Source organism: Ursus arctos, unplaced genomic scaffold, assembly GCF_023065955.2.
Source record: "Ursus arctos isolate Adak ecotype North America unplaced genomic scaffold, UrsArc2.0 scaffold_36, whole genome shotgun sequence".
Lineage (NCBI taxonomy): Eukaryota > Metazoa > Chordata > Mammalia > Carnivora > Ursidae > Ursus > Ursus arctos.
Window position 1 is genome coordinate 6,680,206 of NW_026623050.1, and position 131,583 is coordinate 6,811,788.

At 48.9% G+C, this 131,583-nt stretch overlaps 4 protein-coding genes and 3 long non-coding RNA genes across 19 annotated transcripts in view; 5 read left to right on the top strand and 2 right to left on the bottom strand.

Annotated features, from left to right (window-relative positions):
- Nucleotides 1-24,145, top strand: part of BAHD1 (bromo adjacent homology domain containing 1) — a 24,649-nt gene extending 504 nt beyond the window's left edge. The window contains exons 1-7 of one of the 9 annotated variants that reach the window (XM_026480014.4): nt 479-646; nt 15,077-16,519; nt 18,537-18,919; nt 19,877-20,036; nt 20,440-20,516; nt 21,301-21,401; nt 21,882-24,145. In XM_026480014.4, the coding sequence (XP_026335799.1) occupies nt 15,091-16,519; nt 18,537-18,919; nt 19,877-20,036; nt 20,440-20,516; nt 21,301-21,401; nt 21,882-22,071 (2,340 nt within the window). In that variant the 5' untranslated portion in view covers nt 479-646; nt 15,077-15,090 and the 3' untranslated portion in view covers nt 22,072-24,145. Of the gene's footprint in view, nt 1-478; nt 647-13,827; nt 13,991-15,076; nt 16,520-18,536; nt 18,920-19,876; nt 20,037-20,439; nt 20,517-21,300; nt 21,402-21,881 lie in introns of those variants that run through there. The other 8 variants (XM_026480018.4, XM_026480016.4, XM_048218601.2 and 5 more) reach the window with 8 other exon arrangements.
- A 2,517-nt stretch (nt 24,146-26,662) lies between these two features.
- On the top strand, nt 26,663-28,749 carry CHST14 (carbohydrate sulfotransferase 14). The gene has a single exon (XM_026480013.4). It carries the CDS (start codon nt 26,814-26,816, stop codon nt 27,942-27,944), a length of 1,131 nt encoding a protein of 376 aa, XP_026335798.2. The 5' UTR covers nt 26,663-26,813; the 3' UTR covers nt 27,945-28,749.
- A 34,849-nt stretch (nt 28,750-63,598) lies between these two features.
- LOC113242030 (uncharacterized) lies at nt 63,599-98,050 on the top strand. The gene is made up of 9 exons (XR_006412069.3): nt 63,599-63,952; nt 65,269-65,344; nt 80,011-80,116; nt 88,223-88,351; nt 88,447-88,516; nt 88,954-89,138; nt 93,164-93,247; nt 96,017-96,178; nt 97,431-98,050. It is a non-coding gene; the product is annotated as an uncharacterized LOC113242030 (long non-coding RNA).
- LOC130542512 (uncharacterized) lies at nt 66,052-80,417 on the bottom strand. Its single transcript, XR_008957126.1, has 2 exons — nt 80,155-80,417; nt 66,052-66,930 (listed from the first exon to the last, which is right to left on the bottom strand). It is a non-coding gene; the product is annotated as an uncharacterized LOC130542512 (long non-coding RNA).
- CCDC32 (coiled-coil domain containing 32) lies at nt 96,135-111,735 on the bottom strand. 5 transcript variants are annotated; one of them, XM_044392496.3, is made up of 4 exons: nt 111,640-111,735; nt 109,393-109,643; nt 105,527-105,683; nt 96,135-97,265 (listed from the first exon to the last, which is right to left on the bottom strand). In XM_044392496.3, exons 2-4 carry the CDS (start codon nt 109,634-109,636, stop codon nt 97,085-97,087), a joined length of 582 nt encoding a protein of 193 aa, XP_044248431.1. In that variant the 5' UTR covers nt 109,637-109,643; nt 111,640-111,735; the 3' UTR covers nt 96,135-97,084. The 5 variants fall into 5 exon arrangements, with proteins under 5 accessions (XP_044248431.1, XP_044248429.1, XP_026335797.1 ...); XM_044392494.3 differs by having other exon boundaries at nt 109,393-109,648; nt 111,640-111,724; XM_026480012.4 differs by lacking the exon at nt 96,135-97,265 and adding an exon at nt 102,151-102,824 and having other exon boundaries at nt 111,640-111,730.
- Nucleotides 103,967-106,939, top strand: LOC130542511 (uncharacterized). The gene is made up of 3 exons (XR_008957125.1): nt 103,967-104,105; nt 105,467-105,718; nt 106,616-106,939. It is a non-coding gene; the product is annotated as an uncharacterized LOC130542511 (long non-coding RNA).
- Nucleotides 111,736-115,953: 4,218 nt separating the features above from the next.
- On the top strand, nt 115,954-119,970 carry RPUSD2 (RNA pseudouridine synthase domain containing 2). Its single transcript, XM_026480010.4, has 3 exons — nt 115,954-116,585; nt 118,038-118,334; nt 119,028-119,970. Exons 1-3 carry the CDS (start codon nt 115,980-115,982, stop codon nt 119,760-119,762), a joined length of 1,638 nt encoding a protein of 545 aa, XP_026335795.3. The 5' UTR covers nt 115,954-115,979; the 3' UTR covers nt 119,763-119,970.
- Nucleotides 119,971-131,583: the final 11,613 nt, after the last annotated feature.

Consider the following 131,583-nt stretch of genomic DNA (forward strand, 5'->3'; position numbering starts at 1 on the left):
CCGACTCAGGCTCTGCAGCCGAAGAGAAAATCCAAGAAGCCGGCAAAGAAAACCACCCCCCGCCACCACCCTTGGCACCGTACCCCTCCCCCCAGGCCCCACCACTCCCCGCACCGCCTCCCCCGGCCGCCTCGTGCTGCCCCCTGCGTTGGGACGACCGACCCACGGTTCTGATTGGTCGGAGACCGGGAGGGGGAGCCGAGGGCCGGATTGGCTGGCGGGGCCAGCGCAGGGCGGGGCGGCTGATTGGCGGAGCTGGCCGAGGGGCGCGCTGCTGATTGGCTGGGGACGAGGAAGCAGGAAGGAGGGCGGCGGAGGCTCCGCTCTCGGGGAGTTTGTGGGGGAACCGCGAGCGGCGTAGCGGATCCCGGAGCCCGGCCCCCGCCGCCCGCCCGTCCGGCTGCCTGCCCCGCCCGTCCGGCCCCCGCCGTCCGCCCGCCCCGGCCAGGCGCTCCCGCCCCCCCCGACGGCCCCGCCCGGCCGCGGCCCCCGCTCCGCCCGCCCGGCCCCGGCCCCCAGGAGGAGGCGCTGACGCAGCAGCGTGGAGCCCGGGAATTGAGCGCCCCCGGGGGGTTCCAGCCGCCGGATTCCAGCCCGGCCGGGGCCTGCGGGCGCCCAGAGCCGCGCCGTCCGCGCCGCTGTCCGGGTGAGCTAGGGGCCGGGGTCGAGGAGGGGGGGAAAGGGACGAGCAGGCGAGAGGGAGCGAGCAAGGGAGGCAGACGAGTGAAGGGGAGAGGACCGGCCGCCCGTCAGCGCGCCCCACCGAGCGCGCCGCGCCGCCGCCCCCGCCAGCCCGGGAAGGGACGGACGGACGGACGACGCGAAGCAGGTGCGGCCGCCCGCTTGCTCGCGCCGCCTCCCTCCCCCCCGGGTCCGGCGCCACGGTCCCGCCATCGGGGAGCGCAGCGCGCCTCGAGGTGACAGCCCCCGGGGGCCGCCCGCCTCTCAGGCTGGGGGCGGGGTGGGTGGCGGCCGCAGGGTGGCAGCTCGGCCGGGCGGCGGCAGCGCGGGCGTCCCGGGCCGCGGAGGGCGGGAGGACGCCGGTCGTTTCCTCGCCGCGGTGGAGCGGGTTCGCCTCCGAGTGCGCGGGCGGCAAGGCCCCCGCTCCCCCCCGCCGCGCCCCCTCCCCCATCGCAGTCCCCGAGGCAAGGGGCCGCGGCTGGGGGCGGCGCCGCGGGATCGCCCGCTCAGGGTGGGGGGCGCCCTCCCGCGCTGTGAGCTGACCGGTTATCGCTGGATGGGGGGCTGGGGCTGGGGGCCACACCGGGGCCGGGGGTAATGTAGACCCGACCCTATCGGGCTGGAAGGAAGGGAGGCGCCGAAGACGGAAGGGAACCGGTTCGAGAAGCGAGTGTGGGCCGCGGGAGGCCCGGCGGAGACCGTGCGGAGCGGCGGCCGAGTCCGAGGTGGGGCGGGGGGATCGAAGTTGTCAGACCGCCTCCAAGTGACAGCGGGACCCCGTGCTCGCGGCCCGGCCTGGTCTGGCCCTGCCCGCCTCTCCGCCTCTTCTCCGGGGCCGGGGGCCAGGTCAGGTCGGGCCCGAGGGGCCCGCTCCGCGGTGAAGCGCCGGACAAAGGCGGCGCCTGAGCGGGCGCAGGTGGTGGCGTCGGGGAGGGGAGCAGGTCCGAGCCACCCACCCCGAGGGGCGGGCGGCAGGGCCGGACTCTGCCCCAGGGATTGCGGGGGCCAGGGTGCCCGCCGGGAGAAGCTGCGGCAGTGGCTCCCCGCTCCAGCCGGCGATCACCTCCGGGTTCTGGGAAGAGGGGTCGACCCGGCTGGAGCAGAGGGGCAGAGGTGGGGTTATGCACACGGTGGGCCTGGCCGGTCTCGACTGGGTTAGGCAACAGTCTGGTGAGCCACTCTAGAGCCTGTAGGAATGAGGGGTTTCAGGAAGCAGAGTCTGCCCATGAGCAGAGGTTTAGTCCCACCTGGGACATCTAGTCGCCCATTGTCGACAATCTGAGGAGGGTAGAAGACCAGTTGGATTGGAGACTAGGAGATGTCCCCCAGAATGTGCTCCAACAACCCATCCACAACTGTTTTCAGCACTTTTCTTTAGCCAACAAGATACCCACAAAGGGTAATGAGAAGCTGGAGTTTATAAATCCAGGCAGGAATTTAATGATTAAATGAAGAGGTTTCCAGTCTTTTTCCTTTGTGCCACCCGAGAGATTTTCCCACCACCCTTTCCACTCCTGGTCTTCTGAAAAAAGGAGAGAAGGGCCCTAGAGGGAGCATATGTCCTAGAGGGACACCACTGTCCTTGGCTAGCTAGAGGACACTTGGGAACCAGTGGCTTAAGCTCTTGAGTGCTTCTGTCCTCACCAGTGATCATTTCTAAGCTGGATGCTGTTTTCTATTTGCAAAAACCCACTCAGAACTCTCAGGGCTTCTCATGGGACCCTGTACCTCTTTGAAGAGTTGGGATCACAAAGACAGGGAGACTGAAGCTGTTCTGAATGTCCACTTTTGCTGAGATTCCGGGTTCAAGTCCCATCTCAGGTAGCTGTTGGTTAGGACCTGCTCCCAGCTGAGGTTGGCTGTAATCGCATCCTGGGGAAGCTGCATGTCAGCCTTGCTTAGTATGGGCATGGAAATAATTCACGGCCACCCTCCGACCCCCTCCTCAGAAGGGTCTAGACCCCAGCGTGGGTGGAGATGAGGCTTTTGAGAAAGGGAGGTATTATCTCATGCAAGACACTAACATTTGTTCTGAGAGGATTTAATTGTATGTCTAAGGTTCGGAGAATGAAGAATTTCGAGGCCTTCTTGCCTCCTCTAGGCTGCACAGTGATTTCTTTTGGTGGCAGTCAGAAGGGGGTGACCTGGTCTGGCCACTGGAATATAAAGGGGAATTGCCAGAACAGTGTTCCTCTTTGACAGGCTCTTACCTGGCGTGAGACTCGAGTCAGTCCAGTCAGGTGTTCAGGAGGGTTTGCTCTGGAGAGTTCACCCCGGTGACGTGTTTCTCTGGTTTTTGTATCTCCTTCCTTTCCTTCTTTTCTGTCACTTTGCTGTCCTCATGACAGGCCTGTGTTGTCCTGGCTGCCTTCTCCCTCCTGCTTCCTCTGGCCCTTCTGATCCAGTCTGTACACAGCTGCTAGATCATTCTTCCTAGAGCACTCCTTCTCCCGTGGCATTCCCCTGTCCACACACTTTCAGTGGTTCTTCTTTTCCTGCAGTCTGACCCTAGACAGGTGCCCTACGGCTCTCCCCTAGCCGTGCGGGCACAGTTCTCTCCCTGCTTCTTTGCTTCTGCTTTCTCCAGTTGTCCCCAGAGAGGAGCCTCTTGCCTTCCTCTTCTCCCACCTGAACCCTGCTCATCTGTGTTTTGCTGTCAGTCAGACCGCTCCAGGCCAACATTGCTTACCCCTGAGATTGCGACCCTGGATTGTATCGCATGGTGTCTTCTTGAGTGGTTTTGTAGGTTGGAAGTTTCTTAAAGACAGGGACAGTATGAGTGTTAAAGCTCTGTGTGTAAGAGAGGGAGAATATTTTGGGATTTCTGTTATACTGCTCTGCATTGTTGTTTTTGTTGAATGAGTAAATGCAGTTGGCTGCTTAGTTGATTGGGAACAGGGGAAACCTTCCCTTCTTCCCAAGAAATGCTCAGTATGGAGTCCTTGGTGGTTTCCTTTTCTGTCAAAGGCACATAGATAGGGCATGTTCGGTTGGGGTGCTTTAGCGTGGGGAATAAATGAAACTTAGCTGTTGTTTCTGATACTCTGGCTGGTGGAGAGTCTGTGCTGTGGATTGCTCACGTGACACCATATAGACATGAATTGGAAAAGGGCTGTAATCCTGTTTTCCTCCTACCCCACCAAGCCATTCTCTCCACCCGGCTTTGCTGCTCTTATGCAATTTTCCTTGTTGTCCATGCTAAATGAATCCATATGTTTTATCTCTTCTCAATCCTGGGTGTAAATGAGGGAGAAAACACGGTTTTGAGAACAGAAAAGAAAAAGATTCCTGGGTCTGGCCTGTGGACCGGACTTTGGGGACTGGCATTGGAAGAGTGTTTATCACTGACATCCCAGGCACGATCAGCCCCACTCTGGACCCATCCCCTCGGAAGGGAAAGCTATGATCCCAGCTCTCTTGGAACTTCCGCTTTTGTTTACCCTCAAACCTTGGACCACGGGGGAAATGGGAAAGAGGACTGGTAACTGGTTTGAGTCTAGACAGTGAAAAAATAAATTCTGCATCCATCCCCTTTCCCCCAAACCTCCCTTTTGTGCCCCAGTTTGATGATTAATGGGCCAGCATTTCCCTTCCAAGCGGGAAGGCCACCCCTCACAGTTGCCATGGCAATGCAGACCGCTCCCGTCAATTAAAAAAAATCCCTACTACTTCTCTCCTTGCTTCTACTGTGGCAGGAGACAGGCTACCTCAGAACGGATCTCCCGGGCTCTCTCCTCAGCTGCTCAGGCTGTTTGGCTGTGCGTCCTAGAACACGGTCCTTCCTCTCTTTCTGGGGTCTGCCCGAGTCTCATTACCCTGAGCCAGTGGTGCCCCTCTTGGATCCAGCAGCCCCTGGAACACGTCTGTGAGGAAGCAGAGAATGACTGTTTTTTATTCATCCGCAATGTGAGTTAAAGACCAGAATGAGCCCTCAGCTTTCTTTTGGGGTTAAAAAAATTCCCATCACACCTTCTCTCTGGTAGGTAGAGGGACGGTTGGGGACGCTTTTGACATCCATAAAGGGAGTTTCGGTAAACCTGGAAGTTCAGCCTCCCAACATACATACTTCACATTGAAGTTGTATGGGATTTTCAGTTTATGGATTTTCGTCTCTCCCACCTCTCTATCCCAGCCTTCGGGAGGACTTGTGTGTTTTCATTTCATCGGTCCTTATTCCTCTCGGCCTTGCTTCGGCAGCATCTGGCCTCAGCGCCCTGTTGCAAGGTGAGTCATGAAAGAAAAAAAATCTTAAGGGAAAAAGTCTCGAGTTGAGAAGCAGGCTGTGTTGAACTAAGGCTGGCAGCCGAAGCTGCTGGGTTTATGGAGCATTATATGAACAGCCCCGACATTAAAGGGCCTCCTTTTTATGAATGGGTTGCGAAGAATGTAAATAAAGCAGCATCTCTCAATGGGGAAGCATTTTACATAAGCAGTACTACCCTGGCCCAAGTATTTATGGGAATTTGCTAGCACAGTCTGGCAAGACTCACTTCCTTTGTGAACTTGCCATTGTGCGGGGGACTTCGGAGGGACAAGGAGAGTGCTTCGTTGGATACCGAGGGCAACCGCAGCACTCCCGTTTTGTGGGTCCATGGCCTTGACCCGATGGGCCAGCTCGTGGCTAGGGTGCCTGTTAACTTTGAAAAGGCAGAAAATGCAGAGAGTATTCAAGAGCTCGTGAAGATCAGAAACCCAGGCTTCTGATGCCCCGGGCCCTGAGATTTCTGCGGCTCCTCACCCTCTGGGCTGCTTGGACCTCCCCAGGTCAGGGGGCCCAGGAGATCTCGGTGGATGAAATCCTGCCTGGTTTTATGGGAGGCACTTCACTGGAATGAAATGGGCCGGTTTGAATTTCGGCTCCTTTATGTTTCCCCGCCCACCTCCTGGTACTATCACTAATGAGCAGTGGACCGGCTACCAGGGAGGAGGAAGAGCCGCAGAGGCCTGCTCCGGGGCAGAGGGCCGGCCAGACAAGCCCCCTCGGCTCCACGGAGCCCCAGTGTCCCGCTCGGCTTTGCCGAGCCGAGCAGCGGCCGCAGGCTCCGGGCTTCCCGCGGCGGAATCGGTGCCCTGCCCCAGGCGATGTGCTGTCGCCGCTCAGGACCAGAGGACTGTGGGTTTGCTGAGCAGGCCTCGGGGCAGAGTCATGTGCAGGACTCCGTATTGTGTCCTGGGAAGGATTTTCCTCCAGTTTCCATGTTTCCCCGTGGGAAGCACCTGCAGAGGATGGCTGGTTATTCACCTGACTCAGCGTCCTACAGAAAACACAGCACATTGTCCTTGAGAGCCTCCGCAGGCCTGAGCCACCAGGAATAAATGAATGGGTTTGTCTCTGAGCCTTTCTGAGATTTGAAATGGGAATTTTTTTCCGAGGCACCGTGACCAAGTTACCTGAACGGAAAAAATGATAAGTGACTCCTCTTAGTAACAGGATCAATGCGAGGCAGGAAGTTGGTGTCTACATCTTTTTTCTCACGTCTGTTTCTTTTCAGTGGCTTTTGTGGGGGGGGCAAGGTGTTCTGACCCCCTGCCCTTGGTTAAGGAGGTGGGACCTTAAGGTATGCTTCTGCCTTTTGTGACCCCAGGATCTCACCTGGAGTGGTGGTGGCTGTTCTTCCTTCCTTTCCATCTCTGGTCCCTGTTGACTGCTCCCCCCCCCCCAAATGCAGTTTCCTGCCTGCAGAGGAGTGGGGTGGCCCACCCTTGGGCCCTTCTCCATCTTGAGCCTCCCTGTCTAAAATGGGGTGGGGGGGCACATTCAGTTTCATCACATTCTCCTCTGGCCAGGTGGTCTAGAGGTGAATTATTAGGGTTCAGAGGATCTTTGTAGAAATCATGGGAAAGGTGTTAGGGTGCTGTTTGATGCCAGGGCACCCTGACAGGTATGCCAGAAGGGAGGCTGGAGTCACATTCCTACTAGAGTCAGAGTTGGCAGGCCCTCCTCAAGAAGCGAGGGGTGTCTCCTGCCGTGGGCCTGGAGGGGTTCACACACATTCCACAGAATGTAGAAAAGAATTATAAAGTGGATTAAATGACTATGAGACATGATCTTCAGAGAAAATTGAAAGGACTTAGATTTAGTCAGCCCAAAGAGAGGTAGCCGTGGGGCAGTTAATACATCTTTGAATATTAAGACGGCTGTTCGGTCGGAGTGTGGTGACCAGATTTCAGTCTTTACTGCAGTTCGGGCTGGAGGGAGATTGCATCTGGCTCAGGAGAGGTGGTGGGATGTGGGGGGGACGTCTGTAGCCTTCTCTTTTGGATGTATTGTAAAATCAAGACAACATCTCTTCAAAGCCCTTCACCCCTTTCTAGTATATGAAGTGGGTTTCTTTCTAAAGCGCGTGTGAGAGTTGACTGGGGACTTTGAGCCGACTTTGCTGTAGACACAGTTCCTAGAAGTATGTGTATGTTCTCCGGCCGGCCCGCCGTGGCCGTTTCGTTGGAGTTTCATTGGAGTACATCTTCGGTTCCTTTGTGGTGAAAAGTCCGGGAAGATGACTACGATGTTGATACCAACAGTTAACACAGAAAAGTGAAATTGACTGTGCAGGTTGGTCTCGAATGTTGCTCCCTGAGCCCGCCAGCCGTCCTGTGTTGCAGTGAGGGTGGGGGTGGGGGCTTTGGGACTGACGCCACCTGCCTGGCTCTGTCGTCCCTAGCACGGAGGTGTGGGGGCTCGGGGCTCGGTCTCTCACCCCACGGTACCTGTGTTCTCCTTGTTTGGGTGAGACGGTAACAACCCCCTCATGAGGCAGTTGTGAGGATAAATGAGAGTGAATGTTACACGTTTAGGGTGGTGCTGGGCACGTAGTGAGTGCTTGACAAACATTAGCCATCCCCGTTCAGCTAGAAGCTTCGGCGGTGAATCAAGAATTCCCTACCCTGCACACTTAGGAGATTCGGGGACTGATAATGTTGGTTCCCTGCTGCTGAGCTCACCGCAGTGTCTGTGATATTCTTTGCCTTGATACAAGTCTGCCTCTGGTACCGCCCTTGCTTGCTTAATGCCTCGGAGTAAGAAGTGGAACGAGGGGAATATGTTCCAGAGATGCAGCTGGGCAAGTTGGAGAGAGAGGGAAGAGGTGGTAGTGGAAGAGGGTGGTGCTGTGTAAATAGTGATTTCCCTGCAGTAGCCCTGTTGAACTGAAGAGCCGCAGACTCCTGGGATTGGGGGAGAGGTGGGGGGGGTTCAGGGTTCCCAAGTGATGCCGTCAGTCTCGAATAAAAATGTTAAATGGGGTGGAGCAGGTGGGCAGCCAGATCTCCGTTCACTCAGCAAGCTCTTATTAAGCCCTGCGGGTGGGATGTCGTGCTAAGGCGGGCAGAGCCCCCCGTGTCCCGGAGCCCGCGTCCTAATGAGGGTGGCGCCAATCACTTAGTTAATTAGTGACCTGTGAGGTATTTGTGTTGGGTCCCCGTAACTCTAGTAGGGTTGGCCTTGTGGTTCTGACGGTGCTGGTGGAGTGCAGGGAAGGCCTGGTCTTGGGTCTTGTTCCTCACGCTGGCTCGTTGAGGATGTGAGCTCTCTGCTGGGGAGCCTGAGGGCAGAGCTCCCAGCTTGGCCTGGCCAGCCAGTTTCTTCCGCTCAGGACAAGAGATAGCACCTCCAGGCTTGGCAGACCAGCTCAGAAATCTCAGTTGTCCGTTCCTGGAGTGTCCTGGTGGTCGGACCAGCACATATCCTTTGCCCTCCTCGGCAGGTGCCTGGAGCAGGCTGGTGAGCTGTTGTGTTGTTTGAAGAGTTGTGTATCAGTAGCATGACATTTGCTGTTGGTTTTGCGGAGGGCCTGTTGCTGAGCTTTGGGGTGCCCTGTCTCTGTTCCTGTTTGATTTCTGCCCCACTGTTACCTGCCCGGAGCAAACGGGTCCTGCTCCAGGAGTAGCTCTGCTCCTGGCCCAGCCTGGGCATCGTGGAGTCTGGGTGGGAAGGTCTGAGGGAGCCTTGGCCTGGAAGTCTCTTGTCCCCCAGGCTGGAGTCATCCTACTGGGAGCTCCTACAGGTGAGTCTGGGAACGGTTGCACTTATGTCCTGCCTCAAGACTTCAACTTTGGTCTGTTGCTGCTTCCTACATCCAGACATTGGGGAAGCAAAGTTCTCGGGCTGGTGTCCCCTCACTACACGCGGCAGGAGGCAGGCCGTGAGTCAGTGTCGAAGTGAAGACCTGGCTCCAATTTGCGTGCTCTGAAGGTGCCGTGGAGCCAGAGCTGGGGAGCTCCAAGCAGCCGTACAGTCCTTGTCGCACTGTCTTGTCCTCTTTCTTCCTACCAGTCCAAGCCCCAATATCTTCGTCTCTTTTGCATTTTTCTCCAGCATTTCGCCTAAAACTTGACGTATAGGGGAAAAGAGCAAGCTTGTATTGAGCCCCTGTTGTATCCCAGGTCTTCTGCTAGGCACGCATTCTCATTTAACTTGATCCTCATAACAACTTCGCTGTGTCGACAAGGATACCAAGGCTCAGAGAAGTTCAGGCTGTTAACCAACCCCACTTAGGATTAGTGGCAGCACGAAGTGGCTTCCAGCCCCTGCAGGTCTTACATCTGCCATGTTGAGCCGCGGTGAGAGGTGAACCAGTGTTGGCTGAATGAGTGAGGTCGCAGGAGATGCCGTGTGCCTGGGAACGAGCGGCAGGTGCTCTGGCTTAGCTGGACTGGCACCTGCGGAGGCGGGTCTGCCTCGTGTGCACAGGGGCCGTGCACCGGGAGGCCGCTGGGGAAGGCACAGCCCCTCAAGTCGGTACGTGTGCCTTTAAGGAAACCCTCTAAAGACTAGTTCTGCATTGCGATTATCTTCTAATTTGTCAGGTTAGAGTTTCTTAAAGCACAGCACCGCGGTGTGACTAAAATGCAATGCTCTCTGCCCAGTACCCTCATTCAGTGGTCCATGTGTGTATGTTGACTTCTAGATCCTAGGGGTACATTGTCTCTCTTGCTGTCATTGAGCCCCTACCTAGAGGAAGGGCCTTGCCCCACAACCAGGGCACTGGCAACTTCCAGTGAGGAGGTTTCTTCAGCTCTACTGTTAACTATATTCCTGTACTTAATTGCAATTCTCATGTAAAATTGGAGAGTCCCTTTATAGTTTGACTCAAACCCCCCCTGCTCCCCACTGAGATGTCTGTCCCTTTATAGCTCCAAGAGACAGGCTATCTGGCTTTACATCTGAAGCCAAAAGTAAGTGGGGCTTCTGGAAACTTGGGTGCAGCTCTGGGCCTGGGGGGGGGGGGCCTCCTGCTGGGACGGTCGGAGCAGACAGGAGCAGCCAAGATGGGGACGGGTGCCGGGCTGGGTTGGATTAGCAGACCCAGTGTGGGGGTGTGTGTGTGAGCCTTTGCTGCCAGGCTGCTCCCACCTCTCTGGGCTCCTGGGAGCCTCTAGTGTGAAGTGTGAGGAGCAGGTGGTCCGACAGGCCATAGATAGGCTTGGGGCCTCCAGGGGCGGACCCAGCTCCTCATATGGCCAGCAGACCCGAAGGCGATCTGTAAAACAAGCTGTTCCCAGACGGCTCAGGCCGGTTCCCTTTGGTGGGGTGGGTGCTTCCTGCCCAAGTGTTGTAGGGTCCCAGCCTGACTGCAGAGTGAACTGGGTGCCCACAGCCGGTGAGGCTGAGCAGGCACCGGGGAGGCGGGGCCAGTGGCCGAGGCCACTGCTTTCTCTTTGGGGGCAGCACCCCGGGGGGCTTGGGCCCTTTGGCGCGTGTGCTGAAGCAGCAGTCCCACGGCAGGAGCTGGCGAACGCACGCCTCCTGAGCCCATCCCCTGGGCCTTTCACCATCCAGTTGAGTATTCCCCAGAGACACGGAGCTGTTGTTCAGGGTTTGTTGGGGTACCGTTTCTGCCCCTGTCCTCATTGTGTTGTAAACAGAGCCCCCCACGAGTCCCTGCACGGTGTCTCCATCTTTCCCTGGGGTTGATACTTGGGTGCCTTTGCTGGACTAGAAGCAGAGCAGACTTCAGGTGCAGGCGGGGTTTTCAGATTTCTCACAGCCCCCGCAGCCCCGGGCCCCTGATGTGGTGAACCCCCCAAGCCAAGGGCAGACTGCCCTCCTCTCTCCGAGGGGCCAGAAGGCAGGGTGGGGGCGTATGCTGGCCTGCCCTCACAGGTTCCTTCGGATGTGTCCGTTTGAGGTGAGGCAGCTGGCGCTCAGGGAAGTTAAGTTGTTTACGGGGAGCAGAGTCGGCATGCAGGGGTGGGTCTGCTTCCCTCGAAGGTTTGCTGCTTTCCAGTTGACCAGCGATGGGGGGGGGGATTCAAGAGATAACGGCCGTGACTGATCCTGGCTTTGTCGTAAGAGTTTCCGCGGCTTCACCTGTTCCTCCGTGAGTAGCACCGAGTACATGTAAATGAACAGGAGCCTGCCTTTGTGCTCTTGCTGCATTTCTTCTCGGATAGGAGATTTAATAAGCTCAGTGCTCGTGGAAACCTCTTATTCCTTTGGGGGCAGTTATGCCAAGAGAGCGTGTGAAGGAAGGCAGTGCTTAACTCAGTACCGGTTGTGTGACTTGGGTTATCATTGAGGGCGGTGGCTTGGGTCCAGGCCCTTCCTGACCCTCACCCAGGTGACCACCTGGTCTGCCTTTGCCTAAGACACCCCTGAATACTTTCCTCCTATGAAAAATAACCCAAAAAGCCTGAAAAGCAGAATTTAATGTGCAACAGGTAAGAGAGGTTTCAGGAAGGGTAGTGGAGCAGAGCCCTGGGTCCTGAACCCCTAAGAATGGAGGCGGGTGTACAGTCCAGAGCTGAGTAAATAAGGGTGGGGGGAGAGTTGTGGCCAACCACTTCCTGCCCCAGGGCAGCCCCTGCTTGCAGGAGTGATCTGGACTTGACCCATTGGTGTTCCCTTCAGTGGTGCCCACAGCCCACAGTCCCCAGGCCTCTGACCCTCCCTTGCACACAGCCCCCGGGTGTGCTCTGCCTGCGCTCGAGTGGGGGGTGTGGTGCAGGATCCCGCAGCAGCTTGAGGGCAAGAAGCGAGGCCTCCCTCCCTTTCTGCTCCTGTGGCAGGACTCCTAGCCCTGGACAGACGTGGGATGCGGGATATTGACCCTTCAGCTGGGCCTGCTGGGCCTGCTCTCTCCCTCAATTTCGTGACCCACAGTGCCTGGGCCTGTGATGGCCTGTTTGCTGTCTTTAGAGTAAGTGCGCTTGTGATTTTGGATTCCCCCTGTGGTTTGCTGGGTCTTCAGCATGGAGGACACTGGCCGGCCGCTGTCCTTCATGGCAGCTGGCTCTTTGCTCATCAGAGCTGGGGACAGTCAGACTGGTTTTCTTCAGTGGGAGCTAGCTTGACACAGTCGAGGTGAGCAGTAACATGCCCTGGGGAGTCTCTCCTAGGAACCTTCTCGGGAGAGAACCCGGACTACCTATGCCTGGGAGGACCGGGCTTCCCGGAGAGAAGGGTGGTGCTGAGAGAGCCCATGCATCCTTGGCTCTTGGCAGTGGTGGGAAGTTCCTGGTTGGGCTAGTGTGTGGGGACAGGACAGCAGGACGATTGACAGAGCTGGAAGGGGAACCACGCCTCCCGCTTTCCCAGGGTTTTCTTCCCCCGTTGAGCTGGGCCACCGCTGCAGGTTAGAGGGGCTGCAGGTTAGAGGGGCCCGGCAGTCTGGGAGCCCCCTCCACCCCGCCCCACCCCAGGGAAAAGCTGCGGCTGAAGTTCTCACAAGGGAAGCTTCAAAGCATGACTCACGCTCGCTCTCCTCAGATTGGAGCGCAGCGAGGCAGGCAGCAGAGACCCCAGCCTCTCCTCAGGATGGTGAGTGACACTGCCGCCTTAGGCACCACATGAAAGCTAGGCGTTCTTTTGCTGGTGACAAGGGATTCGGTGGATTCAGGGGGAGCTGGCAGGAGGCTCTTAGGCTTGATTTGGAAATGTGATGTGCACCCTGTGATTTAGAGGCTTCCTGGGATCTGGGGACAGTGGGTGTCCCTGAGGGACTGGAGAGCTGAATGGGGGTGAAAGAGTAAGACCCTATAGGGAACACATCCCCAAGTTCTGGGGACAGGCTCCCCTCCCAATCTCTCCCTCCTGGGCCCTTTCTCATGTTGAGAGGGGGAGTCTGAGGGGGTGGGGCCAGTATCCCAGAGTCCACCCTTGCCGCTGGTCCAGCAGTAAACCGGGGTGGGGGGTGTGAAGCAACGACAGGCCAGTCACCTCTCCACTAAGAGCTCTTTCACTTGCCAGGCTTGCAAGCACCTCCCTGAGCTCGCTCTCTTTCCCATCTGGCCCCTCCTTGCTCCGTACTTGGTGTCCATGTCCTTAAAGGCCACAAGCCCAGGTGACCTCAGCCTTGGCCTCCAGCCATTCCCAGGCCTGACTCCTCTGGTAACTTGGGGCCTGTTGAGGGGCTTGGGCTCTTGCTCAGCTATGCGGTCTGTTGGTGATCTCCGGGGCCCTTTGGGGGTGGGGAGGGGCTGGGCCTAGGCTTTTCTAGGAAATACAGATGTGCTTCTTGTGGGGGCTCCTCCTCCAGCACAGGGGTGCCCCGCGTTTGAGGAAAGGGCCTGGATGCTTTTCAGAGGGAAAGGAGGCATTGCTGATAAGCCTGCTGAGCAAACAGGGATGGGGGGGGCCACCCTGAATGGAAGGGGGGGCAGTGTTAGGGATCCTAGCAGACACCTGGGATTTTTTAGGAGCTCTCCTCTGTCTGTGCTTCAGGGAGGAAGGGGTTTGCCTCCTGTGCCTCTGTCTTGCCCCAGCCTGGGCTCTGGGCAGCAGCAGGGCCCCGCACGTGGCCAGAGCAGTGCCTGGCACGGTGCCTCCCTTTTCCAGTTTTCCAAGTCCTTTCTGAGCCTGACACCCACGATGCTCTCAGCCTGGTTTTCCGAGCACTCTTTCTCAACTAGTACAGTGTGTGGTGGGAGAGAAGGTACCCAGTGACCCCAACCACTGGCCCAAGGGCATAGGAGCTAGCTGGGAAGGGCTCAGGAATCCCTGGGAGCCTTCAGGCTTGAGGCTTTCAGGGTTAAATCCTGGCCCAGCGGGACTGCTCCCAGCCTCTGGGGGGGGGGTAGTATGAATAACAATAGCAGTGGGGAAATCTAGCTGGAAAGCCTGGGCCTGCCGGGTGGGGAGGGGGCTGCAGGGTGCCTGGGAGGGCAGAGCCTTGTCTGGCACCTTATTTGGCAGCACCTTGCTTTGGGTTGGGGAGTAGGTAGGGAGTGAACAGCTCAGTCGTCTCTGACCACTGACACTGACGCCTCCACCCCCCACCCCTGCCAGTTCTTCATTGCCTTGGCCATGCCAGCTTCCAGGATTCAGCCCAGCTCTGGCCTCTCATTCAGGACGGGGCCCAGGCTGCCCCAGGTATGTTGGGGGCAGGGGGACTATTTGCTGAGCAAAGTTAGGGGATGCTGCCTGGTCATGGGCATTTTCTGCCCAGGATTTTGGGCTTCCTGCCATGCCCCCCTCCCCAAGTCCTCTTCTCTGCCTGGCATCTTGCCTACCAGGAGGGAGACCTGAGAAATAGGGCAGGACTAGCAAGGCAGCCCGGGTTTGGTTTGTCCGTTTGTCTCCAGTTAGTTCTTCTCTTTGATACTTTATTTCCCTAACTCTTAGAGGCTGGTGGGGGGTCTCGGGTGTGTTCCGTGGGGTTCCTACCCAGGAATGCTGGCCCACGCCCTACAGACATGCCTTCTCTAGGCACAGGCACTGTTTGGGCTGCCCTTCCCCAGGATCTGAACCAAGATGGGCCCGGCTCCTGGGGCTGGCTGAGACCTCCCCTGACCTTGGACTCCTCAAAGCCAGGCCTTTCCCTTCAGGGGGCTTTCCCAGCAAGACCCAGGTTATGGCTGTCCTGCTGTACGTGCCAGGCAGGGTGTCCCCACAGGCTGGACTTTGCTTTCCTCCACAGCCAAGCAGGCGGGTTCCTCACCTTAGCTCCTGGCTGTCCCTGTCCTTATCTGCCTGTGGCCAATCTCAGAAACCCCAAGATGGGGGAAGGGTTGGTAATGTTATTGAAGGAACAGATGGGCTCCCACCACCGCAGGCCCGTCCTGGCTTGGTGTCTTCAGAGCCTCTCCCTGACCTGCAGTAAGCATCTAGCCGGAGAAGGACAGGTAGAGAGAACTGACAACTCTGCCCCCAGCACCTTCTGTCTTCTGACCCCGGGGTCTGCATCCTTCCATAGGCTCTTGAAGGGCTTAGTTCAAAGAAGGACCCTAGGCTAAAAGAAGAGTGGGGCGGCCAGTCCTTGCACAGCTGTTGGTAGCTTGACCCCACAGGACCTTTGCACTCTGGAAGAGGGGTCTTGGGAAAATCCAGGCTGTAGCGGGGGTGAGGGTCGGCCAGAGTTACTGAAGGGGGGGTAGACACCGGACGGGCTGCAGCAGAGGAGAAAATGGCTGGGCAGGTCAGGGTGGGCTTCTCTCATGGCCTGCCTCTGCCCTGCAGATTGGAAGTACTCCATGACACACACACGGAGGAAGTCCCTTCCCATGCTGAGTTCGGGCCCCGCTGGCCGCCGGGAGCCCCTGCAGATGGAAGGCAGCAATACGGAGCAGGGGGCAGAGAGTGTGGAAGCTGGCATGCCCGAGAGCCCAGGACACCTCACAGGGCGCCGCAAGAACTACCCACTACGTAAGCGCCCGTTGGTCCCCGAGAAGCCCAAGGCCTGCAAAGTGCTGCTGACCCGCCTGGAGAACGTGGCCGGTCCACGGAGTGCAGATGAGGCTGATGAGCTGCCCCCTGACCTGCCCAAGCCCCCGAGCCCAGCCCCATCCGGTGAGGACACGGGCCTCGCCCAGCCCCGTAAGAGGCGCCTGGCCTCCCTCAACGCGGAGGCCCTCAATAACCTGCTGCTGGAGCGAGAGGATGCCAGCAGCCTGGTGAGCACTCGTCGCAGCCGAGGGGGTGACCCTCACCGCACCCGGGACCGTGACCGGGCCGCGGGGGGCTGGGCCTCCTCCAAGAAGCGGCCCCGGCTCGGGGACCTTGGAGGAGGAAGTCGGGACCTGTCCCCAGAGCCAGCACCTGATGAGGGTGCCCGTCGAGATGGTGACGCAGCGCCCAAGAGACTGGCCAGCCTGAATGCAGCTGCCTTCCTAAAGCTGAGCCAGGAGCGGGAGCTACCCTTGAGGCCACCTCGTGCCCACCCAGAGGCAGACGGGCGCTCCACGGAGCCACCAGCGCTGAGGGCTCCGAGGCCAAAGTGGGCTAATAAGGTCAACGGCAAGAACTATCCCAAGGCCCGGCAGGGCCCTGGCTCTGGGGAGGCTCTAGGCCCACTCGGCTGGCAGAGGCACCCCGAGGAGCCGTGGCCGTCTGCCACCCCTCGTGGGCCAGCCAGCCAGCCACCTTACCAGCCCCTGAGCAAGGCTCTGGAGAGCCCCTTGGGGCTCCGCCCCCACCTGCCCCTGCTGATGGGTGGGCAGGCAGCCTTGAAGCCGGAGCCTGGGCGCCCAGGCGAGGAGTCCCCCGCCCCCAAGCAGGAACTGCACCAGCCCTCTTTCCCTGCGCCCCAGCCGTCCCCCCTGCCGATGCCTGGCAACCCTGCCCACTACAGTGGCCCGTGCGGTCGGCCCGAGCTCACCGCGCTTGGCAGCTTCTACGTGTGCTGCGGCCAAGATGGGCTGCGGTGTGGAGGCTACTCCCCCTGCCCCATGCTTCCCGAGGGCAAGCTGTCCCCAGTGGCTGCACCTAACGAGGGGCTCCTCTTGGCGCCGAGCTCGGTGCCCGCGGGCACCCCTTTCCAGCACCCTCCCTGGGGCTCTCGCTACTGCTCTGGCGAGGACACTGGAGTGGACGGCTACAGCATCTGTGAAATGTTGCCCCCATCTCTTACCCACATCGGCACTACCTGTGGCGGCTGCCCCTACAAAATTCCTTTTGCAGCAGGTAAGCCTTCCTCAGTGTGGGATGGCCCAGGGAGTCAGACGTGGAGTCCCAGGAGGGTGGGCCATGGATTGGGGTGGGGCTCCTGGAGGGTCTAGCTGCTATGTGGGAGGTAGGGGTCTTTGGGAAGGGAGGACTCCCCTAGTTTCATACCCCAAACCGTGGAGTGTTCCCGGAAAAGGGGCCCGTGTCTAGCTCTTAGCTCTGCTCTGTCCCCGCTGTCTATGGAGATTTCTTAGCATGGCAGTTACGTAGCATTGTGGCAGTGGAGGGGGCAGGGAGAGCCACCCCTCCCTCCCCATCGGGATACCCATTCGTCTGCTCTTGAGTAGCAAGTTAGATGTTGAAAATAGGGCTTTTGCCAGGTGGCTCCTGTGTCCCTCTGCCTCCCTCAAGGAGAGCTAGAACTCTGCCTTGCAGGAGCCCATTCCACCTGCGTGCTGGCCTAGTTCAGCGTTCGTGGGAAGGATGGTGGGTACCAGGCCCCGTGCCAGCTGCAAGAGGACTCCTTCGCCCTGGCCATACGGGCCTTGAAGGAGAGGTGGTACCCAGACGTAGCGTCACTTTGCTAGGGGCTAACAGAGCGGGCTGAGTCCCCTACACAGGCGGGACGCTAACAGGGCCCATGGCTTTGGTGTCTGCCTTCCTAGCAAGGCCCAGCCACCTGAAAGGCTTGCACTGCAGCCGGTGAGACACCCCCATGGTGCTCTCTCTTCCCCCAAACTGGCAAGAGTGTCCTCACATGCCTCTCCTGCCTCCGTCCCTGGCTCCAGGGTGGGAATGAGGTGACCAGAGCCATCCTGTCTGGCAAGTCTGCCCTGATGCTGATGAAGTGAGAGGCCAGGCCTTACCAGGGCTCTCCCCGCCACCACCCCACACCCCTTCTTGTAGGGGTCTATAAAACAACTTTATAGACCAGCTGACTCTGGCCAGACTGGTTGTTTCAGGTTTTGGCGTGAGTTAGAGCTCTAAGAAATGAGATCAGGCTGGTGCTTGGGCTTTTCCTTCTTTTTTGTACCACTCTCCCAAATCTAGACACCTGATCTGTGGCACCCAAGACCCTGCCCCCTTGCCCTCGAACCCCAGTAAGCACCATGTGCCAGGTATTGTGCGGAGCGCCTCACAGACGGGAGGCCACCTGGCATGTAATTGAGTACAGATTCTAGAGCCAGACTGCCTGGAGTGAAATGTTCTCCCCAACTTCCTTAGACACGTGACCGTGGGACAAGCCAGTAACTGCTTTATGTCTCAGTTTCCTTAATTATAGAATGGTGGTAATGGTACTTACCTCATAGGGTTGGTGTGAGGATGAAATGAGCTAAAATATTCATACGAGAAACACCCAGGACCCCCTCTATGATATTGGCCGTCCCTCCTTATATTGCAGGGCACTAAGAGGTAGCGTGACTTGCCTGCGGTGACACAGTGAGTGGCAGGTCTGGGATTCGTATCCTGGGCTGACTCCAGCTCCCCTGCTCCTAAGCACTGTGGGAGCCCTCGAGAAGGTTAAGTTAGAGCTAGACACACTGTTCCCACTACCCGCCCCCCCGTTCTTTCGGGCTAGCAGGGGGACATGGAGATGGCTGTGGACCAGTCTCCAGGGGCAAGAAACACCCTTGGCCAGTCATTCTGATGGTCCACCTTAAAGGCCCCTGCCTCCACTTGGCACCTCAGCGACCTCTGGCTTCACACTCAGCATTGAGACAGGGGCAGGCTCTGGGACGCCTGGGTGGCTCATTGGTTAAGCAACTGCCTTCGGCTCAGGTCATGATCCTGGAACCCCGGATCCAGTCCCACATAGGGCTCCCTGCTCAGCGGGGAGTCTGCTTCTTCCTCCGACCCTCCCCCCCGCACCCCCACCTCATGCACTCTCTTTCTCCCTCTCGTTCTCTCTCTCTCAAATAAATAAATAAAATTTTAAAAAACAAATAAAAGATAGGAGCAGACTCTGAAAGCAGGGGCACCAGCGGGGTTACTGCTCGTCCTCACCTGCCCTAACCCCCTCTCTCCTTTTGCCCAGAAGGCTGCAGGTCCCTAGGCCAGCTGGAATTTCCTCTCCCGGAAGCTGGCCACCCTGCCTCACCTGCCCACCCCCTCCTGGGATGCCCTGTGCCCAGCGTGCCACCTGCAGCAGAGCCCGTCCCCCATCTTCAGACACCCACCTCGGAGCCCCAGACAGTAGCCCGTGCGTGCCCTCAGAGCGCCAAGCCTCCCAGCGGCTCCAAGTCGGGTCTGCGCACGGGCTCCAGCTGCAGGCACACGGCGAGAAGCAAGGCTTCCTGCAGGCCCAGCCACCCCAAGCAGCCACGTGTCCAGCGCCCACGCCCACGCCGCCGTCGCCGCCGCCGCACTAACGGCTGGGTGCCCGTTGGGGCTGCATGTGAGAAGGCTGTCTATGTCTTGGTGAGTGCCAGCTGTTAGCTCACGGGGAGAAGGGAGGGTGGCAGTCAGGACATAGGACCTGCTATGAGGGGATCCCAGGACCCTTGGCTCTAGCCTCTCCGAGAGGTGACAAGGGGCTCTAGCTCACTTACACTTGGGAACTGATCGTGCGGACCAGCCTGCTCCCCCAGCCCCTGCTGATGCTGTGTCACAGGCCTTGGGGAGGGGAAGGGGTGCACAGTGAGTCACGGCGGGTGGCCGCCATCTCTGTCGCTGACTCTCAGGGAAGCCATCTGAAGTGTCTTCGCCTCTCATCCTTGATCATGCTGTCTCTTCTATCCTGGATTATAAAATGGAGGACTTTTCCGGAGGCTTTCTGGACAAGTGCGTGTATAGGGAAAATTGGGATAGGCAGAGAAAATGAGGGATCCAGGAACACCTGGGTTGATGAGAAGAGTATCGCCTAAACTTTATCGATCTAAGGTGCTTTTATCCTCACCGCTGTCCTGTGAGGTGTGTATCCCATGTTCCTGTCTTCATTTCACAGATGAGGAAACTGAGGGATAGCGGTGGATTAAGTGATTTGTCCAGGGCCGCGCCACTCCACAGTGGTGGTTTAAGGGTCAGAACCAAACTGCCCCCAATAGGAAGTTTGAGGACCGTCTCGATGCTGGGGCGTGGAGCAAGAGAACTGGCTGTTGGGGAGTGGTGGTCCCAGCGCAGCCCCAGAAGCTTTAGGCCACTTTCCCACCCCTTTTCCTATTTTTCATCCTTTCTCCATCCATGGGGAGCTCCCACCCCATCCTGCCCCTGAAAGCCGGGCTCGGGGAGAAGGAGACCACTACGCAAAGTGCTTTTGCAGTTTCCCATCCTCAGGGGTGTGACCGCCCTGAGGAAAGCACGCAGGGAATGTCTTCCACTCACTCCGTCCTTGCTCCCTCCTCACGAGCCCGTTCGCGTCATTGGTTTGCCGCTTAGGATGAACCAGAACCAGCCATCCGGAAGAGCTACCAGGCGGTGGAACGGCACGGGGAGACGATCCGAGTCCGCGACACTGTCCTCCTCAAGTCAGGCCCGCGAAAGACGTCCACACCTTATGTGGCCAAGATCTCTGCCCTCTGGGAGAACCCTGAATCAGGTACCCCCTGCCTGGCGTCTGACCTGGCACTAGTCTCCTCGTGTTCTTGGCACGGAGTCTGCCTTCCGCTCAGCCGGCATCTGTCTGCTGCTGAGGGCCGCAGATGGCCTTGTGCTTTGGGTCGGGTCAGCCCTTTAACCTTTCCGGCCTCCGGGACCTGGGCACCTGTCCCCCGCCTCACCTGTCAGTGCCTTTTCCCCCTTCTTCCTCCATCCCTGACAGCGTTCCAGGCCCCTGAATTGCCAGGCTTGGCCTGAGGCAGGGGATGTGGGTGGCCGGAGGCTGTAGGATTGGCTGGGGCATGGAAGTGGGATGATCGTCCCGGGCAGGTAGCCGCCCTTGCTGCCTGTCTCCGCTGCTCTGGGGTTGTCTCCAGCCGTGACTGCTTCTCCCGTCCCCCTAGGAGAACTGATGATGAGCCTCTTGTGGTATTACAGACCAGAGCACTTGCAGGGAGGCCGCAGTCCCAGCATGCACGAGGTGAGGTGCCTGTCAAGTGTGTCAGGGAGGGCAGGGGTGGGAGGGGGAAATTGTGGCACCAAGAACATGGTATGGGGAGGCAGCCATGGGCAGTGAAGTCGTTGTCACCTTGGACGCCACACAGGCCTGGGTTTTAGCCCGTTTTCCCAGCACTGCCCCAATTCACATTTCAAAGGGAATAGTAACCTTTCTCTTGAAAGGGGGAGCAGGAAGGGAGACCCCCAAAGGTATGTGGGAATGGGAGCAAGTGGCTGTGCCCTTGTGGCCCCAGGAAAGGGGAGCTGCACCCCTAGCCCCCTTTGCTGCTGTCTGTGGAGCTAGAGCGAGGAGAGAAAAGGCTTGGGACACCCTGGGCACTCTGCCAAGCAGTGTGCTGGGAGAGGTAGTGCCGTCGGGTGTGGTCGCTCAGCCCCTCTCCTGGGCTCCCTTGTACTTTGTTGCCCTTGCTGGGCTTTTCGTTTCATGGGGGGATGGGCAGCACTTCTCCTCTCCTCCTCTGAGCTGGGGGTGGGGGTCAGGAGGCTGATGACATGGCCGGGGGGGGGGGGGGGCTGCTGGAGCAGGCCTCTGGCTATTCCTGAGTAGGATGGGACCGGGGAGGAGTGAGTGCCCTAGCGTGGGCGCTAGGTGAGGAGCAGATAGGCCGAAATTCTGGGGAGGCTCCCTGGCTTTCTAGGCACTGGCTGAAGTTGTCTCAGGTCAGGAGTCAGAGTTAATGTTGGCGTTGCTTCTGGAGTTACGTGCCGCCAACCCTGGTACCAACGTCCCCCTCTCTCTCCTTGAGCCTTTGCAGAATGAAGTCTTTGCATCGAGACATCAGGACCAGAACAGTGTGGCCTGCATTGAGGAGAAATGCTACGTGCTGACCTTTGCTGAGTACTGCAGGTGGGTGGTGCCCGGCCCCTCTGGCCAGCTTCTCCCCGCAGACTCCCCAGGGCTGTTTCGGGGCTGCCTGAGATTCCCAAGAGGATCTCCTTCACAGGGCCTGCCCTCCCAGAACGTTCTTCCTCACAGCCGCCTTCTACGGTCTGATGTTTGTAGAAGAGAGAAAAAATTGTTCCTCCTCTGAGGCAGAGTGGTTGGGGCAGCGTTCGGCGGTGGTTACAGTACTGCTCTCAGAGAACCATTGAGGAGAATTGGCAGGTGTTGGGAGGGAGGTCCCAGCAGATGTCTCCCCCCAGTGACCGAGACGATGGACTGGTGGTCGGCAGAGAGGCCGGAGCCCCCAGGACAGGGATGGAAGCAGCACCAGCCCTTCTGCGGGTCGGAGGGGAGGCCCCCGCTCTCTGGGCAGGGTGGGGAAGGAGTTGATCTTCCTGCAAGGGTGGCTGTGGTAAAGACGGCAAATGGTGTGTGTCACTGCAGATTCTGCGCCATGGCCAAGCGCCGGGGCGAGGGCCTCCCCAGCCGAAAGACAGCACTGGTGCCCCCGTCTGCAGACTACTCTACCCCGCCACACCGCACAGTGCCCGAGGACACGGACCCTGAGCTGGTGTTTCTTTGCCGCCATGTCTATGACTTCCGCCATGGCCGCATCCTCAAGAACCCTCAGTAGCCTCCTGAGGCCCACACTGGGGCTGCCCGCGGGCAAGGGGGGCTCGGGGCAGGGGGCACTGCTTGAAGCACAGCACTTGGTTAAGGGGCCACGGGGGCTTGAGATTGCTGGCCTGTGGTTCTTTGGGGGGGGGGGAGGGCAGGGACCCCTATGGGTACTGGGCCCCTTGGGAGGGAAGGGAGGCCAGGGTATAAGGAAAGCATCACAGCCCTCAGCTTGGCCCAGGGTACCCCTCTCTGTGGTTGCCTGGGTGGAGACTTGAAGCAGCAGTCTTCCCCGAGGCTGGGCCAAGCCTGAGGGGCATGGGGCCCTGGGGGGGGAGGGGAGAGTCCTTCAGGAATAAGGCCCAACAGGCTTTTCTTTAGCCTCCCCTGGGCCCTTCAAGGGGGGAGTGGGAGCCAGCTTTACCTCACCCACTGTGACCCGCTGCTTCCCCATCAGCCTGGGACCAGGCTCTCCCAGATTCTAGCACAGCTCCGAGCTCCTTCCTTTGAGGCATAGAGAGCCAGAGTCTGGCTTCCAGAGCATAGACCTTCTCTTTCTAGACTCGGGGCCTTTCCCTGGCTTCCTCCTTTGCCTTTGCAGTAGCCCCTGGTGCTGGGACAAGTTACCCAGTGCACACAGTCATGGGTGTGGCCCACTTGTGGGCGTCAGCTTCCTGTCTGCCTCCTGGTGAGGGCCACCCAGCAGGTCTGGCTTCCCAGAAGCTAACTGGTCAACATGGGGTTTGTCATGTCTGGGAGGGCAGAAGGGAGCTGGGAGGGGGTGGGGGGCAGGGGGCAAGGCAAATTGCTACCTGATTTATTGAAGACTTTTCCTCTTGCCTTACACTTGGAGGTTCTAGGAAACCTCTTGCAGAACTTCATCCATGACTCTTCAAGCCACACCCACCTGAAATCAAACCAAAGGAGTGCTGTGGCCCCCTTGCCCTGCTGCCCCTTACCCTAGTCTTCTGTAGATTGCACTAATTTACGTCCCTGCGAGAATCAACACTGTATCAGTCCACAGACCTGCTGAGCTGCAGCCACTCACTCGAGGAGCTAAGGACCTGCATTTTCAGTTTGTTCCTGTTGCCCAGGGGCTCTGTTCTCACCTCATGCTGCTCCCCAGAGTAGGTTAGGAGGCCGGGCCCCCTGTTGTCCTTGCCAGGCCTCGGCCCTGGCCCCCCTGGGGCTCTCTGTGAGGGGGCCGGAGCAGCCTGGTTCTATCCCATTTGTACCAAAGAGGAGCGCGGTGGGGAGGGGGAGAGGAGAGTGCGGTGTGGTCTGGGCGCTGCTGTTAGCACTTCCCGGGGGCATACCTCTGGGGGCGGGAGCCAAGGAGGGCAGCACTCCTCCTCCCCTAGGAAGGGGCAGGCACAGACCCAGCTCGAGCTAAGGAGGTGACACCGGGTGAGGACGGTCAGGCTGGGTCTGAAGAGGTTGGTGGAAGCGAATCCTTAGGATCCTCCTGGCAACCCCAGGCCCTGTACTATCCCTGAGAAGATAGGCTGCTCCCGATTGGTCATTAGGCTTGGGGGAGGCCTGGAGGGTTCAGAGGTGAATTTACACGTGGAAAGCCCAATCCCAAACCGGAGGGGAAGGGACTAGGGTGCCCTTGTATTGAATAAGCTGTTCGGAGGAAGGCGAGGGGCAGTAAAAGAGGTTGGCAGGGAGTGGCTGTGGGGGCTCTGGAGAGCTGGCCTGGGAGCCTGCTCATTCCCAGGGTGCTGGGCCCTTGCTGCTAAGGAGCCCAGCGTCACTCCGCAGGAGAAGAGATCAAGGCCCCTCCTTCCCCGGAGGCGGGGTCCGCTGCCCAGAAGTAAATGCTTTTGAAATCTCTTAGATGTGGAAATATTTTTTCGAACCTGAAAATGCAGCCGGTAGAATTTCAATGGAAGCATAATTCATGTAAAATATATTTTAGTTGATATTTTGTAAAATGCACTTTTTGTGTGTGTCGACCCTGGTTTCTCAGATCTGTATTTCAGTGTTTACAAGGGAGGGAGGACCTTTCCTCGCCTCCCTTTTGACAGAGATTAGAAGTACTTCTTTAAGAAAAAAATAAATTTGAAAAATTGTATTGATTTAGAAAAGGATCGTCTCCTATGTGTCCTGTCATCTTTGTTGGGGGGGGGTGTGCGTGCAGAGGGGCTCACTACTCTTTATTTTGGGGGTCCCTCTTAGCCCTTGCAGTGCAGGGGCTGACTACAGCCAATAAACAAAAAGGGCAGGAAAGAAGGGAGAAAGCCGATGGAGGAAAGGAGACAGAGGGAATGAGAACTTGGGGTTGACTTCTTGGCATCATGGTGGCCAGAGCTTCCTGCCTGGACAATGAAATCCTTGGGTTGCCAGCCTGCCCCTGGCCAGTGACCTGGGAACTAGTCCCCAGGTAGGTGCAGTGTGAAGATAGCACCTCATCACCTTGGGTCATGTCCTTAGGGAACCGACCAGCAGAAACTGCCCTAGGGCCTCAGCGTCTAGTCTGGCACTCCTTGCTGAGGGCATGAAGGTCACATCCCAGGCCAAGAGTTTGTGACTGCCTGGACCTTGGTTCCACCCAGCCTCAGTGTTGACCATACTCAGTGTGGCGCAAGCTTTGTGGTCATGGGGGTTCCTAGAGGGCAGAGCATAGCTGCCCCCCCCCCTTCATTCTGGTAAGGACATGGGGGCTGGTGCACTTCGGTAGAGGGTATTAGCGGCAGAGACACTGCCACAGACTTAGCACAGCACTGCCATCAGCGTGCTGCCCAAGGAGTCACGTGAGGTGGACAGTGTCCTCTCATTTTACAGACAGGAACGGTGTGGAGACAAGTGCCTTGCCCGGGGACTCCCCCAAACTGAGTGGCTATTCCCGTACTCAGACTACTTTGCTGTGACTAACACAGAAGATTCTTCGGAGGAAGGAGCACACATTGGCCAAATTATCAAAACATTTCAAAGGTTTCGTTTTTTTCCCCCTCTTCTAGTATAAAAAGCATTTATGGCTTTAAAAAAACCCGATTCCAGTGGGAAGTAAGCACCATACCAGAAATCTACATTCAGTGCTACTGGAAGCGAGGAGCCGTTCAGTGAAGTCTGAACCTGAAGCAAACTTACAAATCAGCGGATGGTGCATCCTGAGATGCACCCCAGCCATCAGGCAGGAGATGTTGGGGGCCCACTGAGACGCTGGCAAGCCCCCAGGCATCATCCTGTGTGCTCTCACATTGCCAGGGATAGGGGGCCATCCACGAGCCCTCTAGCTTCATCCAACTCCCCTCCCCCAACCCCTCATGCTTCTGAATTCATCTGATCAGTGGTACCTCATTCTCCCACTAAACTCAAAGCCTCTGGCATCTTCTACTCCTCTTCCATTCAGCCCTTTAGTACTGTAACCTGGGATCAGCGCTTCCTCCCAACCATTCCACATTTGTGGTCCATTCATCTCTGAAGGATCACGATCAGGGACGTAGGGTGTGAAATCAGACTGACCCATATAGAGTCTCAGCTTCCCTAAGCCTCCCGATTTCCTCAGCTGTGCGGTGGGAAGGCCTGTAGTACCCACCTCCCAGGGCGACTCGGACACCGAACGAGAACACCAAACACCGCGCAGGCTCCTGCCTTGGTCAATGTGGACGCTGAGCACAGCTCCACTGGCCCCCCACACGTACCTAGCAGGACGCAGTCTGCACCCTTAGCTAGGTGCCCAGTTCAGGCGGGGAAAGGCTGGCCACTGCTATCCTAGGCCTTCCCGTATCTGCCTGTAGCCCCCATGGCCAGCCTGGTGCCGCTGAGCACAAGTCTGGCTCCAGGCAGGGAGGCTGCTGCCCTGTGCCCCCCAGCTCCTCACACTTCAAGATGTGTGCTGATCACACTAGTGATCACCAGGCACCGACTTGTCACTGACCCCTCACAAGAGTCCCAGTTATCCCACCTCTTGGGCCTGGGGGAGGAGAGACAGGAGGGGAGAAGACTGCATTTCCAGACACTTCATCGTTACCCAGTGGGTGAACATGGTAATCCACCAGGTACTGTTCAACCTAACGGTCACCATGGAGATGAGCCACCGGTCAGTGCTTGACAGTCTTGCTCCTCATTACTGGAGTGGCTAGGGCAGAGTGGGTGGGGGGAGCACACTGGGGACTCTACTTCCAGCGAGAAGGAAGGATTTCCCGAAAGTTTGGACTCAGCGCTGCCGGTTTCCTCTGCCTCCAGACACGCTGTTGAAGGAAGGTCTCAGCCCGGCCAGAGCGTGCTTCAGGGCGTTGGGTGCCGGTCCTCTCCGTCCAGCTCCCCGAGGGCACGCGCTGCGCCAGAGGGAGCCGTGGCCTGGGTCTCTGCTGCCTTTCGGGCCTCGGCAGCTTTTGTCTCCGAAGCCCGGAGCTCCAGGGCGGCCCTGGCTCCGGCGCCCTCTCCCGGGTGGGGGTCTGCGCGCGCCCTCCTAGCCCTCTCGGTGCAGGGGCGCCCGCCTCTCTCCCCGCCCCCGGCCTGGGCCCGCCCCCGCGCCTGTGTCACGGCGGGGCCGGGGGCGGGGAGCCGCCGGGCGGGACATCCGGCCACGGTCCCTCGCCGCGCCCGCCCGCCGCCCGCCGCCCGCTCCGGCGCCGCAGCCCCGGAGCCGGCCACCCCCGCGCGCGCCGGGGCCTCCCGCGGGCGCACCCTCCCCGAGCCCTCCCCGCAGCCGCGGGCCCAAGCCCCGGGCTCCCGCCCCCGGCCCGGGCCCGCCTCCCGGGCCGCCCTCCGACCGGCCGGGCCGGCGCAGGCCCCCACCCCGGGAGCACCATGTTCCCCCGCCCGCTGACCCCCCTGGCGGCCCCAAATGGCGCCGAGCCCCTGGGCCGGGCGCTGAGGCGGGCCCCGCTGGGCAGGGCCCGGGCCGGGCTGGGGGGGCCGCCCCTGCTGCTGCCGTCCATGCTGATGTTCGCGGTGATCGTGGCCTCCAGCGGGCTGCTGCTCATGATCGAGCGGGGCATCCTGGCCGAGATGAAGCCCCTTCCCCTGCACCCTCCCAACCGCGAGGGCGCGGCCTGGCGCCGGGCCCTCCCCAGGCCTGGGGGGCTGTCCCTGGAGGCCGGGGACCCGGACTTGCAGGTGAGGCAGGACGTCCGGAACCGGACCCTGCGGGCCGTGTGCGGACAACCGGGCATGCCCCGGGACCCTTGGGACTTGCCCGTGGGGCAGCGGCGCACCCTACTGCGCCACATCCTCGTGAGTGACCGCTACCGCTTTCTCTACTGCTACGTCCCCAAGGTGGCCTGCTCGAACTGGAAGCGGGTGCTGAAGGTGCTGGCGGGCGTCCTGGACAACGTGGATGTCCGCCTGAAGATGGACCACCGCAATGACCTGGTGTTCCTGGCCGACCTGCGGCCCGAGGAGATTCGCTACCGCTTACAGCACTACTTCAAGTTCCTGTTCGTGCGGGACCCCTTGGAGCGCCTTCTGTCTGCCTACCGCAACAAGTTTGGCGAAATCCGCGAGTACCAGCAGCGCTACGGGGCTGAGATTGTGAGGCGGTACAGGGCTGGCGCGGGGCCCAGCCCTGCAGGGGACGATGTCACCTTCCCCGAATTCCTGAGATACCTGGTGGACGAGGACCCCGAGCGGATGAACGAGCACTGGATGCCCGTGTACCACCTGTGCCAGCCTTGTGCGGTGCACTATGACTTTGTAGGCTCCTATGAGAGGCTGGAGGCTGATGCGAACCAGGTGTTGGAGTGGGTGCGGGCACCACCCCATGTCCGATTCCCAGCACGCCAGGCCTGGTACCGGCCGGCCAGCCCGGAGAGCCTGCACTACCACCTGTGCAGCACCCCGAGGGCCCTCCTGCAGGATGTGCTGCCCAAGTATATCCTAGACTTCTCCCTCTTCGCCTACCCGCTGCCTAACGTCACCAGGGAGGCCTGTCACCAGTGACCGTGGGTATGGGCCAGCAGCTGCTGGGGACTGGTATTGACAATGCCAGCTGCCTGCCATTTAGAGAAACCCTGGCTCTGGGGACTTGGGGCTTCTCCAGATGCCTGGATGCCGGGACTGCCCTTGGAAGTTCCTTGTCCAGGGCGGGTGCCCGCAGTGGCTCAGAATACAGGGTTGGTTGGACAGGAGGCCCGGTGCTCCCCTTTGGGGGGATTTTTTGGGGGGTATGTGATCCTTCTTGCCCTGGCTGGGGCTAGACACCAGTTTGCCAGCAAAGCAACACATCTGTTCTAAGACTGGCTCCAGGCCCCTGGCTGCAGGGACTGTGCCGTCCGCCTGGTCTGCCTTAACCTGCGGCCAAACCTGGAGGTGACACCAGTCAGGAGAATGACCAGAGCCAGGGGCCCTGGGCTCTCATCACCCATTCATCCACTCGATGCGCCTCAGGGCTGCGGTCAGCATTCGTGCCTTACAAAAGACTTTTGTGCCTTTCTCAGACTCAGAATTTCCTGCACTTTCCAGATTCTTTCCGTTTTTCCAAGGAAAGGAAAACTGAGTCAGGGCCCTTGCCAGGTAGCTCCAGGACCTGGCCCTGCATACATCCAAAGACCCCTATGCCCAGCCTTTTTGAGGGGCTCTGGGCACCTCCTCCCTTCCCCCAGGGTTGTGACTGTGGCTGGTGTTATCTGGCTGCCTCTTTTCTGACTCATTTATTTAAAATACGTACATTTTGATAGAACGCTTGTGAAGGCTTTGTTTTCCAAATTGCTGAATTTTTAATAAAGTTGTTTTGTATACAAAGCCAGCATCTTGTAATTCTCCTTCTGAGCGTGTGTGTGCAGATCTCTCCATGACGCCTGTCCCCCCGGGTCAGGAGAGGGAGCTTGCAGGTAGAGAAAGGAAGACCAAGTCTCAGTTGCTTGGGCCAGTCCAGTGGGCCATTTCCATACCAGGGAGCCTTTGGGGGCTTCCCATAGGCCATACCAGATCACAGACTCAGCTTCTGGGATGCCACCAAAGGACAAGCCCCATTAGGAATGCCCAATGTCTATAGCACACCTGCATGGATTATTCCCTGAAAAAGAGGGTAGGTATGAGATATTGGCCCCTCCTCCTCGTAGGCAGGAATACTTTTTGATTGAGGAGGCAGGCCCCACATGTAAGAGGGGATTGAGGTGTGAGCTGGGGAAGGTTACTCCTGGCATTGAGAACTACAAAGAAGGCAAGGAGGTTGAGGGAGGGGCAGGGTCCTGCTGATTCGGTCCAGAGGAAGTTGTGGGCATTGTGGGAGGAATACCATCTGAGCAGTAGAGGACAGGCCTCCGTGTGCCCTGTTCCCCAATGCTGTCCAGAGGTCCCAGGACCACCAGGGGAAGGAGAAAAGGCAGCTGGGCCCGCCCTGCCCATGGGAGAGATGTAAGGCCAGAGCTGGCCCTTCCTTGTTAGTCCTTCGTCATATACCGTCATATACCGCCAGTGGGAACGGCTGTACTTAGGGACCGGAGGCAGTGGTGAAAAGCATCAGAGGGGGTGGGGGAGGGAGGTGGGAAGGGCCCCTTTGCAGATATCACCTATACCTAGCCTTGCTATTGGCCTGACTTTAGAGGAGAAGTCAGGGGAGGGCGAGTCTATGGGCACTCATGGTTCTCTGCCACGACTCACCAGGAGGCCTTTACTTGATTCCCTGCCTAGGTCAGAGGCCCCTCTTCAAGCTCCCCTTGGCTCTGGGACTTCACCTCTGATAGCACTTACTTGCTCCGTTGTAACTGCCCCATTATTTATCAGTTTCCCCCATTGAGAACGCGATTGTGTGCATTTGAGACGTGTCTGTCTCGTTCCTTTGACGTTCCCAGAACCTAGCCCAGGGGGCTGGCCTGCAGTAGACCTGTAGATGGCTGGGCAGAACCAACGTATACATCTGGCTGCAGGACAGAGGACACTGCGCTTGGAGTCGTCCAGACCCATCACTCCCCCAGCTGCCTGACCACGTCTCTGAGCCTCCCCGTGCTCCATGGATCCCTGGAATAATAGCAGAGTCCTAGAGGATGAATGAAGGCAAACTGAGTAAAAGGACCTCTCCTAGCACCTGGCTGAATGGATGTTCTTTGAAATGCTAGTTGAACACCTGATCCCACAGAGGTCTGTGGGGACAGGCGAGAAGCCAGGACACTGTGTCCATCCAGTGCTGGAGCCTGGAGCTGCTTCTGGGCAGAGCTCCTTCGACCCGTGGGTTCATTTCCCCTGCCAACTGGTCAGTCCTGGTGGGTCCTTCTCTGAGCTTCCAGCCCCCCTCGGGGGAGCCCCCTTCTCCGCCCTCCCCCCAGCTGCTTCCCCCCTATACTTGGAACAGCCACTCCAGACTACAGCAGCCAGTCAGTCCCCCTCACTAGGGTCTGCAGTGGGGACCCCAGAGAATGCCCCCGCCCCTGCCATACACGCCTCATTTAAATCAGACCGATAACACAGGTGTCATCCTGTTATACAGACACAGAAACCGGCAGAGAGAGAGTAAGTATCTTGCCCAAAGTCCATCCCAGGGCTGTGTGCCTCCCAAATTCCAGGAGAGAGAGCTCAGGGGTGGTGGGGGCGGGGAGAAAAGGGAAGACGAAGATTAAGGAAGACAAGGGTGGATCGGGTTGTATTTGGGGGCATGGGCACACATTCTCCCTCCTCCATTCTTTCATTCCCTCGTTTTCGGAGAATCCGATTCAGTCTAGCTGACATTTACCAGTCCCTGCACCGGCGGAGTGTGGGGTCAAATGAAGTCCTTGATGTGGTTAGCTTACTGGTTACTCTCCTCCCAGGCAGAAAACGGTGCCAGGCCACAGAGCACTCCGACAGCCAGAACTGGACACCTGTGGCGTGGGCAGGAGGGTTAGAGGTGAGAAGGAAAGGGCTTGCTGAGACAAATTGTCACCCACCACCATTTTTCCCTGGAGTCAGTCCTGAGGGACTTAAATTCGTCATCTACCCTTCTTTCAGGAAAAAGAGCTTCTTAAAAGGAGGTGCGGGAGAGCGGTGGGTGGTCCAGGTGGCTCCCGTAGGGCCCGCCTGGTACTGGGCGCCCAGGTCAGAGCTAGGGGTATGTGGCGAGCTCTGGGCCACCAGGGGTGGGGCAGAGGCATCTGCAGGACTGGGGACACCTCGACTGTGTCTTCTTGGAATTCCCCCTTCACACTGGGTCGGCCCTCGTTCCCACACAGAGCTCCTGCCACCGGCTGGCGCCTAGGAGGACAAGGGTCCCCTTTCAAACTGTGCAGCCTAGTTCCCCTGGGTACAGGGGATGGGGCTGGCAGTTAACTTCTCTCACTGGCTGAGGGCCCTGAACAAAGGAAAGGGGAGGAGCCCCAAGGGGCGGGCCCTCCAGCTCTGGGCCCTGACTCCACTCCCAGGCTCCAGTTCTGGTCCGTTTTTCCTCCTGTCTGAAGCTGCTGCCCAGAAACCACCTCGCCTTAATTTCTGAGGTCCTTTTCCCTTCCCTTCCCTCCCCCACCCCGTCCCCTCCCTCCAGGAGAGTCCCACCACACAGACCCTCTGCGGGAAGCAACAAGATCCCAGTGGAAGAGCTAACGGCCACCCTCCCGACTCCACCCCCCTGTACCCAGGTGAACACAGAACCCTCACCTTTTCCAGGGGTCACAGGAGGGCCAAACCTGCAGGCCCCTTCCCAGGGTGGATCCAGTGTTTTTTTCCGGAGCCAGTCCCTGCCTGCTTTCAAGCAACAGGGGAGGCCGTTTCTCTCTTCCTAAAGGAAAATACAAGTAATCAACAAGGCTGCTCTGAATTGAGAGCACGTGTGCCAGGGCGCTGCCAGGTCCTTCGAATGCATCACCCTCTTCATTCTTACGACCCAGCAAGGTAAGTCGAATTATTCCCATTTTATAGATACGGAAACTCTCCCAAGGAGATGGTGGTGTTGGGATTCAAACCAGCTCCATGTAGTGTTCGCCCCTCCAAAACTGGGGCAGCTTAACGTCCATCGTAAGTTCTCCAGCTCATCGCATCTGCCGATAAGCATTGTGTTCATCTTCTCCCATGTTTGCACCCTTCTCCAGCCTTCCTTCCCAACACTCCACACGTGATTCTGTCCACAGGCCCCCTCTGGCCATCATAAAATTCTCCAGATTTGCCCACCCTGAGAATCAACTTTCGAGTGGTTTTGGACCCAGACCTTGAATATCCTAGACTTTCAGCTCAGGTCCTCTGAGCAGCCGGTGTCAAGACTCTATCAGACATGCAGGAGATTGCTAGGAGCAAACAGCTGTGCAGGATAAAGGGGGAAGCAGCAGGAGGAAGCAGGAAGAGCCTGGCACCTGTGAAAGGCTCAGAGAGGGAAGGAAGATGGGGTGGGAAGGATCTCAGATGACCGTGCAGCGCTAAGAAAGCCCCAGCGAGGCCAGTGGGGAGTCCTGAAAGGTGCAGCAGCCAATAGCTTTCCGCTTGTCACAGCAGGTTCTCTCGAAGGGAGATGGGAGCAGGGCCCCTCCATGGCTGCCCCGACGAGGCTGCTCTGACCTGCGGGGATTGCTCCCCTTCCGTTCTGTGACGACCTTGCCAACAACCAGAAAATCCAGGTTGGCCGGGCAAGAGCCTGTCGATGGCTGGGGGGTCCTGAACTGAAACTCTGGCCTGTGGTCCTTCCCCGGCTTCATAGCAGGACCACTGCCCGTCTTCCCCATGGGCATCAAGAAGCCATGTGCCATCGGCATGCCCAAATGCCCATGCCGTCACTTTCAGGGTGTTTCCTCTGCAGTTTACTCGACTCGCTGCGGGTTCTGATTGTCGTCGGTCTGTGTCGTCAGGACTTGGGTGGAAATGGATACCTTCACCTAGCTTCCGTCTTGCATAGGCTCACATCCCTTCAGCTGAGAACAGACTGGCCCACAGGTTGAGTCTGCATGCTGGCGCCCGGGACCTCCCAGGGGCTACAGTCTAGGCTTCTTCCCAGTGCGATCATCCAGCTGGATTTAAACTCAAGGGGCAGCCTGAGAGGGAGGTGAAGTTGCCCTAAAGGGATCTTCGGGGACCCACACGCCCAGGAGGCCCACATCTTCCGTGGCGCCCTCCTCCCGAGCTCTTCAGCTCATTACGGGTCTGGTCCCCGACTGCGCAGAGACAAAGAGAATTACAGCTCAGTCTTGACTGTGCCATTGTGAGGGGACAAGAAGGACCAAGGTCGGGCCAGGTCATCCCCTGCGCCTCAACCCTCCCGCAGAAAAGCTGTGCCAGTCTGGCCTCGGGGTGGGCTTTTGCGGGGCAGGACATGAGAGGCTTCAAGAGCTTGGGAGGGGGGAGCCTGTTGTGTCACTCGTGTCCCTGGCCCCACAGTGCCCCCAGACCTGCTAAGCTGCCACCTTGTAGTGTTTACAGATGGAGGGAACCAGGTCCTCACCTTCCCCACGGAGAGGGAGGTAATCAAGCCTCCACTGGATCATTTCTCTGTCTCAGGCCTGGAGAGACTGAGCTGCCCCTGGGGCCCCCACCAGAACCCCATGGATAGCAGAGTCCCAAGAGTCCAAGCACTGTGGCCAGAGGGGCCATCAGAGCAGCGGGGTCCATGGGAGCTAGAGATCAAGCTGGCCCCTGAAACATGCTGCTGCAAAGGGCCACCGACTACCTGGAGGAAGGCACCGGAGGCAGCCCCAGAACAGCGGATTTGGCTGGGCAGGGGGTGGGGAGATGGGGCAAGGGATTCCGGCTGAGTAGCTGAGTCAAATGGGGGTCAGCTGACCCCTGCCAATTCTGGCATGCCTCCTCACCCCACAATGTAACGAGCATCTGCTACAGAAGCCACTAGACACAGTAGCAGGCCAATCCCCTGCGAGAGGGGTCTCCTGCTGCCCGGGTACAAGTGTCCAGTAATAAAAAGAGAGCTGTTCTTTTTTTTTTTTTTAAAGATTTTATTTATTTATTCGACAGAGATAGAGACAGCCAGCGAGAGAGGGAACACAAGCAGGGGGAGTGGGAGAGGAAGAAGCAGGCTCATAGTGGAGGAGCCTGATGTGGAGCTCGATCCCAGAACGCCGGGATCACGCCCTGAGCCGAAGGCAGACGCTCAACTGCTGTGCCACCCAGGCGCCCCAAAAAGAGAGTTGTTCTGATAGACGAAAGAGAGAGCTGGCCTAACTAAAGCAGGAAAGCCAGGAGGGAAGAGCCAGCCCTTGGGCAACTTTTAGGGAGGAATCTTTGATTCTTGTCCTTGTGACTACCCTCAGCCCAAGCACCCACAGACAAAATGAATAGATGGGGGGTTGGGGAAGCGATGGGCACCAAGGGCACTACTGCCAGTTAGCCCCTCCCTCCTCTGAAGCCCTTTGGTCCCTAGTACACACTTCTAGTAAAGTTTTCAACCCATGGTGTAATTTTCTGTTCCTGCCCTGTAGACTGGGGGTTTCCCAAAGGCAAAGGCCAGGCCTTGTTTTGCTTTGTGTTTGGTACATAGTAGGTGCTCAGTAAAGGTCGAATAAGTGAAAAGTCAGATGACTGGATGGATGGATGGATGGATGGGTGGATAGGTGTGTGTGGGTGTGCATGTGTATGTGTGTGAATGAAGGGTATACAGAGATACGTAGTTGGATAGATGGATGGATGAATGGACTGATACAGCCAGGTTGGGTGGATTGGTGGATGACTGAGTGCATGAATGGATGGATAGGAATGTGAGTGTGTGTGTGTGTGTGTGTGCGTGTGTACATGTGTGAATGGAAGGATGGATAACTAGGTGAATAAGTGGATGGGTGGATGGATGAGAGAGTACGTGGATGGGTAGATGGGTAAATGGCAGCAAAGAGAATAAAGGAACAGGAACTTCTGCAGGAAAAGGAATCAGGAATCACAGTGGACATCTGGCAGCCAGCTCATTGCTTCTTAAAAGGAGGAGCCTGGAAGGAAGGAGAGATGTCACACCCAGGAAGCAGTTGCAGAGGTTTGGGAAGTAGGAGGAAGCGGCCCAGGCAGAGCGGGAGGGAAGGGGTGTCGCCTGCACTGGCGGTCACATAGCCAGGTAAGAGAGATGGCCAGAAAAGTGGAACCAAGAGAGGGGCCAGGAGGGGAGGCGTGGCCATGGGACTTCCACAAAAGGAGGACTTCCAACAATCAAATGCCTTCGCTAAAGCGAGGCAGAAGGGGGCTGCACCCATGTGTTCCTGACCCATCCGGGCTGCCTGGAGGAAGTGGGTCTCAGCCACAGTGGTTATTGGAAAGGGAGTCCCCCGAGGTATGAACGACAATGAAGAACCCAATTCCTGCATTCCAGTCCAGGCTCTGCCACAAGCCTCTGATGATCTTGCTAAGTCCCTTCTCTGAGTCTGTTTCGTCACCTGTCACCTTCACTACCCCATGAGGACGTGCGGATCACGAGGAAAGGAACTTTCCATGGCACAAAGTTCTGCAGAGACGGTTGGCAGGGGGGTGAGAGCTTAGGAGTCAGAAGGTCCTGCCTTCAGAAACTTGCTCTCTTGCTCAGACACTTGCTAACTGGGCCAATCGAACAAGTCTCTATGCCTTTCTGAGCCTGTTTCCCCACAAGTGAAATGAGCAAGATAACTTCTCTCCCGAAGAGTTTAGTGAGTTTTCAAAATTAGTCACAGAACATGCCTGGCACTCAATAAATGGAAGCTAATATCACATAGAAGGAATTCATCAGGGCGCTGTGCACGACTGGGCAGCTGGGGCCTGGACGTAGGCTGGTCTCCCAGAGGAAGGAACACCTCCTTCTCATTCTCACAGAAATACCGTCTGCTCCTCAACGTCTGCACCTGGAAGGCTGCCTCCAGCAAGCCTGCGATTAAAAGTCATTTCCAGCTCTATTCTATTACCTTCCACAGAGGAGAAGTCTGCAGGCCAGATGCCGAGCATGGCTGATGACCCAGGCTGGGTGGGCCCAGACATCCCCCTCCCAGCGTGGTGAGAGAAGGAGCTCCTGTGTCGGGAACACTGTCATCAGCCCTTGAGGGACCAGGCAGAGTACGAGAGGCTCCAGCAAGGCCCCACACCCTGAGCCCTGCCACCATCTTGTGCCAGAGTCACCCCACTGTGCTATGGCCGCTCTTTGGTTTTAGGGAACCATCCCCACGTAGATGCAAAAGTCAAATACTTGTAAGAAACTATCATTCATGAGTTGCTCTTTGTGCCAGACCATGTATGAAGAGATGTCTATATAACTTTTCTCCTATTTTTTTCTTTTGAAAATGTTCTAACCTACATAGAAGTTGTAAAAATAGTACGTTGAACACCCAAAGATGTTGACTCATCAGTTGGCATCTTGCCGCCTTTGTTTTATGTCTCCGTGTATGTACGTTTTACTAAACCATTCCCTTCCGGAGTATATTACAGACATCTCAACGCTTCGCCCCCAAAATATTTCATCATGTGTCTTCAAGGACCTTCTGCTAGATAACCCAACATCTAATCAAACCAAAGACGTTTTACATTAATACGACAGTATGATAGAAGTCCACGTTCCAATTTTCCAGTTGTTCGGGTTAGATCTCTCACAACTTTTAATTTTTTAAATTAAAGATCATGTACTATCTTCAGTTGTCGTGCCTCCTTAGTCCTTAGCCTCCTTTCATCAAAAACAGTTTCCCATCTTTTTCCCCCCTTTGGTCTTCCATGCCATTGACATTTTGAAGCCTTCAAACCAGTTGTTTGCAGAATGTCCCTCAATTTGGATTTTCTGATGGCTTCGTCACGGTTAGATTCAGGCTGACCTGCATGCTTGACGCTCCTTGTGCGTTTCTGATGGATTTTACTGCTCCATTTTACAGACGTGGAGGCCGGGGCTCAGGGAGAGCTGTCACACAGCTCCTGAGAGGCTCACCCAGATCGGCTGTGGAGCGCTCGGTGGTCAGTCTGGGCTCATGCTCCACACTGCCAGGAGCAGCTGCGAAGTCGTCTCGGGTGGGTTCTTAGGATAGATTTGTTATCAGCCCCCTTTAGCACCTTGGCCATGAATAGAGAGCAGATTTTGACAGGACCTGGTAAGGAGAAAAGAAGTACCCGGGGGAGGGGGCATTTCCAACATACTCTGCAGTGAGCCCTAGTCTCCAAGTCAGCCCTGGTGAGAACCCCCAAAAGTTCTTTTAGGCTGTTTCTTTTTTCTTTTAGGCCATTTTAGAAATCTGACTTTTCCTGCCCCCTTCTAGACCTCCAGGGGAAGTGATGCCTCATATCACACACACACACACACACACACACACACACACACACCACATGCCACATACTAGCAAGGGTGTAACAATCTTCTGGAGACCATCATCAGTGAATTCTGTCCTGTTGCCTAGCAACCCTAGGGCATTTCAACCCTTTCCAGCCAGAGGGTAGGTAGAGAGGGCAACCATGTGACTGGCTGGGTATCTCTTACTCTGGAGGTCTCCTGGCCCTGCCTTATGTCTAGTTGCCTAACAACCAAAGGGGTCCTTGTGCTCAGGGGAGCTCCCCTCCTCCTCGTAGGGGACGAGCAGACTCTCTTTAGGGCCTTCCCATTTGGTTGGGGAGCCATACGGGTGCACTATGGAATGTGGGGTCCCTCCCAGGGAGGGGGTCCAGAGAGCTGAGGGGAGGACACATACCTCCCCCGGCAGCGAATCTTTGAAGGGAAAAGGGTAAAAGGAAGAGATCCGGGTAAGAGCCTCACCGCGCCGGGACGGTGCCGCTTCCCGTGGTACAGTGCCACGGAGGTTCAGAGAGCCGCTGGCCGGCAGTGCTGGCTTGGGGTCCTGGCCATGTGCCCCCGGGAAAGGAGAGAGACGGATGATCCACGTGCCCGGGCGGCTCCTGAAGCATCCAAGCCCGCAGTTAATCTTAATATGTGTGTATCACTTTAACCATTTGATTTGAGTGAGATTTAGGCCAAGGGTCCTTGCCTGGGGTCCCCAGGACCCCTTAGGGTTCTGTGGGGAAAAGTTACATCTTTCTTTTCCCAAACCTCTTCTGAAATGTATGCATTATTTTATGAGATATTGTAAATTCATAGTTTTATGAAATAGTAAAATTGGGGACTTTGTCATAGAAATCACAGGTATTTTTATATCACTTCACAGTTGTTGAAGATACTACAAGCTATCGATTAGACTCCTCACTACTTAGAAATTACAAGTTATTAGACCTGCCATTAGATCCTTAATGTGCTCATGAAGAAACATAAATCACGACCACAGTTCCATTTTTTACTATTTTGATAACTAAATGTCAGTGTCATTGGTTTCCTCTGCAGTCCCTTCCATTTTTTTAAATACAAAACATTGTTCTGAGGCTTCACCAGGCCACCAAAGGGAGCTGCAGTACAAAAAAAAGTTAAAAGCCTCAGGTTGAGGCTGTGGAAATTTTGTCAGACTGAGACCCAAGGAAATATTCTGGGGAGTCTTCTCATTTTGCATGTTCAGTGTTGCTGGTAGCGTAAACAAATTATTGTATAGCATTCCCGAGGGTTTGGACGACCGCCGTAGCACCGGGTCCTGCCACACCAGCCATATCAGCTTCCGAGTTTGCATTTACGGCCGAGACGATGCCAAGCAGCTCCACCCAAGTTGTTCCATTCTGATTAGGAGAGAACAGAGGTGGGCTCCCGGCTGGCTCAGTCGGGGGAGCAGGCAACTCTTGATCTCGCGGTTGAGGTCAAGCCTCACGCTGGGTGTAGAGCTTACATTTTAAAACGTTGAAAAAAGAGTGCCTGGGCGGCTCTTGATCAAGATCAGATCAAGACCAACTCTTGATCTCAGCTCAGGTCTTGATCTCGGGGTCGTGAGTTCAAGCCCTGCGTTGGGCTCTGCACTGGGCGTGGAGCCTGCTTAAAAAAAAAAAGAAAAAGAAAAGTTAAAAAAGCCAGAGACAGATGAAATATGGAAACGGTGACAATACCAAAAAGAGGACAAGAAAAGTAGCAGGGAAGTTGGTAGGACGCAGCGTCCTGACCAAAGAGCCGGCTGACCCCAGCAGCAGCAGCAGCAGCAGCAAAGTCAGGTGGGCAGAGATCTGCCGCAGCAACACGGCATCATTTATCCCATAAAATTAATGCTTTCAATTTGGATCGTTTGTAGTAATGATTTTGTTTGAACTTGCAATTGTGTTTGGTTTTCGCAGTAGTATAATAACTATTAGCGGAGTAAGTTGCCGGCAGAGATCTGGACGTTTTCTCTTCTCTTTTACTGAGGGTCTGTTCCTCAAGGGGTGAGAAATGCCAGGCTCCTGATAGCTCTTTGTGTTTCCTTCTCTACTTCACCTCTTTTTCTTTTGAAGAATGACTGAGTTAGGGCCTCAAGCATGAGAGTGACTCAATTTCAGGGGCTTCCCAGATACAGGTTGAGATAGCAAATTACCTAGTAATTTCTGCAGGTGTCAGGTCTACGTATAATTCCTTGATTTGTCCAAAGTCACTTCCTCACATTGTGAGGACTGAAGCGGATGGGTAGTTTTATTCCGTGAGCATTTAGGACTATGTTTGACAAGAGAGGGTTTCCTTGTGATGTAAGCACTAATTATGACATGGGGGACCCATACTGTCATGAAGCCAAGGGGAGAGGCCAGGCTGAACATAGGGCGGACATAAAATATTCCTCCTTTCCTAACCTACTCTGGAAAGCATTGAAGTCATGTTTTCTACAGTTCTATTGATTGATCAAAGGATATTCTAAATATGTTATATATATAATTCTGTTCCTGTAGCAGGGCCTGAAAATTAGAAAACCTACAAAGTTTCATAGGGTTCAACGTTAAAGTCTGTCTCAAAAGAGTTGAAAGTAGTGATTGCCTTCGACCCTCTCGAGGATGAAATATCAAGCGATTTACCAGTGTGGGTATCTCTCGTCAATTGTGTTTGGTTTTGGGGGAGTCCCCTTCCATGTGGCAGTGTCATGCCCGGGACTAAAGCCTCCTTCTCTGTTTGAGAGTCCCAGCTGCTCCCATTGTCCCTCCACTGCTGTGGGGGCTTTTCCAGTTGTCCTGGTGACCTCACTCTATGTTTCCAGGCTACTCGACAGCCTGTGGAGTGGCAGCCAGCTTTGGACGGTGCCCTTGCCCCCAGCTGTGCCCTTCCTCGGGCAGCTTCCTCTTGGTACTGCCACCCCCCCCCCACTGCTGGGCACTCTGTGCAGCTGTGACCTTGCTCCCAAAGCAGCTCCCCGGGCCACCACACCTGAGCCCTAGGGGTTGGGTCGTTTTTCTTCTATCATTCAGCTCTTGAAGTGTGCAGAAGGCTCAGGTTTACATTCCTTTTCTAGAAAGAACTTGGGACATAAGTGTCCCAGGGCCTGGCTGGAGGGTCCTGCTTGAGGGACATCTGTCAGAGCAGCACCGCAAGAGATTCCTAGACAAGCTCCTGCGCGATAAAACGCACGTAGCATAAACATACCCTCTTTTAACAACTTTTTAAGGGTACGGCACCGTGCTGTTAGCTACAGGCACACTGCTGTACAACTGCTCTCAAGCACTTTTTCGTCTTGCATGACCGAAACCAAACCCATTACACTGGAACTCCCTATTTCCCTTCCCTGGGCTTCTGGCAAGCACCGTTCGGCTTTCTGTTTCGACGAGCGGGACTTCAGATACCCTCATAGAAGCACAGCCGTGCAGCATTCATCTTCGTGCGGCTGGCTCATTTACTCAGCGTCAGGTCCTCAAGGTTCCCCCCTGTTGTAGCACACGCCAGGATTTCCTTCTTTCTCTAAAGCCGAATAATAGTCCATTGTATGGATATGACGGTTGCTTCCACGTTTTGGCTATTGTGAATATGCCACAACGGACAGGGCTGTGCAACGACCTCTTCGAGATCCTACTTTAAATTCTTTTTGGATACATACCTACAAGCAGGACTGCTGCATCATAGGGTGGTTCTATTTTTATTTTATTTTTTTAGATTTTACTTGTTTATTTGAGAGAGAGAGTGAGGGAGAGAGAGCATGAGGTGGGGGAGAGGCAGAGGGGGAAGCAGACTCCCCACCGATTAGGGAGCCCGATGTGGGGCTCGATCCCAGGACCATGAGATCATGACCCGAGCCGAAGGCAGACGCTCAACCAACTGAGCCACCCAGGTGCCCCCTATTTTTATTTTTTTTGAGGAACTTCTGCACTGTTTCCAATAGCAGCGGCATCATTTTACCATCCCACCAGCAGTGCCCAAGGGCTCCAATATCTTCATACCCTCACCCAACACTTGCTGTTTTCTGTTTCGTTTTTGTTGTGTTTCTTACAGTGGCCATCCTAGTGGGTATGGAGTGACATCTCATTGTGGTTTTGATTTGCATTTCTCGGATGATTAATGATGTTGAACATCTTTGCATATGCTTGTTGGCCATTTATATGTCTTCTTTGGAGAAGTGTCTATTCAAGTCTTTTATTCGTTTTAAAATTGGGTTATTTGGTTTTTTGTTGTTGAATTGTAGGGATTCCTTATGTGCTTTGCGAATATTTTCTGCCCTTCCATAGGCTGCCTTTTTACTCTGCTGTTTCCTTTGTTGCACAAAAGTTTTTAAGTTCGAGATAGTCCCATTTGTGTATTCTTGCTTTTTGTTTTGTTTCATTTTGCTTTGCCTCTGCTTTTGGTGTTGTATCCAAGAAACCGTGGCCTGTCCAATATCATGAAGGTTTCCCCCTGTTTCTCTCTAGATATATAGCCTCAGGTCTGATACGAGATCTTTAATCCATTTTGAGTTCATTCCTGTAGATCGTATAAGGTAAGAATCCATCCAGATTCTTTTTCCATGTGGTTATCCAGATTTCCCAACATTTGAAAGATGTCCTTTCTCCATTGCATTCTCGTGGCACCCTTGTTAAAAATGATTTAAGCGTAGTTGTGAGGGTTTATTTCTAGGCTTTCTATTCTGCTCCATTGGTCTATAATATGCGTGTCTTTTTGTCTATAGCATACTGTTTTCATTACTGTAGTTTTGTAATATGTTTGGAAATCAGGAAGTGTGAGGCCTCCAGCTTTTTTGTTCTTTCTCAAGGTTGTTTTGGCCTTTTAGGTTCCTTTGAGATTCCACATAAGTTTTAGAATTTTTTTTTTTTCTATTCCTGCAAAGAACCCCATTGGTAGAACAGAGGTTCTTCACCTGCGGTCTCAGAGTCTCCGGATGGCACTTGGGGTGCTGAGAGCCCCCTGGAACTGTGTGTGTCTGCCTCCGAGCATTTTTATCTGGTCTCTGCTCAGACATCTGAGGGTTTTCAGGAGCTTCCAGACTGGGCTCCTGGTCACTTGTCCCACGGTCAAGAGTGATCCCTGTGGACAGCTGATTTGTCGTGAATCAAGGAGAAACCACACGTACGCATAAAATCCAAAGGAACTCATGGAATACAAATCTGGCCTTATTGTTACTTAATATTGTTACTGATTTTTTCGATACCACAATGGACAATTGGGGGAAGATAACTGCTGTCCTAATCCATACCATGAAGGCTTTGTTCTAAAGAAGCGATATTCCATTAACTGATTATAGCTATCAGAGTGTTTTGTCCTAAAATGGATGTCTGCTTTTTCAAAACCTGCCCTCTTTTTCTCTTTGGGTCTCTACTGGCCTATCATCTCAGACTGTAAAGCCCGCAGTGCGTAAAGGACAAGTGTTATTTGGAATTGTCTCTTCCTCATTGTATTAGCTATGGGAGTTTGGTGATGGAATTGTTACTGTGCACGTTTCCTGCTGGTGTCCAAGCAGGTCGGGGGGCAGCTCCACCATGTGCTGACACACTGTGTTCAGCAGTTGGTAATCTTTTTTTTTATATAGATTAATTTTTAAAAATTTTTAAAAATATTTTATTTATTTATTTATTTATTCATTTATTTGAGGAAGAGAGGCGGTGAGAACATGAGCAGGGGGAGAGGCGAAGGGAGAAGCAAACTCCCCACTGAGCAGGGAGCCTGATACGGGACTCGATCCCAGGACCCCAAGATCATGACCTGAGCCGAAGGCAGACACTTAACCGACTGAGCCACCCAGGTGTCCCTTCTTTTTGTTTTTTCTAAAGATTTTATTTTTAAGCAATCTCTACGCCCAACGTGGGGCTCAAACTCACAACCCCAAGATCAAGGGTCCTATGCTCCACAGACTGAGCCAGCCAGGCGCCCCTAGCAGCTTGTATTCTTAAGCATAATGGGACAACACACTTTCCACAATAATTGGTAATGTAATCATTGTTAATGAGACTGCTATGGGCTGCATGTTTGTATCCTCTCAAAATTCATTTGTTGAAGCTCTAATCCCCAGTGTAATAATATTAGTAAGGGGGGCCTCTGGGAGGCAATTAGGTTCAGATGACATCATGAGGGTGGAGCCCCCAGAATGGTATTGGGGTCTTATAAAAAGAGGAAGAGACCAGAGCTTGCTCTCTCCTCCTTGTGAGCGCACGGTGAGAAGGCAGCCATCTGCAAACCGGGAGAAGGGCGCTCTCAGTAGACCCTAGATCTCCCAGTACCTTGACCTTGGACTTCCCAACCTCCAGAACTGTGAGGAATGAAAGCTTGTTGTTTAGGCCACCAGTCTATGGTTTTCTGTTCTAGAAGCTCACACTGACAAAGACAGAGACCCACGCTGATAAAAACACAGGTCAAAGAACAGGATCTTCTACTTCACTTCTCATAATCCAAGGCGCCCCTTTTGTCCCTGAAACTACCACCTGAATTAGAAACTTGAAGGTTATGCTTCCTTGGACCAGCAAAGCAAATTTGCCCTCTTCTGAGGTCTCCCTCCTCTGCCTTTCCCTTCCACTAGAGTGGGTATGACTTTGTCCACATTCCCCCTCCCTCTTGAACGTCCACTTTACTCAGGAGTCTGAGGTATTTTGCCATTCAGAGTGTGCTGTCACTATCCTCTCTGGTCAGGAAAGCGTCCATTTGTGCCCTGGTCATGAGTGAGTGCCTACCTTGCCTACCTTGGGCCAGGACCATGCTGGCGTTTCCCCAACTGAATACAGGTCCCATTCAGGTGATAAGAAGCCTCGTGACAAGTTTTGGTGGTCAAACGTGGTGGGGAAATCCAGAGTTACACTGAATTTTAAAGATCACTGCAGGACTTTTTTCCTGATACTTAATGTATCTTGTAGATCTGAATGGAAGGGGGAGACAGTGGAGCTGCTCTTTCAAACTTATTTGATGGCATAATTCCTTTGTTTTCCCCACAGATCTGAGTCCACTTTGGGAAAGATAAATCTGTGGGAGACTCAAACCAGCTCCCAAATCAGCTTTGCTCTTTTGACTCTTTCCTGTAGATAAACACATGTACTGGGACGCCTGGGTGGCTCAGTCGGTTAAGCATCTGCCTTCGTGGCTCTGGTCATGATCTCAGAGTCCTGGGACCAAGCCCCACGTCAAGCGCCCCATGGAGCCCCACATGGAGCCCTGAATCAGGCTCCTTGCTCAATAGGGAGCCTGCTTCTCCCTCTCCCTCTGCCACTCCCCCTGCTCATGCTTGCTCTCTCACTCTCTCTTTCAAATAAATAAATAAATAAATAAATAAATAAATAAATAAATAAATAAAATCTTTAAAAAAAAAAAAGCAACACATGTACTAAATGTTCCCATCTACATCTAATTTCTAGAAGTAGCAGAAATTAGTAGTTATGGGGGCACCTGGGTGGCACAGCGGTTAAGCATTTGCCTTCGGCTCAGGGTGTGATCCTGGCATTCTGGGATCGAACCCCACATCAGGCTCCTCCGCTATGAGCCTGCTTCTTCCTCTCCCACTCCCCCTGCTTGTGTTCCCTCTCTCGCTGGCTGTCTCTATCTCTGTCAAATAAATAAATAAAATCTTTAAAAAAAAAAAAAAGAAAGAAATTAGTAGTTATGAGTTAGGTAGAAAGATGGGTGGTAGGTATATGAGCATTTCATTACTCTTCGAACTATATATATATTTTATGTATACTCTTTTATATATATATTTTGTCAAAAATTATTTTTCTCTTTCACGCTTAGTACCATAGCCTTTATTATCCACCTACCATTGTTTGTTGACTAGAAATGGGGAAATGAGCTTGTTGACGTTTTAAATTATAGTAAGCAAATCTAAAAATCGGTCAGAACAGGTTTATTCTTTTCTCACTTATCTACTATTTTAAATCTGCTTTTTTCAAAGCACACGTAAAGGGATCGTGAGGCTTGGAATGACTATAAATATCACTCCGTTGAACACTGTGCCACGGCGTAGAAAATGTCACCTTCGAAGGCTCACCTTGTAAGGCCCTGTCCTTCCCCAAATACCTAGCATGGTGGTTTAGAGCACAGGGTTGGAAATCAAGGAGATCCATATTCAAATCCCCATTTCATTACTCATCTCTAGGACACTGGGTAATTGAGTCACCTCTAGAAGCTTCAGTTTCCAGATCTGTAGAATGGGATTTGCTTGAAGATTTAGATGGGATCACGTGTGTCATGCTCTATGAATTGCGGCCACACATGTGAAGGATGAAGCAGCACCATGACTGGGTCTGGCCTCGTGAATTAGCAGGCAGGAGGGGGGCAGCAAGAAGTCTTCCTGCCTGCTGCCTTTGTGATGGTTCATTTTACATGTCATCTTACCTGGGCCACGGGGTACCCAGATATTGAGTCAAACCTTGTTCTGAGTGTTCCGGGATGAGATTAACAGCTGAATCAGTAGACAGAGGAAAGCAGATGTCCTCCCTAATGTGAGGGTCTCATCAAATCAGTTAAGTCCTGAATAGAAAAAAAAAAAAGGCTGACTCTCCTGAGAGTAAGGGGGGGAGCTCCTCCTACCTAGCTACCTAGAGCTGGCACACTGGTCTTTTCCTGCCTCTGGACTTAACCGAAACATTGGCTCTTCTTGAGTCTGGAGCCTGCTAGCTTTGAACTGAAACTACACCTATCAGCTCTCCTGGGTCTCTCGCTTGCCAACTGCACATCTTGGGGCTTCTCAGCTTCCATAATTGCCGGAGCCAATTCCTTCTAATAAACACACACACGCACACACGCCCCCCCCCCATTGGTTCTATTTCTCTGGAGAACTGTGACTAATATAATTTTGGTAGCTATTCTTAAAAATTCATAATTAAGACAATCAAAATGGCTGGAAAACATCAACATAAAGACTGGTGTGAGAATTAAATATACAGTTCCTCCTAGAGCTAAGACCGAAGGTTCTAAGGGTTAAAACAGAGAGGACATGGAGCGCAAGGACCCCACGCTCATATAACGTTGCTATAGCACAATGATGAAAATGGGGGGAGAATGGGGATAGCAAATGCAAAACATATTTTAACTATTCTCAGTAATTATATCCGTGGTGGTAGTATTGCTATTCTGAGACGTATGTGTGTGCGTGTGTGTGTGTGTAAGGGGGATAAAGCTGATTATTAATAATGTGATATTCTAATTTTGTCCTGCCCTGTGTCTTTGAGAGCCAGGCTTCTTGGAGTGGAAGGAAAGAGATACAGATATAATATAGAAAGGGTTAAGTGAAAACCCCAGTCGTCTTGCATTCTTTTCAGAAAGCACAGCTGCCTTCCCTTGTGCCTGTAGCCTTTATGTTCTCACATCCAACAGGACGAGGACTTCTGGTTTACTGAGATTTCCTCTTGCCTGGCAATGACTCTTCCTTCTCCCTCCTCGGTCTTCAGCCTCAATAGCCCATGTTTGTAACACATGAAAGCACCCACTGGCTGGAAGTGTTTGGACGTCTTTTACTAACCACATGTATGATGAAGTAGAGAAAGTAGATCTGGAGGAAGAAAAGCAAGAAGCTGCTCCATAGAGAAGGGCTACCCCTGATTTCTGACTTTCTTTCTTTCTTTCTTTCTTTCTTTCTTTCTTTCTTTCTTTCTTTCTTTCTTTCTTTCTTTCTTTCAGATTTTATTTATTCATTTGACAGAGAGAGACAGCCAGCAAGAGAGGGAACACAAGCAGTGGGAGGGAGAGGAAGAATCAGGCTCCCAGCGGAGCAGGGAGCCCGATGCGGGGCTCGATCTCAGAACCCTGGGATCAGGGCCTGAGCCAAAGGCAGACTCTTAACGACGGAGCCACCCAGGCGCCCCTCTGACAACTTTCTTATCCCCAGTTCCACTTCCCTCCTGAGGCCTGCCTACGGTTCTGTCCTGGGCGCTGTGTATCCTTATACATTTTTCCCTTTCATGCTTAAGCTTGAGAACGTGTTCTCATCTGTCAATTTGGGAAGAGTCTGGCTAAGTCTTTCTAAAGTATACATGACCAATAAAGCTCCCTAAGACTAAAACAAACAAACAAACAAAAAACCCTTTAGTCCTGAATTTGAATTGGAAGTATCATTAGGAATTCGTGAGATATTTTATATTTATCTGTTGATTGATCTGTGGATGGAGCTAGCCATCCTGGCTCTGTCAACTGAAGAGAGTAGAGATAATGACTAACCCAGTAGCAATGAGTATCTATAGTATCGAGACTGTAGTCTTGAAATACCATCTCGTACAAAAAGAAACCAGGGCTTCTTAGAGAAATGGCGGATTTCAGATGTGGGCGAGGCAATGTACGAGATCACCCTGGACGTCTCGTTTTCCTAGATAGCAAGGAAATAATCAAGGACTACTGCTGTCAGGTCAAGAGTCAGGGGCCAACTTAAAAAGTTTTCACCTAAAAAAGATAATAACTGTAACTGGTTAAAACAATTAGCTGTGTTCCAATTTATCAGTTCTTACCGCTATGTAAAAGTCAGTCATCTTCAGAAAGTGATGGCCATAATCTTCAAAATTGGTAAATAAAAGGCAAGAATCAAGCATTGATCTTGCCTTTCCATTGAACTTTACCACTGGGTAACCAAATAGTAGATGAAATGAAGCATTTTTTAAAAATAAAGTACCCCAATTAATAAAAAAAAAAACAACAACAATGATAGACTATCTTCATTTTGCAACCCCCAGTGAAAATAGATCTAGGCACTGAGCCTCAACAGCTGCTAACATCGTAAAACCTGAGATGACCAGCTGCCAATTTGCAGGAAATACAGAGCAACATCTTGAACTGCAGCTTAGGGAACTGGGAAGATAGGGAAGCAAAGCCCTAACCTCCCAACAAAAGTGGCTGATATTTACTAGGTGCCACTACATGCCAGGAGTTGCCTTGGCTTTCCACGTGTGATCTCTCTTAATCTTCCTAACAGCCCCACGAAGCCTACACTTATCATGCTTAATTTATAGATAAGGAAAGTGGGACACAGAGAGGTTTAGTAATTTGCCCAAGGTCACACAGCTAGCGAACACGAGCTGGAATTTGAACTCTGGCCATCTGGCTCCAAGACCTACTCCCTTAAATACTAGGTTATATTGCCTCTTGTTAAATAAAGTTTTTTTCTTAAGACATAAAAGTATAATAGTGACAAGTCCATGCATACAGAGACACATGGAAACTTTAGGATTCTAAATGTTATTTAAGAAGACATGTGCACGGGGGCGCCTGGGTGGCACAGCGGTTGAGCGTCTGCCTTCGGCTCAGGGCGTGATCCCGGCTCAGGGCGTGATCCCGGCGTTACGGGATCGAGCCCCACATCAGGCTCCTCCACTGGGAGCCTGCTTCTTCCTCTCCCACTCCCCCTGCTTGAGTTCCCTCTCTCGCTGGCTGTCTCTATCTCTGTCGAATAAATAAATAAAATCTTTAAAAAAAAAAAAAAGAAGAAGAAGACATGTGCACGTGCTAAAACCATAACATTAAACTAGGGATAGAAAAGTTCAGTGGGGTCCTTCCTCTGAATCTGTTTTGATCCCCACCAACTATCACCTTGATTTTCTTGGAAAGTGAAGGCATTGACAGAGTTGATTCTTCGGAGTATATGCTCTAAAACAAACAAACAAACACCTCCCCCCCAAACAAAAGCCCCCAAACGTGTCTTGCAACACATGTTAAGGTCCTGTGTTGACATGGTAGTTGTCAAGACTGATGAAAAGACGTTGGAAGCAGCCTTGGGCAAACCAGCGCCTAATGCCTGCGGAGAGGGCACCCGGAAGGTGGCAGCTCTTCGCCTAGCCCCGCAGCCCGCAGCCCAGAGCAGGGCGCCCAGGAGCGGAGGGCGCCCAAGTGTCCTCTCTGTCTGTTTCTCTCTCCCCCTTCCCTCCCTGGACAAAACCCGACCCCACCCCTACCTGCAGCACCCCTTGCCTTTTGTGCTCAGGTCTTTGTCCTACCCTCCTTGGGGCCCAATCAGTTTTCTGGCAGCATGGCTTACACCTGAGGGTGAATTTGAATCTCCGAGTTACCTCTTACAGGGCCATATGCATTTATAGTTTATCTCTAACTCCAGTTAGAGGAGTCCACCCCCCACTTGCACAGTGGGGGAGTTTTGTGATTGTAATTTGTTCCTGAGGCCATCCCCCCCCCCCCCCCCCCCCCCCCCCCCCCCCCCCCGCACAGAAGGTCTTTTCCAGGCACTCTCTCTCCGCTGGGCCAGAAGGATGCCTTCCTCCCCTGGTAATGGGCGGCTCCGCCAGGAGACCCGGGGTCCTCTGGTCCTGTCCACTTGGGGGTCCTGCTTGAGCTCACCTCCCTCATTCCCCTCCTGCAAAGACAGAGACGTGAGAGTTTATTAGAGTGCACTGTGGCGCAGACGAGCGGTTTGGCAGCTCTGGCGTCTTTCTTAAACCCGAGCAGGAGCTCAGGCATGAGGAGAAACAAGCACCAGATGTCTGAACATAGATAACTGTCATTGTCAAATAACTGTCCTGGAAAACTCTTCCCTTTAATATATGCATGGTCTATGAATAAATATGTTTCCAGGGTGCCCCAAGCCGCTTTGAGTAAGTACGCGGTCAGCGTGATGTGCTGTAGAGATACTTGCCTTCATCAACACCAGTTTGAAAGTTTCAAACATTCCCGACATGTATTTCAACTTTGCAGGATCTGCTTCTTTCCGGGTAAAAAGAATGAAAGAGAAAGAGGGGTACCAGCCTCTGAAACGGAGCCTTTGAGTATCGGATATTAGTTAGGAGATTTGGGGCATATGCACAAAGATCAAAAAAATGTCCTATTCCTAGTCAGTACCCAGTGAGTGCTGTCAGTGTCTTTAAATGGGTCAAAATGTCTGAAGTGTTAGGATCCAATGGGACGGAAGGAGTCCTCTGCCTTTGACTTTGGGTATCACAGCTGAGGGTGTCAAGTGTGTGGCAGTCTCTGAGTCCCCAGTCCCTCGTAGTTGCCATCCGTGAGACTTGAATGAATGTCACATATCTGTGTTTCCAGAGCAGACCCTTCCTCCTGGTTTTAAGGTGGCCTCGGTGCTGTGTGAAGTGTCACGGGCAATGGTGGGGAGTCCCGGGCACTGCTACATGCCGTGAGTCAGGAATTCTGATGCACACATCCATCACTGTGATTAGTCTCTTTCCCTGTCACTTCCTGTTTCTAGCAGATCAACGGGCTAAAAATGCCCCTGCGTCGGTAATTGTTTACCAAGCCATCTGCACGTACAGACCATGCTGTTTAGGGTTACCGACGCATACCCAAAATGCAGAGCATTTGTCTTGTTGCTGCCGTGATGTCTGTAGCAGTCCCACCGGAATCAATGCTGCACAGATTCATTAAGGGGGGCACCACTTTCGTTAGTATGTGGATTTCCCATTGACAAATGATGGCTCTCTTTCCATTGAAATATGGTACTTGCTTCAGTGAATCCAATGCACAGGTTTCAACATCACAATGGCATGTTCTAACAGAATAATCGAGCTTCTAGAAAGAGTTGTTTATACTTGCTGTCTCCATTTCCTAACTTCCTATTTATTCCTCACCCTGGCCCCCATCTTTCCAGAAACATCTTTCCCCAAGTCCAAGATCTAGTGACCTCTGACTCACTAGATCCAGTGGGCATCTTCGGCTTCACTCTTGACCTCCAAGAATGCATTCAGGGACCTCCAAGCAGCATTTGATCCCATGCACCGCTCTCCCTTAGGCTTCTGGACAACGCCTCTGGTGCCCATCTCACTCTCTAATCCCACTGCTCTTGCTGCTTTGTGGACACATCTCCATTCAGCCGTTGAATGTTGAGGCTCATCGAGATCTTTCCTGGGCCCCTTTCTCTCTTCTGTATGCTTTCTTCCCCAGTCCAATGTCAAGTGCCACGTATGCCAATGCGCTCACACTTCAATCTCTAGCCCAAGCCTCCGCCTCTATCCATCACCCTAGTGCCAAAAGTGAGGCGACAACTAACATTACCTTGTGCCAAGGACAATTGCAATAGCCTCCTTTCTCTCTCCCCAAACCATCACTGCCCCATTCTAACCCCACTCTGCTTACATCCTTCAATAGCTGCCCTCTGTTCTTAAGATGAAGACCCACGTCCCCAACACAGCCGTAGGCCTGCCAGCTCCTGTCCTCCTCTCTGACCTCCATTTCCTAGAGCACTCCCCAGTTCCTTAGTTCCCCCTGCTTCCCTGCCTGCCCCAGGGCCTCTGCACATGCTATTCCCTCTGTCTGAAAGGTTCTCCTTCTTCCGCCTCCACCTCACTTTGCCTGGTTAGTTCCTCCACCTCATTCAGATCTTCTCAACTGTCCCTTCCTCAGGAGAGCATCTTCTCCGACCCCCTGCAGCAGATCAGCTGGCCTGTCATAAGCTTCCGCAATGAGATGTACCTCATCTTTATGGCATTCCTGTCTGTGCGTGACTACGTATCTGTTAGTGCGGTTATTTAATTAATAGCTGCCTCCCCCCTTAACCGGTGAGTTTCATGAGGATAGGGACTGTGTCTAATTCTGCTTACCTTTCTACACTCAGTTTAGCCTTGGATTCTTAGCTATTGCAAGTACTGAAAGTGTTAAACTGTTGGGGCGCCTGGGTGGCACAGTGGTTAAGTGTCTGCCTTCGGCTCAGGGCGTGATCCCAGAGTCTCGGGATCGAGCCCCACATCAGGCTCCTCCGCTATGAGCCTGCTTCTTCCTCTCCCACTCCCCCTGCTTGTGTTCCCTCTCTCTCTGGCTGTCTCTATCTCTGTCAAATAAATAAATAAAATCTTTAAAAAAAAAAAAGAAAGTGTTAAACTGTTTATTTTTTTCTTTTTTCTTTTAGATTTTATTTATTTGGAAGAGAGACAGAGAGCACGTGCACATGAGTGGGGGGAGGGGCAGAGGAAGAAGCAGACTCCCCCGCTGAGCAGGAGCCCGATGCAGGGTGATCCCAGGACCCTGAGATCATGACCTGAGCCGAAGGCAGATGCTAAACCGGCTGACCCACTCTGGCGCCCTGAGTTAAACTGTTTAATGATAAAAGTGTAGGGCATCTGGGTGGCTCAGTCAGTTAACTCAGTTAATCTCAGGGTCCTGGGATCGAGTCCCTCATCAGGCTCCCTGCTCAGTGAGGAGTCTGCTTCTGCCTCTCCCTCTGTCTCTTACCCCTGTACTTAATCTCTCTCTCGCTCTGTTCTCTCTCTCTCAAATAATTACATAAAATCTTCAAACAAAATAATAAAAGTGGCTTTTCAAATTTTGCTTTAAGAAAGTATTTAATGAGGTTTTATTTACATTTGCTTAAATGACCATAAACGTAAAGACTCCCTACTCTTACTTCTTTTCTTTTGGTAGGCATTCCAATTGTGGGTCGATCTACTAAACGAGGGAAGAGTGGGCTCCCAAGAGTCAGAGCCTACAGCAAAGGATGTTCTTCATGTCCCAGATCTCTGGGACTCTGAACTCTGAATGTGCCAGTTGGTTATTGTATCTGTTGCTTATCAGTGCTGCTGGAAATGTCCCCTGAGAGAATGCTACTTGTTTCAAGGGCCTGTAAGCCGTGCTACCCACACACACCAACACCCCCCCAGTTGTGGACCTTTGGGGGTCTTTATCGTCATGTTTTCACAATCTGACAATCTGGAGGTCAGTCAAGGGCATAAAAAATGCAACGATGTCTAGCGGCCAGCCCGCAACACACTGACGTCACTGGGTGAGACCCTAGCGCCCCAGGCCCACCCTCTCCACTGGGTGGATACCGCTCGTTTATGGGCGGCGGAAGCTGCCCTCCCTGCTCCTGCCTTTTCCACCTACAGCTCTCTGTAACTGTCATTCATTTTCTTACTGCTCCACGCATCGCGTGCCAAGAGCCCAGGGCCACTACCCCAGCCGTTGTGACGGTCACCTGCAGCTGCCATCCCCTATCGGTTCAGGGGGTGGGGGGCTCCCATCATCTCCAAGCCCAGCTCTCTCGAATCCAGGCCAAATCCTGAACAGTCTGGCTTGTGAGTGGGACACCAGCTCGTTTCCCTGGATGCTGTCATGTGGCCTAACTCTCTCCAACCTGCCCGCCCAGCTTGCTTCTCTCAGAAGTTTGGGACCTTTTTCTACCTTTCTTACTTAGGACTGCTGGTTTGGGAGCCCTCAGAATCTAACCCTGAATCCCTAAATCTCTCTGCCATTTTCCCAGGACAGACTGGGCCTTCATACAAAAGAGGTTCTTGATAGCCTGTTCTGTTATCCTAGACCCTACCCTGTTCTGTGACTCCAGCATGACCCTTGCTACACTTTCCCTCCTGCCAAGACACCTCCCTTACCCCCATCCCCTCACATACGCTATGCCTCCTCAGCTCAGCTGTTACTTCTTTTTTTTTTTTAAAGATTTTATTTATTTATTCATTCGACAGAGATAGAGACAGCCAGCGAGAGAGGGAACACAAGCAGGGGGAGTGGGAGAGGAAGAAGCAAGCTCATAGTGGAGGAGCCTGATGTGGGGCTCGAACCCATAACGCCGGGATCACGCCCTGAGCCCAAGGCAGATGCTTAACCACTGCGCTACCCAGGCGCCCCTCAGCTGTTACTTCTTAGGGCAGCCTCCTCTGACCCCCAGGCCAGATCAGATCTCTCAGAGCTCTGCTCCCTCTCCTCTGTAGCTCTTACTAGAGTTTGTAACCCTATATTTGATTTATATCTACACCCCCCTCGAGAACATAAGGTCATGGAAGGCGGCAATTTTGTCTTTTGCCCACCATGGCGTCCCCAGCACCCTGCACGACACCTGGTCCACGGTAGGGACTCAGTAGATATTTGTGGAATGAGTGAATGAACTATGATTCACTTCGTTATGTGTCAAGCTTCTGAGAGCCTGTCCTCAGCAAACCCATCGCTCGGTGACGGCGAATAAAATACTTTGGGGGCCAGTCACCAGCCAGCGCTCACTGATCTGTGAGCACGGCAATATTTCTGCTTGTGGGTTCAATACTCCAACCCCATATTTTATTAAAGTATTTCGTTCAGAGTGGTAAAAAACAGTCTGTTACTGGCTTGCGGGCAGTTAAACCTGGCTCTGGGGGAAGGGGTCATGTTACGACACTGCAGATAAGTGAGCATATCAGTGCCAGGCAGGGAGGAGGCTGCAAGAACACCCAGCTCCTGCCTGGGGACATTCTACCCCTCCCTTCGCGGGTGCGGATTGCAGAGGGCTTGAAGAACGGGTGGACAGTCCCAGAACCAAGTGACAGGTATTCCTCTGATCCCCATAAGTCATGCGGTGACTCTTTGGCTCAGAGTGGGACACAAGTTGGCATCAGCCATTTCCGGGTTTGCTTTGTGGTTTGTCAAGTCATCACACCCTGTGCTCTTGGAAGGTGGCAACAATGTTTTTGAACAAAAACTGACAACAAAGCAGTTGTGATGTTGGAGGCAGAACCATCATCCAGTTCCCTGGGGCTCAGTAAAAGTTACCCATCAAGAAGGAACCCTTGCTGAATGGAAGCAGCTCCCGGGAAGCCGCGTCGAGAAGGTGGGAAGAGCACCAGGCATGTTAAGTAACGACCACGCTACTTGCCACGAGTGCGCGCTGGGCTGAGCGCTTTGAAAACATTGTCTCATTTAATCCCACAATAGCCTGTGAGGGTTCTTATTATCACTGTTTTTCAGATCATGAGACCACGTGTCAGAGTAAAAAAAAATATGCCAAAGGTAACACCGTTGAGTAACTGACCGAGTCAGGATTTGACGCCGCTTCCGTATGACTCCACGTCAACCCACTTAACCCTGGGATACACTGGCCATTGGGAAAGTTGGGTGCGAGCCCTGATTCTTCCATTACGGCAGTGTGTCTTGGAGTAATTGCTTCACTTCTGCAAAAGTTTTATCATCTGTAAAATGTGAATAATAATACCTACAGCAGAGGATTAGATGAGACAAAGTCCCTCACTAAAACTGCCGATCCACCAGCCACCAGCCACATGTGGCTCCTGAATGCTTGCAATGTGGCCGGTCTGAATTGAGAAGGCCTGCAAGTGCGAAATAGACCCTGGATTTTTAATATTTAGTATGACAGAAAGAATGCAAGGAATCTCATTAATATTTTTTCATATGGAATATATGTTGCAATGATAGTATATCAGATTAAATAGCATATAGTACTAGAATTAATTTCACCTGTTTCTTTTTATTTTTTTAATGTGGCTAATAGAAAATTAAAATTGTATATATGACTCACATTACATTTCTATTGGACCGCTCTACTCCAGAGAGCTATAAAGATGAGTGATTCTTGTAATGGGAATTTCACACAGAACCATATTCCATTTCACCACTGAGGTCAGCACCTAGACAGCGCAACCCAGAGTGAGTCCCCATTTTTTCCATAAATGTGAGTTTTAATGAATTTTAAAAGCTGTAGGTCTTATTTATTTTCTTTGAGTATAGTTGGCACTTAATTAAAAAAACAAGCTGTAGGTGTTAATCTTTCTGAATCCAGTCTTTCTGATTCGTGTCCTGTTTTTCAAATAAACAACTTCCAGGGGGAGGGGAAGTCTCTATGTCTGGAGAAGTGAACCCATTCCAAGTGGGAATGGATGACACTTCAAAATGTTCTGACCCAGATTCTTTTTTTTTTTTTTTAAGATTTTATTTATTCATTTGAGAGAGAGAGAGAGCACAAGCAGGGGGAGAAGCAGAGGGAGAGGGAGAAGCAAACTCCCTGCTGAGCAGAGAGCCAGACATGGGGCTTAATCCTAGGACCTGGAGACCACGACCCGAGCCGAAGGTAGACACCCAACCATCTGAGCCACCCAGGCGCCCCCCGACCCAGAGTCTTTATTCAGGTAGCTGGAGAGTCAGCTGCATCTCGTGAAGCACAAAAATCACTTTTCCCTGACACCTGGTAGAAATGTTCCCTTTTTTCCCTTTCACAGCTTACCAAATGTTGCGTAACCCAATTCATCATCATGTATGAGTCTCTGCCATTGTTTCACACCGATGTCTATGAAAGCATAACCTTTCGGTAAGTGCCTAAATTTTGTCTTGTTACTTTTAATCCATCATTCCAGTCTCGATCATTTCGGATCCTGATCCTTTCCCTAAGCATCATCATGTGACCCCTTTCAGCTGTGTGTTTGGCTGCAAATTTCATTTTAGACCTTCCGTTGTTCGTTCAGGTCACTACATGAGAACACGGCTAAAGACAGAAGAGGCAACTTAATTATAACCTGCGTAAGGACAGAGGGGCCAAACGTATGTAGCTGAGACAGACGGCTGATCTACACTCCACGTCGAAGCGATATTCCAGGAAGAAGCACTGTATGACGAAAGGATTTTTGTCTTAGTTAGGGTAATGCTAGCTGCTGTAATGCCTAAACCCCAACATTTCAGAGGGTAACACCACAGAAGTTTATTCCTCCCTCAGAAGAGTCCAGTGCTCACGTGTCTGCACAGGGGGTATCTCTTCTTCCTCTGGTGAGTCAGGCCCAGGGCGCTGCTCCCCTCACCATCACAGCACTCCACCTTCTCCCAGGACTTTGTTAGTCTCCACAGCCAGTTGGCAAAGAGAGCACTTGGAGAAAGCACCCACATTTATTTATTTATTTATTTATTTCTCTTTCTTTCTTTCTTTTTTTTTTTTTTTTTTTTTTTTGGTGGGCCGCAAAGCAAGATTTATTGAGCAATAGCAAAATGATAGCACAAAGCTTCTGAGGAGGGAGGGGACCCAAGAGGGTTGCCCAGCACCTACATTTCTTAAACCTGACTTGAAAAGTGGTACAGAGTGACTTCTGTTGGTATTCCATCAATGCAAATTTAGCACATGGTCCCTTCTGGACATAAGGGGAGCTAGAAATACAGTTCCTGGATGGGAAGCCCTGTTCTAGAAATGCACTGTCCTAAGGGAAAGGAGCATCAAGTGTAGTAGACAGTTCTCCATCTCTACTACCTTATACGTGGAAATCATTTCCATAAGGATGAAGGCAAAAATGTCCATGTATTTTGAAACGGCGCCATTCAGCGTTACCGGACACTACACTATTGCCCCAAAGGCAACGGTCATAAAAGCATACCCTCAAGATGGAATGAATTAGGCATAGGAGGATGAAGGAGGGGGCAGCAAGATAGCCACCATCCACCTCTATTCATTCCATTAAGGGGGCAGATGTAGAGAGAACTCAAGTTACATCAGTTTGAGGAAGGCTGCGGTCTGGCCTCCGTCTCACCCTTGAAGTTGGTAAAAGAGAAGTGAAGTATCAACTGTTTTCCTTTTTTAAATTTTAGTAACAAAAATCACATCATTATTCATATTTGTTCTTTCTTGGCCAAAGTTTCTGAATGACTTGCAAGACAAATACCTTAGAAAGATGACTTAATACCTAAAGTGTCATCTAAATATGAGCAAAATTATGTAAAATATCAAAGGCTAAACATGAACAATGACCCTTCAATTTCTTTACAGCCCCCGCAGTGCACAGCAGGTGCCTGCTAAAAATATATTGATTTTTGATGGATTGAGGTGGATCCAGACTGTGTTAAGATTGTGCCTCACCTGAGTATTCTGTTCTAAAGTATTTATTTTAATAGTTTTATATATAGGAGGGGCATCAATTCCCTTCATGGATACTTCTTCCTGTGATGTGAAAGGGTATATTCTATAAAGATACCCTAAATTGAGGTTTTCCCATGTCTTCGGTTCTGAATCTAGCAACTGGTCAAGGAATTAAATCTCTGTTCTTTATGAGATTAGAACATAGTAAGTAAAAATATCTAAAAACAGCTGAATAGGGACATTTTCCTGTTTAAAAGAGCAATCACCTTGGATCACATTATGCTTATTTATCTTATGTACTAACATGGGGCAGGGGAGGGGATCAGCATTATGCAATAAATGCTTGTAAACAGTCTTATAAAGGGGCACCTGGCTGACTTAGTTGGTGGAGCGTACAACTCTTGATCTCAGGATCATGAGTTCAAGCCCCACGTTGGGTGTAGCGATTACGTAAATAAATAATAAATAAATAAACCTAAAAAATAGTCTCATAAAAACATACCATGTCCTGCCGTTTTAATAAGCTCCTCCCTTAAAGTGGGAAAATCATTTTATCCCGGCATCCACGCACACACAAAATGATTGATAGACTCAACCATATTTGAAAGAAAACACTCCCACATGGCAAAAATACTATAAGCAAAGTGAAAAGACAAGGTAGAAGTTGGGGAAATATTTGCAACTTCAATAACTAAAATCTGATTTCCCTGTTATACCTAAGACTCTTAGAAATAAAACAGAAACAAGAAACAAAACCCACTAATAACCCAGTAGAAAAATTAGCAAAGGATATAAAAGACCATACACAGGAAAGTCATACAAAAGTCCTTATATAGGAAAAGATGCTCAACCTCATTCATATGTGTAAGTTAAAACGACACTGAGAACATTTTTTAGTAAGAGTTTGGCAAAAATCTAAACCTTTGATAAGATACTGTGTAGGTGAGGGTGTGGGGGAAATACAGAGCGTAATGTGAGACCACCTCTGCAGAGAGCAATTTGACAATCTCTCTCCAAACCGAAAATGCACTTACCTCTACCCCCAGAAATTCCACTTCAAGGAATTCATCTCAAAGATATAACTTAGGTGCAAAGTGACATGTATACCAGGTCGTTCATTGCCTTATTGTTTGTAATAGCAAAAATACTGGAAACAACCTAAATGTCCATAGATAAGAGGAATGGATAATTAATTTATGGCTATCCATACAGTGAACACTATCAAACTATTAAAATTTTTTTAAATTTTTTTTCTATTTAAGATTTTAAATTTATTTTTGCAAGACAGAGAGAGAGGGAAGGAGAGCACGAGTGGAGGAAGCGGCAGAGGGAGAAGCAGACTCCCTACTGAGCAGGGAACCTGGTGTAGGACTTTATCCCAGGACCCTGGGATCATGACCTGAGCTGAAGGCAGATGCTTAACTGACTGAGCCACCCAGGAACCCCAAAAAAATTTTTTTTAAATATTTTATTTATTTATTTATTTATTTATTTATTTATTTATTTTAGAAAAAGAGAGAGTGTGCACATGTGGGGTGGGGGGAGAGGGGGAGGGAGAGGCACAAGCAGACTCCTGGTGGACCAGAGCCTGACGCGGGGCTTGATCCCACAACCCTGAGATCACGACCCTGAGATCACAAGCCAAGCCAAAACCAACAGGCAAACACCCAACCAACTGAGCCACCCAGGCGCCCCAACTTTATTTTTTTTTTTAATGAGGAAGCTCTCTGAATGCTGACATGGAAAGATCTTCAAGATACATTTAGGGAGAAAAGCAAGATGCAGAACAGTGAACAGTATGATGCATTTTGTGCAAAAGTGGGGAGATTATTCCTATGTGCTTATTGGTACATAAAGAAACTCTGGGATCAGACTCATAACGGTGGAGGAGGGGCAGATGAGAACCAGTAGCTAAGAGATAGCATAGGCAGGAGACCTTTGTGAAAATGTTTCGAACGTCTCCTAATGTTTGAACCTTGGTAATGCATTGCCTATTCAGTAAGTTAAATTTTTAAAAAGTAACGAGTCTTAGAGTACTTTGAATGCAGCTTTGGTAGGATGATGATGGTCTTGGGACATGTGAATTTGCATGGCTATTGACATAATTGGATGGTATAGGTCACTGATTGCTTCTTCTGTCCAAGTCTTGTCTCCCCAGCAAAACCACCGGTCCCCTTCTCTTCTGGAGCCTCCCCATTGTCTAAGCTGAGAACCCAGTAGGGGTCTGAGGACAACTTGTTGACTGATTAAGCCTCTTAGAGTTTTATCTCTTTTCATCATGAGCACTTCCTATGTGTTTCACTTCTTCCTTTCAAATAAGTCAAAATATTAGTGTGAAAGTTCAAGGAAGGTAGAAAGCTGCGAGGTAAATTGGGCCTCCTGAGAGTGTATCTTCAGATTTAAAAAAAAAGCTTCCATCTCATTGATGAAAATGTGTTTGCTTTCTATTTAGTCAATTACCTATTGTATGTTGGCTGGTATTTTCTGGTTCAAATGGCTGTCTGTATCAAATGCCAGCATTTAAAAATCGATTTCCTCTCTATAAAAAATCTATTTCCTCCACTCCTGTTTCACTATCAACAACTCTATTGTTAGAATCTGTGACTTGGTGTCTTTCCAGCCAAAGGATAATTCAGCCGAGATGCTTGATTTTATGATACGAATGTGATCTCACTTCTCCATGTGAGCTGCCTCCTGAAAAATCACTTAGTGGAGAAGAGACAAAAAGACGTAAGAGCCCAGCGCGTGCTGTGCTGGCTGCTGGCTTTGGGGGAGGCCAGGGCAGCCAAGTCTTAAAAGACTCCTGCCAAGGCCGGAGGGGGCTCCCGGATCCCCTCCAAGAGGGGGAAAACCTGTCTTCCACCAGCCTCTGGAGGTGGAGTGGATCCCCTCTGCAGGACCCGCAGAGAATCATCCTGGGTCAAGCGCTCTAGCCTGGTGTTTCACCCGAGCCCGGGTAGAGAGGACAGCTTACCGCCCCGGCAGCCCGCAGCTTCCTGCTGGGGGAGTCTGGGTGAACAGTGGCGGGCCAGAGGATGTGGTCTGCTACACCCCAGCTTGGATCCCAGAGGCCTAGCCCAGACTGCACACGGCCCCTCCCCCAGGACAGAGAGTGCGTTGCTCCAGGCTAGCTCCCCATGGGTTTCGCACCCTCTTTCTTCCCACCTCTCTCTAACCAATGAGAGAGAGACTCCAGAACGCACATGCTTGGACAAGTTATTTGGGGGCAATAAATGAACCTGGCTGGGCCTCAGTTTCCTCTTTTGTATAATAATATCAAACTTTACAACCTTTAGAAAACGATTTGGTAGTGTCTTACAAAGTTAAGTATACACTACTCAGTGTAAAAGTATTTCCCCAAGAGAAACTAAACTCTTTGTCCACTGAAACACCTGCCTACAAATGTGTATAAGCAGCTTAATTCATAATAACCAAAGACTAGAAACAACTCGAATGTCCATCAAAAAGTAAACTGAAAACACACTGTGATGTATTCATACAGTAGAATACTACTCAGCAGGGACGCCTGGGTTGCGCAGTTGTTAAGCGTCTGCCTTCGGCTCAGGGCGTGATCCCAGCGTTCTGGGATCGAGCCCCACATCAGGCTCTTCCGCTATGAGCCTGCTTCTTGCTCTCCCACTCCCCCTGCTTGTGTTCCCTCTCTCACTGGCTGTCTCTATCTCTGTCAAATAAATAAATAAAATCTTTAAAAAAAAAAAATGAAAGTGAAGGTTACATGAATATCTACATTTGTCAAAACTCATAGAATTGTACTTAGATTTTTGTATGTTTTATTTTCTATAAATGAAACTTCAATTTTAAAATATCTTTGAAAGAAATAACATTTGAAAAAACAACAGTACTTTATAGGGTTGTTGTAATAACCAAATGAGTGAATATGTAAAGTGCTCATTAGTGGCACATTAGGTATTACCATGTGAGTATTTACGTAGTATTTATTTATTTATTTAAGATTTTATTTATTTATTTGATAGAGAGAGAAACAGCCAGCGAGAGAGGGAACACAAGCAAGGGGAGTGGGAGAGGAAGAAGCAGGCTCCCAGCGGAGGAACCTCATGTGAGGCTCGATCCCAGAACGCCGGGATCACGCCCTGAGCCGAAGGCAGACGCTTAATGACTGAGCCACCCAGGCGCCCCATATTTATGTAGTATTTATAGCATAAACATGTAGTATTTATATAGCAGTTTTATATAGTATTTGTAATGAATCTGAAATCTATGACACTGTGGGACTTACATTTTAAAATACTATATGTCAGAATGTTCCATAAAGGAGTTCACATTGGATGAGGAGGAATTGCTCTACCACTGCCCTCATCTCGTAGGGAGTTGTGAGGATTAAGCGAGGCCATGTACCCCTGCTACATGCGTATCTGACTAATAATGACCTAAATGTGGGTGACTCAGTCATCCAATTTAACTTTCTGACATGATTTCTATATCTGAGAAATGGTGCTTGGAGTCCAAATACCAAAGAAGCACAGAACGATGCAAAGGACATCACACACACAGGAATTCTGTGATGAATGCTCATAGATGTGCCAGAAGACATCACATCAGAAGTTGCTGTGTAAACCGCCCCTCTGCGAGGCTGTTTGGGGCAGGAGGAAGAGATTGACCACCTCGGTTTAAAAACTGGCTCAGTCCTTATTACACGTGATACTGGGTATGTCACTTAACCTCCCTAAGCCTCAGTTTCCTCATCTGTAAAATGGGAATAATACCTATCCCATGTGGATTTGGGGAACAATTGTATGAGAGAAAGCACGTGTTTCAGAAATAAAAACTATTGCTGATCTCTGCAGAAGGGGAACGCTGGTGATGAGAGGGTCTTTGTTGAACATGCTTTCTCAAGAGCAGTTATGGAAAGACAGGCCCCAGCTGCTCTTCTCCGCATGAGGAAGGGGGAAAGTTGCAGAAGCCCAGAGGAAAATCTTGGAGGGAGTGCCTGGAACTGGGCTAGATTCAGAGGCCTCTCAGAGAAAGACCCAAAAAGGCGACTAAGGCAAGAGATGTCTAATGGAATGAAATACTGCACCCTGCTGTATGTATAAAATTCCCTCTTTTCTTGGGTCTCCTCTATAAGCCTTCAAACAAACAAAATCTACAAGATAAAGCTCTCGTGTAAGTGGATTTTTTGGAGAAGTGAGAGGAATTGCTAAATCCTGCTTCCCGGGGGGCACAGGGAGGGAAGGTAGGCTGCAAATACCCAAATCTGGGTTATCCGGGTGTCCGGCACAGTCCTGAGCGCAGGGTACGCAACTAAGAAACGCCGGACATTTTACGTCGTGTGTGCACGGCTGGCGGAAGATCCTGCCTGGTTGCAGGCGGCGGGCTGAGGTCAGAGCTCCGGAGCAAGTGTTTCTATGACAACAACGGCGTCTCCGCGCCCTGCAGTGGGCACGTGGAGTAGGGACTTGGCCGCGGTGGGCTCGTTCGCCTCACCTGTGGACCAGCAAAACCTCCCTCTCTGGGGCGCAAAGGATTCCCTCCCGCCCTCCGCTTTAGCTCCGTGCGGGTCACCGGCGCTGCTGGGTGAGTTCCGAGCGGCCTCTCAGCGGTCGCGCCCCGCCGCGCCTCTCGCGCACGCCCTCCCGGGATTTGGCCACAGGGGCCCGCAACCCGGGCGGGTGACAGGACCCTGTGCTCTGCCAGCCGTCCTCACTGCGGCCCTCGGCTCGGGACTCTGGCCTCGTGCCCGCCGGCCGCCCGGGTCTCCTCACCGGACTCCCCGCCGAGCGAGCCGGAGAGCGCGCAGCGACTGCTCCCGGGCCCAGCGCTCTCTCCCCGGGGGCCGGCCGGGGTCAAGGTCTCGGCTCCGTTCGCTCGCAGCGCCGCCCCCTGGCGCTGAGCCGGCGGGAACGTGAGGGCGGCCGCCGCGCGGATCTCGCGCAGTCGGTTCCGCCGCCGCCGACGGGGCGGAGACTGGGCGTCCGCGTGGCCCCGGCGGCCGGCCGGGAGGGGCGGGAGCCAGTGGCCGCGTAACCGCCCCGGGCCGCGGGCGCGGGCCGTGTGTCACCCCGGGGGCCTGGGCGCTGCCTGGTCGGAACCGAACGTTTCACGCAGCAGACGGCGCTCCCGAGGTTGCTCGGGTTGGGACAGACAGGCGAGTGTAAAGCAGGGTCGCCGCCTTGGTGCCCTCAGCGGGTGATGCAGCCGTGGACAAGAGCCAAGCCCTTCTGCAGGCAAGGCCAGGCAGGCAGCCTCCCACCCACCGAGGAAGTCAGCAGTGCCCGACCTCTCCCCGTGACCGCATCCCATCTGCCCTGGCCCTCTGCTCCCCGAACCTGTTTTGAGGATAGGCGTGAACTCTCCTGCCTCTCACACTCACACCTGGTGAGTGTCCATCTGTAGGGACCTAGGGTTGCCCTCTTGGTCTTTGTCCTCCCCTACCGCCCCCACCCCAGCCATCACCCTGTCTTCCCCAATGACCCAGTCTCCCCTCGACCTTTCCTCAGCCCACCCCTGACGCTTCAGCCTCCCCACAGCTGAAGCTCGCTTAGCTCCTTCAGCACTAAGCCTGTGCTCCACCCACCCCCATTCTCCTCCCTGTTTCCCTGTCTTCGCAACCTTGTGGCTATTTCTGGCTCCCTATCCCCCCAAGTCACCACTATCCATCCTTAACAGGGACTCCAAACGCTGCTCTTCCCCACTGTCCTCATGGTCCCTAACTCAGGCCCCCCACCCCACCTTGAATCTGGGATCACTGCCCCAGTGCAGCACAGAAGCTTCTCCTGACACGGCCTGATGGAGTTTGTGTGACCTGCTCGTGTCTCCACTTGAGACTCCGCTTCTGCCCTGCCCTGGGTGCCACCCCCAGCCTGTACCCTCCCTTGTGCTCACAGAACTGTCAGTGGAATCCAGACGCCTGGCAGAAACCTCTCTTCCTGTCCAGCAGCCTTCCTGGGGTTCACAGAGCAGACTCAGGTTCCTGCTTTTTCTGCCCAAAGGGAGGGAGCCCCATTTCTTAATCTCACCTGCTCTTGCTGGTCCTGCATCCTCCAAGGACCTACTGGCATGATGGAGAAGGAGGGAAGCTTGCCTCATCCTTTCCTCTGGCACACCCCAGGTTGCTGTTTGATCAGCTAAATATTCCCACCAAAAATTGGTAAAGGAAGCAGGAGCTGGTTTAATCCTGAGTCTTGGCTGCCCCTGTCCTGGAGTTTATGATGGCAGCATTGCCACTTTCTGAGCACCTACTGCGTGTATTAATGGACCCCCAGAAAGGAAGATCATCGCCATTTACCCTGGCTTAGCTAAATCCTAACCCTTCCATCAAGACTCAAGTCCCCTGCAGCCAAGGGCTTAATTAAGAGCCCACGTTTATCACTTGTCATGGTTTTCTCACTCTGTTGTTGCTGTCTCCAGAAAGAGACAGTGATGTCAGCTCTGTCCCTATGATCAGCTCTGGTGCACCCCAGCACACCTAGGCCAGACAGCCAGTCACATGCCAAGAGAGGGTGGACTCCCCTTTCCAGGGGCACTCGGGATGTGCTCAAGAAGCTCCGTGGAGGCAGGTCTCTCATGCTCCATAAGGCCACACAAAGCTGTTCTTGGCCCATTATTGAGGACACACCGTGTCCTGCCTCTGGATGAAGACGAGTCCATCCTTTCAGGGATACACACTAAAATAGTGCTGCTCATATTTCCAGATGTTTTGCACCAGGAAAAACCACCGGGTTCAACGGGGGCTTGCTAACTTTTGACTTGCCAAGAAGTTCACTGACAGTAAGTACTATCTACTATCACCATCCTGAACTTTAATTCCAGTAATATGGGAATGACATGGACGCATTACTAACAGATTTTGCTTTTTAAAAAGTTTTTGTTTCGAAATGTTTGCAAACTTATAAAAAATTGCAAGGATATTACAGTGAACTCTTATATACCCTTCCCTCAGGTTTATGAAGTACTAGCATTTTGCCATATTTGGATTTTTGTTCTCTCTCTCTCTCTCTCTACACACACACACACACACACACACACACACAGAAAGTAGTCTCTATACAAATAAATTTATTACCTAAACCATTTGAAAGTAAGTTGTAGATATGGCACCTCTTAACCCTGAAATACTAGTACTATTATCAAAATCAGGAAATTTAGCATCTCTGATACAATATTATTATCTAACCGACATACCTTCTTCAAATTTTGCCAGATGTCCCAATAATGTCCCCTTCCCCTCCTGCTGCAACTCCCTCCTCCCTTTCCTCCTCCTTCTCCCCCCTCTTCTCCACTTCCTCCTCCCCTCCCCTCCTCCTTCTCCCTTTTTCTCTTCTTCCTTCTCCTCTTCGCTCTCCTCCTCCTGCTTCCCCTCTTCCTCCTCCTAATAGCTATTGTTTTCTCTGGTCCAGGATCCTGTCCAGAATCACATTTTGCATTTAGCTGTCCTGTCTCTTTAGTCTCCTTCAATCTGGAACAGTTCCTCAGCCTTTCTTTGTCTTTTATGACATTGACTTTTTTTTTTTTGAAGTACAGGCCAGTTATTATGTAGAATGTCCCTCAGTTGGAGTTGGACTGATGTTTCCTCACGATCATATTCAGGCAATGCATTTTTGCCAAGAATACCACAGAAGTGATATGTCCTTTCTCAGTATATCACATCAAGAGGCACATGACATTGGTTTGTCCTATTTTGAGAAATGTTAATTTTGATCACTTGGTGAGAATGATGGTGACTGTTTCCCCACTGTTAAATTATGATTATGATTTTTCCCTTTGGAATTGGTAAGTAATTTGTCAGGTGAATTAACAAGTCTTTTAAATGAAATAAAATTGGCTTTTTGGAAAACTCATTCCATAGCCCCTATTGTCCTCATTTGCTCCTGTCTGTTGAAAATATCTTCAAGTCAGCAGTGATCCATACACTGGCTCTTAAAAATCACTGCACAAGGATGCAAGCAAATTACTTCTTTATCTAACAAATACTTGAGTACTATATAAGCCGTGTACCTCAGAGGAAAGAATGGTTTACAAGCAGGGCCAATAGATAATACAATTAAGTATGGTGCACCTCTTTTATAGAAGGCCTCTGGACCATACTTTGGATTTGCTGAAAACACAGGGGACAGGGGAACAAGCTGACCAACACAACGAGGAAACAATCACTAAATCTAGAATGTGGAACATTCTGTAAGAAAGCTGGCCTGGAGCACCTGGGTGGCTCAGTTGGTTCAGCATCTTCCTTCTGCTCAGGTCCTGATGCGAGGGTCCTGGAATCGAGTCCCACATTGGCTCTCTGCTCAACCGGGAGCCTGCTTCTCCCTCTGCCTCTGCCTGCTGCTCCTCCTGCTTGTGCTGTCTCTCTTTCTCTGTCAAACAAACAAATAAATAAATAAAATCTTAAAAAAAAAAAAAAAAGGAAAATCGCTGGCCTGCAGCCTGCAAAAGGACAATTTCTTGGGGAAAAAAAAAAGGAATGACTAAAACTAGATTAAATGATGCAGCAATTCATGAGCTTTGATTGAATTTGACTTTTTAAAGCAAAAAACTATAATTAAGGACAATTGGGGAAATTTTCATGTAGACTAATATTAGATGATACTATGGGATTGTCGTTGGTTTTCTTGGGTATGATAATGGTTTTATAGTTATATAAGGGAATGCATACTAATGTGTTTAGGGGTAAAGTGGCATGATGTTTGCAATTAACTTTCAAAAGGTTCAGCAAGGGGCACCTGGCTGGCCCATTTGGAAGAGCATGCAACTCTTTTTTTTTTTTCCTAAGATTTTATTTATCTACCTGACAGAGAGAGAGAGACAGCCAGCGAGAGAGGGAACACAAGCAGGGGGAGTGGGAGAGGAAGAAGCAGGCTCATAGCAGAGGAGCCCGATGTGGGGCTCGATCCCAGAACGCCGAGATCACGCCCTGAGCCGAAGGCAGACGCCTAATGACTGAGCCACCCAGGTGCCCCTAGAGCATGCAACTCTTGATCTCAGGGTTGTGAGTTCAAGCCCCACGTTTGGTGTAGAGATTACTTAAATAAATAAAACTTAAAAGGGGCTCCTGGGTGGCTCAGATGGTTAAGTGTCTGCCTTCAGCTCAGATCTTGATCTCCTGGTCCTGGGATCGAGCTCTGCTCTGTGTTGGTCTTCCTGCTCAGCAGGGGTAGTCTTGCTTCTCTCTGTGCCTCTGCCCGTCCCCACCCCCCAGCTCGTGCTCTCTGCCTCTCTCAAATGAATAAATAAAATCCTTAAAATATATAAATAAATAAAACTTTAAAAAAAGGTTCAGCAAAAACTCATTCATATATATATAGACAGAGAAAGAGCAAAGTGGCAAAACATTAAAAATTGTTGAAGCTTGGGGGCGCCTGAGTGGCTCAGCCAGTTAAGCGTCTGCCTTCAGCTCAGGTCAGGATCCCAGGGTCCTGGGCTGGAGCCCCATGTTGGGCAAACTGCTCAGCAGGGAGCCTGCTTCTCCCTCTGCCTGTGGCTCCCCCTGCTTGTGCTCTTTCTCTCAATCTTGCTCTATGTCAAATAAATAAAATCTTTTTAAAAAATTGTTGAAGCTTGGGGCGCCTGGGTGGCACAGCAGTTAAGCATCTGCCTTTGGCTCAGGGCGTGATCCCGGCGTTCTGGGATCGAGCCCCACATCAGGCTCTTCCACTATGAGCCTGCTTCTTCCTCTCCCACTCCCCCTGCTTGTGTTCCCTCTCTCGCTGGCTGTCTCTATCTCTGTCGAATAAATAAATAAAATCTTAAAAAAAAATTGTTGAAGCTTGATAGAGAGTGTAGGGAGGCTCGTAGGACTATTCTTTCTACTTTTCTGTGGTTTTGGATTTTTGAAAATCAAAAATTTGAAGGAATAACATATAGATGTAATTGTAGTTAATAAAAATAAAACTCCCTTTAAACTGTTCTGAATTTAGGGGGTGCCTGGTTGGCTCAGTTGGTTGAGCCTCTGACTCTTGATTTTGGCTCAGCTCGTGGTCTCAGGCTCCTGAAATTGAGCCCCACATGGGGTACCACACTCCGTGGGAAGTCTGCTTGTTTCCCTGTCCCTCTGCCCCTCCCCTGCTCACACATGCTCTTGCTCTTTCCCTCTAGAATAAATAAGTCTTTTTAAAAAATAAAACATTGCTGAATTTACAGTATTATTATTGTAAGTTTTCTCTACTGTTCTCTTCACTGTTACATGTGGAGAATTTCCTCAATTTTTTTCGTATTTAAAAAGGCTCCTAATTCAGCCTTTCTGGAAAGTATCTGGGTAATATATGAGACATCTTACAAATTTCGTCTCAACTTGGACTTGGGTATTTACCCAAGAAAATAATCGTGCACTAATGTAAAGATTCAGCAACAGAGTTTTCATCCTAGTGTAACAATATGTCAATGAAGAAATTGCATATAATTTAAATGCTCAACTCTTTATTGGTTAAATAAACTATGGCCCAACCACCGAAAGAAAGGAATATGGCACAGGCATCGAAATTGTTGTGAGGTCAACCATGTGCTGACAGTTGTTGAGGCTGGTTGACTTGTATAGAGGAGCCCATTATTTTTCCTTAATTAAATTGCAGAACAGTGTTTAACAAGTGAAAGATATTGGTACCATATATTTAGCTTATGAAAAAATAGTATGTACTGTATAATCCTATTTTTGTTTAAAAAAAAAAAAAGAGGCTGGGATATACACGTCCAAGTGCTCAACCTTGGTTATCTGTCCAGGTTGGACTGACAGTTTTTATTTTCAACTTTTAAAAATTTATAGAGTGAGCACTTTTATATTAAGAAATAACAATAAAAAAGATGTTGAAAAAATGTTACTGAATCCCAGAATGTTTTCTTCTACCTAGTATGAAGGAACCCCACTGGGCGTCCCGGCGGGGCGGGGAGTGGGGGGAGGGAATGGGGGGGCCTCACCCAGAGGTGGGACCATCCCCAGCCACCAGGTGGCAGTGCTGCTCGCTGAGGGCGCCTCCGACGGAGCACCTCAGCCGCACCCCTCCCCGCCCAGTGTCCTCTGCCGCCCATCGCGTATCCCCTGAAAACAGAGGAGCACTCCCTGAAAAAAAGAAAGACAGCCTGGTGTATAGGGGAGCTCCTCCCCTCTCCGCACCTAGGTTAGGGGTGCAAATAGTGCCGGCCGTGAAGATGGCAAGTGGGGAAATGTTCCTTTCCTTGGGGATAATGGGAGGAGAAGCCTTCCCTGCGAACAGTTATCTAGCTGTGTCTAGATGTGGCAGGGCCGCCAGACTTGAGAGAGAGAGAGACAGAGAGAATGGAGAGAGAGAATGTGTTAAGAATATTCTGCATGAGGGCGCCTGGGTGGCACAGCGGTTGGGCGTCTGCCTTCACCTCAGGGCGTGATCCCCGCGTTGTGGGCTCGAGCCCCACGTCAGGCCCTTCTGCTGGGAGTCTGCTTCTTCCTCTCCCACTCCCCCTGCTTGTGTTCCCTCTCTCGCTGGCTGTCTCTCTCTCTGTCGAATAAACAAATAAAATCTTTTTTTTTTTTTTTAAGAATATTCTGCATGTTTTACTGATTGTGTCATTTTTCTTTGTGTGTGTGTGTGAGATTGTGTTAATATTTGGAACATGTTCTTCTATTTCAAAACAACAGTATGGATAGAATGTTGAAGAAAACACAATATTTACTTCATATCCCAATTCTATGCATATTCTCTTCTACTTTTCAGTTCACGCATTGTTCATCATCACATTAGAAATCCTTGCTATACCTTCCTTTGAAGCAGGATCAATGCACTATCCAGATATAATTTCAGCATAACTTAACCAATAGGAAGTGTATTGAAGAATGGTATCCTTTTGTGTTATGCTCTGTGGGCTTCTTAAAAAGTTCTTTATCTACAAAACAATAATGTAACTGTATTTATAAAATTGTTTCCCAATTAAGAAAATGTCTAATAATTTAGAAAAGTGGACATTTGCACAATTTTTTTTATAATTCGTGGTTTAAAGTGTAAAAACGGGGGCGCCTGGGTGGCACAGCGGTTAAGTGTCTGCCTTCGGCTCAGGACATGATCCCGGCGTTATGGGATCGAGCCCCACATCAGGCTCCTCCACTAGGAGCCTGCTTCTTCCTCTCCCACTCCCCCTGCTTGTGTTCCCTCTCTCGCTGGCTGTCTCTATCTCTGTCGAATAAATAAATAAAATCTTTAAAAAAATAAAAATAAAAAAAATAAAGTGTAAAAACGAATGTTTTTAGTATGGTCACAGAGTTCGGCAGCCATCACCACGATCCATTTTTCCAGTCATTATACTGCTGTATCCATTAGCACTCACTCCCCATTTCCCCCCACATTCCTTCCCCAAGACCTCAGCAAGCACTAATCTGCTGTCTCTATACATTTGCCTGCTCCAGACATTTCATATAAATGGAATCATACAACATACGTTCTTTAGTGACTGACTTGGCGTTATGTTTTCAATGTTGGGCGCCTGGGTGGCTCAGTCAGTTACGCATGTGCCTTCGACTCAGGTCTTGATCCCAAGGGCCTGAGATCCAGCCTCGCATCAGGCTCCCTGCTTAGCAGGGACTCTGCTTCTCCCTCTGCCTTGGCTGCTCCCCCTGCTTGTGCTCTCTCTCTCTCTGTCAAATAAATAAACAAAATCTTTAAAAAAAAGATTATCCATGTTGTCACATACCAGTAATTAAGCCCTTTTTATTGCCAAATAATATTCCAAGGTATGGAATCTTACTTGTCCATCAATTGATGAATATTTGGGTCGTTTCCACTTTTTGGCTATTATGAATAGCCAAGCGCTTGTTGTTATCTGTCTTTTTGGTCACAGTCATCACACTAGGAGTGAAGTGGTATCTCATTGTGATTTGATTTGCAGTTCTGTGTTGGCTAGGGGCCATTTGCATATCTTCTTTGGTGAAATGTCTATTCAAATCCTTTGCTCATTCTTTAGTTGGATCATTTGTCATTTTAATACTGGATTGTAAGAGTTCTTTATAAATTTTAGATACACGCCCCTTATCGGACATCTGATTTGCAAATATTTTATCTCATTCTGTAGCGTTGTCTTTTTACTTTCCTGATGGTGCTGTTTGAAGCACAAAAGTTTTTAATTTTGATGAACTTCAGCTTATCTGTTGTGTTCTTCTGTTAGGTGTGTTTTGCCCGCTCTAAGTTCACGGAGATTTATGCCTGTGTTTTCTTCCCATATTTCTTACAAGAAATATATGTTGTTTATGGTGTAAGGTGGGAGTCCGCTTCATTCCTTTGTAACTGGATATCCAGTTGTCCCAGTGCCATTTGTGCAAAAGATTGTTCTTTCCTCCAGCGAATTGCCTTGGCGCCCTTGTTGAAAATCAACTGATCATAAATGTAAAGGTTTATTTCTGGACTCTTAATTCTATCTATTGCTCTATGTCTATCCTTATGCCAGCACCACACTGTCTTCATTACTATGAATTTATTGTAAGTTTTGAAATCATAAAGCATGAGTCTTCCAACTTTGTTATTTTTCAAGATTGTTTTGGCAACACTGGGTCCCTGGAATTTCCATATGAGTCTTAGAAACAGCTTGTCAATTTCTTTTTTTTTTTTTTTAAAGATTTTATTTATTTATTCGACAGAGAGAGACAGCCAGCGAGAGAGGGAACACAAGCAGGGGGAGTGGGAGAGGAAGAAGCAGGCTCATAGCGGAGGAGCCTGATGTGGGACTCGATCCCTTAACGCCGGGATCACGCCCTGAGCCGAAGGCAGACGATTAACCGCTGTGCCACCCAGGCGCCCCAGCTTGTCAATTTCTATTAAAAAAAATTCAGCTGGGATTTTGATGTTGGTTATGTTGAATCTGTAGATCGATTTGAGGAGCCTTGGCATCTTAACCATATTAAGTCTTTTCATCCATGAACATAGGATGTCTTCTATTAATTAAGCGCACATCTGATTTTTTAATTTTATTTTTACTAGGCAGGAAACTAAAATATCAGATGGTTCTAGATCAGTTTCAAACATTTAGGTACCTTGAATAAAGTCTACTAAGCAGATGGGTATCGTTTGGCACAGCTTGAGGATAACAGGTCCTCCCTGTGCAGAACAGTTGAGTAGAATAACTTGGGGTTGCTACCACAAACTGCTGGTTTCCTTCTTTAAGAAATCTTGGGTAAGCCTTCTTCTCTGGACTTACTTTCCTTACTTATAAAAAAAGGAAACAACCATGATTACCTCAATCACTTCAGTAAAAAATTGCTAAATGAATTTTTAAAAATACAGTATAAAAATAGACAAAAGATTTGAACAGATACTTCATTAAAGAAGATATACAGGGGCACTTGGGTGGCTCACCTAAGCGTCTGACTTCAGCTTAGGTCAGGATCTCAGGGTTTTAGGATCACCCAGTTCCGGACTCAGCACAAAGTCTGCTTGTCTCTCTCCCTCTGCCTCTCCCTTTCCCCCTCCCCCTGCTCATGCTTGCTCTATCTCTCTTGCAAATAAATAAATGAAATCTAAAAAGAAAAGAAAAGAGGAAGATATAAAAAAATGACTAATAAACAAATGCAGATATGCTCAATATCATAAGCCAACATTAGCCAACATGCAGATTAAGACCATGATAAGATACACACCCACCAGCATGGCGAAAACTTAAAAGACTGATAATACCAGGTACTGGTGAAGATATGAAGCAAAGAACTCTCTTTCACTGCTGGTAGTAGTATTAAATGGTACAACTGCTTTGGAAAACAGATCAGTCTTCCTTCCTTCCTTCCTTCCTTCCTTCCTTCCTTCCTTCCTTCCTTCCCTCCCTCCCTCCCTCCCTCCCTCCTTTCTAAAAAGATTTTAAGTAGAGATGCCTGGGTGGCTGTCGGTTAAACGTCTGCCTTCAGCTCAGGTCAAGGTCCTGAGCTAGTTGATCGAGCCCCATGTCAGGCTCCCTGCCCAGTGGGGAGTCTCCCTCTCCCTCTGCCCCTCTTCCCCACTGTGCTCTCTCTCTCACTCTCTCTATTGCTCTCTCTCTCTTTCAAGTAAATAAAATCTTCAAAAAAAATAAAAGTTAAAAATTAAAAGATTTTCATCTCTACACCCAGCATGGGACTCAAACTCACAACCCCAAGATCAAGAGTCTCACGCTCCTCTGACGGAGCCAGCCAGGCTCCCCAGATCAGTAGTTCTTTGTAAAGTTAACATACATAACATAACAGTAATTCCACTCTATGCTATTTACCCAAGAGAAATGAACATATATATCCACAGAAAGATTTGTACATGAATGTTTATAGCAGCTGTATTTGCAATAAGCAAAAATCAGAAACAGCCCAATATCCTTTGACCGGAGAATGGGTAAATAAATTGTGGCATAGTCAATACAAATTAAAGACAAGTCAATAATTTAAAGGAACAAATTACTGATACAACATGCATGAATCTTAAAAATACGACGCTGAGTGAAGGAAGCCAGACACAAAGAGTACTGGATGGTTTCATTTATATGAAATTCTGAAACAATCAAAACTAAGCTATTGTTACAGCATATCAGTGGTTTTCTGGGGACAAAGGGGGAGGGAGGACCAACTGCAAAGAGGCTTGAGGAAACCTTCTGCGGTGATGGAGATGCTCTATCTTCATTGGCATGGTCGTTATATGTGTGCATACCTTTGGAAAAACTCATCAAGCTGCTTTTAATGTACTTGATGTATATTAAAATTAATATACTTAAAATGGGTACATTTTATTATATGTAAATCATACCTCAATAAAGTTGATTAAAAAAATAAGTCCACACTTGAGAGTTGGCTATTACAAGAGCTTCAGGTATCTCTGTGTCTAATCTGTCTCAGGCACTTCACTGATTATCATAATGAGTATTAGAAATGGGTTTTCATTAAAAACTTATAAAGGCATCATAAAGACCATGAAGACTTATAATCAATAAATTAGTAAATGCCTCTCTTTGTACTGTTATGAGGATCCAGTGTGATAACATAAATGCAAGTATACGGCTTTGATGGGCCGTACAAGTAGGTCTTGGCTCGAAAGTCAGAGATCCCCCAGGCTTCCAGATTTCCAGCCCCTTTACGATCCTGACCTAAAGGCCTAAGAGGTCCCTCTGGCTGTCCCCTGCCAGGGTCTTGGCTTGCTTACAGTCACCCCTGGGCCTCACCTTCTGAAGGGCCCTGATCCTGTCCCCAAGATGGTGGGGAAACCCTTAGGATCTGCCTTGCTTCTGAGTGCCTGGATGGAACTGGAGTTGACCTTTACCTCTTTGCCCTAACCCGTGGCCCCAGGATGCGTTTTGCTTTGACTGGCCTGAGAGTTTGTAAGCAGTCAAGACAGCTGCACTGCAGTCACACAGACCTTGTTATGGCCTGGCTGTTTGTGTACCCCTCAAATTCGTACGTTGAAGCCCTAACCCCACAATGGGATGGTATTTGGAAGTGGAGCCTTTGGGAAGCAATTAGGCTGAGATGAGGTCATGAAGGTGGGGACCCTCATGATGGAATTAGTGTCTTTGTGAGAAGATGAAGAGACCAGGGTGTGCTCACTGCCCCTCCCCCCAACCACCACCACCAGGTGAGGGCACGGCATGAAAGTGACTGCCTGCAAACCAGAATAGGACCCTCACCAGGACCTCAGCCATACTGGCAACCTGATCTTAGACTGCCCAGCCTCCAAAACTGGGAGAGATAGCTGTTGTTTAAGCTGCCCAGTCTATTGTAATTTGTGAAAGCAATCTGAACAGACTAAGACAAACCTCATCCTGGCAAATAGGAGATGAACTGTGGCGCTTCCTCTAAAAGCCTCCTGAACTACATTATGTCTCCTAAATTTAGACAAATCCCTCTTGAATATTCCAAAGCCACCATACTGTTTTGAACCCATTTCCAGAATCCCAGGTAGGCCCGCCCAGCCTTTTCCAGCCCCTGTAACCGACCCTCCTGCTCTCAATGACCTCTTACCCACACCCAGATATTCCTCTGATCTCACCCTGGTGCCACCAGGGCTTCGCCCGGTTGTCCAAGCTGACCCTGCCTGACTCCTTGTCTCTCCCTTAAGCTTTGAGCATAGAGACCTGAGACTTTCCGGATTCAGCTACTGGAGAATGACCCCCTACTCAGGGCACGGTTTCTCCAAACCTTAGAAGCCACCCACCCACAATGTCTGACCCACCCAAGACCCAAGGCCCTGGGGGTTCATACTCTGGTGTCCCTCCTTAGGTATAAATAAAACAGTGTCCTAAATAATTACACATCTTCTCTTTAGCGTTTTTCCCCCTGACCCTGTAAGTTACCTTGAGCAGTGGTTGGGAGTGGTTGGGCTTCCGTGTTCTTTCCCACCGAGAGAGCAGAACTGAAGCCCCCCAGCAACTCCTGTGAGCTGTGTGGTGTATGCGCGGGCTGCCCGCGGCAACCTCACCTCCCATCCTGTGGGCTCTGTAGACCAGAGCCGAGGAAAGTTGAAGCTGCTCAGACCCAGGGATAAACACTGTTGACAGTGGCCACTGGCCTGCCACAAGATTTTTTAGGCATCTGAAAATACAGGGACTTGTTTCTGAGTGTGTGTTGCGGTGGTAATATTTTTTTCTTTTTAACAGGCTGGGGTCATATTTCAATTCAACAAGTGTCCGTTGATTACCTACCGTATGCTAGGCACTTTGAGCTCACTGAAAAAGAATTCTGCAACTTGCAGTTTTTGCTTAAAAGCATAAAATCTTTCCATGTCAATACGTAATGATCTGTCATTATTTTTTCCATCATTGTAAAACTTTAGCACGCTTAGCACTTTAATGCATTTTCTGCTCTGATAAATATGGAATTGATCGAAGTCCCTCTAGCTATTTCTATCACCATTATTGGGTGGGATGCAATGAACAGATTTCCTAAGGCTAGGGAATTAGGCAAAAGCAGGGTTATGAATTTAAGTCATAGACTCTTTCTCCCGGGACGCCTGGGTGGCACAGCGGTTGGGCATCTGCCTTCGGCTCAGGGCGTGATCCGGCATTATGGGATCGAGCCCCACATCAGGCTCCTCCACTAGGAGCCTGCTTCTTCCTCTCTCACTCCCCCTGCTTGTGTTCCCTCTCTCGCTGGCTGTCTCTGTCTCTGTCAAATAAATAAATAAAATCTTTAAAAAAAAAAAAAAAAGAATCTTTCTCCCTAATGGGTTAAAACATACTTTTCAGTTTTACTTTCTATGCTGGATCTGTAAAAAGAATTACAGTGGTAGGACTACTTTTGATCTACATGTTTGTGAGAGCTGATACTAAAAGGAATTTGTTGGGTTTGGGAGGCAGCATGTGGGGGTGAGATAGGGCTGGAGAAGATAGGCCCTGAGCCCCTGGGACATTGGAGGACATGCGAAGAGCCATGGAAGTCATTGTGGGGTTTTAAGCAGGAGCAAGATTGGAATCCTAATTTTTCCAGTTTTATTGATATATAATTGATACATAGCATGGTATTATGTTTGAAGTATACAACATAATGATTTGATATAGGTATATATTGTGAAATAAAAAATTACCATGTTACGTTTAGTTAACACCCATCACTTCACATTGTCCCAATGTTTTTTCTTGTGATGAGAACTTTTTTATTTCTTTTAAGAAAGCCCTATGCCCAATGTGCAGCTTGAACTCATGACCCTGCGATCAAGAGTCACATGCTCTACTGTCTGAGCCAGCCGGGGGCCTCTTGTGATAAGAACTTTTAAGATCTACTCTCTTAACAACTTTCAAATATACAACACAGTATTGTTAACTGTAGTCGCTGTACCTTACATCCCCAGAACTTATTTATTTCATAACTGGACGTTTGTACCTTTTGACGCCCTTTCCCCATTTCCCCCACTCCCTACCTACTGGCTTTGGCAACCACGAAGCTGTTCTCTATTTCTGTGAGTTTTTTATTTTAGATTCCACATATAAGTGAGATGATCCAGTTTTCGTCTTTCTTTCTGGCTTATTTCACTGAGCATAATATCCTCAAGGTCCATCCATGTTGTTGCAAATGGCAATATTTCCTTCTTTTTTGTGGTTGAATAATTTTCCACTGTATAGATAAATACCGCAGTTTTTTATCCATGCATCTGTTGGTGGATATTTAGGTTGTTTCTTTGTCTTGGCTTTGTCTTGTTATTGTAAATAACACTGCAATGAAAATGGGGGTGTGGGAGCACCTGGGTGGCTCAGTCAGTTAAGCTTTTGTCTCTTGATTTTGGCCCAGGTCATGATCTCAGGGTCCTGGGATCAAACCCTGCGTCAGGGTCCGCCTCAGCGGGGAGTCTGCTTGAGGATTCTCTCCCTCTCCCCTGGCCCCTCCCCCCCCCCCACTCACATACTCTCTCTCACAAATAAATAAATCTTAAAAAAAAAAAGAGGATGGGGTATAGATGGTGTAGAGATCTTTTTGAGATAGTGATTCTGTGTCCTTTGGATATATACCCAGAAATGGAATTGTTGGGTCACATAGTAGTTCTATTTTTAATTTTTTGAGGAACCTCCATACTGTTTTCCATAGTGACTGTGCCAATTTACATTCCCACGGACAGTGCACGAGGGTTGCCTTTGCTCCACATCCTCTCCCACACTTGTTATCTCCTGTCTTTTGAATGACGGCCATTCTAACAGCTGTAAGATATCTTATTGTGGTTTTGATTTACATTTCCCTGATGATTAGTGATAGTGAGCACCTGTTGGACATTTGTATATCTTCTTTGGAAAAATGTCTATTCAGTTCCTCTGCTGATTTTATGATCAGATTGTTTATTATTTGCTAGTAAGTTGTATTTCTTCATATATTTTGGATATTAGCCCCTTATCAGATATATGATTTGCAAATATTTTCTCCCATTCCGTAGGTTGCCTTTTCATTTTGTGGATGGTTTCCTTTGGTGTGCAGAAGCTTTTGAGTTTGATGTAGCCCCACTTGTTTCTTTTTGCTGTTGTTGCTTTTGCTTCTGGTGTCATATTCAAAAAATCATCACCAAGGGGCGCCTGGGTGGCACAGCGGTTAAGCGTCTGCCTTCGGCTCAGGGCAGGATCCCACTATGAGCCTGCTTCTTCCTCTCCCACTCCCCCTGCTTGTGTTCCCTCTCTCGCTGGCTGTCTCTATCTCTGTCGAATAAATAAACAAAATCTTAAAAAAAAAATCATCACCAAGACTATGTCGAGGAGCTTACCGCCTGTATTTTCTTACAGGGGTTTTATGGTGTCAGATCTTATGTTCAACTCTTTAATCCATTTTGAGTTGATTTTTGTGTATGGTGTAAGACAGTGGTCCAATTTTATTCTTTTGCATGTGGTTGTCCAGTTTTCCCCACACCATTTATTGAAGGGACTATCCTTTTCCCCATTACATATTTTTGGCTCCTTTGTCACAAACTAATTGACTGTATGTGCATGGGTTTACTTGTGGACTCTCTATTCTGTTACACTGATCTATGTGTCTGTTTTTATGCCAATACGAGACCATTTTGATTACTATCACTCTGTAATACAGTTTATTTTTTATTTTTTTAAAGATTTTATTTATTTATTTGACAGAGAGACAACCAGTGAGAGAGGGAACACAAGGAGGGGGAGTGGGAGATGAAGAAGCAGGCTCCCAGCAGAGCAGGGAGCCCGATGTGAGGCTCGATCCCAGGACCCCGGGATCATGCCCTGGGCCAAAGGCAGATGCTTAATGACTGAGCCACCCAGGCGCCCCTGTAATACAGTTTAAAATCAGGGAGTGTGATGCTTCCAGCTTTGCTCTTCTTTCTCAAGATTTCTTTGGCTATTTGGGGTCATTTGTGGTTCTATACAAATTTTAGGATTTTTTTTTCCATGAAAAATGCCATTGGAATTTTGATAGGGACTGCACTGAATCCATATATTGCTTTGGGATCTGGCATTATTTTGCACAGCTGCATGGTCCTCCACAACACGGCAGCATCATAACTCCAAGATTTCTTCAACTAGTTCCCTGATTTAAGACATTCAGATTGCCTCCATATACTTTTCTATTACAAAAATGCTACGACAAGTGCCTTTGTCGTATGACCTTGTGCACATATGTGAATATTTCTGATAGATTCTTATGAGGAGTGTTGCTTAATTAAAGAGAATGCGCTGAATATTTCTAATTGTTGCTCCCAGATAACAAGTTTGTTTCCATTTATTCTCCCACCACTAGTGTGTGAGAGGACTCTGCTTCCTATGGTCTATAGGTCATATTATCAAACTGCCAGGAGAGAACAGGCAATAACCTTTTGAATAGGAATCAGCCTTGGCTGTTGATACCGACTGGGCAGCTTATGGCCCTCAGCACGGGGCACTTGTAGGGTACAAATGAAGAGAGGTCAAGCTCTAGCTGTTCCCACGGGTGAGCTTCTGCTATTACTAACACTCGCTCGGGTTAGCTGTGTACTTCTACACCCATGGTCTCTTTTCTCCCTTCCCACCACCCTCTAAGATAAATGTCATTATCTTGTTTACAGGTGAGGAAACCCACCCAGAGAGGCTGATTCCTCCAAATCACAGAAGTCACAAGTAACAGAGCCAGGGAAGAAGGGGCGCCCGAGGGTGAAGGAAAGAACAACAAAGGTAAGGCCACAGTTAACCCCGGGGCTTTGGCTACCAACCTGGGTCTCAAGGCCGGAACTAGACCAGTTGTGCGGTCTGGAATGGTGCTGTGTTCCTTCACGTGGGCTGCGACGTTCTGTGCTGCCTGCACTTGTCCTGCTTGGGCATGAGGTGGAGGCCACGGGTATGGAGAGAGGAACCCTCTGGGTCTGTAACTCAGAAAGATGGAGGGAGGAGTGGAGAGGGCTGTTAGCCTGGTGGTGGTGGAGGAGTTTATGAACTGAAGATATGTGTACAGACCCTGTCCATGAGCTAATGAGAAACCTCTTCCATCCTCCCAGCTGGCCGCTGCGGCTGCTGCCCAGGGCCCTCCCCATACACTTCATTCCTCCAAACAAAGCGGCCCCTTAAGCAATCCTTGTATTACCATGGCTCTAAGCCTAGGAATTCCAAGGACAGACTTGTTTAACCACTCCTGGCTCCAGCCCTTGTAGATTGGTCCTCAGAACTCAGGGGTTTGAAGAAATATTTTCAGCAGACTCTGGGTGGGGAACCAGCAGGCAGCTAAGTGTCTTTCCCTTGAGAGGCCATTTGTTTCCCAGGGAAGCTCAGCCCCAGTGGACACGCTTCTGGTGTCACAGAAACCCCTGTGGCCCTACACCTTCAGGATCTTAGTCCCCAACAGGAGGTTCCTCTGGGGGGGTGCATCCTGAGCCTAGTGAGAATGTGGTCCAGGATCTCAGGAAGGTACCGTCTCTCAGCCTTTTTATTTGAAAAACAGTAGGAAATCTATTCTGTGGTTATGTGAGAGAATGACTGTATTCTTTGTGTTTTTTTTTTTTAAGATTTTATTTATTTGACATAGAAGGAGAGAGGGCACAAGCAGGGGGAGTGGCAGGCAGAGGGAGAAGGAGAAGCAGGCTCCCCCTTGAGCAGAGAGGCTGATGCTGGGCTCCCCAGGTACCCCAGAATGACATTATTCTTAGGAAATGCATATAAATAGATATACACACACAGAGGGAGAGAAAGCACACGTGCAAAGAATTGGTGAATCTGGATAAAAGGGTTTTGGAAATTCTTCATATCATGCAACTTTTCTGTAAGTTTGAAATAGTATCAAAATTAAATGGTGACAGGGACCCCTGGGTGGCTCAGTTGGCTAGGTGTCTGCCTTCAGCTCAGGTCATGCTCCCGGGGCCCTGGGATCGAGCCCCACTTGGGCTCCTTGCTCAGCAGGGAGCCTGCTTCTCCCTGCTTGTGCTCTCTCTCTGTCAAATAAATAAATAAAATCTTCTAAAAAAATTAAATGGTGACAAAAAAGTGGAGTTGTAAAGATCAAAGGAGCAGATTTAGGTAAATTAATTCTCATTCCCACCTGACGAGCCCAAGAACGGATTTAAATTTTGTGTAGATTTTGAATTATTTTGCCCAGTTGTAATCATGAACAATTTTGTAGTCTGTCTTTTTTCACTTGATGTCAGTCACAAACTGTTGTCCGCGCTATTACACAGTCCTGGTAACTATCATTTAAATGACTTGTAAAATTCCATTATAGGTCATCCTTTATGCTCTCCCATTGAGGGACACTCCAGAGGCAGCAGGGGATTGTCCTTAGCTCATCATGAACTTGGTACCAGGTGCTATCCACCACAGGCTCTGTGCAGGCATTATCTTATTTGACCCTCACGGTCACACTAAGATAAATATTTTTACCCCCAGTGTATGGGTCAGGAGGCTTATAACAAGCCAACCTCGTTCACTGGACTTCAGCATTCAATTCCAATCTTTCTGACTCCTCAGCTCGTGCCTTCCCTCGGCTCTTCCAGGACTGACAGCTTTCTCTTCCTCCTCCTCTAACTCATGGCTCTTTTTCTGTACTGCAGTTTCGATCTTGTGTTGTGGTTAATAACTCCATGCCCCAAATCTGAGGCTAGATTGTGAGCCCTTGGAGAGTGCGATTCACAGCGGGGTCATCTTTGGAGGCCCAACGTGCTTAGCCCCTCTGTATGTCTTCTACATGGCGGGAGCTTACATCATTTATTCTTTCAACAAATCCTGTATTTACGGAGGGCCTACTATGCCCCAGGCACTGTTCTAGATTCTTGGGACACATTCGCGATTCAATAAACAAAATGGAGCTTACATCCCCCGGGAGGGAGATGTACAATAAAGAACATACAGGGGGTGCTTGGGTGGCTCAGTCAGTTAAGCATCTGCCTTTGGCTCAGGTCATGCTCCCAGGGTCCTGGGATCGAGTCCCGCATTGGGCTCCTTGCTCAGCGGGGAGCCTGCTTCTGCTTCTTCCTGCTGCTCCCCGTGCTTGTTCTCTCTCTCTCTCTGACACATAAATAAAATAAAATCTTAAAAAAAAAGAAGGTGCTAAAAATAATATGGGAAAATGAAGCACGGTCAGGACAATAGGGGGTACAGGAGGAGCAGGTGTTGCAGTTGTAAGTGGAGTAATTAGGGTATAGGCCACATTGAGGACATGACATCTGAGCAAAGATTTGGAGGAGATGAAAGTGAATACAGCGTAAATGAACAAATGAAGGAATCAAATTACTTGTATGATACATTCTAACTCTACGATTAGAAAGCAGGCATTAGAAGAGCTAAGACCCTAAGTCTGAAAAGATAAATTCCAAGGAGAGAGAAGATCAAAGTTTAAAAGATCATACCAGTACTGTATGGTGACTAACATAAATAATAAAAAATCATTAAAAAAAATAAATAAAAGATCATACCAAGCACAGATAGGGTGAACAATGGCTCATTCCATGAACAGTGCCAGTTTGGCTGCTCCAAAGTGGTGCCGGCGGGAACAGTAAAGCTGCTTTACATGTAGGCAGTAAACACATGAGACTTACACCCCTAAACATGGCACAGGCTGACAGCACAAGACAGTGTTCAATGAACCCATAGACGCCAGCCCTGGGGTCAGTGATTGGAAGAAGTTGGGGATATTCATAGGGCATGCCCCAACCCTTTGATGCAATCCAGGGCAAAAGTCTAGTCTTGTGCCCTGGTAGGACACAGGGCCTTGGTGGGCTGGATGCTACCAAAAAGTCCTGATGACCCCGGACTACACATCTCACGTCGGCTAATACCAAGAGCCCTTTCCTTTCCACTGCATGCTGTTGATGTTTGTTGAATTATTACATTTGGAATTATTACAGTTGTGGGTTTTTTTAAATACAAGAATTACATAGGGGCGCCTGGGTGGCCCAGTCGGTTAAGCATCCGACTCTTGATTTCGGCTCAGGTCATGATCTCAGGATTGTGGGATCGAGCCCTGCCTCACGCTTCATGCTCAATGCGGGAGTCTGCTTGTCCCTCTCCCTCTGCTCCTCCCCCTATTTGCGCGCTCTCTCTCAAATAGATAAATAAACAAAATCTTTTTTTAAAAATACAAGAATTACATAGAATCAACTTATTCTTTTTTTTTGACAAATATATACACGCTTTTAATTCCATCCCAATCAAAATACAGAGCATTTCTGTTCCCTCAGACCCTTGTGCCTGAGTTTCCCCTACTCTCTACCCTAGACAATTACCAAACTGATTTTTACATCCTAATGTTATTAATTTAATGGCAAAAGCTTTTCCTATAATATCACATGAATATAGAATCAACTTCTTTCAAACATATAATCATACTGTCTGACCAGGTCAGGATTTGTCACTTTGACCAAAGTATGATCTTTAACAATTTATTTGCTTAGTAAATAATTTCCAAGCTAAATGGCCTTTGTATTTCATAGACTGCTTCTATATAAATACGTTAACATAATATTGATGAAATAAATCATAACTGAAATATACGAAGTTGGCTTGATATTAGATTTCTATACAAATAGAAGCTTAGTTTGCAAAATAAATACCTCCTGAAACTTTGCCTTATATATATAGAGAGAGATTTTTGTTTATTGAGTTCTCTTAGAGTAGAGCATGTCCACTTAATATTCCAGTTTTAAAAATGTATTTAAACTTTCTATATACTGATAGGGAATGCTCTTAAAACAGGAAAGTACAGATCAGCATATGTCGTATGCTATATGGTGTGCTATCATTTCCATTAAGAATATACATGTACAGGGGGCACCTGGGTGGCTCAGTCCTTAAGCATCTGCCTTTGGCTCAGGTCATGATCCCGGCGTTCTGGGATCGAGCCCCGCATCAGGCTCCCTGCTCGGCAGGAAGCCTGCTTTTCCCTCTCCCACTCCCGCTGCTTGTGTTCCCTCTCTCGCTGCCTCTCTCTCTGTGTCAAATAAATAAATAAAATCTTAAAAAAAAAAAAAAAAGACTATACACATACAGGCTCAAGTATGCATGGAATGTTCCTGAAGGATACACAGGGAATTGGGAATAGCCTCTGTCCCCAGGGAGGGAAGCGTGATGATTAGACGGCAGGGGAGGAGGGCGATGTTGTTTTCACTCTCTATCCTTTTATATCTTTTGACCTTCGTATTGTGTATATACATTACCTCCTAAAAAATAAAATAATTTTTAATGCATCATAAAAAAAAGTAAAGCATCGCTGTTTCAGGACAAATGTGTAGTCACCAAAATGACTTGGAAATTAAGCAGTGGATGTTAGTGTTATGACACATTGACAGGGTCAGGAAAAGTATTGACTCAGGCCAGGAAATGCCTTCTCCAAAGTGCTCCCTTTAATTGCAGACTGTATTTTAAATCAGTTGACCTCCATTTTGCTTTACAGATTCACTTAAGGTACAGCTTATTTACATGCCTTTGTCAGATAGGGACCTCCGCTCTGATGTCACAGAGCCCACCATACCTGCTCTTAAAGATTGCTTTTTCTTTTTCTTTTGTTTTCTAGTTGCAACTTCTGAAACATGGAGACTTTAATAATTGTATAAGCCACAGATATGAACACATAGTCTACACAAGATAAAGCACAAATAGTAAACAGAATCGTGGAAAATATTCCACCTCAATAGTCAAACTCAAACTAAAACAAAAAAATACCTTATTTAAGAAGCAGTTTATTCAAGGGTTACCCCCCTCCCCCCAGTGGCACGAGGGTCTGGTGAAAGCTGTGCGTGTTTATCACTGACCAAAATACAACTCAGCTCAGCCCTTTGGCTGAGCATATGTCAATTCATGCAGCCATAAAAATTTTAATGTCTTTTGACCTGGTAATCCTACTCCTGGGAACTTGTCCTGAGGAAATTTTTTTCCAAAGAGAAAAAGCTCTGTGTGGGAAGATCTTCACTGCATCTTATCCATCAAAGGGAAAAGGTGATGGGCTAGAAAGAGCGATGGTTTTGGGGTCAGGTGTCTGGGGTTTGATGGCTTGATTTGGGGATCTGCCATTTCATGTCTATGTGGTGTTGGATAAGTGACTTGATCTCCCTGAGTCTTCGTCTGCAGGGCGGAAAGAGGGAAATCAGGTTGGGAGAGTCGTGTGGAACCAGAGTATGGAGGATCTTGACTGCAAAGCCACGGTCTCCAGGCTCTGTGAATTGGGTGAGAGGGTCATTGCAGGTATCTGATGAGAGCTCCACATCCGGAAAATTAGCCTGGCGGTGGCATATAACATGAATAAAACTGGCAAGAAGGTGGAGGTGGGGAGGCCCTTAGAAGGCTTCTGCCGTAGTGTGTATGAGAGGCAATGACTAATTAAGTGAAACAGCCTAAACTGTGTGAGTACCTTGTGGGTGATGAGTCATTATCATAAATCTCCAGCCTCCCCATAGCATCTGTTCTATAGTCTGTGCTGAGCAGAAATATTACCTAATAATACCTTCTATTTCCAAAGCCCTTTACAGTTCAAAAAGTGCTTTCATGTGTATTATCGCTATGATCTTCTAGGGTGTTTACAAGTTGGCATTGTAAAGGACTTTTCCCAGATATTGTACCAGGCCTATTCATTTATAATTTCCGGGGCCCATCCCTCTTCTCCTTCACTCAGCTTCCTTTTGTTCAGTATTCAGCACTTTATAGTTCTTTTATCCATTTCACTGGAAAAAAAAAAAAAAAAGAGAGTGGCTGAACAATGCACCCGGTTCCTTGCTTAAGTCCCTCTGAAGGTAGTAAGTCATCAGTGTGCTGGATTTGAGCACATTTGGTTTATTTAATCATTCATTCACTTTTCTCTGATTGCCCTGGAGTTTCACATGTTCCACCATATGTTGTCCCCGTCGTGCTCCGTACACGAGTGAGAGCCCATGAGGGGGCCCAGGCTTCCCTCTCCTCTCCAGCTCCAGGAGGCCCAAAAAGGGATCCACGGTCACAAAGACCGCAACCCCTGAAAAATGGGACTAGCGATCACCCGGGGAAGCTGGGGCCTGGCCTCCACTCTGAGCGAGACGTCCTAACTCGGGGCTTCTCTGCCTTCCAGAGGCACTAATGAGCAGGGCTGAGCGGTAATTAAGACTGTGCTCAGTTCCCTATCACACAGCACAGCTGCAGCCAGCCAGGAGGAGGGAGAGGGAGGAGGACAGGAAGGATGCCTCCAGCCCTCTCTTCCCGCTCTGAGCCCCCTCTCCAGGGCTCTGTTTAGTGCAGCAAGGGGAGTCAGTAAAGCCACAGGATGAGGGAGTAACTATAGGATTCATCTGCCCAGGGCTAGGGAGAAAGGATCCAGATGTCAGCCAGGTGTTGCTTCTCTATCCCATGGATGCCGGGGGTGGGGGGGGGGCAAAGCTGCGGTCTTGTCAGAGGTGAGAGGTACCCTGTCTTGCAACCAGCCTGACACTATAAGACTTGGGTCAGGATGGGGCTGTGGTCTGACAAGGAAGGGGCAGCATGACCCCTGCCACCCCGTACTCATTGCCATGCAGATGTACCATTGTTTCTGGGGAATCTGAGACCTTCTCTGGCTCACACCCTACACTGGATCTACTCTGGGTGAGGACCAACAGCAATCACAGATACTCAGCAACATTGAGCCAAGTTCTGGGGACGCACAGATCAGTACGACCCAGTCCATTCCAGACAGCACACCCTCCAGTGGGGAGGCAGATGTGGAAACAAGAGACATGACTGCTATGAGAGTGGTAAGAACAAATTCGAAGGGGGTAAATTGAGGAGAGCTCTACTTATACAGTAGCACTCGGGTTTTGAAGCAGAACACAGATTCAGGGGCGCCTGGGTGGCTTAGTCGTTAAGCGTCTGCCTTCGGCTCAGGGCGTGATTCCGGAGTCCTGGAATCTAGCCCCACATCAGGCTCCTCCGCTGGGAGCCTGCTTCTTCCTCTCCCACCCCCTCTGCTTGTGTTCCCTCTCTCGCTGGCTGTCTCTATCTCTGTTAAATAAATAAATAAAATCTTAAAAAAAAAAAAAAAAAGATTCACCAGAAAAGAGATTTTGGGCCAAGGTAATAGAGTGAGCAAAGGCAGGGGCATGAAAGGGTGGATGGCCTGTCCTGGCACAGTGAGCATCCAGAGCCAGAAGTTGAGGCAGCCTGGCCCAGAGCATGAGTGGAGAGAGAAGGGGTGGATTCTAAGGGCCACAGGCCTGGTGGGAGCAATTGCCTGTCTGACTCATGTTCCCCAGTTTACACCATTTCAGGTGCGCAGGTGCTCCAAGACTATTAAAAAAAAAAAAAAAAAAAAAATCCCTGGGGAGCTGTCCCAGCCCCAGGTGCTGAGCAGGAGGGGGACCAGGGGTGAGCTGAGGGGCTGATGCAGAGAAGGCAGAGCTAGAGGGAGGGGCTTAGGCAGAAGCCAAAGGCCCCGTGCTCACACAGGGACACAGCTGCAGCCAGGGGAGAGGGACGGTGCGGTGCGTGTGTGCAAGGCTGGAGCTTGGGCCTCGTGTGGGGCGGCAGGGCATCCATTTCCCTCCTGCCCTCTGCCCACTGCTCTGGAGTCCCAGGTATCCGAAGGTCCCCAGAACCTACTCTGTCCCCAGGGAAGGGGGCAGGAGTCACTGATGATCCTGTAGGGAAAGAACTAGGAGGTTCTGTCATTCAACTTGCAGACAGAGACCCACCACACACAAACCTGTGAGTCAGAGAAAGAGAGGTTAACCTCAAAACTGCTGGATCTCTGGTAACACTGTGACCACTTTCAAACATACATAATCAGGACTCATTTCAAATAGCCTTTTGGAAGCATGCTGACTTATGCCCGCTTGGTCTGCCGTCCCCTCTCCTCCCCAGAATCACAAGACTTCCCCTTCACTTATCTGAGTGGCTCAACAGCAGTTCTCCAAGGGGATTTTGGGCTGACTGATGAATAAAAGAAGGCTGGAATGCTGGTGTGGTAAGTCATCACCCACGTCTTGGTTGGTAAGTACCCCCTTCATGTCTTTCCTGCATGTAGATTTTCAGTATATCTACAAGACTTTTTTATTTTTCTGAATTGGTGGTCTTATTTTCCATAGCAATGTCTCCCAGAAGGCTTGAGATTTCTTGCATGGCCATGACTTGAAAATCTAGAAATGAGATCCACAGGTGAGCTGTGTTCTCTATAGAGCTAACCTGAGGCTGCCCTGTACCCTTCACCTCTCCCTTAAGGGGTCCCGGGGTTAACAGGACACCTGTGGACACCTCTTCCTGGTCCCTGTATGTCTGCCCCACAGGGAAAAGATAAGGAGCAGGACAGGTGTGTGTGGGCAGGGAGGAGGGCTGTGAGTCCAAGCCCCCATCCCACATGGGCAACCAAAATTCTGGTGGCCCTTCTTGTGCTGTTGTCAGAGAAATGGCCCCGGGACCCAGCCTTGTCTCTCCCCGCTGACATGGCAGGCATGGGAAGCAACTGTGGGGGGACCTTCAGAGCTGGGGAAAAGGGGAGGGAGGATTGGAATGCCTTTTATTTTGAGTGTCTTTGGACTTTTGCATTTATAATATTTCTATTTTTGAAAGAATCATTTGGCTCTTTTTTCTTTTAGCATATTTTCCTTAGAGCAATAGAGGCTTTTGCAATATGGAAAAAGTGACATTTGATCCGAAGGAGTCTGGAGGGAGCCTCCGAGTGCCGAGTGCCAGGAGCTGACCTTTAGTAACCACCTACCCAGAGCCGGGCTGGCGGAGCGCGAGCGGAGCCTCCAGGAAGGATGTCTGGTGCCCTCCACAGGTCAGTTCACAACGGGAGTCTTGGTGACGGCCCGCAGCTGTGTGTGCGTGCCTGAGCTCGCCCCCCTCTCTCCCGCCGTTCCTCTAGATGGCTCTGGCTGACTGTCTCTCCTCTCGCCCTGCGGCCAGCTGTCCCAGTTCTCTTCTCTCCCTCTCTCCTTTCAGCCCAGCCTGGAAGGCCGAGGGCCGGGCCAGAGGGAAGCAGTTGTTGCTGTTTTTCCCCAGCTCCCGCTCAAATGTGACACCCACAGAAAGGTCAAGCCCACGTGGTTCGGCACATCCCCTGCCTGGCCCGCCCTGGCTGTTACCATGACGACTGCTGGGCTGGAAATGTCCTTAGCCACCTCTACTCCACACGTTGGGTGGCTGTCCCAGGCTCCGTTCTCAGAAAAGGCACTCTGTTACAGAGTTAAAGGGCCTCTGGGAACAGGGACAGATGGACAGACAGAAAAACAGATCGAGTCAGAGGCACCCACCGCCTCTTTGACGGTGACAACGAGAAACAAAGCATATATAGGGATCCAGAGAATGTGAAGAGGCAAAATGTGAGATGGGGACAGAGTCTCAGTGATGCGGGACTGAGGGCTGATGAGCAAAGCAGAGCAGAGTCTGAGACCGAATCAGGAAAAAAGAGACAAAGAGGCACCGGAGAGAGAAGCCCCCACTGAAGAGCAATGGAGAGGGCCTGAGGGAGGAAGAGAGGGAAGGGGGGACGGGTGAGAGAGGAGTCAGCCCCCGCTGCCCCGCTCCCATCCCAGTAAAATGCCTTGTCTTGAGCCAGGTGGGGATCCAGTGTTTTGTCTCATCTCTGACATCTCAGGGGGGTTTCAGTTGGTTTGCTGGCCAGGCTGTTCGTGGGCTGGAAAACATTGGCCAACCATTTGCCTTGCCCTAAGCTAACAATGGTAAAATCGAACCCCGCCCCAACACACACCCACCCACTCCTTGCCATAGGGAGACACTTGGTTGATTTCACCCCAAATGCATATAAATACCTATAGCTCAGCCTCCCTTCTCCCAGGTGGTGAAATGGGTATCAGAGCACTGAGCGGGGATGGTAAGATGTGAGGGAAAATTAGGGAGTGGTATGACCAACGGAGGTGATGTAGCCCCCTGGTGGGAGGTAACTATCAAGACAGAGGACAGAGGACAGAAGGAAGGGCTGGAAGGACAGTGAGTATGGCTCAGGAATGTGGGGTAAGAGGTAGAGAGGAACAGGGGAAAGAAGGGTTTCAGAGCTCTGACCAAGGAGGCCAATCACAGACCAACCCGGACTGGTCCTCCACGGCTGGCCGGGAATCCTGCCTCTCACATTAGTGCATTGATTCCCCATCTTCAAAGTGTCTCGAAGGCTTTGAATGAGATCTCTCAGGGTTTTTGAGTTCTCGGTCATTTTAGCATTGCTTCTTAAGAAATAATAGGCCATCAGCAGAGGAAGCTTGGAGCCCATCCAGCCTTTGACCAGTTCTGGCCTTGACCATTGTAGACTGAACAATACAGCCAGTGTCCCTAATGTCATCATGTTCTGAGCTCACATGTGGGTGTAGAATAGAACAGGTGGCAGCCTGGAGATCCCAATGCCCTGGTGCCCTCAGCCCAGACAGCCCAGTGAGGGAGCTCAGCCCAGAAGGGAGACTTCATCCCGAGAGAGCTGTGGGTGGACATCAGACAAGGCTATGCTGAATTAGCCAACCTGGAGAACCCACTGGGCCGCAGAGGCCGTTAGAACGTGAAAATCAAAGGTCTGATGCTGTCCCTGGAAGACGGGTCCTGGACCGGGTGGGAAAGGGACCAGGGCAGTTGCTGTGATGCCCTGCTCCACATTCCTGCAGACCACCTCGGTGTCCAGCTGCAGCTGTGGGGGACAGTTCCCGTGCATGCTCCCAGCTTCCCATCTGTGTTATGATGATTTGTAAGACATGTGTATGTGGTCATTCAGATGACCACGATATATTTCTCAGATATATTTGGTGTTTGTCCACAGTTTCTGAAAACATTTCCGATCCAGAAAGGCGAAATAAATGTCTTGTTATTACTGAAGGTGACTTATGGACCCCACCCGAAGGCAGGGGCTGGTTGCCAGGAGGAACAGCTGTGTGATTAGAGGGTGGGAACCTCCGGGGAGGGGAAAGTGGCTGTAGGCTGAATCAGCCAATGGCCAGTGACTCAATCATGACTATGCCTGGAAGCCTCCATAACAACCCAAAAGGACTGGGTTGGGAGAGCTTCAGAGTTGGTGAACACCCAGAGGCTGTGGAGAGTGGTGTGCCTGGAGAGGGCATGGAAGCTTCAGGCCCTTTCCCCGTACTTCACCTTATGTCTCTCTTCATCTGACTGTTGATTTGTATCCTTTATCACATCCTTTAACAAACTGATAAATGTTAAGTGTTTCCCTGAGCTCTGTGAGCGGCTCTAGCAAATTAATTGAATCTAAGGGGGAGATGGCTGGAGCCTCCAATCTGTAGCCAGTTGGTCAGAAGCACAAGTAACAACCTGGGGCTTGCGACCGGCATCTGAAGTGGGGGCTGGGGGACAGTCTGGTAGGGCTGAACCCTTACCCTGCGGAATCTGCTGCAATCTCTGGGTAGATAATGATAGAATCAGGTAGAATTCTTGGACAGCCTGCTGGCGTGTGAGAATTTCTTGGTGTTCTGTGGGGAAGAACCCCACCCAGTCACCCACTCCTGTTTGGAATTGGGTCCAGGGGGGCACCTGGGTGGCTCAGTCAGTTAAGCATCTGCCTTTGGCTCAGGTCATGATCCCAGGGTCCTGGGATTGAGCCCCACATCGGGCTCCTTGCTCAGCGGGGAGTCTGCTTCTCCTTCTCCCTCTGTGTGCTCCCTCCCCCCCCCCAAGTAAATAAAATATTTTTTTTAAAAAAGGAATTGGGTCCAGGAATCCAAGTAGACCATCCCTCTCCTTCTCTGTGGAAGGCTTTTCTCAGCCCCTGCAGGGGAGCCTGAAAGTAGCAGGAGCTTAACACTCCCAAATGACAAACCTCAACCACTGAGCGATGGGCACTGGCAGAATAGAGCCCAGATTTCCCCATCATTTAATGGGGAAAATTCTGAGCTGTGGTCTTTAAGTCCCCTCAGAGTGATCCCAGGGGACTGAGCCCTAACTGCCCACAGTGAACCACTCAGTGTACCCTATCCTGTCTCATTCTCCTTGCTTGCTTACTCCTGCCCGCTCCCTAAAATAAATTGCCTACATCCCAGTCTTCGTCTCATGGTTGGTGTTCAGAGGACAGAGAATAGCACAAGGACTGTCTTGCTGTGATCTTCCCTGCCAAAGAGTCTGTCCCACAGGGCTGGGCTAAGATAAGAATTGTTGGAGGGCTCTGCCTCTGACTGTAACGGATCAGGTGTTTGTTAGGAAGGGTCGTTATCGTGTAGGAAGGGAAAAGAGCTCACCACCTCTCCCTCCCAGATTTTGGGGAGTCCAGGGCTGACTTACTAGCAGCAAGTGCCTATAGATCTCCAATGGACAACCATAGACTTTCATGACTGGAAAGGACCTTAGGGGTCACCTGATCCAACTTTCTGTGATTCACAGGAACCTCCTTTACAACATCTCTGGTGCTTGATTGAACACCTCCAGTGACAGGGAACTCACTACCTTTTATAAGGCAACCTTATCGATCCTTGGACAGCTATTAGAAAGTTCACCTTATAAGAAATGGTCACTGTGGGGTGCCTGGGTGTCTCAGTCATTAAGCGTCTGCCTTCGGCTCAGGGCGTGATCCTGGGCATTCTGGGATCGAGCCCCACGTCAGGCTCCTGGGAGCCTGCTTCTTCCTCTCCCACTCCCCCTGCTTGTGTTCCCTCTCTCGCTGGCTGTCTCTCTCTCTGTCGAATGAATAAATAAAATCTTAAAAAAAAAAAAAAAAAGAAATGGTCATTGATCTCCCTGAAACTTACCCCCAGTGGTCATAGTTTATCTGTTGTATGTGATGTTTCATTTTCCTACTAAGACTCCTCCAAATATTTTAAGGCCAACTATGTCTATCATATTTTCTCTTTCCAGTCCACATTTTATTGCCCTGACGTGTCTCCAAATGAGATGATCTGCTGAGCCTCCTCACTCTGGATCCCTCCTCCAGGCAGCACTGTGAGTGAGTTTGTCAGTGTTCCTCTTTCATAGTGCCCAGATGATGCTTCGGAGTCATATGGCCAGTGCAGAATGTATTTTTACACTGTTATAGCCCTAAGTACATTTCCACTATTGATTCCTAGAATTACAAATGTTGGCAGGTACACAACACTACTGACTCAATTGAACTGTAAAGACACTGAACATCTGTTGTTTTGGTTTCTCAGCATCCCTTGTGCTTTTCTGCAGGTAACAGCACTCTCCTCCACTTCCCATTCTCAAGTGGTTCTGGTGGGATTGCCAACCACAGCACCCTGTGCCTCTAGCCATAGGTTTGGGCCCATGACCTAGACTCAGCCAACACAAGTATCCTGTCCCTGGTCATAGCAATTGGTCCAACGATGGCATGTAACCCAGGGCAGGCCAATCAGAGTCCTTCCCTGGGATTTATTATATGGAGTGGGAAGGGCTGGATTTGCTAAACTGGGATGATGTGCAGAACTCCCAGTTCTCTGCCTGCTATACCCACACACAAAGAAATAGAGACAAGTTAAGAGTGAAAGAAAGAGGAGACTGAAGATCCTGTCCAAGTCCTTAGTCCAGCTGACCTTGAGGCCAGCTCTACATTCGTCCTTTCCAATCAATGTCCCTTTGTGGCATAATCTAGACTGAGTCTGGCTTATGTCACTAGAACAAACTAATACACAGTTCGTTTTTGTCTTCTAATTGTGGAGTTGATTTTTTTTATCCTAGATGAAGGTCTTCATATTTATCCCTATTAGAATTCATACTTTGTCCCATCACTCCAGTCTATAAAAAATTTTAGAGTTTGATTCTGTTGCCCAATCAATTATCTATCCTCTCATTTTTGGTAAAGATGCCTTCTATGCACTTATCCAAATCATTGATAAATGGGGGCGCCTGCGTGGCTCAGTTGGTTAAGCATCTAACTCTTGATTTCAGCACAGGTCATGATCTCAGGGTCCTGGGATCAAGCCCCAGGTGGGGCTCCATGCTCAGCAGGGAGTCTGCTTCAGGCTTCTCTCTTTCCCTCTGTCCCTTCCCCTGCTCTCTCTCTCTCTCAAATAAATAAATCTTTAAAAAAAATGTTGGGGTGCCTGGGTGGCTCAGTCGATTAAGTGTCTGCCTTCATTTTTTTTTAAGATTTAATTTATTTATTTGACAGAGATAGAGACAGCCAGCGAGAGAGGGAACACAAGCAGGGGGAGCGGGAGAGGAAGAAGCAGGCTCATAGCAGAGGAGCCTGATGTGGGGCTCGATCCCATAACGCTGGGATCACGCCCTGAGCCGAAGGCAGACGCTTAACCGCTGTGCCACCCAGGTGCCCCAAGTGTCTGCCTTTAGCTCAGGTCATGATCCCAGGGTCCTGGGATCAAGCCCCAGATTGGGCTCCTTGCTCAGAGGGGAGCCTGCTTCTCCGTCTCCCTCTGCCTGCAGCTCCCCCTGCTTGTGCTCTCTCTCTTTCTCCCTCTCTGTCAAATAAATAAATAAACAAAATCTTAAAAAAAAAAAAATGTTGAGCTGGGCAGAGGAAAAAAGGAGGAGGAGGAGGAGAAAAAGAAGAGGAGGAGAGGAAGGAGGAGGAGGAGAAAAAAGAAGAAACAAGCATCATGTCAGTTTATCAATCAATGAGCGTAGTTTTTAGATGGTTGTTCAAACAATTGTGAACTCACGCTACTGCACTCTCATCCGGCCTACACCCTCTACCCTGTCTCCCAGATCTCACAATTTATTTGATCAGACACTCTGCTGAAAATCATGCTGCACTTGGCATCTGCTGAGTTACCAGTGGATAACCTCATCCAAAAAGGACGTAAGATAAAAAGCCAAAATTGCCCTATTCTTTAAAATGCCCCAAAACTCAGGGCGCCTGGCCGGCTCAGTAGGTGATCTCAGGCCTGTGACTTCAAGCCTCATGTTGGGTGTGGAACCTATTTTTTTTAAAAGGGGGAAAAATGCTCATAAACTCTCAGTAGCCCATCTCCTTTCCTGTGCACCCATGCCTGCACGCACAGGCAGCGTCCCTCTCACCCACCCACCTCTGCCTCCTCTCTCCCTGCTTATCTGCAAAAGATCGGATTTTTTTAAGTGGATCAGGTCAGCCTGAAGAGAGAAGAGAGCCCGCCTGTCTGGGAAGAGAAAACCTTTACTTCACAGCAATCTGCGACGTGTAGCACTTGGGAAAGGGAGGTGGGGAGAACGACGGGAGATGCCTATACCTCTTAGCCACGCATTGACTCACGGCAGGCAGCACGCGGACGCTTAGCGCCCCCTCCCGCGGGGGGGCGGGGCACCAGGGAGCAGAGGCCCACCCGCTGCTCCAGCCTAGCCTGTAGGAGGCAGGGTGGCGCGCCCGCGGGGCACAGGCTCTGCAGAGGGCTAAGCCAGGCCCGCAATCCCAGCCCCCCCCCCCCACTTGCTAACCACCTGCCATTACCTCGTGCCCAGCCCAGGTGCCATGCTTCCCTCTTCCTATTCCCTCACACTTCATTCCACTCGGATACCAAGTTCCAGTGGCTCTTCCCCTACATGCTTCCGGCATCCATCTCTCTCTACCCTCGGTGCCACATCCTCGTTCGTGTAACCATCCTCTCTTCTGATATTTCTTCTGCCCCATGCGCTCCTTCTTCACTTTCTGGGACTCAAATGACGGGTATATTAGATTGATATTTTCCCACAGGTCTCAGAAGCTTGGTTTTCTTTTTTCTTTTTCTTTTTCTTTTCTTTTCTTTTCTTTTTTACAGATTTTATTTATTTATTTGACAGAGAGACAGCCAGCGAGAGAGGGAACACAAGCAGGGGGAGTGGAAGAGGAGAAGCAGACTTCCAGCAGAGGAGCCTGATGTGGGGCTCGATCCCAGAACACCAGGATCACTCCCTGAGCCGAAGGCCGACACCCAACAACTGAGCCACCCAGGCGCCCTGATAGTAAGGATTGTCTTAAAAAGACTTAAAAAATCTTAAAAATCTTAAATCTTTTTAAAAAAGCCCCTCTTTTTTCTTTTCTTACTCCTACACCTTTTTTCTCTTTGTGTTTCAGCTTGGATGATTTCTATTGACCTTTCTCAAGTTCATTGGTTTTTTTCCTCAGCTGTGCCTGCCTATGGAATAGCTTGTGGAAGGACTGCATCTCTGATATCAAGTTTTTCATTTCTAGCATTTCCATCTGACTTTCTTATAGTTTCCAAGTCTCTGTCGAGACTCCCCGTATGTTCATGCAAGTTGCCCACCCTTTCTCACTAGATCCATTAGCATATTAGTCATTATTATTTTAAAGTCCCCATCCAGTAGTTTCAAAATCTGTGTCATCTGGGAGTCTGGTTCTGTTGATTTCTTTATCTTATGACGATGGACTGGGGTTTTTTTCTTTCTTGCCTTTTCGTATGTTTCATAAATTTGTATTGACTGCCCATCCTGTATAAACAGCAGGGACTGAGGTAAATGGTATTTATGGCTGGGAGTGGGCATGCCTCTTCGGTTGGTCTGAGGGGTTGAATCAGTTGAGTAAGGGGTCAGGTAGGGTTTGGGTCTTGTCGTTCCCGCCATTACTTCAGTGCATCACAGGCTTTGAATTCCTCTCGTGGTGGGCTGCTTAGACTGGGTACTGGGGTGTCAGAGGGTTTTCCTGGGTTCCTGCTCCACCCTCAGCTTTTCAGCCCTCCCTGCATGGCTGCCCCTCCACCGGCAGTAGACTGCTCTTGCTCGCCCTGTGGTGCTAGGCTCCTGGAGGGGCAGGCCACGCAGGGGGGTGGGTTGAGGATGTGTGTGTCTGTTGTTCAGCTTTAGTCTTAGACACATCCCACGGGCAAGAGTGAGGCTTTTTCCCTACTCCCTCTAAAAGCCAATTCTGCCTTCTATTTGTGGTTGGTTTTGGGTGGCCCGAGTTTCTTGCCCTCCCCCCTCAGCAGAGCAGACCCTTGCTTGAATCTGTAGCCCGTGATGGCTGATCCTGCTTTCCCTTTGGGATGGAGGGATTTGGCTTCCATTCTTCCTCACTGAAGCAATGGATCTTTGGCTGTGTAAAAGAAGGGCAAAAAGGTTATTATTCCTCACCCAGAAGCAGTTTTGCTTCTATGACTCCCCCTGAAGTGAGAATCTGTTGCCCCTTCCCCAGTGGCTTAAGGCTTTTGCTTATAGGAGAGGATTGTGAAAGCAGCTGAGGCTTTTTGCCTTCCCCCAGCAGCCGCCTTATCAACTCCTGGTTGCTCGCACCACTGAGGAGGAAAGCCCTCTCCCATTTCCTGCCCTGCTCCCACTTTTCCTCAGAACCTCAGGGGAGGCCTATGGAAGAAAGCTTACCTGTGAGTACAACTCTCCCGTGTCTGGAATAGTCTCGGCTATTCTAAACTGACGTGCTAGCCCTCATGGAGCCTTTTAACTTCTGTTAAACTTTTTTTGGTTTCTTCTTACTCACGTGTAGGTCAGCCACCTCGTTCTTATGCTCTGTTAAAGTTGAAACTGTTCATGTGTGTCTGTCCTTGAAAAGGCTTTATTTCATTGCCTTGTGACCTCAGCTTCCTGAGGACGCAAGAAAAGCTATGATTTGCAGATTATCTGGCTATTTCTCATTGCTAGGGTGGGAGAGATGCTTTCTTGCAGCATATTCTATCTCCTCAGTGGAGACAGAAGTCCTCAAGTCACTGTCCTCTCTTTCTTAGACAACTGCAGCCACCTCACAGCGGGCCCCTGCATCCCATTTTGCTCCTCTCCATACTGCACCCAGCATAAGTCTTAAAATTCTGTAACTATTTGAAACCAGAAGGGACTGAAAAATAAAATACTTGAAATTACCTCCATAAAATCCGAAACCCGGGTCATGGCGTGCCAGTTACCTATTGCTGAGTAACAAACGAGTCCAGAACTCAGTGGCCTAAGCCATGACATTTAGTTGTTCATAAATCTGCGGGGCCTTGCAGGGACAGCTTGTCTCTGTTCCACATGGTGTCAGCTGGGGTGGCTTGAAGGCTGGGCCTGAAGTCATTTGAATCTCTGCTGTGTCTGATGCCTGGGGCCTGAACTGCTGGGAGCACCTCTGTCTCCCCGTGGTGCTTCCATATACTATAGACTACACTATACTCTATACGATGGCTTCAAGGTAGCCAGACATCTTACATGTTGGCTCAGAACTACCAAGGAACATGTTTGGGGGAGTGGGATCGGGTGGAATGTTTTTATGACCTGCCTCAGAAGTCACATTATTTGTCTGTACTCTATTAGCAAGGCAGTTACATAGGTCTACCCGGGTTCAAGGCGAGGGAGTATTGACCCAACATCCCAACAGAGTGTCGCCAACGTACTGTAGGACGAAAGGGTGGGACGAGATATACTGACGTGTCCATCTTTGCAATCTGCCAAACATGATTCTATTTGTTCTGTAATAGTGAAACAATAACTTCAAAGAAATTGAGCTAGAAAATATAAATAAGGGAAAACCCCAAGCCACCTAACTGCATTATTCATATAAGCATATCATTGCCAAGTGTGAATTTGTGCTTCCCTAATCAGTTTAATCATGTGGTACCCGTGGCAGCCCTAACCGTCTTTCTAGATGCAAATCTGATCCTGTCACTGCCCCTCTTAAAATGACCCATTAGTGGGGCACCTGGGTGGCTCAGTCGGTTAAGCGTCCCACTCTTGATTTTGGCTCAGGTCATGATTTCTTGGTCATGGGATCAAGCCCTGCACTTGGCATGGGGTCTGCTTGTCCCTCTCCCTCTGCTCCCTCACCCCTGAAGTAAGTAAGTAAGTAAGTAAATAAATAAATAAATAAGTAAATAAATAAATAAAATCTTAAAAAAAAAAAAAAAGACCCATTAGCTCCTTCTTGCCCCTACAATAAAATCCAAGCTCCTTAACATGGCTTACAAAGCCCTTCACACCTGGCCTTGTTTATTAATATCCAGCCTCACCTTTTGATGCTTTCTTCTTTGTCTTTTATGCTCCAGCTATACTGAACTACTTTCCAGTCTCCAAACTTTATTCTGCCTTTAGGCCTATGTACATGCTGTTTTCCCCTTTTGGGACTTTGCTGTGCCCCCATGTTCCTCTCCCTCTATCCTCACGGTCTGACTGCTACTCATTTTTTCTGGACTCAGCTTCCCTAACACAGCCTCTCTCCTACCTCCCACCCTGACTGGCCAACGGCTCTCAGAGCTCCTTCCCATATGCTCTAAAGCTCGCTATGCTAACGCCTTGAGTCTGCAGCACTCGTGATTACAGCGCTCATTAGCGAGGTCATATCTCTCCCTCCAGCATTCCCCGTGGGAAGATGTGGCTTTGCTTTATTCACCACCATGCACAGTGCAGGGGCTCAACAAATATTGACTGAGTGAATGAATCTGCGCCTCAAATAACCCATTTCGGGGTTCAAGTAAACAGCTCTCCCACAAACCTAAGACCGCTATGGCGGTGTCCTGTCGTGAATCTTACAACTCAAGCAGGGCCAAAGCTGGTCAGGGTGATTCGGAAGTTTCAGGAAAATACTGCCTGTTTCATGTGGCTGGAGCTTTTCTCAACCTTGGGGAGTCACTCTACGGCAGGGCCAGGGAGTGGCTCCAGGGCGTTTTCCCTCTTCCAGCAATAGTCCTGGCGGGCAGGCCGGCTTGGGAGGGACACGGCTCCGGCAACAGCTGGTGGGATGTTTGTTTACTTTCTGTGCCTACATCCAGAGCCTATTTCTGGAACAGGACTGGCCGCAAGCCTGTGCCATTCCAGCACTGATCTGCCCAAGCCCTGGGTGATGAGCGCCACGTGCCAGGAGAGAACAGTGGTGGTCACCAGTCACTTATCTCCCTGGTTCTAACCCAGCCTTCTTTGGGTATGCCACCTCATTTCTGCGTTGTCCTACTGGAAATTGTCCTTACTTGGCTCTAAGAGTTAGCATTAAATATCGCTCCATTTGCTCTTTCTGTTTCACTTGAGATAATAAGAAAAGCCCTCTCAACTCATATTTTACTGATTTGAGGAAATGCCAACTGGAGTTCCTTGGGAATTTCCAGGGTCAAAGGAAACAAATCAGCATTTCTGGCCAATGCAGTTTTTCCTATGGTTAGCAGAATTTCTAAAAGGGAAATGGAACACGAAGAGGTCATTTGACTTCTTTGTGATCGCACAGTAAGCCACACGACAGATAAAGACAGCACCCAGGACTCTTGGATTCAGGTTTAGTACCATTTCAATAGCTAAGCTAAGTCTATGTTAATAAGTTAGCTTTGGGAGCTAATATCAGGTTTGGTTTTGGTAAATGGTGCTTCACTTGTTTTGAGAGCCACCACTGGGGCACCTGGGTGGCTCGGTCGGTTAAGCATCTGACTCTTGACTTCAGCTCAGGTCTTGATCTCAGGGCCGAGAGTTCAAGCCCTGCCGTGCTGGGCATGGAGCCTACTCCAAAAAAAAAAAAAAAAAAAAAAAGAGCCATCACTCAGGTTGTCACCTCTAAACCAATCAGAAATCAAAGTTGCAACTCACTGGACCCCCTTCTGTGGCAATCTGCCTCTACTAAAGAGTTAAGTGAGCAGGTAGCCCAAGATCTGGGACCTTCCTCCCACACCTCACCCAGGTTTTCATATGTAGCATCTCGCCTGAATTACAGAAACACTACTTTCTGGTACGGAGACATTCTCTGTCTGATGATCAGCTGCTCTTTAGGAGAGGGTTTTGAGACCTTACCGATTTTTTCCTTAAATTGTTACTGAAGAAGAATAATTTTTGTTTATTATGCAGGGAAAAGAAAACTCAGTCTTTTTTTTTTTTTAAAGATTTTATTTATTTATTCATTCGACAGAGATAGAGACAGCCCACGAGAGAGGGAACACAAGCAGGGGGAGTGGGAGAGGAAGAAGCAGGCTCACAGCAGAGGAACCTGATGTGGGGCTCAATCCCACAATGCCAGGATCACGCCCTGAGCCGAAGGCAGACGCTTAACCACTGTGCCACCCAGGCATCCCCAGAAGAAAACTCAGTCTATAAAAAAAAAAAAAAAATCTATCCATCCCCCTGAAAGCCATCAGATGGCCCTGTAGGAAGAGTGTGGTCTAGCACCTGAACCCCACGGCGGGGATAGCAACTTGCAAGCTCGGTCCAGGGCCACATGATTGTCAGTGTCTGGCTTCCTTAAAGTGTCCGGGGAACACAGAGGGTCACTCTTTATGTCAAAGGTATCCTATTAAAAAGCAGGAGGAATACAGCTAAGACCACTAATCAATTTTTTGAAAAGGAAAATATGTCTGGAAATTACCCCCTCCCCAAATTCCTGTGATTCAGCAAATATATGGAATTACCTGGTTGATTCTCATCCTTTCAGACAAGGCAAATACTTGATTTAGATAGGAGCACATGTTCTCTGCAGATTTTTAGGGTCACCCTGTTCGTCATTAGGGACTTGAAACCTATTATCCAGGAAGAAGCTCCACGGAGCCACAGCCACAGAATCCTGGCCACAGAATCCTACCCTCAGAGCACCGAGGTCTGGCTTGTCAGAGGGTGCATGTTAAAATAGAAGGCTGGCAGAGGTTCTCCGCCCTTCTGCATTGTCACACACTTGTCTTTCCCTCCCCACCGCCTGGGAGCATCTCTCTGCGGGGGGGGGGGGGGAGGTCAATAGCACCACACACACACAGCTATTCTGATGCGAAAAGTTTTATATGGACAACACAGACTGAACAAGAACGGCCAGGAAAGCTGCCACAAGCAAGCTGGGTACTATTCAGGAGTGGTGTCAAATACCAACACCATATTTACAAGTCTAATTTGAAGCCTGACCCCTTTTAAGTGCAAGAGGAAGTTAGGGGAGAAACCATGCATGAAATCAGAAATATACATCTACACACAAACACCCGAATTCTCACACTTTGGTCCATTTTCTCCGCAAGGAACAAACCAGACAAAGGAAGAGCGCAGCCTTTTTTCCTGAAGTCCCTATATTTATTACAAACTTAGAGAAGCCCCACACGGGCTGTGGGTCCAAGGAGGCAGACTTGATTCTCCTTGGCCCCACTCACCCCTGACAATCAACCAAGGGAATGCTGGGAACGCAGGCAGGACCATCCAGAAGAGGCAAGAAAAAATATGGCTCACTTATATTAAACCGAAGGGTATCAGTTTCTCCAAATACTTTCATACTTGCTGCTTCACTAGATTCTTAGCGGACTTTGTCACCTGCAGCAACAGAGCTCCGGCAAGCTGTGAGACACGAAGGAAAGCAGTATCTTGATCCGGCATGCACTGGGTCAGTCACTTTATCCAAGACAGTCACACACGCCAGCCCCAAGCAAGCCCTCAGGGGACCACAGCTGTTTGCTTTGTTGAGTGGGCGGGTGGGCTTGCCCCCCTTCCTAGATTTCTCCTTGCTGCTCCGCCGAGCTCTCCGCTGTTCCCTCTGGACCCAAGACAGCTGCTCAGCGTGTGTGTGTGCATGTGTGTGTGTGTGTGCGTAATTTATTGTTCTGTTGCCGCTGGCTTGTCCCCGGCCTCTAGCTTCTCAACCTGGGACTCTGGAGGAATCAGACACTGCACCTCCTCTGTACTGATGGCTACTTTATCTGGCTGGAGCCACCTCTTGAAATGTTCCAAGGTGCTAGGAGAGAGCAGGAGGACAGGGTGGCTGCATCAGACCCGGCTGATTAATTACTTAATGATTATCTCAGTTACTCAAATGCTGCCTTCCCGCCCACCACCAATTTCTTGCTACAATTGTTTTTCACTGCTAACGGGGAGAATGACGATACTCCGCTGACAGCTGTGCATCCTGGCAGCTCAGAGGCATAATTTACCCCCTAGTGGGCACTTGGGCTATAAGCAGCACCAGGCCCCCTTCAAATGCACAGCCTCTGAAGGCTTGGCGAGAATAGCAGAAGAGCTTACGCCTCAGTCCTTTTTTTCTTCAACACTGGAGAGGAAATTGTCCAAGGGAGGAAACATTCAAATAAATGCCAGAGTATTAGTGAGCATCTTGAAATCTCCTATACCTGAGGCAGTCTGAGACTCGATTATACTTACAGCACTTAGTTGCACTAAGCACCATGTTTGTGGGGTTTTTTGTTTACTTCATCCTATAGCAAGTTCCCAAGATGGAAACATCTGTGCAGCAATTTCTCCCACCAAGAAATAGCCACTATGCCAGAGGGTTCTTTTTTGATTTGGATCTGTGCAGGGGGGGGTGCCCCCTCCCGCCTTCCTTAAGTACCCAAGACCCTCCACTCGCATGCTTATGAGATCTTCAGAGCAAACTATAAATGATAACACATAACGTAAGCCTTATTCTGTGCTCTTCAATAGCCCAAAGTCTTAAGCCACAAACTGCCATCAGCAGATTTTAGACACCTAAAATGGGTGAACCGTGTGGTAGACAGGATTTCTCAGCCCATTACTCCTCTGCCAAAGGCATGCCATGAGGAGGGTCGCCTACCTGGCCTTCACATACGTGAAGAACCACACAATGCCCTACAAGATGGCCTCTGTTTAAAACAGAAACTCTGAAGTCTGCATATAAATGCGTATCTACTGTTTCTGGTGCATTTGTTCTAACACTGATCAAAAGAAGTGTTCCCACAGAGGGCAGCTCCGGGAACAGGCGTCCACAGCTCAGCGGCCTGAGGTACTCCAGGAGCATTTCATCTTCATCTACCACACTTTTCACAGAATTGTTTCAGTTGCTTCTACAGAAAAGGGAACATCACATCATTGTAGGTATTGATAAACACACGGAAACATTCACTCGGCCTTGGTGCTGATCTGATTTCAAAAGAAAAAGAATTCCTACTTGAGAATTAGGCAGGAGCAAATTTTGTCTTTTCTTCTCAGAACTGGAAAGGAGGCAAACATTCAAGGGAAGAGAGAACAGAATACCAGATTACTGGTGAGTTGGAAATGCATGCATCTTCAAGTCTCTTGTGTTTGGGGCAGTTTAAGCCTTGATTGGGTTGAGTCTTTAGAGACAGAAAAGAGCAAAATGTGTATTATTTTCTGAACCCTCAGAAGGTAGGTAGTTGGTCTGATTTTAGATGCCACACTGATTTCTGAAGACTCTGGGGGCAGCTGATACAATCTTTAAGATAATGTGAGGGAAAATGCTTTGCAAATTAAAAAGTAAAATCTAACTAACAAGTTTGATTCACCTACTGTCCCCGATTTGATGATGAAGCAGCCACATCTTCATCTGACATCATGGGACTCGTAAAATCAATGTTAACGATATGTTGCAAACTTAGGTGATGTTTCCCTAAGACGTTTTGTTAAAATTCAGGCTTTTACTTCCCTCACTGATTTTTTTTATTTTGAATCATTTCTTACTGAACTTTAAAATTCCATTAGGACTACTACTCATAGCTAACACTTACCTAGTACTTACCAGGTGCCAGGTCTGTTCTTAGCACTTGACACATAGTAACTCCTTTAACCCTCACAACAACCCAACGAGGGAAGAGCTACTATTCCTGCTTTACAGGGCAGGAAACTGAGGCACACCCAGGTTACTTCCTCAAGAACATACAACCAGGAAGTGGCAGAGTCTCTTTCCCAGAGGTCGAGCATCGTTCCTCTCTTTGCGGCAGAATGCCCTCTCCTCCTCTCTGCATCCGGCCCCCCTTGCAGATACTGTTCGAGTCCTGCCTTCTCTGGCACAAACCCCAGAGCCCACAGGGAGCTCCATGGTCTCTCACCTCCCAAAGCATGTTCTGTCACTTCCGCTCACCCTGCTCTTTTCTTATGCTTATTTTGTTAGGTATGTCTTTTTATATATTTGTCATCTCTCCCCGAATAGTTGTGGGGACCAAAAAAAGGGGGGCTCCTAAAACTTCCTTACATCTCCCCTCCACCCCAGCACGCTCAGCCCCATGACATCATGGGCAGTGCCTTCACACAGCAGATGCTCAGGAAATTCATTCAGTCTACACAAATTTGAATGCCTACAGTGTGACAGGAACTCTCCAAGGCAATGGCGAGTCATAAGTAAGACACAGTTCCAGCTGCGGGTTGGTTACTACTTTCTCAAGCACATTCTATACTTAGAAGTGAAGACAGTGCTTTCTCCTCAATTCTGTTCAATCTGTGATCAAGACGTAGGTGGGGTATTGGCTTTTTTTGCAAAAATATCAACATCTGCTACTGGACCAAGAGCAAATGGAGCAACTGTAAAAAGGATGATTTTGAGCTCAGAAAAGCTGATGTTGATACCAACCAATATCTGGACTCAAATGTCACTCTCCCTGAATTCTTTAGAGAAAGAGAAATGCCCCCCGTGAAATACTGTCACCTGGAACTGGACTGGGAACCAATTACCTCTCATCAGAATCAAGTCCATCCACAAAGAACTCTGATGCTAACTTTTCCTGGAGGAACCGATCCCAGCATTCCTTCTTGGCTTGGGCCAAGGTTCGAAGCATGTCCTTGGAAGTCACTTCCTGATTTAAACCTTTAATTCTTCTCAGCTTCTTCTCTAAAGAGAAGAGGAGAAGAAGCTTAACAAGGAAAGTGAGTATGAAATGAAACTAAGTCTAAAATGCAAGGTGACAGGGGCATCTGGGTGGTTCAGATGGTTAAGCGTCTGCCTTCAGCTCAGGTTGTGATCTCCAGGTCCTGGGATCGAGCCCCACATCAGGCTCCCAGCTCAGCGGGAAGTCTGTTTCTCCCTCTCCCTCTGCCTCTCCCCTTGGCTTGTGCTCTGTCTCTGTGTCTCTCTCTCTTTCTCTCTCTCAAATGAATCAAATCTTTTTAAAAAATAAAAAATAAATAAAATGCGAGGTGACAACTTAAAAAATTTCTCACTGATGAGTACGTCCACACTCCCTGCAAAAGAGCCCATTTTTTAAGGACGGGTAAAGGGAAAATGTACATTTTTCTTTTTCTTTCACCATGTCTTAATTCTGTATTGTATCAAATACACGGTTAACCCCAGAAAGGAAAAAAGCCATAGGCTCTCATAAATAAATCAATGGCACGTTTTCTTTGAAATCGCAGAAGCCAGCAGGTATCTCTCGAAGGCATTACTTGTTTCCCCTGGCTTGACATGTGTCAACTCCTTGAAAATAGTCTCTCTGAGGAGTGTATGATTTTTCTTTTTGTTATAGTGACATGAAGTAGTTTCCAAATCTCATGAGAAAGAATTAGAGAAAATGATGAAAGATCCAATGGTTCATTAGACACTAAAATTGACTTGATGAGAACTCAATAATAAGAGACCTTTAAGATCTCTATGTGTGATTAAATTCTTGATTAAAGAAAAGCAATCTCCCAACATTTTTCAGAGTTATTCAACTTGAGGCCTGGATGTCAGAACCTAATAAAAACAAACATCTTGTAATCCCAATGAGAGCGGTCCACATGGCTTCCTGATGATAGATGTTTAATTACTCTTCTTTGCATTTTAAGTGTAATTGTGGACCGACTGAAGAAGGGGAGGAAGGGGATCACCATTTGCCTTCTGCTTTAATGTAGTCTTGCTTCAACGATAATAAATGGGTAAGTGATGGCCTTTTGGGGCGGGGGGGGGGTGTGTGAATATCAAGCCCAGACCCAATTGAAACTTTATGATTTGCAATCCTGTTTTCATTTCTAAACAAGCCACATCAGCTAGCACCCACACATCAAAACAATAACCACCTTTTGTTGCTGCAAGTTACCACCAGGAGTTTACCCATGCAAAAAACCTGCAGTTGAGAAATGTTAAATATTTGAGGAGTTTTTGCCTCCTTGAGGATGTGAATTATGTAGATCTCACATGGAGCTGGCTAAGTTTTTAGCTGTTGCTCATAGTAGATTCTTTTTTTTTTTAAGATTTATTTACTTATTTGAGAGAGAAGGAGCGTACATGTGAGTGGGGAGGGGTTGGGCAGAAGGAAAGGGAGAGAGAGAACCTCAAGCAGACTCCCTGTCAAGCGCAGAGCCAATCCAGGGGCTTGATCTCATGACTCTGACATCATGACCTGAGAAAAACTCAAGAGTCGGATGTTCAACCAACTAAGCCACCCAGTCACCCCTAGATTCTTTTTGATTCAGGTCTATTTGACAATAAAAACAATTTTTATATTGTCTGGCCTTGGGTCTAAAGGCGGAAGGTACTCTTTTGGGCTGAAAAAAGTCTTGCCCTCTCTGAGCGTGCTCAGTCCCCAGTCAGGTGTGATTTAAGTTGGGCAGGCAGAAACGCACCACTGCACACTCCCCGGCTGCCTGCCATTGTCTCCCGGATTCTGCTACAGGCACAGAAATGGCTCTTCTCCTCCTCAGAGAATGAAATTTTAATCATCATCTTTTTTTTACATTTTAGTTTTAAGTAATCTCTATATTCAACATGGAGCTCAAACTTATAACCCTGAGATCAAGAGCCAGGATCTACTGACAGAGCCAGCCAGGTGCCCCTTAATCATCTTCCTAACTGATTTTAGAAAAGATCAGTGGAGTTTTAACTTTCCGAACCAGTCTTCACCAATCAAATCATCACCAAATTCATGAAAGTTTCTTACAACCCCCGGGCACAGAGTACCAAAAGCCATAGGATCTGGTTCTCCAGCTTTCTCAGAGTGTTGCTGTTTCTTCTCCTTGTCATCATTAAGCAGATGTTCTGACTGCCACAGAACAGAATTGTCAACCTCCTTGGCCATGGCTGCAAGTGTTACTCTCCTACCTTTGGTGGCTTCCGGACAAATTTCACCTTACACCTGGATCTTTCTCGTTATCCATCCACTTGTGTTTTTCTCTTATCTTTTTCCTCCAGTACATTAACAAAACTCCTTTTGTTTTTCCAAGATATTTCTTAGAGATCATGTAAACTCTATTCTGATTCTTCCTTCTGTCCTTCCTCAAAAGCTTCTTCCTGAATTGCCTTTCCTTCCTCAAATAATTATTGCCGGTCTGGTTTTGTGATACGTAGATGGGTCTCATGGATGTTTAATAATAGAAGGATACCACAATTCTAAAGTAATCGCTTCCCTAGACTGATATTTTTCTTTCACTTGTGTGGGAGAATCCGAATCTCCTTCCTGTATTTGGAGCCTCTCTAAATATTAATACTTAAGAATACAGGACAGATATTTGAGGAAATATTTTTAAAAATTAAAGGACTGGGGGGAAAAAAAGACTAACAAGAGGTGGAATGAACTTTATGTCAACATGCTCCCATTCCAACAATCAATCTATTTAATAGAACAGTTTTCTAGCACAGTAGTTTCTCAATACAGTAGTTTCATCAGAAATCCACGTGCAGCTCTGGGGTCATGGTTTTCTTTCAGGATGGCATAATGTTTGACACTTTTGAGTTATCTGAATATATGGACCACCAATAGTAGGCAAGAAGGTTCTATGGAATGCCAAGAAATGAAGCAGAATTCAGATGAAACAGAGGCAGGAGGTAACAAAGACCGTTTTAAGGGATATACAAGGAAAACGGTGCTCCTGGGGTGCCTGGCTAGCTCAGTCAGTAGAGCATGCAACTCTTGATCTCGGGCTTATAAGTTCAAGCCCCACGGTGGGTGTAGAGATTACTTAAAAAATAAAATCTTAAAAAAAAAAAAAAAAAAGAGGAAACGGGTACTCCTTCTCAACAACCAACCTGAAACATCCCCCCTAGAATTACATATAACAAATACATGCGGTGAGGACAAAAAACAATAATAATTAAGAATAGAGGGGTGGGGGGCACCTGGGTGGCTCAGTCATTAAGCATCTGCCTTCGGCTCAGGGCGTGATCCCAGGGTGCTGGGATCAAGCCCCGCATCGGGCTTTTTGCTCTGCGGGAAGCCTGCTTCTCCCTCTCACACTCCCCTTGCTTGTGTTCCCTCCCTCGCTGTCTCTCTCTGTCAAATAAATAAAATAAAATCTTTGAAAAAAAAAAAAAAAGAATAGAAGGGTGGGTGCCTGGGTGACTCAGTCAGTTAAGCATCTGCCTTTGGCTCAGGTCATGATCCCAAGCCCCTTGTCTCCCACAGCGGGTTCTCTGCTCAGCGGGGAGCCTGCTTCTCCCCCTCCCCATCCCTCTGCCTGCTGCTCTTGTGCTCTCTCTCTCTCTGTCAAATAAATAAATTAAAAATCTTAAAAAAAAAAAAAAAGAATAGAAACCAGGTGATGAAACAGAACTTCAACATGCTTCCTTAAAGCCACCGGCTTGTGATTCAGAAAAAAAAAAAAAAAAAAAAAAAACACGCCTAACTTACCTAGAGATGCTAAATACACTTCTGAATCCTGCAAGGGAGCCCAAGGCTTTGTAGCAGGCTGAACAGCAAAATCTGGGGCCTCCCTCTGGCCTGTGCCCGCAGGGTAAGAATCCATAAAGGAGTCTGAGAAGGCATTGTTGGCACCATCTTCTTTGTCGGGATTTGGTAGACAGGAACAGATTTCAGCCCAAAGATCAGGGCCAGATCTTGTGGCTGTAGAGTCAATGCTCTCAAACATTTTCATTTGGAATCTGAGCTGAAAAACAGAAATGTAAGGACTCGCTTTAAGGATATAAGTATGCAGGGGGCGCCTGGGTGGCTCAGTCGTTAAGCGTCTGCCTTCGGCTCAGGGTGTGATCCTGGCGTTCTGGGATCGAGCCCCACATCGGGCTCCTCTGCTGGGAGCCTGCTTCTTCCTCTCCCACTGCCCCTGCTTGTGTTCCCTCTCTCGCTGCCTGTCTCTCTCTCTCTCAAATAAATACATAAAATCTTAAAAAATAAAAAAGGATATAAGTATGCAGTACTTACATATTTGTTTACCCAATGAAGAAGGTAATAGGCTTCTAAGAAATTTCTCTAATCTTAAAGTATCTTTTATTAGATTCCTATGTTACAGATATAAAGATGACAAAAGGGTAATTGGACTTCTGGCTCTGCCTGCAAGTTGTTTTCATAATAAAGTTTCTTTTTTAAAAATGTCTAGGGGCGCCTGAGTGGCTCAGTCGTTAAGCGTCTTCCTTCGGCTCAGGGCGTGATCCCAGCGTTCTGGGTTCGAGCCCCACATCGGGCTCCTCTGCTGGGAGCCTCTTTCTTCCTCTCCCACTCCCCTTGCTTGTGTTCTCTCTCTGGCTGTCTCTATCTCTGTCAATTAAATAAATCTTTAAAAAAAATGTCTAAAAGCCAGACATGAAAGGACAAATATTGAATGATTCCACTTATATGAAGTACCTACTGCAGTGAAATTCATAGAGTCAAAAAACAGAATGGTGGTTGCCACGGGGTTGGCAGAGGAGGGAATGGGAGTTACTGTTCAATGGGTACAGAGCTTTAATTTGGGAAGTTCTAGAGATGGATGATCGTTATGGTTGCACAACCATATGTGTCACAACTGCACATCTAAAAATGGTTAAAATGGCCAATTTTGTTATGTATGTTGTAACACAAGTTTCTAAGACATTTCCAGTGGAGACAACCATTCTGCACTTTTCTCCAAAGATCTCCAAAATGCAACCACTCTGTTCTAAGCCAATTAAATTCTGTTTTCAATAGAACACAGACTAAAGGCCTTGCAGAGTTCCAAATACACGAGGATAATAAAAATGCTTCCTGGTGAAAACTGTGAGAAAGTAATGTCATATGAAAAGCTCCATGTGCTCATTTTTTTTTTTTTAAGATTTTATTTATTTATGTGACAGAGAGACAGCCAGCGAGAGAGGGATACACAGCAGGGGGAGTGGGAGAGGAAGAAGCAGGCTCATAGCGGAGGAGCCCGATGTGGGACTCGATCCCAGTACGCCGGGATCACGCCCTGAGCCGAAGGCAGACGCTTTTAACGACTGCGCTACCCAGGCGCCCCGCTCCATGTGCTCATTACATATAGAAGCTGGGCTATATACATTATTCTTATTTTATAAGTTCTTATTTTAATAGAAACACTGGAAGAGACATTTCCATCGGTTAACTGATGAAGGAACTGAGGATCAGAAGGCTAGTCAAGGGTACCCTGCTGATATATGGTGTTTCCTTGACTGGAAACCAGACCTGTGCCTCTTCAAAATCCATGTTCTCATCCAATACCACACCCTGGGGCTTTCATAATTATTTAGGCTTACAGAATAGGTTGACACCTTCTTTCCGGAGGGATCTTTTAGATTAGGAAGGCTGCCTGGGCTAAGGTCTGAATAATTCCTGAAGTGACAGCCCAGCCAACGTAAGCGCCCAGAAGATATGTCACAGCGGCCCTGGATGAATTGATGCCAGGACCCACAGTGAACCTCCACCCCGTTCCGAAGTCGTTTGAACCCACCCAAACCAAAACTTTGCTTGCACCGAAGCTCCGGTTCTCCCCCCTCCTCCCTAGGAAGTCCAGAACAGCGCAGGGAACCCTGGTGTCCAGACCCGGGCCTCAGCCATTCTGGCCACAAGGACTGGCTGGGCGGGATGAGTGAGGCCCTGAGGCCCGTCTGTGGTATCCCGGGATGGGACTGGGGCGGTAAAATGCTGGGCACCCTGCCCCTCTTCACCTACCGCAACCGTCTGCCCCGCAGCTCACAAACGTTCGGCTCAGTTCCGTCGCTGAAGGCTGGAAAGAAATAGGGGGCGGAGTCTCCGAGTGACGGATCCCGGGAGTCCTCCAACCACCGCCCAACCTGGCGATGTCCTGTGCGGCGATTGGTTAACAGGAGTAAGGAAATAAGGAACACAGTGCGAGAAAAAGGTAGGCGGGACTTGTCGCGGGGAAACGGAGTCACATGCCCTGGGCCCCCACCTTCTCTGGGACAGGTAGATTCCACTGGCCTCTGAGTGTTCCCGGCGCGGGGACAGCGTCCTCCGCCCACCCCCTTCTCGGAGAGGGAAGCCTAGTTACCAAGGCCTTTGAGTTTTCTTGGTTCCCTGAGCAAATTCACCTCCTGGGCAATCCTCTGGGTTGGTGTTTGTCTCTGAAAATTTCACCCCTTTGCTACCCAAATTAGAGCACTCGGGCGGCTGGGATGGGAAAGGAGACTACTTTCCTTACTCTTACAGGAGACCCAGGTCGCGTTAGCCAAGTTGTGAGGCTTTCTTTTATTCATGTAGTCAATAGACACGGAGCTCCTCCTGTTGTGTTCTAGTTGTGTTAAATGGGAATTCAAGACCGGTAAGCGTAGGTATGGTTCCCAAAGGTCTTTACAGCTAAATGTGGAAGGGCGCGCCATAGGGGCGGACAATTTTACAAATAACAGCAAAGAGTTATAGAAGATATGACAGAAGTGTGGCCAGTGTACACGAAGGAGAGATTGGTAAGGGAGTGTGTCAGAGTTTTTTTTAAAGGAGATGACCTTTGGGGCGCTTGGGTGGTCCTGTCAGTTAAGCATATAACTCCTGATCTCAGCTCAGATCTTGATCTCGGGGTTGTGAGTTTGAGCGCTGCATTGGGCTCCACGCTGGGCATAGAGACTACTTAAAAAAAAAAAAATGATGATGACGATGACTTTTGATATCTTTCAGGGCTTATCATTTCCCTATGATGAAACCGTCCCTCCCCCACTCTCCACCCCCAATTTCGAGGGCCAGTTACTCTCTCCCAAAAAAACATATTACCAAGACATCAGCCAACCATCAGTAGATATAACTTGGCTGAGGCCATACCCTTTAGATGTGTCCAAAGCCAATCTATGTGGCTATGGTGGTAATTACTACCACCACGTAAGAGGGAACTCTGAGGAACTCTGGGTTCATATTTATAACCATCCTTAGAGAGCATATGCACACAGAAGAAAGTGGAAAGCAAGAAGATTAGGAAGCAAAGGAGCAAATAATAGACAAGATTTTTTCAGTGCTTATTCATAGAAAATAAGTAGGGGGTTGGAGGTCAAGTCTATGAATGAGAGATTCCCCAGAGTCCTCCACCTGCCAGCAGAACTGAAGACATGAATCTGGCAGCATCTGATTCATAGAAAGGCTCACTGTCATAGGTTTACAGGTGCTTCATCAAGCTACTCCATGACCTTTCAACTCACACCCTTTTCTCTGATTTTCTGCTCACCAAACAAACTCTTGATTTCAAATGTGGCCTCTCAAATATTTTGAACAAGGATGAGGGTGTCTTGGGTGCCTGGGTGGCTCAGTCAGTTAAACATCTGCCTTTGGCTCAGGTCATGATCTCAGGGTCATGGGTTCAAGTCCCATGTCTGGTTCTCTCTCAGCGCGGAGTCTGCTTCTCCCTTTGTGTTAGTGTACTCTCTCTCTCAAATAAATAAATACATTTAAAAAAAAAAAGAATGAGGGTGTCTTTAACATTTGGCACAAGTAGTAGCTGGTATAAGATGGAATACATTTTCTAACTTAAAGTTACAGTTGTAAATTATCAAATTGGCACCCTTACAGATTCACTGATGTCCTCTAAGTTTAATTAGTGGGTGTGCTGAATAACTTGAAACAAGATCCTGGACTTGCAAAGCCATGGTGATCTCCCACTCCCCAAGGACTGTTCATACGGGGAAGCCACATGAGGGCGGTCACATTCCTCTGTCTCAGACTCTGCATTAACCACAGCGTAACCTAGCACAAATATGTTTTTATTTGTATGCTTAACCAGCATAGGCCTTCATTGAGATCAGGAACCATGTCTTTCTTACCTCTGTATCTCCAGAGCCAAAAGATGCCTGGCAGGGGCACCTGGGTGGCCCAGCGGTTAAGCGTCTGCCTTCGTCTCAGGGCGTGATCCTGGAGTTCTGGGATCAAGCCCCACGTCAGGCTTTTCCGCTATGAGCCTTCTTCCTCTCCCACTCCCCCTGCTTGTGTTCCCTCTCTTGCTGGCTGTCTCTCTCTCTGTCGAATAAATAAATAAAATCTTAAAAAAAAAAAAAGATGCCTGGCAAATGTTCAAAATCTGTTAGGTATGTGAATATTTGAATTAGAACTCTCATGATCAAACTACAATGAACTGGAGCTAGAGCTTGTGATTCCCTTTTCAGTTCCTCCTTCATGTTGAAACAAAGGTGATCTTTCGGAAATAGAGACCTGATCATGTCACACACACACACACACACACACACACACACACACCCGAAAAACTCTGATGATTTCCCATTGCTTTTACAATAAAGACTTAAATCCTTATCATAGTGAGGTGGTTGGAGTTCTTAGTTCAAACAATAGAATTCATTTAACTAGTTGAAGCAGTAAAAGAAATTGATTATTAAACTGCTCTGTCCAATAGAACTTTCTGTGCTGATAGAAATTTTCTGTATCTGAGCTGTCCGATAAGGTAGCCACTAATTTCATGTGGCTATTGAGCACTCGAAATGTAGTTTGTGCAGCTTAAGAACTGAATTTTAATTTTTCTTTCATTTTACTTAATTTAAATTTAAATAGCCACATGTGACTAATGTTTACTCCATTGTACAGACAAGATTAAAGGACACTAAGTAGTTCACAGAATCTCAAGATGGGCCAGAGAGTCATGTTTCAGGTCTATACAGCCAGGAACAGTGTCTAAACCTTACCAAGGAACTGCTCAGGGAATACCCCAATGAACATAGATACTGCAGCTGGCATTGCTGACTGACCACTGGACACAAGAATCTCCCCTACTGTTAGCCCTTCGAATCAGATGTTTCCAATGCTATCTTGTCCCACATGGGCTCTACACTGTGCCTGCTTCCTCTGCTGTGTGCCTCTGAACTAAAGGCCCTGACTGATCAATGGAGCCCAGGGGATGAATGCCCAAGCTGCAAGGGAATCTGGGAAGGCCAGTTTCCAGTTTCCACATCTTATAATGTGGGAAATTCCTCACACAAAAGAAGAGTGTTGAGAAGATGCTGGATATCCAAAAAATATGACAAATGTCTACTCTACATGGTCTATACCAGTGAGTCTCAAATGTTAATATGCAGACATACCATCTGAAGATATTGTTAAAATACAGATTCTCATTCAGTAGGTCAGGAGGAAAGAAGGAACAAGATTCTGCAGTTCCAACAAGTTGCCAGGTGTTTCCCATGTTGCTGATCCAGAGACCGCATTTTGAGTAGCAGGGCTTTATACAATCCCACAAGGACGTCCTCTCTAGAACATTCCAATATCTCATTCCCTGTCTGCACTTCAGACACAGTAGGAAAAACATTCTTTTTTAAAAAAAAAAACTTTATTGAAATAGAATTCACATTCCATACAATTCACCCTTTTGTCATATAGCTGTTTTTCAGAGGCCTTGTCTTCTCTTGATTTGTCTCTGTTTCTGAGCCTGTTCTCCAGCTCTCTGTATTCTATGATGCACTAATATCCTTTCAATAATTGCCTCTCTGATGAAGTTAACCAGAGTTGATTTCGTATTTTGAATTTAAGAACGCTGACGAAATACATCTTCTGACCCACTTGCGGTTTTAATGGGACAGGAGCATATGAAAGGCAAATGGAGCTTTCTAATCCTTCTCAGGAAGGACAGGTGTGAAGACATTGCTTCTGGGGTGTGCGTGTGTGTTTAGATGTATATATAACAGCTTTATTGAGTTATAAGTCACATACTATAATACTCACCCTTTAAAGTATACAACATAGTGCCTCTTAGTATAGTCAAGAGTTTAGCAATCCTCATTCTGACTTGTTTTGAATAAGCTCCTTTCGTTTTTCCAGACCCGAGGGGCTTTGAACATATCTACATGGAATCTACACTTTTGATGAGTCATTCCCACAGCCTCTCCACTGAACTCCCATATTCACTCTCACTGCCTCTCACCTGCAACTCAACACATCCAACTCCACTCATTCAACTCCCTCCGTCACTCCATCTCTTCTCAGACCCCGCCTCCACACTGGGCCTCGCTGATTGGCTGCTGCCCGGTGACGTCCTCACACCGCGACCCAGGATCTGGGATCGGGTTGTCATGTGGCTCGGTGGCCGCCCGTGGCTCCCAGTTCTTCTGCAAGGGTACCTCAACCTCCGGCGCCTCAGCGCTGCCAGGATTTGGGCTAGTTGTTGGGGTTCGATGGCGGAAACACTCGCGACTGGGGCCGAGGCAGCGACCGGGCTGAAGGCTCCGGCTCAACAAAACGGAGACGCTAGTGGCGACGCGAGGGGTGAGCGGCCCTCCGGGAGCCCGGAGCCGGCCCGGGAGGACGGGAAGCAGACCCCACTGAGCGAGGAGCGGGCCCCGGTTGCAGCTTCGGGCCCAGGCAAGCGTAAGAAGCGACGGGACGCCACCAGGGAGCGCGTCGTGCCACCCCCGAAGAAGCGGCGGGCAGGGGTGAGCTTCGGCGATGAGCACTTTGCAGAGACCAGCTACTACCTCGAAGGCGGCCTGCGCAAAGTGCGGCCTTATTACTTCGACTTCCGGACCTACTGTAAAGGCCGCTGGGTGGGGCACAGCTTGCTGCACGTCTTCAGCACCGAATTCCGAGCCCAGCCCTTGGCCTACTATGAGGCCGCAGTCCGGGAGGGGCGCCTGCATCTCAACGAGGAGCCGGTGCAGGACCTCAGCATTGTGCTCAAGGTGGAGTCCTCATGGGTCCGGCCGGAAGCGGGCGAGGAAAGGGGGCAGGGGTCTTTTCAGAGTTAATAGGGCATAGGTACTGGAGTAAAATCGGGGTAATTCGGAGGCGTTTTCGCTTTCACTCGGAACACTCTTCTAGCCCACTTCTCTTATCCCGTCGCCGCAAAAGTAGTCTCTGCTTCACAACTCGGCCCATATATCCCCTCCATCTGGGCGGGTTCCTTGTTTCCAGAAGTTGGAATTCTTAAAGCTCCTTTTGTGCACTGGCACTGATCGCTATGTTGCGTTGTAGATCTCTGTACAAATAGTAGTAATACAGCCTGTTGTTCATGTCTCCTTACTGTGTGCTGGCACAGAGGTAAGCATTTTATGTACTTAACATTAAATGCTAACGACAGCCTTGTGGGGTAGGTATTGCCACCTCATTTTACCTGTGACGAAACAAAACTAAGGTAAACTTCAGAGAGGTAAGTACTTGCAACAGTGTCACCTCCAAAGCCTGTGTTCTTGTAACTACTACTTAAATTATTTATCATAGATCCTGATATGATAGAATTGTGAAATGTCGGGTATAGAGATTAGAATTTTCTAGCCCAGTGCTTTGACCCTTTAAAATTCTCACAGCTAAGAGTTACCAGACACCCCTGTCAGTAATGCTCTTTTGTGAGGGGAGACAAGGTGATTTTAGCAGGTGAGGAATGAGTGGTTTGAATCCCCTCTCCCATCCCAATTTTGAGAAGTGCAGGTATGGCCTAATCCTCACATTTTACAGATGAGGAAACTGAGGCCCAGAGAAGTTAAGTGACATGCAGTGCGCCTGTGGCAAATCCAAGTCTAGAGACCAGATGTCTGGACTTAACAGCTTGGTGTTATTTGTTCAAGGTCACAATTAGTGATGATTTTATGGAGCTCCCCCCCTCCATTTTAGAAAACTTTACCTTTTATTTATTTTTATTTTTTAAAAAGCTATTTATTTATTTAGAGACAGAGAGCAGGGGGAGGGGCAGAGGGAGAGGGAGAGAAGCCCAAGTAGACTCCCCTCCCAGTAGGGAGCCCAAGGTGGGGCTCGAACCCACCACCCTGAGATCATGACCCTGGCAGAAATCGAGAGCTGGACTCTCAACCAACTGAGCTACCCAGGCACCCCAGAAAACTTACCTTTTAAATATAATTTTATTGTAGAGAAAATACAAATAAAACCAAAACACTTTTGTAATCCCACCACCCAGAAATACCACCAAGACATTTTTGTGTATGTCCTTCTAGTACTTTTTCAAAGCCTGCTCTCTGCCTGTGTGTCTGTATTTTTACAAAATGAATACACTGTGCGTGCTGTATTTTCTGCTTAAGGATGTACTGTGACCATTCTGTGTTAGTAAGGAACAGGAAGCTGTGTGAAGTTCATACAGATCGCTTGTCTCTGGTCTGATGAGTTGCCTGTGTCATTTGCAGGACAATGACTTCTTGAGGAACAGAGTGCACAGGCACGAGCCACCAGTCACAGCAGAGCCCGTCCGCCTGCTAGCTGAGAATGAGGATGTGGTGGTTGTAGACAAGCCTTCTTCCATTCCTGTCCACCCTTGTGGCCGCTTCCGACACAACACTGTCATCTTCATCCTGGGCAAGGAGCACCAACTCAAGGAGCTACACCCATTACATCGGCTTGACCGCCTTACCTCCGGGGTCCTCATGTTTGCCAAGACAGCGGCTGTCTCGGAGAGAATTCATGAGCAGGTTCGAGACCGGCAGGTGAGCTGGGCTTTTGTCCCCTGCATGCCACTTCCTGGGCTCTGTATCAAAAGTGTGTCACTGAGTTCTAGTGAAGTGGGCCTTCATGTTATCTTGCCAAGCTTCCTATCCTCAGGAAGGTCAACACTGAAAATGCGAAAGACAGGTTGTTATCTCTTATGTTTCAAAAGATCTTTAGAGGTGGCTTGTACACTGGGTCTCTTGATAGTTTGAAGTTTTAAAGTGCTGACAGGCTGACCAAGGTGTTTATTGGTTTTGTTTGGTTTTTTATGACTAAGATTTCTAAGATTGTGGGGAGAGCCTACTTGGTAGAAAGATTCTGGATGAAGTTGGAAGAGGCTTGGGTAGAAGAGTTAAATGTAGTGACTTGTAACTCTGGGTCTGACTGTGATACATTTAGTGAGTGTTTACTGTGTACCAGGCTCAGTACCAAGTACATTAGAGTGTAACTTACTGAATCCTTATAACAGTCCTGTGAGGTAAATGCTTTTCTAATCTTAATATTTTCTAGACAAGTTAATGGAATTTAAAGAGGCAAACTGTTGTACCCAGAATCATACAGCAGGCAAATGGTGGAGCTGGGGTTTGAATCCTCTTCCGTCTGACACTGATGCATTTCTCACCACTGTATTGGATCTGAACTTCATGAGTTTAGGCTTCGTGCTGACTTTCTCCCTCTTTCCTCCTATGTAGCTGGAGAAGGAGTACGTGTGCCGGGTGGAGGGGGAGTTCCCCACTGAGGAAGTGATCTGCAAGGAGCCCATCTTGGTGGTATCTTACAAGGTAGGGGTGTGCCGCGTAGATGCTCGGGGCAAGCCCTGTGAGACAGTGTTCCAGAGACTGAGCTACAATGGACACTCCAGTGTGGTACGGTGCCGGCCACTCACAGGCCGCACTCACCAGATCCGAGTCCACCTCCAGTTCCTGGGCCATCCCATCCTCAATGACCCCATCTACAACTCAGTTGCATGGGGCCCCTCCCGGGGCCGGGGCGGCCATATTCCCAAGACAGATGAGGAAGTGCTTCGGGACCTTGTGGCAGAGCACCAGGCCAAACAGAGCCTGGATGTGCTAGATCTCTGTGAGGGCGATCTGTCCCCAGGACTCATAGACTCTACAGCTCCCTCCTCAGAGCTGGGCAAGGACCACCTAGAAGAGTTGGCTACATCTGCCCAGAAGATGGATGGAGCAGTCGAGGCAGCTCCTCAGAATCTGGACACGATGGCCTTGGCACCAGAGAAGACAGCTGAAACGGATGTTGTGACTCAAGAGATAGACCCCCTCTGTGCAGAGTGCCGGCTGGTGCGACAGGACCCCTTGCCCCAGGACCTTGTGATGTTCTTGCATGCTCTGCGCTATAAAGGGCCAGGGTTTGAGTACTTTTCACCCATGCCTACCTGGGCACAGGATGACTGGCAAGAAGACTGAGGGCTATGGCCAGTGGAGGGATTGATGCTTGAGTTGGAAGAGGAATGGGCCATGGAGTAGGAGCTGACCCCATGGGCTGGTACTCAGGGTTTCTACAGGAGTGAGCTTGGGCTCTTAGGATCTCCTTATACTCTCTACCTCCTCCTTTCCTCTCCCTCTAGCTAGAGTTAGGGAACTTGTTGGTTTGTAAATATATCCCTTTTTCTGACACCTTGTATGTCTGGTTTTCTTAATTTTTTTTTAAATCGAGGTAAAATTCACGTAATGTACAATTAGCCGTCTTAAGATACACAGTTTAGTGACATTTAGTACATTCACACGGTTGTGCAATATCACCTCTTGTCTAGTTTGAAAACATTTCCATCACCCAAAGGAAACCCATACCCATTAAACAGTCACTCTTCGGATCCCCTTTCTCCTAGCTCTAGTGACCATTAATCTACTTTCTGTCTCTATGAATTTGCCTATTCTGGACTTTTCATATAAATCGAATCATACAGTATATGTCTGTCTTCTTTTGCTTAGCATAATGTTTTTAAGGTCTGTCCAATTTATAGCATGTATCAGTACTTCATTCCTTTTTCTTTTTCTTTTTTTAAGATTTTTATTAGAGACTTTCAATGGGTATGGGATTGTTCTCAGTTCTTTTTTTTTTTTCAAGATTTTATTTATTTGACAGAGAAAGAGACCGTGAGAGGGAACATAAGCAGGGGGAGTGAGAGAAGGAGAAGCAGGCTTCCCACTGAGCAGGGAGCCCGGCGCAGGGCTTAATTCCAGGATCCTGGGATCATGACCTGAGCCAAAGGCAGACACTTAATGACTGAGCCACCCAGGCACCCCTATGTTTCCACTTCTTTCAGGTATACTAAGGAGCGGAACTGCTGGGTCATATGGTAATTCTATTTTTAACTTTTTGAAGACTCACCAAACTGTTTTCCACAGTGGCTGAGCCATTTTACATTCCCCCTGGCAATGCACAAGGGTTTCATTTTCCCCATATCCTCACCAATACTTGCTATTTTCATTGTTCTGATTATAATTAGCCTAGTGGGAGTGAAGTGTTCTTGCATTGTGGTTTTGATTTGCGTTTCCCTGTTCAGCATCTCTGAGCATGTTTGCATGTGCTTCCTGGCCATTTATATATCTTTGGAGAAATGTCTATTCAAGTCTTTTGCCCATTTTTAAATTGGGCTGTTTGTGTTTTGTTGTTGAGTTATAAGAGTTCTTCACATATTCTGGATAGAAGACCCTTATCAGATACATGATTTTCAAAGATTTTCTCCTATTTTGTAAGTTGTCTATACATTTTATTGATACCATGTATCCTTCCTTTGATTAACAAGTTTTAATTTCTTTTTTTTTTATTGCAGTAAGAACACAACATGAGATCTACCCCTTAACAAATTTCTACGTGTACAGTACTGTACAGTTAACTATAGGCGCAATGTTGTACCGCAGATCTCTAGAACTCACATTACTAAAACTTTATATACATTGAATAACAATTTCCTATTTCCCCCTGCCCCCCTACTCTCTGCTTCTATGTGTTTGACTGTTTTAGATACCGGAAAAAAAATTGTTTTCCTTTACTTACTATTCACAAAATACGCTGTACTTCAAATGTGTGGGGAATTTCCCCACACCAAGCAATTCTCCCAACGCCAGCTGGGTGTCCTACAGTTTAACTCAATTCTGACACTGTCTACCTAGAGATAGCATCAGATCCCACAGGTTAAGAGTTCAGTCCCACAAGACTGCTCCACGTCAGATGCCCATTGCAGGTCCAGGTTGTCACCTGTGCTTCTGACCAACCAGAAATCAGGTTCCCACAACCCTCTCCTTGGGTTCAGTTATTTACTAGAATGGCTCACAGAACTTAAGAACAGTTTACTTACTAGATTATTGGTTTATTACAAAGAATATTGAAGGATATGGGGTGCCTGGGTGGCTGAGTTGGTTAAGTGTCAGCCTTTGGCTTGGATCATGATCCCAGGGTCTTGCTTGGCAGGGAGCCTGCTTCTCCCTTTCCCTCTGCTGCTCTCCCTGCTTGTGTTTTCTCACTTTTTCTGTCAAATGGATAAATAAAATCTTTAAAAAAGAAAGAAAAAGAATATTAAAGGATATGAATGCACAGCTAGATGACAAGACACATAGGGCAAAGTCTTGAAGGGTCCTGAGCACAGAAGTCTCTGACCCTGTAGGGTTTGGGGTGTGCCATCCCCTGGCATGTGAATGCCTTCTTGTCACCAACCCAGAAGCTCTCTGAACCTAGTCATTTAGGATCTTTATGGGTGGTTCATTACGTAGGCACGATTGATTAAATCATTGGCCACTGGTTATTAAATTAATCCAGTTCCCTACGCACAACCCCCACCATGTTAGTAAGTGGGCTGAAAATTCCAATCCTCATATCAACAGAGTTGCTTCTCCTGGCCAATCATCCCCCATCCTTAAGTGCTTTCCAAAAGTCACCGCATTAACGAACTCAGAAGTGTGGTTGAAATGGGTGTGTTATAAGTAACAAAAGATACCTTCATCACTCTCATCACTTAGGGAATCCCTAGGGTCTTAGGAGCTCTGCCAGGAACAGGAATGAAGACCACACCTTCTATAAGTGGAATCATACAGTACTTGTCTTTTTGCAATTGGCTCATTTCACTTAATGTTCTCAAGGTTCATCCATGTTGTAGCTTGTGATGGGATCTCTTCCTTTTAAAGGTTGAGTAACATACCATATTTTGTTTATCTACTCATCTGCTGATGGGCACTTGGGCTGCTTCCACCTCTTGGCTATCATGAATAACTCCTATGCTATTTCTCCTGTGTTCCTGTGAACATAGATGTGCAAATATCTTTTTAAGACTGCATTCAATTCTTTTGGGTATATATCCAGAAATAGGATTGCTAGATCCTGCATTCAATTCTTTTGGGTATAAAAAGGGAAATAGGATTGCTAGATCATATGGTATTTCTGTTTTCATTTTTTTTAAAGATTTATTTATTTATTTGCAAGCGAGAGAGACAGAATGCGCGTGAAAGCTCGCATGAGCGGGGGAGGGGCAGAGGGAGAGGGAGAAGCAGGCTCTCCACTGAGCAGGGAGCCCAATGCCAGGGTCGATCCCAGGACCCCAGGATCATGACCTGAGCCAAGGCAGACGCCCAACCGACTGAGCCACCCAGGTGCCCCACTATTTTTAATTTTTTTAAACATTTATTTACTTATTTGAGAGAGAGAAAGCAAGAGGGTGCAGGAGTAGGGGGAGGGGCAGAGGGAGAGAGAGAGAGAAGCAGACTACTGAGCATAGAGCCCCACATGGGGCTCAATACCACAACCCTGAGATCAATGACCTGAGCTGAAACCAAGAGTTGGACACTTAACCGACTGAACCACTCAGGCACCCCTCTATTTTTAATTTTTTGAGGAACCACCATACTGTTTTCCATACCATTTCCACCATTTTACAATCCTATTAATAATGCGGAAGTGTTCCAATTTCTCCACATCCTTGCTAACACTTGTTATTTTTTATTTTTTGGGTTTTCTTTTTATGAATATGAGGTGTTACTTCATTGTAGTTTTGGTTTGCATTTCCCTGATGATTAGTGAATTGAACATGTTTTCATTTGCTTGTTGGCCTTTTGTATGTCATTTGGAGAAACGTCTATTCAAGTCCTTTATGCATTTTTCAGTCAGGTTGTTTGATTTTTTTTGCTGTTGAATTGTAGTTCTTTACATATTCTGGATGTTAACCTCTTATCAGATAAATGATTTGCAAATATTTTCTCCCATTCCATAGGTTACCTTTTGTTCTCTTCATTATGTCCTTTGTTTTTTTTTGTTTTGTTTTATTTTGGTTTGGTTTTTTAAAGATTTTATTTATTTATTTGACAGAGAGAGACAGCCAGCGAGAGAGGGAACACAAGCAGGGGGAGTGGGAGAGGAAGGCTCCCAGTGGAGAAGCCCGATGCGGGGCTCAATCCCAGAACACCGGGATCACGCCCTGAGCCGAAGGTAGATGCTTAATGACTGAGCCACCCAGGCGCCCCTGATTATGTCCTTTGATTCACAAAAGTTTCTAAGTTTGATTTATCCCTTTGTCTATTTTTGCTTTTGTTGCCTGTGAGGCTAACAGGAATTTGATAGGGATCGCATCGAACCTATAAATTATTTTTAGGTAGTATTACCATCTTAACATTATTAAGTCTTACAATTCATGAAAATGGGATGTCTTTCCTTTTTTTTTTAGATCTTTAATTTCTTCCAGCAATGTTTTGTCATTTCTAGTGCACAAGTCTTATACCTCCTTGGTTAAATTTATTCCCACATATCTTATTCTTTTTGATACTATTTAAAATGCCCCAAAATAATAAAATAAATTGTTTTCTTAATTTTATGTTTGGATTGTTCATTGATAGTGTATAGAATTACAAATGATTTTTGCATTGATTTTTTTTAATCCTGCAAACTTTGCTGAATTTATTAGCTTATTAATTTTTTGTGTGTGGATTCTTAAAATGTATGTGGGTTTGTATATTTTCTTTCGTGTCATCTGAGACTAGAGATAATTTTACTACTTCTTTTTCCAATTGGATGCCTTTTATTTCTTTTTCTGTCCAGTTGCTCTGGATATTTCATTGTGATTCCACTACAATGTTGAATAGAAGTAGCGGAGTGAAAGTGGGTGTCTTTGTCTTGTTCACGGCTTAGGGGGAAGGTTTTCAGTCTTTCACAGTTGTATGATGTTAGCTGTGGGGTTTTCATAAATTCCCTCTACCATGTTGAGGATGTTCTTACTGCTTGTCTCTTGTCCTGCGTTTCTGCCTGGTCAGCCTTTTGACTTCGGTTCAGGTGGAAGCTTTCTCCTTTCTGTTCCTTTTGTTATATATCTGTCATGTATTTCCTATTTCTTTGGAGTACCCATAAAGAGAACCCTGACTTTTTGTTTTCAGGCTTCTTCAGGGTGAATGAGACAGACTCATTAACACCTAATCTGTAGACTTTGATCAGCACACAGTAAGCAGTGGTGGTGTGGGTGGGGAAAAACAATTGAGTTTATGTTCTTTCAGTGATCCACACTGGTTGATGGCCCCCTATTATATGCCAAACATTATTTAATGCTGGGATACAAAAATAAGTAACTAGGCCCTGCCATGGTAGAGCACATGTGATGAAATGTGCAAAATACGAAGGGAAACAGTGAAGATAAGGCATAATTCTGTCTGGAAGTACCAGCACAGGTTTCCCAGAGGAAGAAGCATTTAAGATTGAGTTAGAATTGGCCCAGGAGAGACATAAAAGAAGGATTACAGGTAGAGGGGCAATGTGAGAGAAGGCAGGCAAATTCCAGAGGTAGAGAAATAGAGGAGGAAACATCCAAGGAGAAAGCCTTTGAAGACATTTGGCCCTCTGTGTATGGCTCCCTGTCACTGACTACTGAAGTCTTTGCATGGCTTATATATCACCAAAGAGTCCAAACTAGAAGGGATAGGAACAACCTGGGGGAGACAAGAGTTTCATGGATCTGAGTATCTGCTCAACTTTGTGAAAACTCCATCTCTATCTCTCATGAGCCAGCCAATTTCTCTTATCACAGAGACCCTCCTTAACTCAGGAGCTCTTGTTTCCCAGGACAGGCAAGAATCAGATGCCTGGTAAAATTCATTCAGCAAACATTTGAGTACCAACTGTGTGCTAGGTTTATACAGGGCTCTTTGTATATAATGGTGAATAAGATAGATGTGGTCCCTGCTCTTAGGGAGTATATAGTCTGCAGTGTACAGCCCACTGTGGGGAAGACTAAACAGTTAATATGCAGTGAGTAAATGTTCTCTGTGGTGGGAGGCTATCTCCATACTTTATCTCTTGCCTTCTGGGGTTCTGAATGGTAACATTTTCCATCTCAGCTCTTTAGTTCTGTATTCTTTCTCTCTCTAGTCCTGTTTATCTTATTCTCATTCTTTTTTTTTTTAAAGATTTTATTTATTTATTCGACAGAGGTAGAGACAGCCAGCGAGAGAGGGAACACAAGCAGGGGGAGTGGGAGAGGAAGAAGCAGGCTCATAGCGGAAGAGCCTGATGTGGGGCTCGATCCTATAACGCCAGGATCACGCCCTGAGCCTAAGGCAGGCGCTTAACCGCTGTGCCACCCAGGCGCCCCTATTCTCATTCTTTCAATCAGCCTCAAAGGTATTTGATGTAAGGACACATGGATGGGCTACAGAAGATCCCTGGATCTCTTGAAATGGTATGCAAAATTCTGTGTATGTGTATGTTTTTTATATATTTCAACAGATCCTTCAAATCTTCATTGTCTGATACTAGCCACATGTGCTATTTAAATTAAAATTAATTAAATAAAATGTAATATTATTTATTAGTTATTTCCCTGCACTAGCCACATATCCAATATTCAAAGCTATTTGGTCTAGTGGCTACCATATTGGGCAGCACAGATAGAGAACGTTACCATCATTGCACAAAGTTCTCTTGAATAGCATTGCTTCAACAAGCCTTTATTGTAAACAAGAGTTCCTGACTACAATGATTCCACTAATCTTTTTTTTTTAAGGTTTTATTTATTTATTTATTTGTCAGAGAGAGAAAGCACAAGTGGAGGAGGGGCAGAGGGAGAAGCAGGCTCACCCCTGAGCCAGGAGCCCGATGTGGGGCTCCATCCCAGGACCCCGGGATCATGACCTGAGCTGAAGGCAGATGCTTAACCGACTGAGCCACCCAGGTGTCCCTGATTCTGCTAATCTGCAGATACTTAAACGGAGGTTGTGTGTGTGTGTGTGTGTGTGTGTGTGTGTGTCCATGTACATGCATGTGTTCTTCCATCTCGCACATACTAGTCAAGTAATTGGTCTCTGTGTCTGTCAAATGCTGGGCTAGGTGCTAGAATATTTATGTAGAACCTTTGAAAAAGGTATTGCCCTAAGGAAGCTCAGGTTGAATCCAGTTGATCTTTTCTATAGTTCTTCCCCTTGTAAAATGATACCCTTTTTAGAAATTTAATTCTTATAATAGCCCTGCTCTCCTTATTCCTACTCTGGAGTTAACCACTATTAATAATGAAGTGGTTTTCTTCCTGTTTTCTGTTCATGGATGCATAAATGTTTATGTACTTTTTTAAATAAAAATGGGATCATGCCATACAAATAGTTCTGCAGCGGGTTCTCCTGTAGGACTTTTTCTTTTTTTTAAACAGCTTCATTGTGTCACATTATGTGACTACACTGTAATTTAATCCATCCCCTATTGCTGGAATTTTAGGTGTTTGCGGTTTTTCGTTATTACAAACTGTAGTGAACACCCTTAGATCTGTTTGCACTCGTACCAGTGTTTCTGTAGAACAAATATTTAGTGTAATTATGAGGTTGATAGCTTTAAATATTTATTGATAGGCAGTAACACATTGCCCTCCAAAAAGATTATACCAATGAGGGGCGCCTGGGTGGCACAGCGGTTAAGTGTCTGCCTTCGGCTCAGGGCGTGATCCCGGCGATCTGGGATCGAGCCCCACATCAGGCTCCTCCGCTAGGAGCCTGCTTCTTCCTCTCCCACTCCCCCTGCTTGTGTTCCCTCTCTCTCTGGCTGTCTCTGTCTCTGTCAAATAAATAAATAAAATCTTAAAAAGAAAAAAAGATTATACCAATGTACATTCCTTCCAGTAAGTAGTGTGAGAGGCAGAAGCAGGTGAATGTAGTAACTGAAACAGCTGGTCAGGCAGCTGCATTTGCAAGATTGGCTTTCATTCCAACTGGGGATTGGAACCATGGGTTTCCTGGAATGTCTGCATCTCTCAATGGATGACCTAGATTTGCTTGTCTCGGTCTTTTCTCTCAAAGAGAAAATGGGCTCATTTCACTGTCTCTGGTCTTTGGATCACTGGCACTCAGGACCAAGGGACCTGGCCAGTTCACTCGGAGGAGCGTGCAACTCTTGATATTTAGATCACTGGTATTCAGGACTCAGGACTTTGGTCTTTGGATCACTGGTACTCAGGACTGAGGACACAGGATGGTTGAAAATGAAAGATGGAAGCAGAGCAGCCTGAGGAACGTGACCAAGTTTTAGATGGATAAGTTTACCGCAGTCAGAGGTGCCATCACCAACGCCCTCGTTCTGCTTAGAACACTTGCTTTGTGCATGGTAAACGATATTGTCTGTGATTATGAGTAGTGTTTTCTTCCCCTCCAAATCCTCTGTGTATTCTCTCCTTTTCATTTGAAGCTTGTCCAAGTTTTCAAAACTGCAACATTTTTATCAGCCATTAACCGCACCAAACTGTTAAGAACTGCCTAGTGAAGTTGAACATGCATGTAATTAATGATTCCACTCTATCCAATTAGTGACAGCTAGAATTACAACTAGAGAAACACTTGTACACGTACCCCAGGAGACATGTCTGGGAACATTCACAGTAGCATTCTTGCAATAGCAAAAAACAAGAGAGCCAAAATATCCATCCATAAGAGGAGGGATATCCAACCATGTATTCAGACAATTGTATATTAAGCAGCAGTGAAAATGAATGAATTATATGGATGAAACAGTGTTGAGTGAAAGAAGTCACAGTTGAGTAAATATAATATTCCATTTATATAAATTTCAAAAACAGAAAAGACTAAACATTTTTAGGGATATATACATGTATATTAGGTTAAGAAAAGCAAGAGGATAGGGGCACCTGGCTGGTTTAGTCAGAAGAGTGTGCAACTCTTGATTTTGGGGTCATGAGTTCGACCCCACATGGGGTGTAGAGACTACTTAAATAAATAAGAAACTTAAAAAAAGAAAAGCAAGAGGATGATTAATACCAAATTCAGTAGTTATCTCTAGTGGGAGGATGGCAGGAGGGAGGGGCACATGGGAGCTTCAAAGTTGCCGTTAATGTTCTGTTTCTTAAGCTGGGTCGTGTTTACATGGCATTGGTTTTATTGTTCTTTAAATTATAATCTCTATATATTACATATATATGTATTGTATCATTGTATAATATCTTTGAAGATAAAAAATTTAAATAAAAAATCTTAAGAGACTTCTGTCTCTTTGTTTAACCTTTGGTTATCTCTGAAACAGTGACTCTCCTCTTTTAGTCACCCACCACATCACTCCTAAGGTCTATTTGACCTCTATGTAGCTGGTGGTACCACTCCCAAATGCTTAGGCCACAGATCACTTTCACCAGGGATAGAGAGTACCATATGTCTGGTATTTGGGGGGACTATAATGATAACCAATATATAATAATTTGTGAAAGTGGCCACTTTAATATACCGTAGCAGATCCAAACCCTGCTCTTTCTCAAAAAAGAACGGGGATCTAAAAGCAGTTTTGGCATTCGAGATCTGTCATGCTTTCAGACATGGAGAGCTCTGCGCCTTGCATTTCCTAACACTTAACAACATGGCATTTAGACACAGATTTTTTTTTAAAGATTTTATTTATTTATGAGAGAGAGAGAAACAGCATGAGTGGGAGAGGGAGAGAGAGACTCTCAAGCAGACTCCATGCTGAGCGCAGAGCCCGACACAGGGCTCAGTGCGGGGCTCGATCCCAGGAGCCTGAGATCATGACCTGAGCCAAAACCGAGAGGTGGACCCTTAACCGACTGAGCCACCCAGGTGCCCCTAAACAGATGTTTGAAAATATTTCAGTAATTCAAGGAAATAATAAATGACACATTTTTCTCTGGTTCTTTTTCCTGTAAACTTTGCAACATGCTAAATGTTAAGGTAGGTTAAGAATTATAGAATAGGGGCGCCTGGGTGGCACAGCGGTTAAGCGTCTGCCTTCAGCTCAGGGCATGATCCTGGCGTTCTGGGATCGAGCCCCACATCAGGCTCCTCCGCTATGAGCCTGCTTCTTCCTCTCCCACTCCCCCTGCTTGTGTTCCCTCTCTCGCTGGCTGTCTCTATCCTGTCGAATAAATAAATAAAATCTTAAAAAAAAAAAAAAGAATTATAGAATAGCTTTATATCCTATCCTAAATGCTAAATTTCCCAGAATCAAAACTGAAGCAAAATAGTAAAGATTAAGAATTTTACAAGCCAAGGAATGCCAAGAATTGTCAGCAAACCCCCAGAAGCTAGGAAAATGTTGTGGAACAGATTCACCCTCACAGCCCTCAGAAGGACAAACCCTGTTGACACCTTCATTTCAGACTTCTAGTCTCCAGAACTGCGAGACAATTCTGTAATTTAGACCATGATGCTAAAATAAAGGCTACCTCTGTTATTTGCTAGGTTATACCAAAAATGACTGCTGGTGGGGCCCCTGGGTGGCGCAGTCGTTAAAGCGTCTGCCTTCGGCTCAGGGCGTGATCCCGGCATAGCGGCATCGAGTCCCACATCGGGCTCCTCCGCTATGAGCCTGCTTCTTCCTCTCCCACTCCCCCTGCTGTGTTCCCTCTCTTGCTGGCTGTCTCTCTGTCACATAAATAAATAAAATCTTTAAAAAACAAAAAAAATGACTGCTGGTAGTCATCGAAAGGAGAGTTTATTGGCAGTGATCCTTTCAGTGAGTACACAGAAACCATTGTCCAGGACCTATTTCAACTTTTCTTTTTTTAAGATTTTATTTTTAAGTAATCTCTACACACAGCCTGGGGTTCAAACCCACAACCCCAAGATCGAGTCACATGTTCCACTGACTGAGCCAGCCAGGCACCCCTCAACTTTTTTTTTAAGATTTATTTATTTATTAGAGAGAGTGCAGGGTTGGGGGGCAGAGGGAGAGGGAGAGCAAGAATCTTAAGCAGACTCCCTGCTGAGTGTGGAGCCAACGTGGGGCTGGATCTCACAACCCTGAGATCATGACCTGAGCCAAAACCAAGAGTCAGATGCACCCAGGCACCCTACACCTCAACTTTTTAAAAGCTAGAAAAAAAAATTTTTTTTTCACATGTCAAGTTCTGTGTCATTCAAGAATTTAAAAATCAGAATTCTAAATCTGTAGCTATATTAGTTATCAACAGTTGATAATTGAGATGACTTAGTCTCTCTTAATAGTCCATTTAAGTTACTCAGTATGCTGTCATAATTCAGAACAAATGCAGTCTTCGTTTGTCCATTAGTAACACTTCTTTTTTTTTTTTTAAGATTTTATTTATTTATTCGACAGAGATAGAGACAGCCAGCGAGAGAGGGAACACAAGCAGGGGGAGTGGGAGAGGAAGAAGCAGGCTCATAGCGGAGGAGCCTGATGTGGGGCTCGATCCCATAACGCCGGGATCACGCCCTGAGCCGAAGGCAGACTCCCAACCGCTGTGCCACCCAGGTGCCCCCCATTAGTAACACTTCTAAGTATTTACTAAAGGAATCGGTAAACATAAATCAAAACATTTAGATAAGAATTTCAAAAAAGTCAAAATCTTTGAGAAAGCTAAAGGAGGAAAAAGTGCTCAGAGTCAATGACCCAAAGAGAAATGTAAAATGCTTACTGCCCTGGAGTATTAGAATAAAAAAAAACAGTTATTGCTTCTGTTTCTAACTCCGTGAAATCATTGGTCACATCCTCAGGTCTTGCCTTCATCCATTAACTTCACCCTTTTGGAACTGGGTTTGATCCAGTTTTACTACTTTCTGGAAAATGTCAAATGGCAATTTTGGAATTTAGAAATCTGGGGCATTGCTCCTCCTCTCTGTGATGAGAAGGAAGGGTGTAACTGATTGTCGTTTGCTCACTATCCAGAGCTACCTTAGCAGAAGGTAGGGGATATAGCAAGTGTTAACCCCCAGTTCCCTTCATCTATTGGCATTTATTCATGTTGTCTTTCCAAAGCAAGGTTACTATAAACTGGATTTTAGTTTTTGCTCT

What these genes read in the sequence shown, in the direction of transcription:
- CHST14 (XM_026480013.4), top strand. Translation starts at nt 26,814, where the DNA reads ATGTTCCCCCGCCCGCTGACCCCCCTGGCGGCCCCAAATGGCGCCGAG.
- CCDC32 (XM_044392496.3), bottom strand. Translation starts at nt 109,636, where the DNA reads ATGAAAATGTTTGAGAGCATTGACTCTACAGCCACAAGATCTGGCCCT. An exon ending in AGTGTATTTAGCATCTCTAG is followed by an intron (nt 105,684 to 109,392) that starts GTAAGTTAGGCG and finishes TCTTCTCTTTAG; the next exon opens with AGAAGAAGCTGAGAAGAATT. An exon ending in GGACTTGATTCTGATGAGAG is followed by an intron (nt 97,266 to 105,526) that starts GTAATTGGTTCC and finishes TCTTTTACACAG; the next exon opens with CCAAAGATCCATTGCTTCAG.
- RPUSD2 (XM_026480010.4), top strand. Translation starts at nt 115,980, where the DNA reads ATGTGGCTCGGTGGCCGCCCGTGGCTCCCAGTTCTTCTGCAAGGGTAC. An exon ending in ACCTCAGCATTGTGCTCAAG is followed by an intron (nt 116,586 to 118,037) that starts GTGGAGTCCTCA and finishes TGTCATTTGCAG; the next exon opens with GACAATGACTTCTTGAGGAA. An exon ending in AGCAGGTTCGAGACCGGCAG is followed by an intron (nt 118,335 to 119,027) that starts GTGAGCTGGGCT and finishes CCTCCTATGTAG; the next exon opens with CTGGAGAAGGAGTACGTGTG.